A 144179-nucleotide genomic window follows, 5' to 3' on the forward strand; every position below is an offset into this window, starting at 1 on the left:
CAGGATCGCGCCCTGGGCCAAAGGCAGGCGCCAAACTGCTGCACCACCCAGGGATCCCCTCGCCACCAACTTTAAAACAAAGAGAGGAAAAAAAAAGTTGTTCTAGTTTAGGGATGCAAATGATATAGCAGTGGATGGATGTGCTGGGCCCCCATTGCCACACTTCAGAGTTGATGTTTTCTGGCATTGGCATGAGGCGAAATAGATTTTCGGGCATGGAAGAGGAGCATAGGTTCTGTCCTATTAAAGAGATCAATAGTCTAGCATATCCAATATTCTGTCTCCACACTGGCCAAGACAGATGCTCCAGAGAAGGCCATAAAAACCCATTAACATATTTAATTCACACTCTTGTACCATGGGAGACATATTCCTGTCCCAGCCCCAGCTGGTCATCCATCCTTGCCCTGAATATTCAACATTCATGTCCTCAAGGTAGCTTACAGACTTAAACTAATTAATCCTCTTCTTCCAAGAGGGTTACTTGCTGCTGTTCTCCATCTGTGAGCACCATCACTGACTCCTCGTTGTCACCCCAAGCCCGATTGACCTTATGCTCGTGGCCATTTAAAACTCCTGCTCCATTAAGAACTGAGGACCGACCGCATGCCGGAGGGAGTGGTTGGCATTGAGGAGACACAAAGATTGGGATTTGGTTCCTTTCCGAAAGGGGTTCTAAGCCTGGTAGAGTGCTATTTTTTTCCTCCTGGATTACAGTTGCCTAAAAATATGTTGGTCTCCCCTGCTAGCCAGGCATATACACACAAATGACACTCACATGGGGGTGTATATACTGAAATAACGCAGTAGGGCACAGAAGAGTGATTTCTCAGAGCCCACAATACAATGGCTCCACTTGCATCACATTGGCCAGAATTTAGTCTTACGGTTTGATCTCGTTGTGAGGCAAGCAGGGACATGTATTCATTTAACGGAGTGACAATGTGCTCAGATGCAAATTGTGCTTCTGTTTCTATGAAAGAAGGGGACCGATTGGCAATTTTTGTCATGGGAAGCATCAAAGATTTTTTTTTTTTTTTTTAGCAAGGGAGTGACCAATTCAAACCGTTGGTTATTGGCATTTCTGGTTGCCCCCAAAAGGCAGCAGTAGGGCAGGCCGTAGGGCTGGAAGAAGACCAGCAGCTGCAACAGCTGCCAGAGAACAACCAAGAGACAGATGCATTCGTTGGTTCAACAACTAAGATGGTGTTGGGGGGGGGGTGATCTTTGAGAAAGCTGTTTCCCAAGAGTGACAAGGTGGACACCAAACCCCTAAAGGATGGAAAAGCACCAATTGCTTCGTTTCTTTTGTTGAACGTGTCGGAGAAGAAATGGACCCGACGCAGGATTCGATCTCAGGACCCCGGGATCACGCACAGGCAGATGCTCAACCCTGAGCCCCCGCCTCGCCCCGGGCGTCCCCGTTCTAGGAACTTCCGGCTCGCTCCCGCCCTGATGCCTACGACAGCGCCCGGCCTTCGGTCCTCGTCCTCAGCGGGCGGGTCAGAGCCGGAAAGGTGACTGGGACTCTCCGCTCCTGCTTCTCAGGATTTCCACGCCCAGGCAGCCCCGGAACCTGCAGAAGGCGGAACCCTGGGACGGGTGGCAGCGCGCCTCCCGCGGAACCAAAAGGCGGCGCTCTCGGAGCCGCCCGGCCCCTGTGGGGTGGGGAGCGGAAGCGCGGCGGCCGCCGCTTCCTGTTGCGGGCGGGCGCGGGCGGGCGCGGGAGGCCGGCCGTGGCCGAGGCGATGTTACCCTTCACCGTGAACTTCAAGGTGTCGGCGCGCACCCTCACCGGGGCCCTCAACGCTCACAACAAGGCGGCGGTGGACTGGTGAGGGCGCCGGGCTCGGCCAGGAGCGGGTCGGGGAAGGGGAACCGGCGGTCTCGCCCCCTCGGGACCTTGGCCTCGCCGAGCCTGGGTGCTGCGCTCTCGCTCCAGGGTTTCTTTCAGCGCTGGGTTTGTTGTTACCGTGACAGGGGTCAGAGCGCGCCTGTGCGAACCCTCCCCGTGCACAGCTGCCAGAGGACAGCTGCTGACGCGCTTCTGTGCGCCCTTTCCCCGACCTCCGTCCCCGTCCCGGCCGCCTGTCTTCACCTCGGCTCCAGGCTCCAGGCTCCGGGCTCCGGGCTGCAACCTCTAGGCTCCGGGCTCTAGGCTCCAGGCTCCAGGTTCCAGGTTCCAGGCTGCAGCCTCCAGGCTGTGGGCTCCCGGCTCTAGGCTCCAGGCTGCAGCCTCTAGGCTCCGGGCTCTAGGCTCCAGGTTCCAGGTTCCAGGCTGCAGCCTCCAGGCTGTGGGCTTCCGGCTCCAGGCTCCCGGCTCCAGGCTGCAGGCTCTGGGCTCCAGGCTGCAGCCTCTAGGCTCTGGGGCTCTAGGCTCCAGGCTCTGGCCTCCGGGCTCCAGGCTCCAGGCTGCAGCCTCTAGGCTCCGGGCTCTAGGCTCCAGGCTCCAGGTTCCAGGCTGCAGCCTCTAGGCTCCGGGCTCTAGGCTCCAGGCTCCAGGTTCCAGGCTGCAGCCTCTAGGCTCCGGGCTCTAGGCTCCAGGCTCCAGGTTCCAGGCTGCAGCCTCTAGGCTCCGGGCTCTAGGCTCCAGGCTCCAGGTTCCAGGCTGCAGCCTCCAGGCTGTAGGCTCCCAGCTCCAGGCTCCCGGCTGTAGGCTCTAGGCTCCAGGCTGCAGGCTCCGGGCTCTAGGCTCTAGGCTGCAGGCTCCGGGCTCTAGGCTCTGGGCTGCAGGCTACAGGCTCCGGGCTCTAGAGTCTAGGCTGCGGGCTCTAGGCTGCAGCCTCCTGGCTCCAGGCTGCAGGCTCCAGGCTCCAGGCTCCAGGCTGCAGGCTGCAGCTTCCAGGTTCCAGGCTCCAAGCTGCAGGCTCCAAGCTGCAGGCTCTAGGCTGCAGCCTCCAGGCTCCAGGCTGCGGCTTCCAGGCTCCAGGCTCCAGGCTGCAGGCTCCAGACTGCAGGTTCCAGGTTCCAGGCTCCAGGCTCTAGGCTGCAGGTTCCAGGCTTGCATCTCGCTCCTGCCCACTGGCTATCCACTCTGTCTTTTCCTCCTCTCCCTCTCGTATCCCTGTTTCTTACCTTTAGTCTTTGGACGGCTGGCCAGACTGTGCTAGGCACCTGTTCCTCACCTGTCCTCCCACCTTGACCGTTTTCACTGGAAACCCTGCGACTCGGAACTTTCATGCTTAGCTGTAAAGCTGGGGCCGCTTGCTGCGAATAGCTGGCAGGATGGACGAAACCTCTTGTCCTAGTGTTTTGTCTTTTGATCTGGTTGGAAGGACCAGAGTCTCGCAGAAACAATTTGGGCGCTTTGTGGGTGCTCAGGGTTCGAGGTTGAATAAGACAAGGGGGACATGCCCTTAAGGGCAAAGAGATGGAGAGTCCTAATGGCTGTGCATGTGTGTCTCTTAGAAGCAGTTCTCCTTTATATGCACATAATAAACGAATGTCAACTTTTTTTTTTTAGTTAGGTAGACATTTTATTTAAATGGGATAAGGTAAAACAAAAACAAAAAACCAAAACCCTGGCCTTTATGCTTAAATAATCATTGTATTAGTGGTAGTATGCATTAGTTAGATTTACGATTTATCTTAGCATGGCTCTTGGCAAGAGAGAAGTTACGTCTTTGTTTTGTACTTGACTTCTTAACATCACTGTTTTGTTAGGGGCTGGCAAGGTTTAATTGCTTACGGATGCCACTCGCTTGTGGTAGTGATCGATTCCAATACAGCCCAGACCCTTCAAGTCTTAGAAAAACACAAAGCTGACGTAGTCAAGGTAAGTCAAATCCAGTTTCCACCCTCTAACAGATGGCCTGTTCTGAAATTTCAGGTATCGCTAGATTCTCGTTAGGTCGTACGTGTAAATGTTGAGTAGCTTCTAGAGATGATGATTCATTTGGGGGTAGCCTCACATTTCCATATATATGTGATTTCACAGGCAACCCAGGTTGAGCTATGAAATACTGGCCCTTAGGTGATTTTTTTTTTTTAATTTATTTACGAGAGAGAGACACACACACACACAGAGGGGCAGAGACACAGAGGGAGAAGCAGGCTCCATGCAGGGAGCCCAACATGGGACTCCATCCCCGGTCTCCAGGACCACACCCTGGGCCGAAGGCGGCGCTAAACCGCTGAGCCACCCGGGCTGCCCCCCTTAGGTGATTTTTAAAGCTGATGGATGGCACCAATTCTACTGTTTACCAGATCACTCATTCATTTGTTAGTTTTGAGCACTTAGTATGTGCTAAGGATATAGAGATGAAAGCCCTCAAGCAATTCATTGTCTTATGAGAAACAAAACACACAAATACGCTATGATAAGTGAACGCTGTGGGAAGGCAAAGGAGCTACCTAACACCTAGTTGTGTGTGGGGTGTTACAGAAGTCTTTCCAGTTTAGGGACCACTAAACAGTAGTTAGCCAAGTGAAGAATTGGGGGAAGGAGCACCAAAGGTAAAGAAGACAACCAGACACAAAGGTAAGTAGTTGTGTCTAAAGATGGCCAAAAGGTGGGATGTGCCTAAAGGGTGATTGAGAGGAGGCAGCCAGAGAAACTCCTCCGTCCTGAAAGTGTTAGAAGATTCTGAAGGAATTTGGATTTTTAAGCAGGCAATTGATGAGGTTGTATTTGTATTCGAGAAAAACCTACTCTGGCAGCTGTGGAGGATTTCTTGGAGAAAGGTAAGATGAGGCTGTGAGATCATTTAGGAGACTTTTGAAGAAATTTTGGCAGGGAATTGTAAGGACCTAAAATAAAGCTGAAGAAGGAAGGAGTCCTATTCAGGAGCTGCTGAAGAAGTAAACTTGATAGCCTTTTAGTAATCAGTTTAAGGACAGTCAGGGACTAGGATGATTCCAACTTCTGTTTGAATAACTGAATGAAAAAAAAAAATGAAAAAAAAAAAAAAAATGAATAACTGAATGATAGTGTTGCTATGACAAGGGGAGTAGGTGTGAAATCAGTGAGTCTTCAGTTTTCAACATGTAACGTCTGAGACGCCTGGTGTAATTAAATTACAGTGATCTGGTGCTCGCTTTGGCAGCACAGATACTAAGATTACAGTGATCTGAAATTTTAGAGAGGATTAGAGCTTGAGATTTGGGGGTTTGGGTTTGTCTGTTTTAGATAATATCTTTATTGAGATATTCATACCATAAAAACCACCTGTTTATAGTATACAAGTCTATGGTTTTAAATACATTCATAGAATTGTGTAGCCAGCACTGGAATTTCATCACTCTGAGAAGAACCCCTGTACCTGTTAGTAGCTGCTCCCCTAACCCACTATTCCCTTCACCCTTAGGCATCCAGTAAAATACTTGCTATCTCTGGAGATTCACCTGTTCTCGATATTTCATATAAACAAAATCACATAATACGTGGCCTTTTGTGCCTAGCTGCTTTTCCTCTTCTTTCACTCAAGGTTCATCCATGTTTTAGCAATGTCAGTACTGTTCTTTTTTATTGCTAAATAATATTCCACCCTACAAGTATACCACATTCATGTAGTGATCGACCACTTTTTAGACATTATGAATAATGCTGCTATGAATGTTTATGTACAAGTTTTCATGCAAACATGTTTTCATTTCTCTTGGGTATATACTGAGGAGTGGAATTGCTGAGTCATATGGTGACTGTTTAACTTTTTGAGAAACTTCCAGACTATGTCCAAAGAGGCTACACCATTTTACATTCCTGTTAGCCATATCTGAGGATTCCAGTTTCTCCACATCCTCACCAACGTTTGTTATTGTCTGTCATTTTGATGCCAGCCTTCCTACTGTGTGTAAAGTGGTTTTTATTGTGATTTTGGTTTGCATTTCCCTGGTGGCAAATGATGTTGGGCATCTTTTCATGTGTTAATTGGCCATTGTATATCTTCTTTGAGAAGTGTCTATTCAGTCCTGGCCCATTTTAAAATTGTCTTTTTATTATAGAGTTTTTAGAATTCTTTATGTATTCTTCATAGGCGTCCCTTACCATAAATATGGTTGGGTAAATATTTTCTCTCCTTTTTTTTTTTTTTTTTTAATTTTTATTTATTTATGATAGGCACACAGTGAGAGAGAGAGAGGCAGAGACACAGGCAGAGGGAGAAGCAGGCTCCATGCACCGGGAGCCTGACGTGGGATTTGATCCTGGGTCTCCAGGATCGCGCCCTGGGCCAAAGGCAGGTGCTAAACCGCTGCGCCACCCAGGGATCCCATTTTCTCTCCTTTTATAAGTTGTCTTATACTTTCTTGATGATATCCAATAAAACATTAAAGTTTTTAATTTTGATATCCAATTTAGTTTTTCTTCTGGTTTCTTTGTTGTTAAGATTTACACCTTTGTTTTCTTCTAAGAATTTTATAGTTTTAGCTTTTACATTTAGGTTCCTGATGCATTTTGAATTAATGTTATATATAATGTAAAGTAGGGAAAATTGCAGTTGATTTTTGTATATTGACCTATATCCTGTGATCTTGCAAAACTCATTAGACCTAGTAACTTTGGAGGGATTTTTTTTTTTTTTAAGATTTTATTTATGTATTCAGAGAGGAAAGAGAGAGAGGCAGAGACACAGGCAGAGTGGAGAAGCAGGCTCCATGCAGGGAGCCCGAGACTTGATCCTGGGTCTCCAGGATCATGCCCTGGGCTGAAGGCGGCGCTAAACCGCTGAGCTACCCAGGCTGCCCTTGGAGGGATTTTTTTACATAGGCAGTCATGTTATCTGCAGATAGTGACTGTTTCTTCATTGATAATCTTTATGTCTTCTGGTTTTTTTCTTGTCACATTGCATTGACTGGGACTGCTGCTGTAATGAGTAGGAGCAGTGGGACGATACTCTTGTCTTGTACTTGAGCCTGTGGGGAGGCATTCAGTCTTTCACCATTAAGTGGTGTTAGGTATAAGGTTTTATTTTGAAAAAATATATTCTCTCTCCTACCCATTTCCCTGATCTTTTTGGCATTTCTGGAGTTTTCATTTCTTTGTGTGGATCCAAGTTTAATTCTGGTATTATTATAGTCACTTTCCCTGAAGAATTTTCTTAAAGTTCTTGAGGTGTATATCTAATATAGATTAATTCTCTTGGTTTTTATTTGTCTAGGAAGGTATTCATCAGTTTTTTCTCATAATACTTTAAAGATATTCCACTATCTTCCAACTTGCATAATTTCTGAGAGAAATTATGTCTTTGTTTCTTTACATACAGTGTATGTTTTCTTGTCTAGTTGCCTACAGGATTTTCTCCTTATCCTTAGTTTTCAGCAGTTTGATTATGATGTTATCTAGGTGATTAAAAATATATATATACACATACACACACTGCTTTGGGTTTTAAATGGAATTCAAGCACTTATATACATACAATCAGTTCTTATCCATGGTAGTTTTATTCTGTAAAGTTGCTGCAAACATTAAAATTAGTAAAAACTAAACTGTTGATTGCTCATAGGGGAAATACAAGTTAGGCTCCTGTGAGCCTCTTGTCACAACGTTTTCATCAACTGATTGGTATATAGCCTTGATTTGTATGTGTTTTTGTTGATTCATTAACATTAACCAACAGCATTAAAACTCATGCCTGAACAGAGCTTATCTCATGTTTTTTCCATAAGGAACATCACAACTTCTTGTGCTTAGAACCATTAGACAGCATGTATTAGATATATTAGAACAGAATAAGGCTTATCGACACTGAATTTCAGAAAACTTTTTGTTTCCTTCTTTTTCGTGAATAGTGTAGGAATTGGTTAGCATACCTCCCTGCCTTAGCATTAGAAATTAATGTTGTTGTTGTTTTTTTTTAGAAATAAATGTTTTACGTATATATACACACACGTCTATATATATGTATATATTTGAAGATTCTATAGTGTTGAGTCCATTTATTAAACACATACTTGTTGAGCACTAGCTTTGGCACTACGTTAAGGTCTGGGAATAGAAATGTGAAGAAAGCCGGGACACCTGGGTGGCTCAGTGATTGAGTGTCTGCCTTTGCCTTCGGTCATGATCCTGGGATTCTGGGATTGAGTCCTGCATTGGGGTCCCTGCAGGAAGCCTGCTTCTCCCTCTGCCTATGTCTGCCTCTCTGTGTCTCCCATGAATAAATAGATTTTAAGAAAGAAAGAAAAAAAGAAACAAAAAAAGAAAAGAGAGAAAAGAGAAAAGAAAAAGAAAAGAAAGAAAAGAAAAGAAAAGAAAGACAGAAAAGGTGAATAAGGCCTGTGTGATCCTGCCCAGTGGAACTTACAGTTCATGGGTTAGTGATAGGTCAAGATGGGGTAAATACAATTACAAATTGTTATTTGGTAAATGCTTTGAAGAAGACAAGCTGGATGCTGAGCTAGAATGGAGGAGAGGTTCTGTGTAGCCACAGAAGGCCATGGCCTAGGGTGAAATGAAGATCTTGTGTTTTATTCAGGACTCTGTCAGTATTTAATGCTCAGGATTAACCTGATTTGTGCTGGAATTCTTACAGTTTTTATTGTAAATATTCCGTCCTTATGTTGTTGCTAGAGGTATGAAGCCTTTTTTTTTTTTCCAGAAAAAATTAACATTTTTTTCCAGTTTTATGAAAAGGATAGCTAGAGTTATTTTTATTTATTTATTTATTTATTTATTTATTTATTTATTTATTTATTTTTTGCTTGCATTTGTTTTTTTCCCTATTTTTCCCTCTGCAAAGCTTCGGTAGTTCTAAGTTATCTCCTTTTAATTGGGAGAGTGGAGTACAGAAAACCATTCTGCTTAGCAATTTAGGATTTTAGATGTTTTGTCATGATAGTATTGCAACTTTTAAAAAGTATCACAAATAATAAAAGTCTGATTTTTGAGATAGAAACCAGTTTCCTGTTTATTCTTTCTAAATATTTTTGTAACGTAAGTATAGAATGTAGTTTGGGTTCTGTATGTTTTATGAAAATTGTGTTTAGTTTCATCCAGTGCAAGTATTTACTTGATTTGATTTCTTCTTGATACTAGGTTAAATGGGCCAGGGAAAATTATCACCATAACATTGGCTCACCATATTCCTTGCGCTTAGCTTCTGCTGATGTCAATGGAAAGATCATCGTTTGGGATGTAGCAGCGGGAGTAGCTCAGTGTGAGATCCAAGAGCACGCCAAACCTATTCAGGGTGAGGAAAGTCTGTGCTCTGCTAAGTGTTTATATTAATACACTTACTCTTAGAGTGTTTTTCCCCCTTTTAATATCATCACTTTCCAGTTAGGTCTTGTGTTTAGTATGTTTTATTGATCTGAATCTAGCTTTCTTTTCCTTATCAGTATATTTCTGTGCATATTTCCTCAAATCTCAGCTGATTTGTGCTTTAATAAATTCCATTAATTTTAGCATCAGCCTCAATCAAGCATGAGAAAAATTAAGCTGCTATAAAAATCTTTTAATCTAAGCTACAATAAAGTAAACTTGGCTGAACTGCTATTTTGAATTAGCCCTCAATGCTTACTTTCCATTAATAGAGATGATCCAAATTTTATTTTCATTTTCATATAGAACATTTGTTTATATTACTGACTTAAAACCAATGTATTATTCTTTAGACTCAAGGCTTTGATTGAGTGGCTGTCTTCACTGAGTGAGAGATATTTATTCTGTTTATTATTGTGTAAAAAACATGAAACTGCAAAGTACCGTTAAATAATACCATAAAAATGTTAGGAAAGCCTGACATTGATCATCGCCAGGATAGTCTTTGACACAAAGTTTTAAGTAATGATTAGTGAAAATTGTCTTGTATTTTCTTTGAAGTAATTTGAAAATGTTAATCTTGAGATTCTTATGTCCAGGCAGCTCATTTTAATCTAAAATTGCACTTTTCCTATGCAGTCTTGTCATATATACACACATACATGCAACATAGAAGGAGGGGAAGTTAGGACTTTAAGGATTATGAAAAAAAAAAAAAAAACCAAAACTAAATGTCAGGGACGTATTAACCAAGTGTTCTGAAGTGACTTCTGAATTTTGCCTTTATCTGATCCTTACAGATGTTCAATGGTTGTGGAATCAAGATGCTTCCCGAGATTTACTTCTTGCTATCCATCCACCAAATTATATTGTGCTCTGGAATGCAGATACTGGCACCAAACTGTGGAAGAAGAGCTATGCAGATAACATTCTTTCTTTCTCTTTTGACCCTTTTGATCCCTCACATTTAACTTGTGAGTAATAGTTTCTTGTGGAAAATGAGTTATTTATAATATAGTTAATGTTCCATATATAAGGTACACATAACCCACATCATACATCTATAATGTTAAAACAGCTGAGCCAAGTGGAGAAGTCCATATATCTGCAACATCTAATACAGATACTAAATCATAAGCCCATATCATTTGCAAGTCTTTTGATGGTTAGTAATTTAAATCAACAAACTATACCTTCACTGTGTTGAATTTGTAAATAGATTAGCTGGAGAGAGAGTTGCTGTGCTATTCTAATTCAGGCTTAATTAAATTTGTTTTTCTAGGAACATTTAAAGAACCTGAATCAAGGGTTTCATTTAGTATGTGGCCAAATTCAGTTCTTCCTTTTAAAAAATCATTTAAATTCATGTGTGTGTTTTGAGTGCCATAAACAAACGAATATGAGGAGCAGAATAAGCCCAAGGGAATTTTTTCTTGCAGAGGTTGTTTTTGCCAGTGTGCTTTTGATGTCTCACTGAGCTGCTTGTTCTAAAAATTCGATTTGTTTTTAGACACAATTTTGTGACTGAATGATTTGGGCAATATTCTTTATTCATCTAACAGGTATTTCTTGACTATTACTATATGCCAGGTATAAAGGGAATGAAGGGAAATGATGGATGTATTGGATAAAGTGGTCAGAGTAGGCTTCATTTTGATTTGATCAAAAACTGAAAAGAGGTAGGGGAATTAGCTGTGGGAAAGAATGTTTCCCCTGAATTTGAATGACTCAGAATTCTAACTTTTATCTACCAGCATTTGTTATTACTAGTATATATCTTTGTGCTGAACATGGAAGAGAAGGGTGTACAAGCAGAAACTAAAATGGGAAACACGGCTGTGCAGCTACAATAGCATGTGGTTAGGCTTTGTATGTATATACATGTATATGGTCTGTGTATATGAACATGTCCGTACGTGCACTCCCTAGTTTGCTATGAAACACAGTGCTGTGGGAACACAGAGGAGGGCCGCTTTAGCTGATCCAGTGATGGAGGGAGGGCCTCACAAAAGAAGAGGAATGAATGAGACCTTGGAAGGTGACTTCTGTCATCTGAAAATCTGAAAAGGAGACAAGGCCTCAGGCTAACTTACTGCATCTCTGTAATTTAGTTGATGAAAGCGCAATATATTTTAAAGCGTCCATTTACCTAACATCTTTGATTTACTCATATTGAATGTGCTAGGGCTGTCATAACTCATGAATACTTCTTTGCTCCCTGTGTTTAAAGCAGCCTCACTAACTGCAGGGAGCCAGGATAGATGAGATTTCTTTGCTTAGATACCCTTATATTATCCCCAGTTTTGAGGAAGATTATTTTTCAGTCATAAAAGGGCGTAATTTGTATTACTAAATGTGGTGCTGCCTTCTTGAATACTTCTGTTTCCTGTACACTTAGTAAGCCAGTGTTGGCACTCTATTTTTACTCTAGTTATAAAGAGAAAAAGAACACTCTTATACTTCCTAAGGTTCAAGCTGATGCTCTAAAAGAAAAATATATATATATTTAGGCTGAGTAACTCATGATCATCATAAAAAAATTAGTATCACATCAAATATTTGAACTTGAAGTGTGATATGCGAAGCCTCTTATATATAAGCCTCTTATATATATTTTTTTTCCTTCTTTGAATTTTATATTCTGAAAAGTCTTTGGGATTTTGAAGTTACGGGGTATAATGAGGAAATGTTTTTAATGAAAGTCTGTGCACTGAATTTATTTGGAAGAACAAACATTTGTTCTTTCTACCAGTAACCTTCTGATATCTTTTTAATATAAAACATTAATTTAGAATGCTGAGCTTGGAGGCCTCTGGTGAATCGTAATGGACCACCTGTTTCACTTCAACTTGGAGAACATTCCATTATGTTATGACTACGTTACACTGCCAGTTCTATATTATTAAAATTATCATTACCTTGCTTTCAAAATTGTATTGGAATAAAACTCTGTGCTAAACTTGATTAAACTTTAATCAGAGTTTTGCTTCTCTTAATATAGTACTCACCAGCGAGGGTATTGTGTTCATCTCAGACTTTTCTCCATCCAAGCCTCCCTCGGGCCCTGGGAAAAAAGTTTATATATCTAGCCCACACTCCAGCCCAGCTCATAACAAGCTGGCTGCAGCCACGGGAGCCAAGAAAGCTCTCAATAAAGTAAAAATCTTAATCACTCAGGAGAAACCTAGGTAAGTTATAAGTGTAAAACTAACCACGGTTCATCCATTTATTTATCATCCATTCATGAAATGTCATTTTTGAAGATGTATTGATACTGATTTTCTTCTTTGCCTTACCCTTTCTCATTTCTAGTTTTGAATTTGTGTAAAGGAGAAGAATGTTTTGTCTCTTATCCCAAAGAGGAGATTCCACTTTTGACGTGGTTCCTTTGTTGCCACTCATTGTGCTAACCTCTCCCCCACTGATTTTTGCAGACTTCTGATTTTTCTCTCAGAAAATATAAGATGATTCCACAGTTGGCAGTTGAATACATTCAAAAATTGGGGACAAAAGCTGGATTTTCATTTTTAAATACATTTTCCTGACTTAAGAAGTGCTGTGCAGTCTCCTTAGCTAATAAAATATGGGTGTTTTTCTTTTGCATGTAAACATGTTTCTCATACTGGTTAAAGGCCAGGATTCTAGGGGAAATTACAGTTATGTGACTCAGAAAATTGTTTAATCATGCTCAAATTTCACTCTCCCAATCTCTAAAACAGTGTTTTACAGGATTTTATATGGTTGTTACAAGAATTAATAGATACGGTAGTTTAAGTACTTAATGTGGTTGATGACTTAGTAAACATTTATTTGGTAAATGCTACCTATTGTATATTTCAGAAATCGCAATTAAATAGAATTTTAAGTAACTAATTTTATGCATTAGAAATAGATTTCAGTATTTTTTTTTCTGGAGAGCTATGATTATTCTTCTATTTTATTGCTTTGGCAGTTTTTTGGCATTCATTTTAAAAAGGCTCTTAATATGCTGAAATTATTCTGTCTAGGTTTTGTGGGTAGTTACCTGAAAAATACATGGTAAAATACAGATTGCTCCACAAATATATTCTGAATTTATATATAAATAATCATATTTATGTATTAAACCATTGACAGGTTAAGTTCACTAATTTATCCCCCACCCTGTGCCCAAATAATTTAAGATTGCTCCTTATGTATCTTGAGAATTTTCTATTTATTTTTCATTGATTCTGTTACAAATTTTTTAAAATCTAAATTGTTTTATATTATGATTTATATATGTTACATCTTCTCATAGGAGTCATACATTCATTTTAAGTTTGGGGGAAACGAGTTATTTAATCCCTTCAAATAGCACTGCTCCAGGTGCCTTTACATGTGTTATCCTACTACAGTTCTGGGCAGTAATACTGTGCCTATCTTGTAAGTGAGGAAATTGAGCTCTAAATAATCCTCAAGCTTACCCAACTAGGAAATGGCAGAGCCAAGATTTTAATGTAATCCATGCCCCCTTTTTTAGTCCTCTAATCTAACTTTTATTTTCAGTAAAAGAGGGTGTTTTTATTAAAGCATGAGGATAGGACCCATGGGCAGAAAGAGGTGCCTAACTTTTTTTTAATCATTAGGTAAAAAGAAAGTAGCACATAGTTATATATTTATCCCTATTGAAATATGTTTAATATAAAAGGTTATGATTGAATATAAGTGAGTCACAAATTGCTAAAATGATTCTTGAGATTCTTGAACAATCTACAATCTTTGTAGAGTTTTATTAATTGTATTTACATAGAAGAAAATGCTGTGATAAGTGAATAAAATACCCTACTTTGTTTCAAAAAAGATTTAAGACAGCTTAAAAGTGAATGAAGGCAGAGGGGAGGAAGTGACTTATCCAAGGCTATACAGAAGTTCCATTGACTCCTTATCCAAGGGCCCTAATTGCCCACATTTTTACTAAGTCTTGATTTCAGCAGTCTGCTTGGTACTTCTAATTGCAAAATAAAAATAAAACTATAAAATAAAAGCACTAAAAATATAACTATATAACTAAAAATAAAAAATAAAGGCACTATCTTGTGAATGCTGGTGTAGTTCTGTCACTTACTACGTTATAGACTTACTATTTAAATTTTTCAAAAATGTAGAAAAGTATCTCTATCCAACATATGCAATACTGTTGACATAATTTGGGTTTTGGCACATAGTAGGGATCTGAGTTTTAGATGCTATTGGTCTGTTCAGGAAACAATTGTACCTTCTCATCGACCATTATGTGGAAAGGACAGAATTCAGTCCTTTATTAGCTTTTTCTGTTATGAATACAGCCTAATTCATTTCTTGATGCCTAAAATATCTTTACTTTTTTCAGCGCTGAATTTATAACGCTCAATGATTGCCTTCAGTTGGCATATCTGCCTTCCAAAAGAAATCACATGTTGTTACTCTATCCTCGGGAGATTTTAATCCTTGACCTTGAGGTGAATCAAACTGTGGGAGTGATTGCAATAGAACGAACAGGAGTTCCATTTCTGCAGGTATCTGTGATTTATAAATTAAATATCACCCCAGGTTGATTGTGAATGTTATATAGAGAAAAAAACATTATCTTCTAAAAGTCCTTAGTTCTGCTTTTCTCTTTTCATTTAAAAATTAACAATGTTACTGTATATTTCTATTTTTCTGCACTTTTGATTAGTTTGATTTACCCTAGAAATTCTTCTGACTGATCTGGAAATATTTATTGAACTATTTAAGTTACCTAGATAAAGACAAATTTTTTTATGATTACAAATGGACAGTTTTTGTTTGTATTTTAGAGATTTGAGAGAGTGTGCCAGTGCATGTGCCAGCAAGCAGGTGGTGGGAGGATGGTAGGGGGGTGCAGAGTGTTTGCTTAGAATCCTGAAGCAAACTCCCTGCTAAGCGCAGAGCCTCATATTAGAGCTGGATCCCAGGACCCTGAGATCATGACCTGAGCAGAAACCAAGAGTCGGCCGCTCAACCAACTGAGCCACCCAGGGGCCCCATAAATGGGAGTTTTTGAATATTCATTTAGTTTTAAAGCTTGCGGACTATGTGTGTGTTTTTGTTTTTGTTTTTTGCCCATATTCTCTAAATACGAGTTTATGAGCTTCCCAGCATATGCTTTTTAATCTTTTGTGTTTTTTAAGATGAATATATTATCTGTTTAAAGGTAATACCCTGCTTTCAGCGTGATGGTTTATTTTGCCTACATGAAAATGGTTGTATAACCTTACGTGTTCGAAGATCTTATAATAGTATTTTTACTACTTCAAATGAGGAACCAGGTGAGTTTATATCTCAGAACAATGTTAATATAATTTTCTTCAGAATTTCATAAACTTTTATGTGGCAAATACCAGCCAAAGCATAGAGTTAATGGTAATCCTGGCCTTGAGAAAGTAGAATATAGTTGTAATATGGGGCATAAAAAAAGCAAAAGCCCAAGGTTAATTTCTTGGTGTTTTAATAGTGCACCTCCTATATGCAGCAAAGAATGTAATATTTTGTAATTCCTTAATTGTATCCATGGGCCAAGTAGATATCTTTGTGAATTTTTCCTCAGCACAAGTAGAACCTTGTAAAATACCTGTATTATTATTCCCCTGACTTCTCTGCTTTAGGAACTTCCATTGTAAAATGACATAGGTTAATAAGTCTTCAGGGTATTCAGTTGTCTGTTTCAGTCTTATCCTGGAGAATAAAAGCTCTGTTTTGTAAAATGATGTACTACATAAAAGCGAAAGTGACTTTCACATCTTTTGTAGAGTACCATTATTTTCAGGCTTATTATAGAGCACTATAAATTACGATGACCTATAGCGTACTGTACATTATTCAGTCATATCACTATTGGTCCTTTTTCAAAGTTATTTTCATTTTTTTAAAAATATTAAAAAACAAGCTGTATTGATTGTAGTTTTTATTTTGGAGCCTAAACTTTGTATAGACAGCCATTAAATTAGTTATATTCTGAAGAAATTAGTAATAATTATAGAAGGAGAAGGCATTTTGGACAAACTTCGCACTAGTGAAGGAATGATGTTCTTTTTAATTGAGGTTTTATTTAAATTAAAGCAAGTAGTAGTGATTTTGCTGTGTTGCTTTCTAATATTTAAAAGAAAACAATGCTATGTTAAGATCCAGATCCTGTGCAGGAGCTTACCTATGATTTGCGAAGCCAGTGTGATGCAATCAGGGTGACAAAAACTGTCCGTCCCTTCAGTATGGTGTGTTGTCCTGTCAATGAAAATGCAGCTGCCCTCATTGTGAGTGATGGCAGAGTCATGATATGGGAACTGAAGTCTGCCATTTGTAATCGAAATTCACGGAACAAGTAAGTGAATCAATAGGATTGTTTTCTGGGTTGCTTTGATTCCTCTTTTTAAAAAATTGCCAGAATCATATGAAAATAGTAGGGACTTTAAAAAAAAATTTAAGTGAGAATTCAAACTTTAGATTATTAGGAAATTATGTAAACCTGCTAGCATAGTATCTATGGGTAAGATTAATAAATAATGTAAAAATGGATAGAATGCCAAGATCTGAAGTTAGTAATTTGGGTTACTAAAATGTGACATAGGTTTTAAATATGTAAAATTATGTAATTATTATGTCTTTGCAGTAGTTCTGGTGTATCACCTTTATATTCACCAGTGTCTTTCTGTGGAATTCCTGTAGGAGTGCTACAGAATAAACTCCCAGACCTCTCCTTAGATAACATGATTGGTAAGCTATTTTTTTCTTCTAACATTTGTTAGGTATTCTTCTTGAAGGGCAAAATTAATAGAAGTAACTGATTTGCAGTTATTATAAAGTCAAAGTTAATACTTGAGAAAACTAAAATATGGGAACATCTTTTCTCAATAAATCAGAGGGTATGAAATATTTAAGCATAAAAGCATAGATTGGCATTAAAGCTATTGGAGTTAGAAAATGTTCATTCATGAGAGACTGATTTAAATGAAGGTGGTGACACTAGGTCTAGCCTACAATGAGCTGTACCCTGCCCCCTCAGGGCCGCCCATGCAGACTGGTCCCTAGGCTAGGAACTGAATACAAACTTCCTCTCTCTCCCTTTCTGCTACTCTAATTTAAAATTCAGCTCAAGTATTGCTTTCTTTAGTGTCCCAAGCCTGACTTAAGTGTTCTTCATTTGCAGTTCCTAATAGTTATCAGTTGATTGAGATTGAGATTTTGTCTGTCTCCTCCAGTAAATTATAAACTCCATGTGGGACATTTGATTCCACTTTGTATCCCTAGGCTCTCAGCAAAGAGCCTTGTACTTTGAAGATGTGCAATAAACATTTATTGAAGGAATAAAGAAACTGAACAGTATTAGAAAAAGTTATTTTAACATTTTGACATACATTTTAAAACTTTCATTTTGGTGATTCTTTCAACAAATATTTATGGATAAAATATTGCTTCAGAGTTATTGAATAATTATAGGGTCAGCATATATTAAAGGAAGAATGGGGATTTGTGACTTAAAATATTGTACAGCTAGGGCACCTGGGTGGCTCAGTGGTTAAGCATCTGCCTTTGGCTTAGGTCGTGATCCTGGGGTCCTGGGATTGAGTCCCACATCAGGCTCCCCAGGGGGAGCCTGCTTCTTCTTCTGCCTATGTCTCTGCCTCTCTCTGTGTCTCTCATGAATAAATAAATAAAATCTTGGAAAAAAATATTTTACAACTGTAAATATGCCAAGCAATTTTGATGTCTTAATTCTTTTAAAATTATGGCTATGGCTTATAAAGGATTTTCTTTGTCATTATTTGTTCTTTCGTAATGTAATTGAAAATACTATTTAGTAAGTTTTTTATTTAAATGCTAAATAGATAATTCTAGGAAAAGCATTACCTTATTAATCTTACTCAGAAGTGACATTTATTGGGTGCTTAGTACAATTAAAATGATTACTTTAATAACCCTACAAGGTAGGTAATACTATTTCTATTTTATAAAAGTGGGAACTGAAATCCAGAGAGATTTTAAAAATTTGCCTCATACCACTCAGCCAATAAATGGAAGAGCTAAAATGGGTTCCCAATCACCCCAAGGGTGAACCTCCTTGGCCATGGTCTTTTGTCCTGGCTGCTCCACTGTGATCTTAGGCAAGATCTGACCTTTTCAGGCCTTGGTTTCCTCATGATTTCTTGCCAGTTGTAAAATCCTTCTGCTCAGTGATACTAACTTGTATATTTAAAGTTCTTTCTCTTCACTTTCCAGACATAAGTCTATACTTATAAGTCCAACACATACTTGTTTTGCAAAATTCATTTTATCAGTGACACAGTTTTCTGAGTTAATTGACCTTGTCTCTACTTAATATAAAATATTAAAGTGAAAAAAAATTAGAAACACTCATGCACAGAACTAATCAGTAATGAAGCCCACAGGAGGTTGAAATTTCATGCTGTTTAGGTGTCTAAGTGAAATGAATTACATTTTCTTAAAAGACAAAAGGATACAGATTGTATACAGTTCCTGACAATGTAGTTGATTTAAAATCATTAAATAAATAATGCTTTGTTATTTGAAAACATTTTAATTAAAACTTTCAATTAAACTTTTAATTTGAAATTCACTGTGGCCTTAATGATAATTGAAAGCAATTCAGTTAAATATAGAGGCCTGATTTATATTCACTGGGTAAAGCCTGCTGCTTTTTAAGGCCTAATCTGCCCTCCCTTGTGAATTGCCTCTTTTTTTTTTTTTTTTTTTTTAATTTTTTATTCATTTATGATAGTCACAGAGAGAGAGAGAGAGAGAGAGAGGCAGAGACATAGGCAGAGGGAGAAGCAGGCTCCATGCACCGGGAGCCTGATGTGGGATTCGATCCCGGGTCTCCAGGATCGCGCCCTGGGCCAAAGGCAGGCGCCAAACCACGGCGCCACCCAGGGATCCCATAAGAAAAATATGGCCATTCCCAGGCGTCAACTCCAAGCTATGGAGAGTCTGTAAACATGGTACCTCTCAGTTGAAATTCACATTCTTTAGACCTCATCTTTTGTTACCAAAGATTGATATCAATCATATGGTGGATCCTAAGGGATTATCTTATTTGGATTAAATTGATGGTCATATTTTCTGTACATCTTATGAATTTTAAAATAACATTGTTATTAAAACAACTATATAACCTGAGGAGGTTAAGGTATTCATAGTCCCATCACCCATTTATAGTAATTATTTACATTTTTTCCCTTTCATGGGTGTGTGTGTGTGTGCGCGTGCATACACACTTTCATGTATGTTTTATTATATGTTTTGACAACTTTATTCCAGTATTCAAGTGGTTTATAGGTAGGAAATTTGTATACCCTTTTTAGTGAATGGTCTTGATTTTGTTTGTTCACATTTCGTTAGAATGGTTTTACTGAATCCTTTTAGTTTGAGACTTAATAACCTAAGTACAAATACTGTATCTGAAAATAATGCCCATTTAAGATTTAACTATCAACAGTGACAGTTGATATATTCTTATATTATGTATTTGTATATTCTTATATTATTTATATATATACAGTTTATTATATATGATGTATTTATATATTTATATATGAAGTATTTAATTATGAAGCTTAGATTTTGTAATTACATTGACACATTGAGAAGATTTCTGATTAGAAATCTAAATAAGTTCTTTGAACCTGCAGTTCGTGATTACCAACATTATGTATATTTTGTAAAGTACATCACATTGAAAAGCAACCCTTTAGAAAGATAGGCAGTGAGGTGGGAATGTGCGGCAGCACCCTGCTCCACAGAAGCTGGTCTCTGACTCAGGTCCCGTGATTTGCCTTGTTTAGTACATAATACCGGGAAACTTTGGCTAAAACAGTACTCTCTAGATGACAAAAGTTCCTGAATTCTGGACAGCAATAGTCTGGAGTAATCTGTCCTTTGAGATGGCAGACAGTGTGGTTTATGACCCAGAGCCAAGAACAGCGTCATTGCTTAGCTGCAGCCCCTGGAGTGCTTCCTGGTACCTTGTAGGTCTGAAGAGTATTTCTTCTAGACCTGAAGAGTATTTCCACTGAAAAGTTTCTGTAAATTTCAGCATACATTATAAGTAATGTGTTTGTACTTTGGATCATCAATCAGGACAAAGTGCCATTGCTGGGGAGGAGCATCCTAAAGGCCCCATTCTGCAGGAAGTGCACCTCCGATTCCTGCTGACGGGACTGCTTTCAGGGCTACCCTCCCCACAGTTTGCCATCCGTATGTGCCCACCCTTGACCACAAAAAACATCAAGATGTATCAGCCACTGCTTGCTGTTGGTGAGTATTGGAGCTGTCCTTTTTTTAATCCTTCATGCGTACTTTACGTTTTATAAGACATTTAAGTTTGCTAGTTACTAGAAAACCCTTTCTTTGAGGATAAAGAGGAAGAGGCCCAGTGAAATCAAGTATATACTCATCTTAAAATATTTTTCTTCCTTTTTGTTTTTCTGTCCTTTAAATCCACCCATCTTTTTATTCATTTATTTTTAATCCCAGTGTTAACTCATTCACCTGACACTGGATGATAGAGATCCTGACATAGTGGGTACCTTTCTGAAATGTTAGGAAGGTAATCCTAAATCCAGATTCCTTGTGCCTTTTTTTTTTGGACCACCCCAGGCTTATTCTGTGCCTATCATTTTATATTGGGTTTTTGTTAACTAATGATATGATCATAGTTAGTAGTTTAATAATAATAATGGTTCTTCATTTGCCAAGAATTATGTGAAACATTGTTTAAAGTGGCTATGGTCTCAGTAAACCAAGATTTGCCTTTTGGGTTGAAATTGCATAGTTTTATGTTGTAAATAGAAAATTGGTCTGAGTTTCACCTTGCTGTCACATCAATTTCATAGTAATATGAGTAATCTAATTTCCTTCATAGAAAAAAGAACAGATTTTAATTTGCTATTGTGTATATGAGGTTAAAAGTATTTTTCAATTTCAAAAAGTATATTCGTTTAAAATTGTCAATATTTTTTCTTAAGATGCTATTTGTTGGCTTCTGACTTCCACTCTGGGTCTATAACATGATTTGTGAATTTTTTTTTCCTAATATGAAAACCTGACCCATGTTTATTTTGTTGCTAGTATGTCTCAGTTAGCTAACTGCCTATTCATGAGTACTAAAGGCTCACTTGAGTAATATTTGGCACTATTCTGATTTTCCCATTTTTTCCATTACTGTCTTCTGAAAGTGGTTTGCATTTTAACATTTGGTAGTTTATGTTTACATTTATATAAATGTAAATATTTAGTTTTTGCTTTAGAAACTATTGACTTATATTAAACCTCTTACAGAGATTTTAATTGGAATTTGTCAATGTAAATTATATGTACATGTATGTACAGTATCAGTATACCTAGATTGTCAATTTTTTGGAGAAAATTACTTCTTGCCACAGCTAAATAATAGGAGCTAAGTCAGGGTCTGAAATTTTTATTGAGCGTAAGCTGTATTGTACTGGTATGTTGTGATGATCAAGTCATTTATTGAATTTAATATAATCACAAAGTTAAAGGAAAAAATATAAAATAAGTGCTTAAACTTTTACAGTGTCACTAGGGAAAAGAGGCATAGTGGAATTACTTCTTGTGGTGCCTCTAGAGTATTAGATCATAGGTTCAGCATTATTAAAACTTGCAAAATATAGGGACACCAGGGTGGCTCAGTCAGTTAAGCATCCAACTCTTGAGTTTGGCTCAGGTCATGATCTCACTATCATGGAATCAAGCCCTGTGTATGGATGGCTCCAAGCTGGGTGTAAAGCCTGCTTAAGATTTGCTCTCTCCTTCTCCCTCTGCCTATCCCCTCACCCCCGCTCAAGCACACACATGCATGCTCTCTCTCTAAAAACAACAACAAAAGGCTTGCAGAATGTTAAAATATTTTATTATTATGAAGATCTATTAATTGAAAGGTTTTGGTAATTCTTTAGATATTGTCTCAGTACTAGAAGGTACTATTGTGGAATAAATGATAAATGTAAACAAGTAAAATACTGTATTTTTCTAGAATGGTTTTGTAAAATATTTAATGAAGCTTTATTCAGCACTAAGCTAAATTGGAACTTGCCTAGCATTATTTCTATTATTCTATTATTTCTGTTACTTTGCATGAATCCATTCATTTTTTTTAAGTCATGTGCAGTGAGAAAGTGGTTGTCCAACCAATACTGTTCATTTTTCTTGCTTAACTTACAAAAACATTTTAAGGACTGAAACATTACTTTTTTGAGTATAGCCGTGTTTCTTCAAATTAAATTATAGACACACAAGTTACCTAAGACCGTGAAAATTTAGGCATAATAATAACCACAAATCAAAACAACAGCAATAATAGAAATATAGTAATAATCATGTACTTAGTTTGTGTCAGGTACTGTACTAAGTATTTAAAAATGTGTTTTCTGGGCAGCCCAGGTGGCTCAGCAGTTTAGCGCCACCTTCGGCCCAGGGTGTGATCCTGGAGACCCGGGATCAAGTCCGGCGTCGGCCTCCCTGCATGGAGCCTGCTTCTCCCTCTACCTGTGTGTGTGTCTCTCTCTCTCTCTCTCTCTCTCTCTCTCTCTGTGTGTGTGTCTCTCATGAATAGATAAATAAAATCTTTTTTAAAAAAAATAAAATAAAAATATGTCTTCTCATTTACTCTCCAACAAGTAGATTTTCTGTTATTCCCATGTTAAAGAAATTAAAAACACAGATTTAATGTGGGCAAGTAATTTTTAAGAGTGTAAGATGGAACCAGAACTTGAACTCAGGCTTGTTTCACTGCAGAGTCCACAGTTAACCATCATACCTGACCATCTCTATGATTGATATAATAGAAAAGACAAAACCAAACCAAAAATCTTTATAAAGAAAAATAGAAAAGATCTGGTTAATGAGTTCTCCTAGGTTGCCTTTTTGAGGACTGGCTAAAGTAAACATTCCAAATCTCAAGAAGTATGAGTTCCCATGTGTAAAAAAGCCTAGCAAAGTGCTTCTTCAAATTTTATGTGTTTATTAAGTTAGATTTTGAAGTCTTTCTGTGAAAACATGTCCCTGGATTTAGAGAAGTTCTCAGAACATATGAGATTAGGCCCATTTTTGCGAAGAGAGAAGACAGAGAAATTCACTCATTCTTAACACATAGCTTGGTTCTCTTTTACAAAAGATAAGTGTTATCAAATGATTAAAATCTTCAGAAAAGACTTGGAAAGGGATCCCTGGGTGGCGCAGCAGTTTGGCGCCTGCCTTTGGCCCAGGGCGCGATCCTGGAGACCGGGATCGAATCCCACATCGGGCTCCTGGTGCATGGAGCCCGCTTCTCCCTCTGCCCCTCTCTCTCTCTCTGTGACTATCATAAATAAATAAAAATTTTAAAAAATTATTTAAAAAAAAAGACTTGGAAAGATCTAGAACTCCAGCTAATTAAGACTATTACATTGTTTTGATAGGTACAAGTAACGGTTCTGTCCTGGTGTACCATCTCACCAGTGGGCTGCTACACAAAGAGTTAAGTGTCCACTCCTGTGAAGTCAGGTGAGTATGTATTGTGATACTGAGATCACAAACAGAAAGCATACTGGGAAGAAGTTTTGGGAGACTTTTCTATATTAAATACTCTGAAGTGATTATTTGCCTGAAAGTTTTGAATAATAAATATTTATGTTTAAGTAATGGTTATGTTAATCAGGTCTGAGCACTAATTGTTCGCTTTGTAAAAGAGTATTATGCAGTGGAAAATTTTTTCTAACTTTTATTGCTGCATCTGATTTCTCCTAAGGTCTAGGATATTTTCTCACTGAATATCACTGTGTTCCCTTGTTCAGATTTGTAGAGTTTGTTTTTCATTTCTTTTTTTCTTTTTAAAGATTTTTATTAATTTATTCATGAGAGACAGAAAGAGAGAGAGAGACAGGCAGAGGGAGAAGCAGGCATTCCGTGCAGGGAACCTGACATGGAACTTGATCCCGGATCTCCAGGATCACACCCTGGGCTGAAGGTGGCGCTAAACCGCTGAGCCACCCGGACTGCCCTGTTTTTCATTTCTATAAAGATACATCAGTAGGATGGATCCTGAAAAGTTTGAATGAAATCATTTTAATTATTAACTAATCTCATTTGTTTTTTTTGCTTAAGCACCATAAGAAAGGGACTAAACTATATAGCATTTCGTCTTTCATTTTGAGATGTGATGTGTTTTATGAGTGCCGTGCTTTCAGAGATACTGAGGGAAGAAGGTTGCTTTGTCTTGAAGACATACATATTTGCTCTATAGCATTATTTTGTTGATGGCATGGCTGCTCTCCTCTTTGCCCAGCAATGATGGGTTATGAAGTTATGCATTTGTAATATAAATTTACATTTCCAGTATTATTTGATCTTTTAACAAACATAAAAGAAAGGCAATTTTCTGTCCTCTGTACATTATATAAATATAGATCTCGTGCATACATTAAAATTCATAGTTAATCCTTCGTGAACACATTATTCTGAGTTACTGCATTTTCTGAATGGGAGAAAGGCTAATCCTTTAAGTATCACAACTCCTGATTGTGATGAAAGTTCCAGAAGTTTACATTGCCTTATTCTTTCAAGTACGTTGTTTGTGGTGCAGCCCTGGTGACTATTGGTCACCAACACCTCATGCTGTGCCCTCCAGTAGCTACCCAAATACCTTTACATGGCATCCTAATATCTTTAGAATCACTAACACCAGAGGTGCATGGGTGGCTCAGTCAGTTGAGCGGCTGCCTTCGACTCAGGTCATGATCCCAGGGTCCTGGGATCAAACCCCATACCAGGCCCCCTGCTCAGCAGGGAGTCAGTCTGCTTCCCCCTCTCCCTCTGCTGCTCCCCCTGCTTGTGCTTGCACATGCTCTCTCCCTTTGTCAAATAAATAAATCTTTAAAAAAAAGAAGGAATCACTTTCTTTCAGTGCACTGTGGGTGCAGTGACACGTCTGTGTTTACACCATTTCAGACTGTTGTTCATCTTCTCTCTCTTCTTCCAGAAGCCCTTCTGCCACTAGTGTTTCCTTTTATGAATAACACCCACCAGTCAAACTGCATTTAATCAATACTTGTTCTGAAGATGTGTTAAATATTAATACTTTGCAAGACCATTTCTTTGACGCCCCACCACCACTTTATGTGGTAGGCACTATTTTTATTCCCAATTTATGGAAGAAACTCAGTTTTATAATCTGTGAAATTTAAACTGGGCCTTTCAGGCTTCCAACTTGACCTTTATACTTAGAGTACATGTGCTGTATCTCCAGCTAAAAAAATGCCTGTAGGGCACATTTGGCAAAAAGATGAAAATGTTGACTGAGCCAGGATTCATGCTAAGAATTTATACTTGCTTCTGGAAAATGAAGTACATCTTCACTTTTTCTGAACACAGATCTTTTAATAAAAACACAATAGCCAGTTTATCAGCAAGCTATTAGATTTAAATAAGATGTTTTCCTAGATCATTCAGATGATAGATGTCACTAAATACATGACTTACACATGCTGTAATAATATTTGTTATTGAGTAATACTTGAAATTACAGTTTTACTTGGGATACCAAATAATGGATATGCTACTCAGGCTGATGTTGTGAGTGATTCACACAAATGTGTTCCATTATTTTATATGAATTTTCCCTCTTAATTGCCATTTTGAAGATAATTCACATTTTATATTCAGTGATGATGCCCAGGAGGATGGTAAAATCCTGATATCTTTGTGTTTCAATTAATGCAATTATAGTATTACAATTAAAAGCCATTATGAAAATTTCACAGATGTGTTGTAAAAATTGCTGAACTTATTAGCAATACACCCAACACATTCTAGATATTCATTGTCAAATGTAAGGCCAACTTTTTAAAGTTATTTTTACTAGATACTAAATGTGTTTTTAAAAAACACTTACTCTAACATACTTGAATTTTATGCATACGCATGGGCAGGAACTGCCTAACTCCAGATAGTTTTGTCTGTGGGTTGTTTTTAAAATCATGATGTTTGAGCCAGTTATGCATTACAGATTCGTATTGAGCATCTTTTGTATTCATGTAAACAAATCCTCTGATGCTTATAATCCAGTGGAAGATACCTAGGAGTAAATGTATATGTAGGTGTTCTTAGATTATTAGATTTTTTTCTAGATAATTAGTTTGTATCTTTGTTCAGTAGGCTAAATTTACAATAATATAGCATGATACTATTTTCAGTGTCAAAACTTAACTATAACAGCAGTTTATGTGGATGTCAGAACATTGGCTCAGTATTGCTTTGAGGAAGTGGAGTGATTTGTGCAAAGTAAAATAATTTCCATTTTGTCTATAAATTGCCAAAAGTTAGTTTCATAGAATTGTAGAACTGCAAAGCCTTCCAAGAGGTGAGCGCTCCTCGTAGCACCCAGGGTTGGAAAGTAGCCTGTGCAGCAGCCCCAGTTGAAGTCAACAGGCCTGACTTGGAAACCTATGGGAGTCAGAACCTCAGACACCTGTTGACAGAGTCTACGGTTACAGTTGTTCATTCATTCAGAACCCAACAGAACAATCCTAGACCAAGTCAGAAAATGAGCTACTGTTCTTAGGAGTTTTTATAAAGAGCTCAGTATGTGGTTGAACCCAGACAATAGCTTTCTAATCCTGAGAGCAGCGTGGTGCTTGCTGAGTTTGACAAGAGGTTTCATTCCTTTCTGTTAAGACATAATCCTATCCTTATCTAATCCTCTTTGAAGTCCCAACTTGATATTTATTTTCTTCATGTTGATCAGTTGGAGTCAGATATAAAAGCAGCTGCTGGAATCAGCTCAAAGGCAACATACTCATAGTGCTACATTACAAATAAGCAGCCATTCCATGTTCTGTTCTGTCCTCAACACTGGGATGTCTTTGTCTTAGAAGCAGTGGGGAAAGGAGGCTGAATGTGTATGACACTAATAACCATATGGAGGAGTGCTAGACTTTCCGTAGACATCATTCTTTTAATCCAACAGCATTTATTGTGGTACCTCCCTTCAAAGAGAGTAGTACAACCCATTGCAGTGTTTCTCAGCCAGTCACAGTTTCCTCTTGTTGTTTAGGCAACCCCTATTTTCCCTTTGGGTCTCAGTGGGCTCTAAAGACCAGATTCTGTGGGACTCTTACAAGCATCTATTGAACTCTGTACCACTGTATTTCGTAATAGGGAGTCCAGAATCCACTTTGTGTAGTGTCTTTTTTCTGTTAAATCATAAGTTCCAGAAGGATAGCAGGCAAACCTCTCATTCACAGTGATACTTCTGCTGCCTAGTGTAGTCACGGGTATACACTGGGTACTTTACAGACACATTTTAAAAATAATGAATGGAGAATGGGTGGACTGGGATTCTTCGTGTCCAGAGATTGTGGCATTACCATACTGGAGCATAGGTGCTCAGATTGCCAGCAACAAGCCTTGGAGAGTATGTCTTTGGTTTCTATGGGTAAACAGATCTGATTGATGCTACCAGACTTATGTAGAATGCACCATAAGTTCAAAGTGATTTTTCACTTTTTTTATTCACTCTGAGTAGAAAACTTAGTACTGTTACATGCTGGGGGAAGGAAAGAGAAACAAGAGACAAAGGGTCTTTTCAGTGAATAATTTTTCATCAGATATATATTGTATTCATTATCGATGTGGTTCGAGTTCAGTAAATGAGGAGGCCTCATTGCAAAAATAGGGCTTGAGTGGGATCTTGAAATTAGAATGATGATGATGATGATAGTAATTGCTAGTACATGCAGCTCTTCCTGTGTGCCAGAATTTCTTTATGTACACAGTGTTACTCCTGCAGCAATAGCAGATAAGGGGACAGATGTAGGGAGAGCGCAGAGCCTGCAACTGCTGGAGCCAGTATATTTGAAGAGGGAAGAAGAGATCACTCCGGACATGGGAATTCTTAAGAGTACTCAGTTTCAAGCAGCCTAATCTGAGTGTTTCAACACAACTTTACACCAAGAGAATTATAATCCTTGATAACTACAGCAATTCCCTTCTCTAACAAATACTATTTTCAGTTCCTTTGGGATCATCTTTGCCCCTCTGAGAAAAGACAAGTAGGCGGGTACACAGGGATAAGTGAGGAAAGTTACTCTAGTATTAATAGTGGACAAGGTTCGGAGGATTAAGAGGTAAATTTGGTTAGGTAGGGTGAGGCAGACAACCGGATGGACTTGAAAGTCACATGTGAGCTTGGATATGATGCAGGAAGCCAGCATATCTTCTTGGGCAAATGAGGGGCATGTGCAGAGCAGTATTTAATGCTCTCTAGCAATAGCTTTTAAATTGAAGTAAATGTGGATAAACTAGGTCAGGGGTTAACAAACATTTTCTGTAAAGGACCAGATAATAAGTATTTTAGACTTTGCAGGCCATAAAATTTCTGTCGCAATTACTCAAATCAGCCATTATGTTATGAAAGTAACCATAGACAATATGTTGTTAAACATGGTTGTTCCATAAAATCTGATGGGCAGTTACATGTAGAGCAAAGGTTTGGACTTTCCCTCTCAACTAGCCTCTATTACCTTGTAAGCAAGGTGGGGCAATAGAATAGTGTTTCTCCTCATGACTGATGGTCCATTTAACCTGTGCTCCCTCTCTGCCACACCCTACCCCCCCACCACCTCTACTGGCTTCCATTCTCTGCAAGCCATGGTGGTAATACTCTGTTCTTAACGTCAGTGCAAGAAACTGTGGACTCACTTGTTACCAGACCTCATAAAGGAGACTCCCAGGCATTTGGTGGATAAGTTGCTTGGAGTCTTGTCATCATTTTGAGATTTTTCTTTTGTGCTTTTCTCTAATTAATACACCATTTGGAACTGTCAGCCACTTCCAAATCTGGTAGCTCAGTTTGAATTCTTTACTACAGGAATTTCTGCCTCCTAATCAACTAAGAAGTTTGATAAATTCCTCAGTGTACTCAACTTTAAGCAGTCTGGCTCGGAATATTTCCACACCGCTGTTTCTTAAGCGGTGGAATTCTTAGACACTACTGTGTTGTGTGACTCTCCTTTGCCAGATTTTGATAGTCATTTTAATGCTGCTATGAATCCAGGTAACTAAACTATCTCACCATTATATTTGGAGATTAAGTTTTAATTTGAAATAATTTCATATATATATTGAAAATGTATGGTAATTTAGTCTCGAAAGGTCATGTTAATATTCTTAATTAGCTTGTATAATAAAATTAAGGTCTTAGGAAAAACTTAATTTCAAGTAAGTTGTGCAAACAAAAAAGGTTATTTGACTAAATTTTATTTAATTTCTCATTTTAGGGGTATCGAATGGACAAGTTTGACTGGTTTTCTTTCCTTTGCTACTTCAACACCAAACAATATGGGATTAGTGAGAAATGAACTTCAGCTGGTTGATCTTCCAACAGGTTTGTGTATTTAGACTATTAAAAGTTTGAAAATGAAAAAAATAAAGTTTGAAAATGGTTTGTCATATTGATCAAAGATGTTGCTATTTATAAACTTTCTTTCAACCTGGGAGTTTTTTCTTATATCCTATTTATACATTCATTTTGTTGTTCTGTAATAATTACCCTGGAAAGGCTCATCGTTGTTGTTGTATGCAAATTGTGTTAATACAAGTATATGGTAAATGGAGTACCATTAGCCTGAACAGACAGATTTATAATTACATATGTTACCAGTTCTACCTTTAAGTACATTGTTAGGTGACCAAAAGTACGGTTTTAAAATAAATCTTTGTAGTAGGCTTTCTTAGATTCTCTTCTAAAACTTTTGGCCTTTACAGGAAAACCTTTATAAATTTATAATTTATTTGTTTTTAAATGTTCAAATTTAAGACTTTTGACAGTCTCAGGCTGACTGAGTAGAGAAATTTGAGAGTTTAAAAAAAAGAAGCATTCCAGTTAAGTAACTTGCTCAGAATTTGTTTAAAAACCTACAACCCAATGAGTTTCAAAATGAAGAACTTAGAATAAGGTGAGAGTTTCAAATTATTTTATGACACATGGATGATTTCAAATAGAATTCTGAACAAAATTATAGTGAGTTTCTTTAAAATGGTCTAGCAATAAGGATATATGTAAACAGTTTGAATTCTAAGATATATATATGTATGTGTGTGCACATGTGGGTAGCAAATCGAGTATATTCTCAATATGTATTTCCATGATAATGGGTGTTTTTACTTCTCTGGGTATGGGTATGTTACTAAACCTCAAGAAATTAGTCGCACTGTCTGTAATCAGTCCACTGTAGTTCTGTTCTCATTGGCAATGACGTGCCCAGTAGCCCCTGCCCCTAGATTGGGGTCTCTCTAATTACATGACAGCCCAGGGGCAAAATGCTGTTTTCTAGTATCATTCACTTAAAAAAAAAAAAAAAAAAAAAAAAGCCTATCATTTTTTCCAGTTAGCTCAGGACTATTAGATAACTTAAAATCTTTCTCAGACTTATTTTTGAGCAATAAATTTTAAAATTTAAGTCATAGATACTAACTTGCTGAGGTGGGATATTTGAGTTCATAGATAATAGACTTTTCTAGCCTTGTCTTCTAAGAAGAGCAGCAGACCAGACCAGCAGAGTTAGGAAAGGATGTGGGTGTTTGTTTGGCAAATAAGAACAGGAGCCCCATTTGACAGCACTGAGGAGCAGAGGCATGCAGGCACTCAGTTGTCTCTGAATTGAGCGTGCTCTCTTTTGTTTAATGTAAATAAAAATGCGGGAAAAGTTATTAAAATGTATTTGTTCAGACATAGAGTAGAATTTGCATTTTTTAATTACAGAAAACCATTTAGCTTCTCTGACAGTTAACTAATTCTTATCATTCCCCAGTTCCGGTGTGTAAAGAACCTTTCAGTAAGAAACAGGTCAAAGTGTTTTAGTTGAGCATTTTGTACATGGGACAGGAAATCTTAAATACCTGTTTAAAGAGTGTTTTTTCCACTGGTTAGTATTTGTGAACATGGGAGTGTTCATATTACTTTAGATATAATATATCTAAATAATAGATATTATATATAATAGTCTAAATACACAAACCTGTTGTATTTTACAGTAGGCTGTTCCTTTACCATAGATGGATTGAAACTTCGGAAATTGATAATTTTGAATTTCTAAAATAGAACTATTTATTTGAAAGAAACCACTGAAAGTATTCAAGAAACTGTAACAAAGGAAAATACTTTTTTATAAGATAGATAATTGAATACAAGTAATATATTCTTGATCTTTAACTTGTAATACTTTTGAAATACATTTTGAATTTAGATTACTTGAAACAGTGTAGAAGTAAGTGGGAGAATAGAGGAAGCACTGATCAGATTCTGTTGGTGTGTATAGCTTTTTGTCTTACCTGTTTCATCTGATATTTCACATTTTCTTTAATATTTTCAATTAAAGGTAGGAGTATTGCTTTTCGCGGTGAACGAGGCAATGATGAGTCACCCATCGAAATGATTAAAGTATCTCATTTAAAGTAAGTGTGAGCCAAAAAAAAAAAAAATCTGTGGTGTTATCACAATGGGATCTTAAAGATTTTTTTTTTAATCTTTAAGAAAGTGAGAATATGCTGAAATGCATATAGAGTTTCTTAGTGATAGTAAATCAAGCTATGCAGCCATCTCAAGAAAATATTTTGATCACAAAATTAAACTATTGCTTTTAATTTCTACTTAAAAAGATAACTTTTCTATAAATCTTAATATCTCATTTGATTGGTAAAACCAGTAATCCTATTTTTTCTCCTATAGCTATATTGATCTAAATGCCTGTCACCCACAAGGAAAATGTAATTTGTCACCTAATGAAATTCTTATGCATTTCTATCTCAACATGGGTTTCTTGAGTCAAAGAACTGATTTTCTTTGTTTATAATTTAGACCTATTTAAATTTCAGAAAGTTTTGAGTTTTTCATTCCAAGGGAAATACATGTAAAGTAAGACTATTAAACATAGAGACTGAATGAAGACCAATCAGAAGAACAAAGAAAGGAGGAGTAAGCTTTTTAAAATAGTTTTCCAAATTTCTTTAGCTTTTCTGGAATCTTTGTATTTCCACATAAATTTTAGAATCAGCTTATCAGTGTTACCAAAAAAGCTTCCTGGGATTTTGATTGAGATTGCACTTAATCCATAGATCAATGTGGGAAAGAATTGATATCCTAATAAGTTCTGTGATTCATGAACATGGTGTATCTCTCCACTTATTTCTTAGTTGTCATTCTTAAAGTGTTACACATCATTTGCTAATTTTTTTTGTTTTTTTTCTTCAATACTAGTATACATGTATTTTTTTCTCTTTTTAATTTCAGTTACCAATTATTCATTACTGGCATAGTGAAATAGTTAATTTTTTAATATTGACTTCGTGACCATGCTAACTTAATTATTATTTCTAGTAGCTTTTTAGTTGGTTCTTTAGTATTTTCTATATAGACATTCCATGTTGTTTGCCAGTAATGACTCAGCTACATCTCTGTTTTCTGGAGTATGGGCTTTTTTTTCCTCCTTGTTTTACTGTAATGAGAAGGACTTCCAGTACAATGTAGAATAGAATGACGAGAGCAGACATCTTTGTTCTGTTTCTGGATCTTAAGGCAAAAGTGTTCAGTCTTTCAACATTAAATATGTTAGTTATAGATTTTTTGTAGGTGACCTTTATTACATTGAGGAATTTTTCTATTCCTAGTTTACTAAAACTTTGTATCATTGAGTAGGTGATGGATTTTGTCAGATGATTTTTCTGCATTTAGGGACATCATCATAATGAGGGATTTTGTTTTAAGTCAGCTAATATGGTGAATTACATTGACTGATTTTTTTGTTAAACCAACTTTATATCCCTGGCATAAATTCTTCTTGGTCATGGTATATTACCGGATTTGACTTGCTTAAATTTTATTCATCTGTGCTCATGAAGCATATTGATCTAGTTTTCGTGTAATATCTTTGTCTGGTTTTGGAAATCATAACTACCAATTTCCATAGGATATTTATAGATACATTATTTAATTTCAGAATATTTAGGGGTTCTTCAGATATCTTTCTGTTAATTCATGGTTTCCATTAGAATCAGAGAGCACATTTTATATTGCTTTAGTTCTTTTAAATTTAATATGATTGTTATATGGCCTAGACTACGGTCTTAGTGAATGTTCCATATTGCACTTTTGAAGATTGTGTTTTCTGCTCTCATTGATTAGAATAATCCATAAATGTCAGTTCAGATTGGTTGGTAGTTATTTAGGTCTCATATTCATACTGATTTTCTGCCTGCTTTTCTGTCTATTACTGACAGGTGAGTGTTGAAATAAACATTGTTTTGCATTTATTTCTCTTTTGAAGAGCTCATGTTCTTGCTTTTGGTATTTTAAAGCTCTGTTACTAGTTACATACATATCTGGTATTGTTATCTCCTCTTGACTTATTTCTTTATCATTGTGAAATACCCTCTTTATTTTTGGTACTATTCTTTTATTCAGAAGTAAGTCAGATTTGCCTGATTTATATAGCCACGTAAGCTTTCTTTTGATTAATGTTTGCATAGTTTATCTTTTTCTTACCTTTTACTTGTGTCTTATCTATGTCTTTCTTTATAGTTAAAGTTGATATCTTCTAGAAAGCATCTGGTTGGGGCTTCTTTTTCTATTTGGTTATCTATGTTTCAAATTGCAGTGTTTAAATTATTCATATTGAACGTAATTATCATTGTGGCTTATGTTTAAATCTGCCATCTTGCTAGTTATTTTCTGTTTTTAAATTTAAAATGAATTAATAAGGATAGTTTCTAATTTTTTAGACTTAATTTCTAATATGCAAAATGTCAGTTGTTATAAACCACATAAACAAAAGTTCTTTGGGGGAGGTCCTTAATTTTTAAAAATGTAAGAATCCTGAGATTAGAGAGTTTAATTGCTCAGTTGCACTATATGGACTCCAGTCTCTTCTGTTTCCAGTCATTCTTGACTCTCATATGCCTGCTAAAATTAATACATCTAAAACAAATCACATTATCCCCCACTACTTTAAAACCTTCTATGATCCACTATAATCTGTAGAATAAATCTGTATATAACCTAGCATGGCATATTTGGGTATTTTAGGTCTTTAATAATGTGATCCAAAATTCACATTTTGATCTTCTTTCTCATGATGATTGCTCTTGCATGCCCTTCATTTCAGGTAGCATATTCCCTCCACTGTGTCCTTTCTTATCTTGGCCATTTGTCACATTTGTTACACTGCCTAGAATGCCATTGCCTAGTTGTCAAAATAAATCTCCTCTTTCATAGTTAATCTTTGTAGCATTCACCAGATTCTGTCTTATATTAGTTATTTATATATAAGCCAGTAGATGGCTTCATGTTAGATATAATAAAAAATGTAACATATTATATTGCCTTTGTGTAACCCGTAATGGTGTATAAAATCCTTCCATGTGTGCTATCCTCTCTCCCCCCTTTTTAGCATTTAGTGAGGGGGGTAAGACAGATGTTATTAACATCATTATAAAGATAAGTAGAATAAAACTCAAAGAGACCCCTGGGTGACTTAGCGATTGACCATCTGCCTTCAGCCCAGGGTGTGGTCCCGGAGTCCCACATCAGGCTCCCCTCAAGGACTCCCTGTGTCTCTGCTTCTCTCTCTGTGTCTCTCATGAATAAGTAAATAACATCTTAAAATAAATAAATACCTACATACCTACCTACCTACATACATACATACATACATACATAAATCTCAAAAAGATTACATGGTTTATCTGAGGCTACAAAATTATCAAATGGCAGACTTTGTCCTGAGCAAGAGAACCTAAGTGCTTTGATACTGAGTATAAGGATCTTCCTGCTCTGTGACATTTTCTCAGTGCTAGCATGATAGAAACTTTGTGAAAACCTTTACTTTTTCATTTAATTTTTACCATAACCCTGCATACCAATCCATTGGGATAGGTGGTAATATTCTCATGTCATATATGAGGAAATTAAGCCTTGGGAGAGTTACCATAAATTGGTAAATTGGTAAAATGTGAACTTGTGCCTTTCTTCATTCTTTCTTCTGACCTGGGCTCCTTGCTTAATTATGGCTATGTGGCTATCTAAGGTCATCTTAGGGCTTTACCTTCTTAATAACTATTAATGATGAGAACTAATGTTAATTTAAATGACTTTTCTGATTTACTCAACCTTTTATTTGTATTACTTATGGTGAAAAGTTTTGCAAAACTTTTAGTAATTTTGTTTATTTTAGGCAGTATTTGGCAGTTGTATTCAAAGATAAACCCCTGGAGTTATGGGATGTTAGGACTTGTACCATTCTTAGAGAAATGTCCAAAAACTTCCCTGCAATAACTGCTTTGGTAAGTTACAATTGAAAATCTAGTTTATCCAGGCATGTTGTGTATGTGGTCAATATTTTTCTTTAGCCTGAATTGAAATCATTACTGTTAATGTATTTTCTTATTAAAAATGTGAGGATGATCTAAGTCCATGGAGATAACTCTTATTTTCTTGGATTGATTAAGCTAATATAGCATTAGTGCAGTTCCAATTAAAGTTTTACTCAGATATTTTGAAGAACATGATAAAGAGATTTGTGAAAGAATAAAAGGTCATAGTAGCTAACTCAGCCTTAAAAAAAGAGGACAGCATTGGGAAAATGGTCTCACTTTATGGAGAAAAATACTGGATCTCTACCTAATACCATATTTAGACGTAGGCTCTATGGGATTAGAGACCTAAATGTAAAAATGTAAATCTGTCAAATTCATAGTCAAAAATAGAAGAATATTTTTCTGTTTTGGGGGCAGAAAAGGACGTCAGGAGCTCAAACCAAAAGGCAAAAAAAGAAAAATGCATTTAATTACATCAAGATTGATGCTCTCTATCCAATGAAGGACACCAGTGTCCAAGTTAAATAGAAAGGACAAGTTGGAAAAAGAAATTTACCAATATCTAAAACCAGCAAAGGACTAACTAATCCTTGTAGAGGGCTAGGCTTATAGGAACTTGAAAAGACAGGAACACCAGTGGAAAGAGGGCCAAAGTAAGTGAGCAGTTCACGAATGGTGGAGAAACCTAAAAGGCCAATAGGCGTATGAAGAAATGTTCAAAGTCATCAGTTTTTAGAGATGGGCAAAATAAACTAACAATGGTATAACTTTTAAACTAACGAAAACTGGGGAGCCAGATAGCATCAGTTGTGGGTGTAGTAGGTTGCAGGAATCCTTACCCACTGCTGGTAGGAATGCAGACCAGTGAGGTACTCTGCAAGCAGACTTTGCAGCCCCTGTTCACAGAGGAGCTTCTGTGAAGATATGGACTGCAGTGTTGTTTGTCAGAGAGGTCAGACGCACTCCGGGTGTTCTCTGCTGGGAGAACAGAGAGACTAAAAGTGGATGGATGCACTCGTGGAGTACTGGGTAGCCTACAGAAACAGCAGAGATGGGACTTATGTTGTACTCAATGAAAAGAGTTTAGGAACAGGGTAGGATGTGATTCCTATTTATGTAAGTTATGAATACACACATGTGAAATAACTATCTGTGAAGAATTGATGCATATGAGAGATTATTGGATTGAATGCATTAAAATAGATGGGAATATAAAAGAATAAATAAGAGATTTGAGGTAGATCTGTTGATGACAATGGACCATATTGGAGGAACATAAGCAACTCACCCTATGTATCTACGGGGGAGGGCTAGAAGTAGGGAAGAGAAGATATCATAATTGTATTTATTATTTTCATTTTGTAAAAAAAGAAGGCATCAGAGTTAGACCTTTTGGAAGTTTGCCATTAAACTCTTCTACCTTAAGCTCTCATTAAAGATTAGAGGTAGAAGGAGGTAGAGGGTAGATTATTAAAATCTGCCTTAAGCACTAATTAGAATGCATTCATTCACCCTTTCTATAAATAGATAATACTTAAGAACAAATTGTGAATTCATGTGCAGTAATAAGTGATGCCCAACTGTTCCAGAAAGATTGTTTGATTGAAGTAAACTGAGCACTTATAGGTGTGTCCGTCTTTGCTTCTCAGGAATGGTCCCCATCTCACAACTTGAAGAGCCTGAGAAAGAAACAGTTGGCTACCCGAGAGGCCATGGCCCGCCAGACCGTGGTCTCAGACACAGAGCTGAGCATTGTGGAGTCATCCGTGATCAGGTGCAGAGTGCTGTTCCCTGCCTGTCATTTGTGATAGTCAGTGTCGTGGTAGGGAACTTGACAAGTGTCGTCCAAAGGCATCTATTGTACTCTCTTGTATTTCAGTGCATACTTGGAAGACTGAAGAGTTAATTTTACTATTTCATTGCTTAGTGTAGTCAATAACACATACAGTAGTATCCATATGCCAGTATCCATTAGCGAGTGTGATCATTCTCACTACCCTTCTGTGCCCTAAACTTCAGCTTCTGAAATCCAAATGAATTTAGCATGAACATCCGGATAGTTCATATTGTCATTTATATGCACCAAAGAAAATATATAGAGAATGCTAGATTTAGGGACTGTCCGCATCTCCATCCCCACCAATTTTAGAAATAAAAAAACCTCAGAGAAAATGGTCAAGATAAGGCTTCTTTCTGTAACAGAAACAGTGAACAAATTTCTCGTGTAAAGTCTAGATGACTACATTCCTCTGTATGGGGTAAATAACCTGTTGGGAGTAATTTGTGTTTTCCTCTTATTAACTGAGCAAAGATTAGTGTTAGTGCTTTTTTTTTTTTTTTTTTTTTTTTGGCAGATAGTTTTGGACTTTTGGACTTCCTGTTAATGCATCTGTATATCTGTATTTGGGACAAATTAATGTGTGTGTCACTCTAGGAAAAAGAAATAGCTTTACCTTATTCCTCTCTCTTCCAAAGCTTGTTGCAGGAGGCAGAAAGTAAATCTGAACTCAGTCAGAACATCTCTGCCCGGGAGCATTTTGTGTTTACCGATAACGATGGCCAAGTTTATCATCTCACAGTGGAAGGAAACTCAGTGAAAGATAGTGCTCGGATTCCACCAGATGTGAGTCCAGCTCTTGATTACATCTTCGTGAAGAGTTTATCAGAGGTTTTGTTGATTCCGTATCCACTGAAGCCATAGTTAAGTTGTGAAGCTCTTTCATGAAACTTTAAATAATAAACTTGACTATTTAAGGAGATATTTTCATTGATTAGACTTGTCCCATACTGCTAGAGAATAACATTGTAACTACTTAAATTAAATACTAACTATGTGCTACTTATTTTTTATCCCCTTAATAATCCATGAGGAATTCTTTCCATTTTATCTATGACAAAACCAAGGGAGAATAAGTAACTTTTCTAGTGTTACCCCGCTTAGTGACATGGCAGTTGTAAACTCAGGTCTGTTTGATTCCAGTATCTCTCCTCTTTCCACTTGGAGGATTTGACTTACAGTCTAGCATCATTTTGGGGTAATAGTAATCAGGTTATAAGTGCAATAGCATTATTAATATTTACTAATTTATATGTATCCTCCTAGGGACCTTCTGAAATCCTCTGAGGTTCTATAGTTTGTAATTTGTGTCCATATGCATTTCATAGGTTGTTTTTATTTTTTATTTATTTTTTATTTTTTATTTTTATTTTTTTTTAATTTTATTTATTTATGATAGTCACACAGAGAGAGAGAGGCAGAGACACAGGCAGAGGGAGAAGCAGGCTCCATGCACTGGGAGCCTGACATGGGATTCGATCCCGGGTCTCCAGGATCGCGCCCTGGGCCAAAGGCAGGCGCCAAACCGCTGCGCCACCCAGGGATCCCCATAGGTTGTTTTTAAAAGATAGATAAGAAAGTGTTTTTGTTAACTAATACTGCTGTAATGGTTAAGTGGAGGCATGAAATGATTTCATGAAATATATCTATTTACTTAAAATTGTTACATAAAAATAGACTGTTTTAGGGATGTCTGCATGGCTCAGTCAGTTGGGTGTCTGCCTTCTCAGGTCATGATCCTGGAGTCCCCAGATCAAGCCCTGCATTGGGCTCCCTGCTTAGTAGGGAGTCTGCTTCTCCCTTTCCCTCTGCTTTTCCCTCTGCTAGTGTGCTCGCTCTCTCGCTCTCTCAACTCTTACTCTCTCTCAAATAAATAAAATCTTTAAAAAATAAATAAAAGTAGACTGTTTTGTTGAATGCCAAGCCCTATATTTTGCAGGTGGCTCAGAGTCTTACAGGTTGCAGTCAGGATGGTGGCTAAGTTAGCCAGGATGGCTAACTCACATGTCCATTGCAAAGTAATGCTGGCTATTGATGACTGGCCTCAGTTCTTTCTCACAGGGACATCTCCCTAGGGCTGTCTGAGTGTCCTCACCCACGCGGCAGCTGGCTCCCTCCAGCACAACTGATCCAAGAGAGAACACAGAGAAAGCTGCGATGTCTTTTAGGACCTAGTTTGAGAAATCACACTGTCATTTCCTCAGTGTGCTGATGGTTCACGAGTCAGTCCTGTTTGTTGTGGGAGGTGACTGCCAGGGCACATAAAAACCACAAGGCAGAATCAGTGGAGTCTCTTAGAGACTGGCTGCTGCCATGTCTTCCTTATAAACAATGTGAGAAGAGGTGAGGCCATCAAACAACCTTCTCTGCTAAAAATGGAAACTAACATGTGAAAGTACTTTTCAAACCAGTTTCATTTTTTCTATTACATAGAACAAGTCATACCTGATACTTAGTAATGTCTGTTTTGGACTTTCTTTAATTGTCACTAGTTTGAAAAGGTGAAAGTAATGCAAATGTGAAAGGTTGGTATTTGATCACAATAGGAAAAGGAACTAAATGTATAGAAAGAAAAAACTAAGCAGACATAGAGTTGCAGTATAATGTAGCTGTCCTTTGGAAAATCAGTTTGCTGTCTTAATAATTCAGAGTTCCTCCTCTAGAACCCCAGATAAGGCCCCTTCTGAACTCTTTTCTTGCCACTCACAGGCAGCTGTCTGTCTCTGATCACTTCACACTTGGGATTAGGATATAGACACAATCCAGTAATTTTTTGAGATGCCAATTCTTCCTTACCCCAGAAAAAGTTTAAAACTTTTGGGCATTAGACCCTAGTTTTCCTTTTTATAAGAGTTTCTTTCAGGATGGCAATTGTGCCTCACAGTTTTTACGATTTTTTTTTCTTTTTATGGAGGTCCGAAGTCTCTACTTGCCTGCCAGATCCTTTTATTCCACAGCTGGAAGGAACTTTCTCAGGGAGAGACCAGCCTGATACAGATCCAGCCTCCAGTGAAATTAGCACATATTTTAGAGCAGATTGGTTTTAGGGAAAGGGATTTGAGCAACTACTGTATAATATGTGAAGAATTGGCTTTGATTCATTGTTTTTATTTTCTGTAACTTAAATATTTTCTAGGGACTGATCTATATAGATACATAGGCATAGGTTTTGTTTGCCTATTTTAATCCAATATTTATCTTACCCTCTTCCCAAATGTAAAGTATTAAACATTTGCTTTGAGTTGAAACTTTCCCTCTCTCGATTTTTGGCCCACAAACTATAGAATGTATAAAAATGGTAAAAAGAAGAGGAAAGTTTGACATATTTTAAGTAGTTGACTGCTTTTATTCAGAAATCTGGAATAGTGGGAGAGAATGAATATTTCTGCTTTGCTCTCAGCCTTACTTCTGATCTTTTGAACATGATATTTTATATACAGGAATGTAACAGTGTCAACAAATAATACTCTATTGAGTTTTAGTCTTGGCTCTCTCCGGATTGTCTGGAGCCACAGAGCAACTTTATGCCACATCCTCTGAAAGCACCTTGGTATCTGCATATGGCCTGTATACCATCAACTCTTAGGTAGAAAGATCTGGATTGCTTAATTACATAGTTGTATGAATATGTCACTTATAATTCTAAGCTGATTTCTGAGCTTATTTAAACTTTAATATTTTGATTTTTAGAAGTTAGAAAGTAAGATTATAAAATGTGAAAGTTTTCAAGACTAGGAAAAGTAAACTTTGAAGGCAAATTTTTAAACATTCTGTTAATGATGTCAGGAAATAAGATCTTGAAGTGTGGCTTCATATCATACAGAATTCTATTTATTTAACATAGCTTTCTAAGATTTTTATCATTGAATTCTTTAAAATACTCATTTTTAATTCAGGTTTTTTTCTTTTATTTCTTGACTACCATTAGGATTTATGCAGTATTTGATGTATGGGCCAGTTTATAATAGTCAGTTTGGCCAACTTTGAGCTTTCCTGCGGTGGGTAGCTTGAGAACTGAGCATGTAAATTTTTATTTTTATTTGGTTCTATAAATGCAAAAAGAAAAAAAAAAGAAAGATTTCTTTTAATAAGTAGAGAAATAATTGAGCAGTGATATTTTTTAATAGCAAACATGTATTGACTACTGTGTAGCCAGCATTGTTTTGAGCCCTTTCCTGTATAATTTTGTTAATACTAATAGGAGCTCCTCAACTTTCATGAGCTTAACATACTTTTTTGATTATAAATCTGAGATGCAGGAATATTAGGTAAATGTGCCACAAGCCACACAACATATGTGATGAAACTCAGATTTGAGCCCTGGCAACTGACTCTAGAGCCTAGGCTCCTAAGGTCTCTGTCACACTACCTCCTTGGGTTTGTTAGAGCTGTAAGCTCCGTTCTCCCCCACCCCTTGGAGTTATTGCAATAGTGTTTCATTCTTACACTGAGGTTTCCCTATGGACCTTCTTTGCAAAGCTTTCTGTGAATTCAGATTGTGTACATGCCTTTATTTCTTTATCTTTTTTAGAGATTTTTATTCATTCATGCGAGACACAGAGGGAGGGAGGCAGAGACAGAGGCAGGCTCCCCACAGGGAGCCCAATGTAGTACTCCATCCCAGGACCGAGGAACACACCCTGAGTCAATGGCAGACAGATGCTCAACCACTGAGCCACCCAGGTGTCCCTGTGCACATGGCTTTAATCTATAGTATCTCTTCACTGTCATTATTCTAGAAGGTTCAGTGAAGCTCTCAATCCTCTTTTCAGTAGAAAAATTGCTGCACAATTAATTATGAAACAGCTCTGAGTTTCTTCTGGGACAGAATGATTTATCCTTTTGCAGCAAGTGAGAAGTTGGAGACAAGAGCCCTCTAGAAAGGGTTTTCTTTCCTTCTCTTTACTTCTTTTAGTTTGCTTTCTTTAAGGTATTTTTTCCTCATACAACACCTCTTCTCTATAAAATCAGTTCAGGTAACTTAATGTCTGTCAAACTGAAATCTTCATCATTGAACTTGATAAGTTAGGTATTTCTTTAGTGTCCAGGGTCTCTTAGTATTTGATGGCATTCATACCAAAGCAAAACCATTTATAGTTAAGTTTTACTAAAATATGTTGACTATTTTATCACATTTATTAAGAAAAACATTTCTCTGCTATGATGTCCTATAAGTAGTAAAAAAATATGTATGTTTGTATATTTATTGCTTTTGTTTTCTAGGGAAGTATGGGTAGTATTACCTGCATCGCTTGGAAAGGTGACACATTAGTTCTTGGAGATATGGATGGAAATTTAAATTTTTGGGATTTGAAAGGCAGAGTATCCAGGTATGATTCAAGAATGCAGTGTTATTTGGGGCACCTAGATGTTTCAGTCAGTTAAACATCTGACTCTTGGCTTCAGCTGAGGTCAATCTCAGGGTCCTGAGAATCTGGAGGAACCTGAGACTCTGCTTTTCTCCCTCTCCCTCTCTCTCCCCACTCATGCTCATGCACTCTCTCTCTAAATAAATAAAATATTTATAAAAAAAAAAAAGAATTCACTATTATTTGTTTTTTTAAAAAAGTAACTTCTTGATGGTTCCATTGAAGGCTGTGACCTGCTAAAGTAGAATATTAAACATAACCAAGTATAGCTTGGACCCTTGGGTCTCTTGTCACTGAACTTGGGAGGAAAGGCGTTGAGCAGACTCTGGGTCATTCATAGGAGACACTTATCTGCAGGTGGCCCATGCAGAAATGCTGGGACATCATTCCAGTTGTCGTTAAAGGCCAGACCATTTCTGTCAAATGAGACCCTTGTCCCAGAAAGTAAAGTGGTTCTCACGTCACCAGACCTTGTCAAAAGCAGACCTAGAAAGAGTCATTGGACAGACTTTTCAGTGACAAGATATTATCCTACTGTGTATTGATATTTTGTTTTGTTTGTTTACCACCCTCAGAGGAATACCTACACACCGAAGCTGGGTCAGGAAGATTCGTTTTGCTCCTGGTAAAGGAAACCAGAAATTGATAGCAATGTACAATGATGGTGCTGAAGTGTGGGATACTAAAGAGGTAGGCCCAGCTCCCTGATAAGACACTCAAACCAAGCTGCTGGTCACAGGAGCTCTATTTTTTTTCTTCTGTCTGATTTAGAAATGAAGCCTATATGATGGGTTTGACAAGCTTCTTAAAATAATTTTCTTGCTTTTAATGGTATCGTTGTCTTTGGGATCTTTAAAATATATCTGTATGTAGAAGATAGGTTGCCAGAACTGTTCAGTTTTAACTTGCACTGGGTCTATGCCACTGGCATTGTCTCTGATAAACATCTTCCTTTTCTTTCTGAAAATGACCACCACAAAATTCACTTTTGAAGGTTCAGATGGTGAGCAGTTTAAGAAGTGGAAGGAATGTGACCTTTCGGATATTGGATGTGGACTGGTGTACGTCAGATAAAGTGATCCTGGCGTCAGATGATGGGTGTATCAGAGTCTTGGAGATGTCTATGAAGTCCACTTGTTTTAGAATGGATGAACAAGAGTTAACTGGTATGGAATGTCAATGAAAGGATCTGTGACACTTTATTTTGCACAGGCTGCTCTCTTCTGTTTCATTTCAGTCTTTCTAACAATCTGAGTATAAGGAAATGGATTAACTTCAAGCTTGAGTGTTTTTACTGCTAAGATACTGGGCTCTGTTACTGCAAATGTCAATCATTATCTACTCCAGCTTGGCAAGTGCCCCTTCTTTGACCCTTTGCGTGGAGTGCTTTGTGGAAAGATCAGAGATATTTGCATAAAAATGACTCACTTAGAATTTAGGAGAACTCTGGTGCCTGGGTGACTTCCTTGGTTAAGCGTCTGCCTTCAGGTCAGGTCATGATCCCATGGTCCTGGGATTGAGCCCCACATGAGGCTCCCTGCTCTGTGGGGAGAGTGCCTGCCTCTCTCTCCTCTCTCTGCCCCACCCCTCTCCGGATCAGGAGTTCTCTCTCCCTTGCTCTTTCTCTCTCAAATGAATAAATAAACTCTTTAACCAAAAAAATAATAATAATAATAATTTAGAACTCATCAGAGGACATGAATCTAGTGGTAAGGTGCTGCTGGCTTTTTAAGAATGAGCTTTTTATCTTTTGCTAGCATATATCACTGGGGGCGCCTGACTGGCTCAGCCAGAAGAGTGTGCAACTCTCCATCTCAGGGTTGTGCATTAGAGCCCCCCTATTGGTTGTAGAGATTACTTAAAAAAAGAAAAGAAAAGAAAAGAAAAGGGCAAGCAGATATCATTAAAAAGTCACTTTGGAAAGTGTTCTGGGTATCATGAATTTTGATACCTATTTTAAGACTTCTTAAATGGTCAGTGAAAATAAAATTAGATGATTGTGCTGCTATACCTTTTCTGTAAGTTGTTTTAAGATTTTTTTTTTTTTTTTACCAGAAAAAAGAATATTTTGGTAACTATAACCTCATACGTGACTTTTTGAAAGCAAATGGGACTGTGAATGTGCCCGTCAATCAGTTTGAAAGGCTGCTTTTGTCTTATGAAATACAGTGTCCTCCATGCCAGACACTTGTGAATGGAGATACATTCTGACCCTAACTGGAGCAAATCAAGCATTCCCCAGGCATCCGTTTGGTGTGCATTCCAGTCTGCTGAAAAATTTCAGAAGAGACTTACTTACTTCCTTACTGGACTTCAGCCTAAAACTGTCCACTCTGGGAACTGGCCATACCTTTGTAGAGTCAATCTTTGGCATATTCAGAGGCAGTAAGATTTTGAAAACCTGTGTTTTCACCTTGTGTTCGTGCTTGAGGCACTCTTAGGTTGTTGTTGATGCTGGCTGGGCTCCCTGGAAGTTATGTTAGGTGTGCGGTTTTTTTTTTTTTATTGTTGCCCCAGCCCTGTCTGGTGGCTTTGGTCCCACCGCTTCATCCTGTGTAACCCTAACTACCATCTCCTGAAGCCAGAAGTTGTATGTGGCTTTCTCATGTGTGTCCTTGAGATGCTCGCCAGCTCTGCATAAGTGGCAGTGTCCCTTCCTTCTATAACAAAGTTATTAAGGAAATCGAGGGAACTTCAAAGCTCATTTCCTTTTAATTTAGCTACTAGATCTAGGTTAAAGAGATGTGTAAATGTAATCAAAATCTTTGAAAAGCTTTCTATCACCTTTAATTTAAAATTTGAGTCTACCAAAGCCCAGATAGCTTTTCTTAAAGTGACTATAGAATTGGAGCCCATCATTAACACCATACTTGAATATCTGACCTACAGATAGATTTTAGGTTACATTTCTTTTAAAGTTTTCCAAATAATAATAATAGTAATTCCTATCTAGTCTCTAGTTCTGCAGCCTCAACCAGAAAGGGAAAATTTTGAAATAGTAACAGGGAAAGGTCAGTATTGACCCTTAAACTCAGAATGTCATTCGATACATGTTAAAGAATAAAAACTGGTGGTAGTGTAACTATGGAGTTGCCAAAAAGATGTCTATATTTTTATCTGTAGTTACATGCAAATTTGGTCTTGGAAAAATACGTTTGATAGATTTTTATTCTGGGGACTTACTGATAGGGGATGAAATCATTTTAGGTCATATGCAGTTATATATTTAATGAATTGTCTTTAATTCCCCTTAATAACAAGTAGAGAGTATCCAATACTGGTTCAAATCTGTCCATTTTCTTAGAATAGCTTAAGTGGCCTACTTTCTGTCCCTATGCCCCATGTTTACATTTGTCTCAACCCTCCACACCTCAGTGAAGGAGGTCAGATAAATGTAGAAGATGAGGATCCCTGTTTTTGAGTTGTTGAACCCTTCTTGTCTGCTGCCTTGTCAGGGTCATAAAACCACATAAAAATACTATAATGCTTTTTTTAGCAGCATCTAGAAGGAGTCCCAAGAGTGTAAGACTTTTTTAATAACATTGCAGTTTGATATGGTTTCCACACACTTTAAATAGTATCAGCAGAGTGTTAGAGAGATTGTCCAGTCTGACTTCCTCCCAGCTGCTCAGGCCACTGCCGAACAACTCGCTTTTCCTAAGGGAGATCACATAGAAGGAAACTTTCTACAATCAAATTACACACAAACCTTGCCTCTTCGTCTGCCTCTGCTTTCTACTCATTTCCAGTGGTTTTCATTTGGGCTGTTTGGAAATGTGTCACAATGTGCAGGTGTGTGTGTGGGGGTGGTGGGAGTGGGGAGTCTAGGGTCCCTAAACAGCATGCAATGCATGGAACAACCTAGATAATGAAGAATGATCCTACCCAAAATGTCAGTAGTGTCCCTTGTCTCCCTTCTTTCCCCCTCATTGCATCACTGTAACAGCATGACCAAAGCAGAGTCCTCTCCTTCCCAGACTGCCTGCTCACCATGCCATGTGCCACCTCCAAGTGGTGGAGGAGCAATTTTCCTACTGCTTTTTTCTTGGCTCTTCAGCTCCTCATTTTCTGCATTGCTGTCCCATAGGTAGCCAGCAGTCTGGGCAAGTTTCTGTTTAGCATCTCAGATAGCTGTAGCCCAGACCAAGCAGAATGTGTGCAAGAGAAGTAGCAGTGATGCCAACTGCCTCTTCATTCTAATTGTAATTTCCAGAAGTGAATGAGCTCTTGCAGGTGAGTTTCTCCAGCTGTGAGATGATCACCTATTCGTTTTTCATGGCTGATTATTTGCCTTTGAGAAGAAAGATCTAAACTCATTTGAAGGAAAAAGAAAAAAACTAATTTGAAGGTAGGGAATAGAGTTCACTTTCAGCTGTTCATGCTCATTGGGATGCTGTCAACAATGTTTTGTTTTGGAGAAAATAACACATTTGTTTATAAAAATCAGATGTTTCCCTCAGTTTACTCTGGCGTGGTGAATGTCTTGCTCATGTTACATAATAACTCTGGAGTGCTGCTCTCTAAGAACATTGTCTTGTGTCTTTTCACTGTTCATTGATTAAGAAACTACACATAGCATGGAAGCTTTCTCTGTCTCTAAGCTTAATCTTTTACTGTTAAGGTTTTATTCCCTTATGTTAGCTATTTCCAAACATTTTTAACCTAATGCTAGCAGCCCCTACTGTCTAAAAGTGTTGAGGACCAGCTTGAGAGCTGGAGAGTCCTGTGGTTGTCGTCTAGCAAGGATGAGGAGAGAGAGCTAAGTAAACCCACCTTTATCCTTTCCAGTGCTGGTTTTAATGGTTCTGTAGGTATGTAAGTGAGTCTCATTCTTCTTCCTTTTTTTTTTTTAAGATTTTATTTATTTATTTGAGAGTGACAGAACAAGCACAAGCAGGGGGAGGGGGAGAAGCAGGCTCCCCACTGATCAGGAAGCCCAATGTGGGGCTCCATCCTAGGACCCCAGGATCATGACCTGAGCCAAAGGCAGATGCTTAACCAACTGAGCCATGCAGGCACCCCAGTGAGTCTCATTCTTACCAGGTACCATTCCTCCCTTTATAACCTGGCTGTAAAAGATAAATGTGACTGAATGGAAAATTAAAACAAAACAAAACAAAAAAACTTTCATAGCAGCAAAAACTATAAGCAAAGCTAAATACAAATAATAACCTGGGAGAGGTATATGCAAGTCTTTAATGGGCTATCCACAGAGAAGAAAAAAATGCATAGTTGGCTCTTAAATATATGAAAAGATGCTTTATTCATAAGAGAAATATAAATTAAAACTACACTAAGAAACTGCTTCTCACCTATCAGATTAATAAAAATTCAGGAGCTTGAAAATATGCTCCTGGAAGTTTGAGGAAATAAGCACTCATGCATTGCTCATGCACAGACCCTATAGGAAGGAATTTGGCAATACTTAACAAAGCTATATGTGTATTTACCTTTTATAATCAGCAGTTCCACTACTAAGAACTTAACTTGACCATCCGTATGTGTGACCATAGCAGAATTGGGGAAAGAATAAGTTTGAAGACAAGAGAATAGTCTACAGTACTAAAGAGAATGAGGAATTTCTCTGTGAGCTGATCTGGAGTGATAGGGTATGTATAGGTGAAAAATCCAGGTGTTAAAGTGTGTATAGTTTGCATATACATTTGTTTATTTTGCAAAAGACAAAAACAAACAAACCTAGAATCCAAGAACTAAGGAAAATGATTATTGATAAGAGGTAGAAAAATTGAAAGAACGGGGATTGGGTGAGATGTCTGTGAACATACTAATATTATATAATTTCCACTTCTGAGTCGTTTAAATGTTGTACATATTCAGAAGATACAGGTGTCCCTTGTAACAACATGGGGGTTAGGGCTGTTGACCCCTCACACACTTGAAAATCGGAGTATAACTTTTAACTCCTCAGAAACTTTCCTAATGACCTACTGTTGCTGGAAGCCTTGCTAATGATGTAAATGGTCGATTAACACATATTTTATATGTAGTATGTGTTATATGCTGTATTCTTATTAGTTAAGATAGAGAAAAAACGTTACTAAGAAAATCATAAGAGATTTTCATAAGATCGTAATAATTTCATCAGATCATAATAGAAAATACATTTACAGTATGATGCTATATTTATTGAAAAAAAATCATCTGTAAGTAGATCTACACAGTTAAACACATGTTGTCCAAAGATCAACTGTATAACGAAAACAAAAAGGATGAAAGAAAAAACAAACCCTAAAATTGAACAAAGAGACTACTGAACCTAACTATACAACAGATTGGTAAGACTAGTTCACGTAACTGAAATATAGAACTCTCACTGTGGCCCTTAGTGGTTCAGACCCTGAGAACAGAAAGAGTCGCAGTGGACTTTTCAGTTAGTTGGCAGTAGCGCTAGTTATTCTAAAACGGTTTTGTGCATGTTATCAACTGTAACAAACTAGTACATAAATTGCAATTTAGGGGAACCAGGGTTCCTAATGAGGGAAGAACGAGGTACAGATGTGGAATGGGGGGTGAGGAGAAAGAACCCTCCAGGATGGATTTGCATTGGAGATAGCAATATAATTAATTCATGACTTTTTTTTTTTAAATCCATTTCCTTATTTCTTGGCCCTATACACTGATTTCAGGCATAGAAGCAATGACGTTTCAATGGCAGTGAGCACTCTTAGCACCCAGATTTGGTTTCTATATTCCATTTCCTGACTAAAAAGAACCGGGGCTCCTTGGGCAGTTTATTCCAGGAGAGAGGCAAGGAAGCTGTAAGATGAGTCTGGGACATGTTGTGGTGCCAGAAACTAAGGAAGGAACTGAAAAATCAATGAGGACTCATCATAAACATACAGAAACTAGCATTTAGGGGCTTCCACTGCCACACGTGGGGCAGTCTGAGCATCATAAAGAAAAACAGTTGTATTGCTATCAGTGTTGGACTCTTTTTAATCCATTATTCCATAGCAATATTTAAAGGGAAAGAAGAAGGGGTCTGGGCAGGAAGGGAAAGCTGTTTACAGAAGAATGCCAGTCGATAAATATAGACAGGGTGATAGAATTAGAAAATCACCAATTCCATTTCTTAATGTAATAGTTGATTCAAGCCAAGATCACTAGTGAGTGTCAGATCACTGATAGAAGGGTGTTTGGGAATAGGAAGTTCGGTCTCAACAGTATCTCGCTGTTACCTATTAATTGAAAAGGGGAGAAAAGTGCCCTGACAATGAGGGAGCCTATGATCAGATTTAGTGTTACCAAGAAGCCAACTAACATGCTCCCTCTGATGCGATGCAGTGAGAAGTACACAACATCCTGTGTCATGTTCTTGCTCACACAGATCACAATGGAGATAATTTCCTAGGACCTTGAATGGACCAGAACTTTTCAAAATTGAAAACATTGTTTAAGACCAGAAACAAAAAGGTTGAGAGGACTGTTCTAGATGAGAGGAGACTCAGGAGGATGAGAAACCAGTGTGGGTAGAATATAGCTGTCAGGATAGGGAGTAACAGAGGACCTCTGAGTATGATTTTAGTGAATCAATATTAAAACTCTTGGGTGTAGGACACCTGACTGGCTCAGTGGTTGAGCGTCTCAGGTTGTGATCCTGGGGTCCTGGGATCGAGTTCTGCTTTGGGCTCTCTACAGGGAACCTGCTTCTCCCTCTGCCTATGTCTCTGTCTCTCTGTCTCTCATGATTAAATAAATAAAATCTAAAAAAAAAAAAAAAAAAACTCTTGGGTGTAAAAAAAAAGTAGTCCTAGAAATATTTCTGACCATTTTCCAACTCTGAAAAGTCCACATAAGATATTTTATCCATTATTTAATACTTAGCTAAATACATAGAATGACATTTTGTAAAGCAGTACTGTCTAACAAATGTAATGTGAGCCACATACATTTACATTTTCATATATTACCCATTTTAAAAAATAAAACATGAAATTAATAATTTTATTTAACCCAGTATATCTAGCTTTATTTTTTTCAGCATGCAGTTAGTATTAAAAATTACTAATGAGGTATTTCATATTTTTGCATGCTCAGTTTTCAAAGTCCAGGCTGTATTTCACGTTAGAACACGGATCAACTTAGGGGGCATATTTTCAGCAGAAATACTTAAGCCATATTTAGATTTTATAAAATTTACAACTGAAAAAATAGTTACGTATTCCTAAGTAGACTTAAAAGTTCTCCAATGACTGAATCAAGTATTAATTTTTAAATTAAGTTAGTTAAAATTAATTAAGGTTAATTAGTTAAAATTAGTTAAGTCCCAAAGAACTTTTATCAGGTCAGGTGTCTGAGTCGGCCATGTAAGGCAGCCTCAGCACAGTTGCCTGGGCACTGGGACCTTTGGGCCTTCTTTGCATTAGAACGTGTTGAAAAAGAGGCAAATCTTGTGTCTGAAGTAAGCCAACTGCTGCATGTAGGGGATGCTGGGGCCCATAGTCTAGGAATATAATCCTTTTTCTTCAAGGCCTACCCTTGTGAGACCTGAGAATGCCTTTGATCAGAGATGACCTAATCCCTTTAGTGACAAGCTCACTAAAGGTCCGAGTTAGTTTAATAGTCTCAGAAAAGCAAAGATAACAAGTGGTATGATACAGGTAAGTATTATTTTTAGTATTTTAAAATAATGAGTTTTATTAATATCTGTTGAGTTGATGCACTGAATCTTTTACTCACATAGGATCAGTGTTTTTATACCATATAGGACACTTAAATTTTAAAAAGGGGAAGGAAGAGATATTAATCAGTTTGGATGAAGAGAATCGCTCCATTCAGGCTGTTTGTCTTTAAGCAGTGATTACACTGAATATACTCTCTCAGTTGCCACCAGATTTATAATTTATTCTCTGTTGACTTCTCTGTGAACGGCTGTGGCTGAAGCTTCAGAGTAAAACTATAAAATTCTATTTTATTAAAAGAACTAATTTTTTTAAATTCTTTTATTTTTGTCTAGAGCCTGTGTGGTGCCCCTATCTCCTTGTTCCAAGGGCCTCCCTTGCCTTGAAAGCTTTCTTACTACACCAGCCGTGGAATGGACAGTATTCTCTGGACATTTCTCAGGTGTAAGTTTTTACCATTTTTGTTTTCCTTTCTTAACTTGCTTGGGGTTGAAAATCAGTAGGAGCCTATACTCTGGCATTTAAAAGGATTGGAACTATAAAAACAAGCTGAGGCTGAGACAGCAGACACCCTGAAAGAACCCTTCATTTGCCTCTCTGGGGCCTTTGGGAGTGAGCATGTGTTGGGAGCTGGGGCACCTGAGCTGCTTTTGGTAACCTTTGTCTGAACCCAGGATTATGACATGATGAGTGTGAAGAAGGCCAGTTAGGCCAAGAGGAATTTGAGGCCAGCCTTCAAATTCTTTTTAAAAACAACAAGAGGGGCCCCAGGGTGGCTCAGTTAGTTAAGCGACCAGCTCTTGATTTCAGCTTAAGTCATGATCCCAAGGTCTTGGTTTCAAGCCCCACGTCAGGCTCCCTCCTCAGTGTGGAGTCTGCTTGTCCCTCTCCCTCTGCTGTTCCACTCCCCCACTCTTTCTCTCTCTCTCAAATAAATAAAATCTTTTTTAAAAAGCAGCAAGAATGGGCTTATTGCAGATATATTTTCTGTTTTATGAAATTTCACTTATTATAAAGACATTGACAGTAACTATTATTAGTAGTTATTAGTTAAATCCACAAGTGTTACTGAACTTATGCCATGTGGAGTGCACAGGTAGGTATGGGTTAAGGAATAAGAAAAATAATGTGATGTCTGTTTTCCAAGAAGCATCTACTTAGAGAAATGAATGTCCATTTTGCAGAGCAGAAAGAACAAGTTCCTTTAGTCATTGCTAGGTTTCTTATTAACATGACTCTTAAGCATGATAGTTTTTAGAGCCCACTGATAAATTTTCTGGTTTCTTGAAAGCCAGAGAGACACTTTAGTTATGTCTTTGTTTTAACTAAATAGGATAAAAGCAGACATGAAAGATGGCTGGTGGGTTCTTGGGTGGTTGCTGTTTGATCTATAACCAGCTTTTTTTTTTTTTTTTTTTTTTAAGATTTTATTTATTCATTTGAAAGAGAGAAAGCACAGCTGGCAGGGGGAGAGGCAGAAGGAGAGGGAGAAACCGGCTCCCTGCTGAGCAGGGAGTCTCACGTGGGGCTCTATCCCAGGACTCTGGGATCATGACCCGAGCTGAAGGCAGATACTTAATTTGACTCAGCCACCCAGGCACCCCTATAACCAGCTTTTTAAACCAGGGACTGCAAAGAGGTTATTTCTACATTGGCACAGCTTTTTTTCTGGTGAAGAAATGCTTGATTATAAGTGAAGAGAGAATGAGCTTATTCAAAATCTTTTCTGTATAGTGATTATCCAGAAAATGAAGAAGTAAAGAATCTCCTTCAAGAGCAGCTGAACTCGTTGTCAAAGTAAGCATCCTGGCTATGTTTTATTAGGGATATGACTGTGAGAAAGAAAATAGAATAATTAGGCTTTTTGAAGTTAAAGTAACTTGTGTTTTAGAAAACATCAGTAACCCAAGGAGAGACCATTCTATTCACAAAGGCTCATTTGATCTTTCATATCTTCGTGTTGTAGAAAGTAGTTATTTAATAGTTACAGTGACAGCTCCACCTTCACCAGTTTCCTACGTGTTGGATGGCTGTGGTCCCATGTCAGGAATGGAAGCTGTGCTCTGAGCGTCCTGGTAGCTCAGCCTGCCTCCGTCACAGATGCCCCAGGAAGCCTCAAGTTAGAGGCCATACACAGCACAGTTCTTGTGTGGCAGCTGCCTTTTCTAAAATAAGTTCTCTGTGTCAGGTGCTATGTGTGCACACTTCTGACTAAGAAATTAATAAGTTCCCTAGAGCCAAGAGCATTTAAAAGTACATATTGGGAATAAAGCCAAGGAAGTAGAAAAATATGGGTTCATGGGGAGTTCTTGGTAAAACAGAGTACATTTTGCAGTCTTAGAATCTGTCACATGTAATTACAATATTTAATAATTTAGCGATATTTTATTGATCCCAAATTCAAAATAATTATTGTTTCTGTATCCAAAAGTTAATATTTGTATTTAAGTGGAAAAGATTTAAAGAACATCTTTCCTCCCCCGATGTATGAATATTCTGTATGTGGCTATTTTAGAAATATCAATTTATAAAAACATGCCTTTCTCCTTAAATATTTTATTTTTTGTAATAGTTTCTGAATTTATCTCTTCTAAAGTATACACTGTTTCTGATCAGTAGCAGAATCATTTTATCAACAGTGACATTCTTGTTCCTATAGTTAGGCAACTGTTCATGTTTTCAAAACCTTGAGTTGAACTATTGCAAGGATGTTATGTAAACCAGAATCAGAGCCTCACCCCCGTGTGGTAGTTGACAGGTACTAGCTCTCTTGGCCTAGATACACTCAGCCTTTGCATTTATGATTTCAGGGTCCTGGCAAAGTAACTTCCTTTGGAAGTTCTAAGTGTACTAACTAGTTAAAAAAGGAACAAAACATTTCAGGAATAGCAAAACTTTAAGTAGATTAGCAATTTTGAGTGGATTTCCCATTTCAAGAATATATTGATTTATCTCCCTTATTGTTTTATTAAAAAAGTATGCCTTACCTTTGTCTGGATTCCTGTTTGCAGTGACATAAAGAAGCTCTTACTCGATCCAGAATTCAGTCTCTTGCAGAGATGCCTGCTTGTTTCAAGGTAACACTAAGTGTTCTGTGTAAGAAACAGAATGTCAGATGAACTCATTTCTCTTATCAAGGTTTTGTAGTTAAGACCAAATAAACGATTTTGATTTTAGAACAACATATCAGTTCATCCTTTAGATTTGCTTTACAGTTAATTTTGGAACTAGAAAAAAGGAAATAGGAAAAAATAACTACATTTTTAATGTGAGATCTAGACCTTCTCTACTGGAAATGCTGCCTCCTCCAGATAGCTTTTAAAAATATGTATTTTAAAATATCAGCTATAAAAAGCATGTCCTTAAATATACTGATAGGTTATATTTAAAGCAATAATCTGTACTCCCTCTCTGCAAGGTAGAGTTGTCACTTACAAAGAAAGGCATTTCCATCTATTCCCCAGAGAATAAATTGTAGTGACTTCCATATCTTATTTAGCCAGTTTTCCAAGAGGAATTTCTTCCTTAATGTGAAGCTGTGGTCCCGATTGAAAGGTGTGTGTGCTGCTGACAAGCCGGGTAAATCATTGCCCAGGCCTTGGAACCATAGTGTTGCTCTTAACCCAGCACAGAGGGGACTTGGGGGCAAAGGGGCCTTGCCCTTAGGCACCTGTATCATTTGAGACTCGGTAACAGGGCTGGGGAATGTGCTACTTTTTCTTTCACCCCACCAGGCACAGGCGAGTGTCCCAAATGGTCTTTCATGTGACAGCGCTGTGCTCCTGGTACTTGAGGCTTCTATGGGGAGGCCCTGTCCACGCCCAGGTCTGCCATGTGGGGTCAGTGGGATTTTGGTTTCACCTTCCTCAGGCTTTACGGCGATGAGTCGGAGCTGCACTTCTGGACAGTTGCTGCCCACTACCTGCACAGCTTGTCCCAGGAGAAGCCAGCAAGCAGCCCCACCTCTAAAGACACCGAGCCTCGGGACAAAGTGAACAACCCACTAGATATATGTTATGATATACTCTGTGAAAATGCCTATTTTCAGGTATTATGTTTTGTGGATTAAAATCTTGAAAGCTCCCATCTTGTTGACTTATGTCTTTGTAAGTGTCTTAAATTTGGGAAACTTTCCAGCTAAATTAAGGTCCACATAATAGAAATGAGTCCTTCGGCACCTCTGCATTGAAAAGGCCTGACTCAGAACTTGAGAAGCTCATAAATGCTTATTGAGTTTTGTAATACACGAGTTTTGTAATTTTATTATTAAGTCTTTATTTTTTTCTTTGTCTTAACAATTGTTAACTTAGAAGATTCATTTTTATTCATTTTCTGTAAAAAAATATTTTTCACTTGATATCTTATATACTTTTCCATGTATAAAAAGGTACTTTCACAGTGTATTCACTGCAGGAAAGAACTTCAGTGCACAGAGGGCTGGCTTCTGGAAGCAGGCAGAGTTGCACACAAATGAGAATTCATTTCGGCACTTTTGTTTGTTTGTTTGTTTGTTTTAAATTTTTACTTATTTATGATAGTCACAGAGAGAGAGAGAGAGAGAGAGAGAGGCAGAGACACAGGCAGAGGGAGAAGCAGGCTCCATACACCGGGAGCCCGACATGGGATTCGATCCCGGGTCTCCAGGATCGCGCCCTGGGCCAAAGGCAGATGCTAAACCGCTGTGCCACCCAGGGATCCCTTGTTTGTTTTTTTGAAGATTTTATTTATTTATTCATGAGAGACACACAGAAAGAGGCAGAGACATAGGCAGAGGGAGAAGTAGGCTCCTTGCAAGGAGTCTGATGCGCAGGACTCGATCCTCGGACCGGGATCATGACCTGAGCCAAAGACAGGCAGTCAACCGCTGAGCCACTCAGTTGTCCCTCAACACTTTTTTCTAGTCAAATTCTTATTAAATTTTTGGATTTCTGTAAAGTTGATTATCTAATAACCTCAGGAGTCAAAATAATATTCATAAAATGATTTTATTAAATATAGTAAAATTTAAAATCTTAGAATTTTCTTTTCTTTTTCTACTCTAGAAATTTCAGCTGGAAAGGGTTAACCTACAGGAAGTAAAGCGGTCAACTTACGATCATACAAGGAAATGTACAGACCAGCTACTCCTCTTGGGTCAAGTATGTCAATCTTTATGACTCTTTTCACATTTCATGGAGTTGCTCGTTGATGAGTATTTCAGAGCATCATGTAGCTCACACACATGCACACATGCGCGTGCACACACACATACAGACAGATAGGTAAATCAGTATTTTTCTAAAAGTATACATGTAAATTTAGGCTTTCTTTCAAAATAAGACCAACAAACCTTCTGAGAAAGCAAAAAAATCTGTGGTTGACTAGCTTGGATTACATATGTCAAACGAGACCTAACTGGTTTGGTTTGGTTTTGTGTCTCTGAAATGACTGATGCTAGAGTAAGCAGTTTCCTGAGCATCTGTGTAAACCAGATTGTGGTTTTCCCTTTGTTCCAAAGAAGCAGTAGGACACTTTGTTGAATTTTTGTATATATAAGTAAAGCATTGACAAACAAGTTTTAAAAATGAAAGTCTTCTCGAAGCTATAACTTCAGTGTTCCAAATTGCGAGTTCAATAACACTGTGTTGGAAGAAAATGGTCTCATAATTAGAAGAACTGTTTCTCTCATTAGACAGACAGAGCTGTGCAGTTGCTATTGGAAACAAGTGCGGATAACCAGCATTATTATTGTGACTCCCTGAAAGCCTGTTTGGTTACAACTGTCACCTCATCAGGCCCTTCCCAGAGCACCATTAAGCTGGTGGCAACTAACATGATTGCCAACGGCAAGTTGGCAGGTAAGGTGTGCTTTGTGGGTATATTTGTCAGTACTCTGGGAACTCAGGCCCATTCCCAGCAAAGTATTTGATTATTAAGATAGTTCTTTTCTTTTTTTAATATATGCTGGAGAAAAGTAGGAAGATTGTTGCTAGCCATTAACATGGTGACCATATCACTTAATCATTTGAAGCAGAACACATCTTAAGTGTGAAAGAGGGCAATAGTCATAATTACCAATACAGCAGGCATGAGTTGGATGAACCTGAGCAGGCTGAAACAGTGAACACAGGTGCGCAAGCCCACACTTTCCCAGTTTGCTTCTTGGACTATATTGCTGCTGCTGCCCTCTTGACTCAAGGGTAGCATTGTAAAACTATTTTTGTATTTTGTTTTAAAATTAAAGTCAAGAATGTCTCCAGTAAGTATATAATGCACAAGAGCAGATGACATCAAATAGTGGTTTTTACCTTGTAGTGACCTGTTAGAGAGGGCTGTGGTATCACCTGAGGGGCTGGTGTTCTGTCTTCCAGAGGGTGTGCAGCTGCTTTGCCTGATAGACAAAGCTGCAGATGCCTGCCGCTACCTGCAGACATACGGCGAGTGGAACCGGGCAGCATGGCTTGCAAAAGTAGGTGACTCTGGCAGGTGCTTAGAGCATTTGGGATAGAAAGTTCTTCTTTAAATTTGGACTCCTGATTTAGAAGCAATTTTTTGGCTGCACAGCTGCTATGCAGATATTTTCTTGCAACTCTAATGCTCTTGTTCTTTATGAATATAAATTGCCTTTCTTCGTATTGAGAAATGGATTGCCTTGGTAGCAATTTAGTGAAGCAGCTGGCCCCTTTCCCTGCTGGGGTGCTGGGGTGTGCCCCAAACCCCAACACCAGCCCAGGAGTTGCTGGTCCCTAATTCCACAGACTTGGGTGGTTATCTCTGCTATTCATGGTAAGCAGCAAAGCTAGGGCAGTGTGCTAGCAAAACCAAGCCTAGCATTTGTTTCACAGGAACAGATCCCATTTTGATTACATTATATTTTTTTTTTTTTTTTTTTTTATAGTGCAGGATGTCTTTGTTTTTAACACAGGTATCTTTCTCAGGTCCGTTTAAGTTCTGAGGAGTGTGCTGATGTTTTAAAGCGGTGGGTTGACCACCTTTGCTCTCCACAAGTCAACCAGAAGTCAAAAGCCCTCCTCGTCCTTCTCTCCCTGGGCTGCTTTTTCAGTGTTGCTGAGACACTTCACAGGTACACCCACAGTGCATCACAGGTGGTCAGGGTGACTAATTCTTCATGCTCTCTTGAGGCTCTGCTGGGTGGATAGAGCACTCACTTTGTGGAGTAAAAGGAAAAGCTTACCTTTTAGGTTTATAAAAAAAACAAAAAAAAAAACAAAAAAAAAACCCTACAGGGAATGAAATAGTCCATAGTCTTTATTTAATCATCTCCATTTGGTCTAGGAGCTTTATTTTCCTATCAGTATATTTGCCACACATAATAGGTAACCTATTTAAAAAGAATCTAAAAAAAGTCTGTAGAGAATTTAGCTTTGAATAGAGCAACTAAGATGAAGACCAGAGAACAGTAGGAAGGCTGACAGCGTTGTCAGTGTCCCCTCTAAAAATAATACCTATCATTTAGGGGACATTTTATTTATTTAAAACTAAGGGAGGCTGAGGCAAATATGAAAAGACTTCTGGATAAATCTGGACAGTGGGTGTGTGGATACTTGTCCCATCTCTGTAGATTTGTGTATATTTCAACTCTGTCACAGTTTTTGTAAATATGAATTAGTCGGGTTGGGGGGTGATGACCCACCCAGGGGGGCTATGATAACCCCAGGTGGGGGGCTATGATGACCACCCAGTTCTCATAGCCTTTCCTCTATGAGCCAGGGCTTGGAAAAATGCTAATGTAAACTTGTGCTTGGGTTTCTAGGGAGAATGGGTACAAGTCTCTATATGAAAATACACCGGGATCCCTGGGTGGCGCAGCGGTTTGGCGCCTGACTTTGGCCCAGGGCGCGATCCTGGAGACCCAGGATCGAATCCCACATCAGGCTCCCGGTGCATGGAGCCTGCTTCTCCCTCTGCCTATGTCTCTGCCTCTCTCTCTCTCTCTGTGACTATCATAAATAAATAAAAAAATTAAAAAAAAAAAAAAAAAAAAAAAAAAAAAAAAAAGAAAATACACCCTCAGGTGGGTCTGCCCCAAATGCCATAAATCACAAAGCCTAACTCACTTTGTTCTCTTGAGCAGCATGAGATACTTCGATCGAGCTGCCTTGTTTGTGGAAGCTTGTCTCAAGTACGGTGCAGTCGGAATCACTGAGGACACAGATATCCTTTGCTGGGATGATTATGCAGCAGGAGGCTGACGGCATGAGTGGGTTCCTCTTAGTGTACTGCCTGGGCAGGAACTGTGTTAGGGACGATCCACACTCAAATTCACCAAAGTCAGGAAAGAAGGAGAAATGAGAGAGAAAGACAGGAAGAAGATGGTTGCATAGCTGGCATCAGTTCTAAGATGGGTGGGGAGGCAGGAAGGACTGTAAAGGGATGGGACTCCAAATTTTGAACTATATCCAGGCACTGGTGAAGTTGACTCTGGTATAACAGGCTACTTAGAATGTCAGAGCACAGGAAAACAGGGCTGTCTGAAAACCTAAGACCTCAGGGCAGACTTCGTAATCAAAACCTCTGACTAGGCTGTGTCTGCCCCCAAATTGCCTACCACTCAGCCTTTCAGGTGCCAGAGGGTATGTACTTAAGGCTTCTTTCTTTTTCTAGTCTTTAGTGTAGTGTTAGGCTTTGAGACAATCTAAATCTAGGAGGATGTTAACTAGGTCTTCTGGAAGGAAACACTTTGCATTCAGCTCTTGCAGAGGGGAATGGGTGACATTGCAGATTGAGACCTTGCCTCCCCAAGCCAGGAACCCCCCTCCCCCGTGGAAGGGTGTCTGTGTTTTGCTTGGCCCTGGCAGGTCCTTGCATCCCTCCTGATTTGCCCCATAGAGGTGGTTTCTTCCTGCCTGTGGGAACTTGGTAGAGTATAATCACATTTCTTTCTGCCCTTTTTCCCCTTAACTATGGTTTACAGAAACTCATCTCTGCTATATATGCAGATTATGCCCGAAGCTTGAAGAACCTCGGTTTTAAACAGGGTGCAGTTCTTTTTGCTTCAAAAGCTGGAGCAGCTGGCAGAGATTTGTTGAATGAGCTGGAATCCCCCAAACAAGAACGGACTGAAGAGTGACAGGTCGATCTGTGCTGGGGAACCTGGCTTCGCATGCAGGGTAGGGGGTCGGTCTAGCAGTGCTCAGGGTCATGGTCAGGACCACTGAGGATACTGTCCTTCCAGGGTCCCTGTGAGCTGCTCAGCATTTTCCCATGGCTGTGTGTGCACAGCAGCAGATGAGCTTTTGCAAAGTTAGGAGCAGATTCCACGGCCTTTGTTTATCTCAGAAAAAAATGCGAATGCTTCAGATTTTGAAAGGGTATAACATTTTATACTTTGGGAGACAGCTTTAAGAGTCCCTGGAAATATTTTAATTTTTTTAATCATAAAATTCAAGTGACTGAATTGCTTTTCTCATTGAGTGGAAAGGTGTTTGAAAATCTAATTGTAAGAGGAGTTTGTGAGACCTATCCTCAAATATGTACTATGCCTGTGTTTCTCTACAATCATTCAAGAGACAGAGCAGAGAGATTTCAACAGTAAAGATGACTTACCAAAGCATTCCTTGTTTCTTATCTTGAGAATATAGATCTCTTGATTCTCTGTTTTACGCAGTTGCTAAATTTTGTAATTTCAGGCTCATAGAGAAATTTTAAGCTTTATGTTTTATTCTAGTTTGTGGGATCTTGGGTATTTTGAATTTTAACTCTTCTGACGTATTACAGTAACCTCCTTTTTGAACTCTCTGTGCTTTAGTTTTCTGTCTTTGTGTTTGTCCAACAACTGAAATATATGAGATGTGACTATTATAAATTATTGCTGTCTAGAACTTACAGAAATGATAAATAAAAAGGAAATTTCAGCCAGGTGTTTGTGTTTCCTGAGCTGCTGTGCATGAGGTCAGGGGCTGTGCTGGCTTCTCGGGAATCAGTCCAGCTGCTTCCTCCAAAGTCCAGGCCACTTGCTGAGTCCAGAGAAATTGGAATGTAGGAATTCCAGGAGTGTGGGCCCAGGATTGGACCGAACACCTGCGCCCTGGGCAGATCTGCCTCAGACCTCCCAAAGGAACAGGAGTCAGTGTGCAGCTCTCAGAGGTGAGGTGAGGAAGTGGCATTCCTGTCTCCCCTCCTGCATGTCCAGGGTGGCCCATCTCCTCACATCCACTAGGAGATACGATTTTTAGATAAGAGTCATAGCCTCTACCCTTAGATATCGACAATCCTCTCTGACAAGGAACTGTGATCCATAGAGAGGATGGATTTATCCCAGGAATGCCTGTTCCCTAAACAACACTTTGGCTAAAGTTCTAGAAGAAATCCAGGATGCATTCATTAGTCCTGTAACTGGCTCCCCTTACTTGTCCTTTCTGTGCCAGGCCAGATTACATCAGAATTCCTAAAGGTCATGGGCAAACAGATCTCTCTCTATTGCCTGTGGTTAAATGATCACCCATATATATTTTGTTTATTCAACCATCAGCTAGCTAAAGGAAAAAAGAATGCTGCCCTTAGTAAGCAGAGAGGAAAAAAGATATCTTACTCTGGAGTGGGGCATTTTGAAAATGTAATATGCTTTGAGTTTGAGGCCAACAACTAAGTGATGAGGCCCTGCCTGACTGTGGCAACAGAGGAGAGGACCAGGCCCAGCAGCTTGGAGGGAACCAGCTGAGCACCTGAGGCCGACGGACCCAAAGTCTGTCACAGTCCAGCGGGTAGGATGGCGGTCCTTACTCTTCACACAGGACAGTGACCAGGTCTGTCAAGGTACAACTGGGAGTCCCACCCAGACAGAACCTGGGAGCCCCTCCTCGTGGTGACCTGGTGGGCCCGAAGCTGAGCCCTAGCTGAGCCTCACCTCTGATGAGCACCCAGAGACAGCAGCGGATGAGGATGAATCCCATTCACAGCCTGCACTTCCACTTTCTTTTCATGAAGGGTCTTTAGGAACCTCATGTTCCTGATGCGTTAGCTGGGGAGACTTCCCAGGGCGAAACCCACAGCCAGGATGAGACGAGAGTGACCATGACTTCAGGGCTGCAGGGGTCCCCCTGTGCCCATCCCCACAGCCGTGCCATCAGGGCCCTCCCTCGGCAGCCAGGCCAGTGGAGCTGGAAGACCTGGTGTGGGGGACCCCTGTGACCCCTTTCTCCAGGCTGGTCTCTGCAGGGCCGTTCCCTGTCGCTCACTCTTACCTTTTTCCTGCTCTGTTGCTCATGTTCTGCCAACAGTGGCGGCCTCCCCACCATCTTGCTTTAAGTATTTTCAATGCTTTGAAAGTGGTAGCAGGACATTTGGTTCTAAAAGTTATCAGAGCAGCCTCTGTACAAGCCTCATATCCCTCACTGCTGTTTCTGATCGGAGATTTTCCACGGACCAGACTCTGGCATAAAAACAATTCACCTCCCAACTGTTTATTGCCTGGAGACATCCCACCACCTGGCACGAGGACAGTGTTCTGTTTCAGTGACTCCTGAGCTTGGGGATCACCCACCCTATCTCACAGTGCGCAGCAGCGGTACGTGACCTAAGGAGAGTGTCAGGCGCAGACCTGTAGGTTGTGCAGCAGTAAAACCCTGGCAGGCAGAACCACTGCCCAGAGCATATTCTGCTAGCCAGTAGGGCTCTGGTTCCTGTTCTGCTTGGAACTGATTTGACGGATTCCAAACAACTTGTGAAAGAAAGAACTCTTTCCGTTCAAATGAAAAGGCGTTTTGAGTTGATTACACTTTAAGGTGTTGCTTTTTTAAAAGAAGGGCAGGGAAGAAGTTGGGCTTTAGGATCCAGGCTGAGAACTGCTGGAATCCCACTAGACGGAATTGGATCGTCCTGCTGTCTTTTCTGGCCTTAAAGAATCCTTCCATGTGTTTGCTCTTCCAGCCCTGCCTCATCCACTGAAAATAACCCGCCTGAAAGCCCCGCATTTCTCTCACTCAGAATGACCCATGAGTCTGAAGCTCTCAGATGAGTCCCTTCAGGCAGTTTCAAGCATTTTCTGTCAGCATTTGACTCTCTTGCCTAAAAAGGCCAAATAAACGCCACCACCACCCCTGACTTTTTGGAGTTCACTAAGAAACAAGACATAATCAAGGTAATAGTAACTGTTCTAAATACCAGAGGAGGAGAGACATTCTGGGTCCCACAGGCAATTTGGGTTGGTTTTTAGCTTTCCCTTCTTCCATATTTATGTTTAGCACAGCCAAGTGCAGTTAGGGAAGAGGGTGGTTCCAGACTGCGTGTTGTACTGCTTCAGAAAGACTGGGCGGGACAGAGTAGTTGAAAATTTAAGATCAGATAAGACCTTCCTCAGTCACTACCTTAAAAATGTAGCCGGGGTCCATTTTCTCTGCAGGTACAGTATTTTTTAAAGCTGAGGTGAAGTGGGCTAGTGTGGAGGCAGGGGGAAGAAGAGAGCAGCCCAAGAAGGGGCCTCAGCGCTGTGACTGTCCCTCTAGGTTAAGGGTCTGCAAACTAGCCTGCGGAGCTAATCCCGCTCATGGCCTGTTCTGTAAATAAAGTTGTCCTGGAACACAGTTGTGCCCATCTGTTCTTTGTCTGTGGCTGTTTTCATTCAACAGAGACAAGTAGATGCAGCAGAGACCATCTGGCCTGAAAAGTCTAAAATATTTAAATGTCTGACTCTACAGGAAAAGGTTTACCTACTCCTCAAGGCCCCCGCATGCTTCCTTGTGATGAAATTTCAGGTGTCCAGCTGCCCTGTTGGCACAGATTCAGGATGAAGCCCGCTGTGATTCTCCTGTGACCACGTGCACTAGAACCAACCTCTTTCCAGAAAGATGTTTCAGCTTCATCCCATCTGGCTCCTTTACAGGCCCAAGTCCCATGGCCAAGGGTCTGGGGAACTACATACAATGTGAACCACCTGGGGTGACCTCAGGTATATTCCTGACAATTCTGAGATAAAAGGCATCAGTAGTTGATAGAAAAATTTAAATCCAAGAGCTGTTTCATAGTTACATTTTAAAGCAAATCTCAGCTTTACTCCAGACAGCTGCTAACATGTTCTTCTGTGATAAGACCCTCATTGTACTCCAGTCTTTGGACATCCTACCAGCATTTTTAAGGCATAGTACTTCAGGCAGGGTAGTAGATGAAAAATCCTTCTGTCTTAAGCCAGTGATAGGCACTACTCTTGCTGATGTGAATCCATAGGGTGCATACACTTACGACTGTCCCGTGTAGGGAGAGACTCCTGGGTCGGGGGAGCCGCAGTCGCTGATGGCTAGGGCTTCATGTAATCCACGTGGAGGGACTGGGGAATGAAACAGCCGCCAGAAGTGAACGGACGAGTCTGCAATAGAATCAATGGATGAGCTCTGGAGGAAATCAGCAAATGACTAAGCTTGCGCAGACACGTTATGGAAGGGAATGAGGAAAGGAGAAGGCCCAAGAAACAAGATTTCTCAGGCTGATTTGTGGGACATGACCGAGTTCTCTTGATGACTATCTGTCCAACAACATTCAGCTCTACAGATTGTTTGCTTCCTAGAGGTCTTCTAGAATGTGTGTCAGTCGGGAATTTGAACGACAGGCCCTTACTTGTCTTGAATTACTGATCTTTGCCAAGAGGAAGCCAAAGAAAAGACATTGTGTCCTGTCAAGCACTTAGGAAGCTGTCCCAAGAGGATAATGTTCTAGCAACACTCCAAGGCAGGTTAATTCAAGGGGTGGTAAGAATCTGATCCAAAGTCTGTGCTTTGGGAAATACTAATGCACATTGCAGAGGGCCTTCTGGAGCCACACTCTGGCCAACAGAGTAAACTCTACCGCACCTCGGGCTTTGCTTCTTGCCAATGAACCCACTCAGAGGTGCTTGTGAACACCAGTGCCTGAAATGTGGAGGCAAGGGGAGAGCAGAGCGTGGGGCAGCGTCTTCCTGTCATCTGGCTGCCTGGCCTCAACTGTACGAAGGTGGCAATGTTGCCGACCTCAGGGTGGTTGATAGAGGATGACAGATGCAGGGACTTGTCCGTCTAGAGGGTGCTCCAGACCTCAGTCAGGATCCAGAACAGGTGCCATCCATCCACTTCTCCACTTGTGGAGATGAATGAGGTGGTTGCTTTCGCTCACCATCCAGAACCTGCTGCCTGGCACTGCAGGCAGGAGCTGGGATTTGGACTGAAAGAAGGAACGGTAGACTCTTACCTTCTCTAACCTCACCCACGCTGGCATTGTGGAAGACTTGTGAGCAGAAGGAACTTCATCTGGAGCCCAGTGGGTTGCCGTCTATCTCTTGAGGCTTCTCTAGAAACCTGCTCCAGCGGCTTCCAGCGGCTCTGAAAATCTCCCACATGCAGCGGATCTCCTGCCTGAGACTCAGAATCCCCTTCTGAGGATTATATCCAGTCCTTTGTTGCCCTATCCCCTGCCCTGTCGCCACCTGTGGGAACCACCAAACTCCAAGTACTTAGCCACCACCAAGGCACTTCTGGAAAACTAGGTAGGACTGGGGCTGGAAGGGGCAGAGAGGTGAAGAGCAACCCTGTGCACAGGAAGAAGTTCTCCTTGACCAGAGAAGGACTAAACACAATTCATGGGAAGCGATCATAAAAGGACATTCCACATCAATGGGGGAAAGACCAGGGATGGTGCCCCGCAGGTGCAGTGGGTTCAGAAAGGGGTAGCAGACCGAGGCCCCGGAAGAGGGCAGAACTAGGGCAGCAAGCGTGAGCCCGGGGTGTCCAGGCAGATAACACAACACAGGAAAAGGCGTCGTGAAAATGGTCCTGGAACCAGCACCAGCAGCTGGTTGTATTTTTCAGGAATGCTGGAACACATACCCCAGGGTGGGTGGGAGGAGCGGGGGCCCGGCTGCTAGGACGCCTGCGGTGGCTCAGCTGGGGCCCAGTCCTGGGTGCTCTGCTCACCGGAGACGGGCAGTGGTTTCCATCAGGTAAGGGGCGCTGTGCTCTCAGCACAGCATCGCTACCCAGGGTGGGAGGGACAGACGGGCAGAGAGGGCAGCTCCTGACCCTGCTGGGGTCCTCAGGCCACGAGTGGGACCCAGCTTGAAAAGGAAGTTCAGATCTGGAGGCGGGAGACGGGAGACGGCAGCCTTGCTGGCTGCTTCACTGCTAGCCCTGGAGTCTGTTCACAAAGCCACCAGCGACGGTGGTTCAGAAACAGGATTCTCATCATACGCAGCCCTGACCACATCTCTCCAGTGTGTACCCACGGGCAGCAAGCTAAGCCTCTCTGTGCCTCACCTGACTCACCTGCCACATGGGGATCACACAAAGTTCATCCCATGGAGCGGATAAAATAAGCCGTGTGGAGCTCCTACAAGTGCTTGGCCCCTGCTGCTTTTACATGTTTGATGTGATTCTTTTCTAAGTTGACTTAGGACACCCAACTGCTTCATCTTTTCCTGGGATCCTCTGCTCAACATGTACAGGTCTGTGAGTCCAGGGGAGCACCAGGCACCAAGACTCCTGGCTCAGACTCACACTCAGGCAGCCAGCTCCCCAAGGCACGGCCACTGCATCAATAGGACCAGTGAAAGGGCTGGGCAATGGGTGCTGCTCTGGCCACAGTCAGTTCTTTTGCCCAAAGCCCAGGTCCTTAATCCCAACAACTCTCCCTTTGGGATGGTGACCTCTCGGGGGCCCTGTCCTCATTTCCTGCTCACATTAAGACTTCTAGTAACCCCGAACACCACATGGAGGGGTGGTGGGTCTCTGCTTCCCCCGTCTCCGGGGGACTCTGTAGCCAGCAGCGATGGAGAGCATCTCCTAACTCCACCCACCACCTGCTTCCAAGCCTCAGGGCCTGGTGAAGGAACAGTGTTTCCAGCAGCATTCCCCAAGGCCTCGGGGCCACTCCTTCGAGGAAAAAGAGTGCATCCATAAGGTGTATTATGGAGACTCCAATTACCTCCTGAGAAAGAACTAGCTCACAACTTCAAGGACACAGCAGCAGATTAAAAGAGTAAAAAGGGCAAAAGGAAAACTAAAAGTCCCATCTCCACTGGACCCTGCCCCACTCCTCGTGTTTGAACCAAACTTGATTTCCACCAAGATTTTAGCCATTCATGCCTCTGCCTGCTGGGGCCAGGCAGGACATCCTCCATCCCTCTTGCACTTCTTGGACAACAGCCCTGCAGACATCTGAAGGCACTTCCAGTCCCCAGAGACGCGTCAGCAGCTCCCTGCCTGTCCCTCTCTTGGGATTGCACCAGGTGCCAGTGTCCCCATTGGAAGCAGCTAGCTGAGGGCTGGGCATGGCAAAGATCTTAAGCTAAGCAAACGTGGGTCAAAGACGGGAAGTATCTGGGCGGCCCTGGTGAGTCTGCTTTGGTGAGCGGGCGCCCTCCTGGGAGCTCACGCATCTGAGCCCTCAGGAAGCCAAGTTCCCATCTGCAGACACTTGCCCCACCATCCACCATCCAATCCTCTGACTTCATGGTTGACAATCTTGCCCCTTTCACAGAAGAGTAAACTAAGGTTCGGAGATGTTGAGGACGACTGAGATGACCCTCTTCCTTGGACTGTCCCCAAATGAGGAATTTCTTGAGACACTGGATTTGGGATGCCAAGGCCAGGATGGTGTCAGGCAAAACGGGACAGTTGGTCACCCTACTGGTAAGTGACAGACTTGGGATGTACGGAGAAGATTCTAGAGGGGTTCCATCTGCAGCTGAGCCGATATCCTAAGCCCTCTCTTCATCTGAGGGGAGGCTGGGTTCGGTCGGTAAGCGAGGCAGAAGGTGGCCTGGAAATCAGCTGGGGCAAGAATTAAAGAACGGTCTTCCTAGCCATCAGCTGTTGGAAAGAATGTGGTTTCAAAACACCATTTTAAAAACTTTTTTGAATGTTTGGATGCTCCAACTAGATTGATTTGCGACACTGGAGCAGGTTATGCCAGTTTGGTTGGGAGCACTCTCCTTTCAAAAGGAAACTACTGAAGAATGCTGTTGCTTTATTTTCTGGCCTTATTTTTAATGAACAGCAGGTGCCTTGGGGGAACTGACGCGTCACATGTCGGCTAAAAATCTAAATGTCGGTGCAGCGTGTGGCCCACCCCTCCATCACGGGCTTTGGGACAGACGGTGCTTCTTCCTGCTACCTCTGCGGCGGCTCTGTTTCCAATTGCGATGCAGGCAGAGGACAGCATTTGGTCCCCGTCCTGGCATGGACAGGGCCTGTGACTGCTGGTCCTTGGAATCCTGGTCTCAGACATTCTCCCGTTCAGGGCAGCTTCTACTGTTTGGCCTACCTGGGAGTCCCGGTGGGGTTAAATTCAATCAGAGAATCTCCAATAGCCTCACGGGCCCGAGCCTTCTGAACCAAGACTACCACCAGGCAGGGCTTCTGCTTTCACGAGTGGGAGGACGCTGCCTGCACCTGCCACGGGAGGGGGAGACCTGAGATACCCTGCTCCCTTCACTTGCATTTGCCTCCGGGCCCACCCTCCCCACACCCTCCCCACGCCCTCCCCCTGCCCCAGCAGCTGCAACTTGGCAGCTGGCCCTGCTGGGTGAGAACTGAGCCTAAGGAAGCTGCTGGAAGCCGCTAGGACACTAAATGGAGAAGCAAGTCTCTACTAACACAGAGCGGCCGGACCTCGCTGCCCTGTTCCCAGAGCGGGGCAGAGGCTGGTCTGAGCACCCATAAAGACTTAGCTCCCATCTGAAGACGCAGGGTGGGAGCAGCTCACTTCTGCCCTTGGAGAACCAGTGGCACGGAGGGGGGCCGGGGGAGGATGTCCGTTTGTGAGCCTGGGTCTGGTCCGAGCAAATGCTGCTTTGTCCCCTTGATCAGGAGCCTGACCTCGTAGTCCACTGGCCTTGAACTGTCAGTGGTTACGGCAGCTTGATTCTAACACCATGGTTGGGGGGGAGGGAAATCGAAGTGTCACGGTGGGGAGGTGAGTGGCCAGTGGCTTGTCATAAAGTAGTCACCATGCTTGGAGACTCTCAGGGCTGCGTGGGCAGCCTTGCCCCTGATCTCCCAGACCTCCAGGCTGTGACTGAACCCAGTGGATCGCAGCAGAGACTGAGCACACGGCCATCCTCCCACGCCCCGGCCGCACGCACAGCCTGCTGGCTGCCCCCCGCCCCCCACGGGCTGAACAAGGTCTCCCAAAAGTCAGGCCCACCTGGACCTCAGAACGTGCCCTTATTGGGAAATAGGGTTTTTGTAGACCTTGGTGATCGGATCATCACTCCATGTCTAGAGTCTATGAGAAGAGGAGAGGCACAGAGAGGTGCAGAGAACGTGGCCCTGGGAAGAGACTGGACTGACGGAGCGGGGCCGAAGCCACCGGAGGCCAGGGAGCCTCCAGAACGGGGAGAGACCACGTTTCTGCTGCCTTCAGCCACCGAGAGTGTGGTAATTTGTTACGGGGATCCTAGGACACAGATATGCTGCCACTGACCAGAAACCGAGGACCCCGGATTCCTCAGGGACCTCACACGGTCGGGCTGGCACCCCTTCTTCCAGAACAGTCAGAATTCTGACTCCACGGTCCTGGCGGACCGCCTTTAGCTCCCATTTGTTTCTCTCAGGGTCTGCTTTCCAAAAAGGAAAGAAAGGCTTTCAGTTGTACCTCTGGACCTCGGAATTCCCTTTTCAGCCAGATTTACCGAGCCAGGCTCCCTGCCTCCTGCGTCCCCCCCTGGCCTCAGCAGCTCTCCCCACGCCCGGCTGGCGTTTCTTTCTGCTGCCCGCTGCTGATCGGCGGGATCTGCGGGCACCAGCAATGCCTAGGCCCACACACAGCCCAGGAGGGTCCTGCTTGGCTGTCGAAACCATCCAGGCCCATGACTGTGGCTTGGGGAAGATTCCAGAGGTGGGACACTGCGGTTTTAGCTTTCCAGGCTTCCGAAGCCAAGAATTTTTTTTCCCCCCAATAATCCCAATCTGTGTTCCTTGGAACTGTAACATCCTGCAAAATATTAATAAACATTTTTAAAAGCGTCATAATCAAACAAGTCCGGGAAATGCCAAAATAAGTATAGTTTTAAATAAGTTCTTTGTATCGCAGACCTTCTCAAGGCTTTTAATATGCCAGATGCACATCGTGCCCCTCCACGCAAAGGATTATGGGATTTGGGATTCCTAAACCTATTTGATCACGGTTCTTACCGGGTCGTGCCTGGCCCTGGCTGACTGTGCTCTTCTGCACCCTGGCGCTGAGGATGTCCCTCCCTCCCTTCCTTCCTGCCAGAGCTTTCTCTTCCAAGTGCCAGAAAACCACCCTGCCCCTCAGTCTCACCCCCCCAAAATCAGCGTAGTGTGCCGGTCTCCAGCCCAGAACCCTTCCGAAGTCTCTCCCCCGCACACTGTTCACTTTCAAGTGACCTAAAAGGTCCTCCGTGAACCGGGGCCCAGCCCCTTCTCCCACTCGGCTCCTGTGTCTCCCACACCCCTCCTGCCTGCCTCACCTGCCCCCCCCCCTCCCCATCTCGCAGCTCTGAACTCGCCACAAGGCCCAGACCTCTGCTCCGTGATGCACGTTCCTCAGCGTCTCCTCCACTGGGCTGGAGGCCCTGGGAAGGCAGGACGGGTCTCCCCCAGGCAGCATCTCCAGCATTTTCTACAGTGCCAGGCCCCTCCAGGTGTCCGTACACCTGCCGCTTCATGACGAGGTCAGGGTCCAGACAGCCAACAGGCCATGTGTTCCTAGAGCGTGAGGTTCCTGCCCTGGCAGGCTGTGGGGTCCATACCCCACGGTCCCCGGGGGGCTCGTCGCTTCTCACCTCGCAGGCCACGGTGCACAGCCACGTTGCTTTTCCCTTCCTTGTGCCCGTTGCTTTATGCTTAGCTTTCCACGTCCCCACATGCATAGGGCGTCCTGTCCCTTCTAAGCGCCACGTAACTTGGGTTTTTGGTTTTGATTTGCTCTTTCGGTTGGAGACCTAGACCGCGTACACACAAAGGCGTGACTTACTGTGATGCCGTGGAAATCTGCTGTCTTTACGTCGTCTTCAACTTTCCCCACTCGTTTTACATCCTTCCCCCCCAACCCCGCACCCCGGTCTTTCGGGTTAGTATTTTTTAATATTGCATTTCCCCACTATTATCTTGTTACTTATATATTCTGTGCTATTCATTTCATAATTACCTGGGGGATTACAACATTCATCCTGACTCATTATTAAAGTCTAACATAAATTAGTACTTTTGTCACTTTCCGGACAGTGAAAAGGACGTGAGAACACGCTAATTCTGTTTATCCCTCTTCTGGCTCGTGAGCTATTGTTATCATGTATTTTAATTCTATGTATATTTCAAGCCTCCTCAAGACATAATTATTATTTTACGCGGTCACTATCCATTTAGACTTGCCCACCTGAGTACGGGTCCTTCCTGTCTTTCCAAACTGCCACCTGGGACCCTTCTCCGTCGGCCTGAAGAACACCTTCCAGTGGGGTCTTTACTCTGTGTCCACTGGTGATGAATTCTCTCTGCTTTTGCTTGTCTTCACTGTTTCTATTTTGCCTTCATTCCTTTTATGGGAAATTTCAAGCCTACAAAAGCAGAGAAAATAATGTAATGAACCTCCATGTACCCGTAACCCAGGGTAAACAATCATCTCTCAGCTCCATTGTCCTAAAAATATGTTCACCACAGAGTCAAGCCTGGCAATTATTTTCTTTCTGAAGACACTCCATCATCGTCTTCCCGCGGCCGCTGCTTCTACAGAGAAGCCAGTTGTCTTATGGATGCTTCTTTGAATATGCCTGACAATTTTTGATTGTCAGACATTCTATATATATAAAAAAAAAACTTAGATATAATTTGAAGTTTGGGATGGGGCTGTCTTCCTCCGGAGGCTGTTTACTTTTGCCTTTTGCGGGCAGCCCAGTGAGGTGCTCTAGCAATCCCAGGTTGTCTTGACCCAACTGGGACCTGGGATGATCCCAAATGGGTCCTGATGCTTGGGAGGGCTGGCCTATTTCCAGTTGATTCTTATTTTTAGAGTGTAGTGAGCCTTTCAGGCATCCCAATCCCACTCTCCTCACTGAAACCTCCATTTAGATTCACAACCTCTCCATCACCTCTTTTACACACAGGAAAAAACAAAAACAAAAACATTTTGGACACTTCCTGAAGAAGGTGGTAGGTCAGCGGCCCCGGTGCCTCCACTGAGTGGGCCACAGGCCACCGCCAGCCTGGCGGTAACTGCCAGATGGGGCGCCTTCCTCCCGTGCAGCAGAGAAAGCATGTGGCGATCAGATCTGTCACTGGTTCCACGATGCTCACCTTCTGCTCCTGAGCAAAGCGACAAGCCCGGTGTCTAACAGACCACTCGGAAATGACCAATAATGTCGAGGCCCACAGCCTTTTTTCTAGATTTATTTGTGGTTATTCGTATTTAAAAGAGGAAAACATACAGTGTCACTGGCTCAGAGGTGGAATGAAGTGCACACACACATTTATTTCCAGCGTTGCACAGAGCCCACGAGGAGCTCGGTTTGCGTTGCTTGCTTTTAATACGGACAAAGTTCAGATGCGCCAAAACTTTTTATTTTACAGATAACGGGGACCCACAGGCCCTAGGACAAACCGGAGAGTCAGATGCTGCCCCAGGGGTGGGGGCAGTCGTGTGAGACAGGCAGGGTGCAGTGCTCCCACCCGCCCTGTGTGGGGGGGCCCTGGGCCACAGGCTCAGGAAGGAAAAGCAGAACAGCGGCCACCCAGCGCGAGCTGCCTGTTGGCGCAGGAGAATGGAGGCCCTGAGTGTCAGAACCGATGTTTCAGAGGAAGCTGAAGGTCCAAATAACTTCACAGGATATTCAGATCTTTAAATGTTGGCTTGATTTAAAAACAAAAAACAGAAACAAAACAAAATCCAGTGCAAGCCAAACAAAATACACCTCTCGTCCAAAATCCGCTCTCGTGCTGTTTGTGCTTTTCATAATCATAATCATAAAAAGCACCAGCATCATGTTTTATTTTGTGGCCTCACTACATTCATAAGCCAAGAGCTAGAAGATGCACAACTCTTGGGAGCACCTTGGTCCTACTGCTCTACTCCGCACCCCCGCACCCGTCACCCCATGCCGCCCGGCACACTTGGGCTGCCAGCGTGCGTCCCACGTGTCTCTGCCTCATTCCTGGCCACCTGAATTGTAGGTGCCAATTTAAAAATACATGTGACCCCACAGCCTCATGCGATTAGAGGACCGAGGGGTGGGGTCTGAGCATCTGAGGTTGGCACGGGGCCCAAACTATTTCAAGGTGCAGTGGGGGGTGCGTTTACTGTGCTTACTGTCTCCTCCCCTGCTGTCGGAGTGACGGTGGCCGAGAGCTGATGTGCCCATGACGGCCACCCCCTTCCTCAGAAGCCCCGATCCCAGCAGAGGGGTCCCTCCGCCTCTCCACAGACTCCTTGGCCCCTTCTGCAGACCCATCACAGGGACGGGGAAGAGCGTGAGATGCAGCAGGACCCTCAGGGATGGCATCCCTCCTGTCACTCATCAGCTCATCCAGCATCTTGCTCCGCACTCTGGATTTCCCCACTTTCAACATTTTGGTGAAGCTCATGCTGATGAAATGCAGATTTCTGCAGGCAGCTAGTGAGCTGCGGGGTGCAGCGCGGACCCTACGCTGGCTTGCAGTGTTCTCCTGCGCCCAGACCTTTCCGTGTGTCCGGCTCTGCGCGCCTTCCAGCAGGCCCTTGCACTGGGGGCGACCTGCACCCTCCCTCGCTCCTGCCCGCTTGTCACCAGAGCCTCAGGCGAAGGCCAGGTCTGGTCCAGGGCGCACGACTGGCACGTGGCTTCACCGGTGACCTGCACAGCCTGTGGAAAGGACGCTTTGGTCCTTGTCACCGATGTCGACGTCTTACCAGCCCTCAGAGAAGTCAGTGTGCGGTGAACGCCGAGCCCCACCTCTCTGCCCACCTCCCAGGCTCCGGCCGCTCTGGCTCTCCCACTGTGACCTCCTCTCCCTGTCCCTCCTCTCCCAGTCTCTGCCCTCCTCTTGCCCGGACCTCTTGGAGCCCGATTCTATGCTCTCCTGCCCTTGGGGCGTTGTTATCTCTGAAAGCATATGATCATCGCCTCGCAAGAGCCCCAGCACATGGCCACTGTCTTCTTAAAGTCCACATACTTTCAATCAGAAACATCCCTGCAGTGCAGGCTACACTGGGGAGCGGGGGGCGGGGACAACCGGGCAGGTGTCGGAGTGAAGTGAGCACTGCAGGCACCTGGCACGGCCGGGCACTACGCACTGGTACTCACAGGGGACTAGAGGGCAGAAGCAAGAAGGCCCGGCCACACTGTTCACTTAAAAAGCAAATGACTGGGGTGCCTGGGCCGCCCCGTTGGTTGAGCAGCCAACTCTTGGTTTCGGCTCAGGTCATGATCTCAGGGTCATGAGATCGAGCCTTGCGTTGGGCTCTGGACTGAGTATGGAGCCTGCTTAACACACTCTCTCCCTCTCTCCTTCTCCTTCTGCTTCTCCCTCCCCTTGTAAAATTAATATAATGTAACGTAACATCACATATACTGACATAAAAAAAAAATCAAGCCTCCACAACAAACACTTGCTGATGGTATGTCTACACAGTAGGATGACAGGTGGTTTAAAATGTGCACCTTATCTGCATTATCTACATTTTCTAAATTTCTAACAATAAAAATTGTCCCACAATAAGTGATAATTCATTGTTCCGTTCTGATGACTCAGCCCACCAAGCCCCAACTTCTGCGATGTCTTTTCTCGGGGCTCCCCCTGCAGCCCACCAGGGAAGGTGGAGTCTGCTGTGTCACAGGCTCCGCCATGGCACCGGGACCACGTCCCTCAGAGGATGTGCCATCACAGGGCTTTATGATCGTCCCTGGGGCCCGGCGCGGCCCTCCTGCCTACCCGCACCGCGTACGACGGCTGGGACCAATTCGTGTCCGCTGAGTCATCATCTTTAGGTGCGATTTCTGGCCGACCACCTGTCTTCCCCACTGTGCTGCATCTACAGGGGGAGGAATCAAATGGCCCACGGCTAGCTCAGTCTTTAGAATGCGTGGGGACTGCTCGATCAACAGTCCCTAAGTGAGTAGATGAGTGCATTCCAGTTGGAATTTCTCTGAGAGTCCAAAACCTTTCTCCGATGATGCGGGCTGTCAGGTGCATCTTGCTGAAATGCAGAAATCCTGCTGGACAGCGGGGGCTCTTTGTCACTCTGAGCGGCACAGCCATCACCCAGGTCAGAGAAAACATTCTACGTGTTTGTCCCTGAGGAGTCTTGCTCTCCGACAAGCTCGAACTGAGCCCACCCTGTGTGATGTGAGGCCCCCGATGTTCTCAGAGCACCGGCCTCTGACAAACTAGTCAAACTCCTACATTTTGTTCACGTCTTATTTCAAATTTGGAGATGCACAATACAATTAAAAATATAGAGAGAGGGAATCCCTGGGTGGCTCAGCGGTTTAGTGCTTGCCTTTGGTCCAGGGCATGATCCTGGAGACGGAGGATCGAGTCCCGCATGGGGCTCCCTGCATGGAGCCTGCTTCTCCTTCTGCCCGTGTCTCTGCCTCTCTCTCTCTCTGTGTCTCTCATGAATAAATAAATTCAATCTTTAAAATATATATTATACATATATACATACATGTATGTACATGTATATATGTGTGTATACACGTGTGTGTGTGTGCATATACTCCAGGCTTGTGTTCCCAAAGAGAGAGCAAAGGGTCTCCGCCACCGTGTGCATCCGAGTCACCTGGAGGGCTCGCATGCTGAGCCTTGAGCCCCATCCACAGTGTCTGACCTCGAGGCCTGTTCCCCGGGAGGCCTGAAAAGCTGCCTCTGCAGCCCGGTCCCCGTCCCGGGGGAGGCTGATGCTGCGGGTCCCCGCACCGCCCGCGAAGCATCCATCCATGAGCCCGAGGACTCTGCCCGGCTGGCGGGGAGGCAGCAGCCCTGCTTCCCCGTGCTGTGTGGCCTGGAGGAAACCCCTGCCCCTTCCGAGAACCCCTTGGGTGCCCTGTGGTGCCCCCGCCTTGTCAGCACGTCCCATCCGGCCCTGGACAGCAGAGGGCAGCAGAGATTGGGAGATGGAGCCGCGTGCGACCCAGCCCTGCCGGGACTCTGCGGGGCACCGCTGTCTTCTGTGGGACCACTTGCCTGGCAGCTGGGCGCCCCAAGGGCCATTAATTAGGCAAAGGAATAACAACAACAAAAATGTCCTGATCCATGTGTGCTCTTTTGGGACTCGGAGCAGTAAGTTGATGCTTTACATGGAAGCTGATTTATTAGTCCCGCACGCAGGGACACTGAGGCCTGGATGGAGAGAAAGGCCCCACGGCCACGCGCTGCGGCAGGCTCAGGATAACGCCCAGGCCTAGCGCTCCGTCCCGTTGTGAGTTTTACGTTCCCTCCCAGGAGAGAACCAGGCCAGGTGGCCTTGGAGGCTAGCTTTCTATGAGCCTCCTGGGGTGGGGGTGAGGGGGGTCTGGGAGAGGCCCAGGGACTATGGGCACGGGATGCTGTGAGTGGTTTGCGTTGGGCCCCGTGAATTTAAAGCCTCTTCCTTGTGCAGCTGGAAAAGGGAGTTGCCTACAAGTATTTGCCCCGGGGCCCCCCCACATCTATTCAGAGACAGCGGATGATCCCGGTCTGGCGCCCCTCCCGCTGGTCTTCCCACAGGGCACCCCATGCTCCTTCTCCAAGCGTGGATGTGTCGGTGTGGGCCCACGGGGGGGCAGTGGTTCTCCCATCCCCCCGGTGACCCTGAGCCACCTGACCCCACTCACCAGGTCTGGGGAGGGGGGCGCCTGGGACCTGCATGTTAAACAGGCTTACGCGAGACTCAGGAGGATCTCCCGCAACTACCCCTGGAGAGTCACTGCGTGGAGGTGAAGCCTGGGTGCAGGGGGGACTAGAGGCCTGGCCGGCTCTGGAAAACTCCTGTCTCCATCCTCAGAATCTGCCACATCCGTGAGGAGCATTGCCTGGTGCCGGGAACTTCCTCCAACTGTCTCCGAGCTTCCTGATGTTTCGGTTGCCCAGGACAAGAGCAAGAGGGGAGGCCCCATGAGTGTGCCCATTACTAGAAAGTCATAAATCAAGACAAGCTGTTAGATAAGACACGTGTTATGTTTCTACCTTGATAAATATATCTTCCTCATCATCGGGAAGGCCAGGTTTGAATTTAGAAATTCCAGGAGTGGCTACTGGAAGCTGTAGTGCAAGAGTGGGGCTTCGGCCCACCCCTTTGAGGTCTACCCCCCCAGCTCTTTGTTGGGGCACAAAGGGCCAGGAGAACAGGTGTGAGCGCTCACCTGTGTGCACCCACAGCCCCGCATGTCCAGGTCCTGTCCGTGACCCCATCCCCACCACCCACACATCCAGCCGCGCTGGTACCCACAGGAGAAGGGACCCAGAGAGAGAGGTCCACACAGACCTGGAGCCGGCCCGGAGCTCCAGGTACCCGAGATGAACTCTGGAAGGTCAGGATGAAGCGCCCAGGGAGGCACATCCCGGTCCTGGGACACATTGGCCCGTGGCCATGCTGGCTCCTTCTGCAGTGCTCAGTCCCTATCACCACACCCCACTCCTGGAAGGGCCAGCCGATCCCCTGCCCCCCGCCCCCCAGGGCCCCTTAGTCTGGGCGTGTCCTCATCAGACCCTGAGTTCCCAACTGCTACCCCAACTCCCACAGGGGGGCTTCTCAGTTCTTTCTCAGAGAAAACAGATGTGGGGTCCAGGGAGCTCTGGGGACCTCGCAGGGCTTGAAGGAGTCTAGCCTAGGAGGGGTGGTGGCTGGACAGGACAAGTGAGTGGCCCCCCAACTCCGCCCCCAACACTAGGAGGCTTTCCGAGACCCCCTGGAGCAGAGGGCCAGATCCACTGGCCACTTCCAAGGCGTCATCTGGGGCTACAAGCCTTGGGTGTGCTCAGACGTCACAGCCATGCTGAGGCTGGGGTGCTGCGGGCAGGGGAGGAGGTGAAGGGCCGGGGTTATGAACAGCTCCCAGGCCAGGCCTGCGGAAGCCACGCCGGCTTCGGGCACCCACAGCCGCGCAGGGGCCTTCTCGAATCTCAGGGAGCCCGAGGGGCCAGAGACGGTAGCAATTCATCCAATCACCGGGTATTTACCCAGGGTTCCCTCCCTTGAAGGAACAGCCAGCTCTCCCCAGGCGGGTTCCCTCCCTCCTGGCGTCGCCACTGCAGCTTCACCCCGTCAGCGGCGCCCCTTCCAAAACGGCTGCCACGTCCAGGCCCTCTCCACCGTGTCCCCTCCTTTAGCTCCTCCTCGGCCTGCACCGCAGGCCCCAGCTAGCTCGCTTGTGGGGTCCTTTTACTCATTGCTGCATGTCCCTCTCTGGAACCTAGGCCCCCCTCGTGCAGGGGCCTGATGTACCGAGATCACCCCTCTCTCCCCGGGGTGGCTGGCGCCCAGCAGGCTCCCTGGATATGATGAAGGGGGCCACCGGGCCTCGGGGAATCCCTGTCACTCCCTGTAAGGAGACAATGGGACGGGCGTCTGGGGCACAAAGAGGCCGTTTGAAATGAGGAGAGGTGTAGGTGGCGGAGGCCTGGCGTCCTGAAGACCCGGCGTGGCCGGCCGCCAGCCCCGCTCTGGGGGTGCGCTCATGAAAGGCAGAGAGGAAGAGAGACCAAGACAGGGGGCGTCCCCCCTCGTGAGGAAGGATTCAGGGCTCAACACGCTTCCTGGGGTCGGGTCTGTGCACGTAGGAGGAAGAGGCCCCAGTCGGCTCCCAGGCTGGGCCCGCCCCAGGCCTGGCGGGAACCTTCCCTTCAGACCTGCTTGTGCGGACTTGCTCTCCTAGCACACCTTGAATCGGTTTTTGGCTGCCTTCTTAGGAGATTAAGCTTTCTTTTAAAAAGATGAAGAAGAAGAAAAAGAACCTCCAGCCAAGGCTTGACTAGAGCTGACCCCTGAGGAGGCGGTGGCAGTAACTGATGGCGCTACATTTGTCTAATTAATCTTCTTGTCAACAAAGTTGTTCTTTGCGGGTGCCAGCCCCTGACATCACCCCGCAAGCCTGCCACACGGGTTCGTACCCAACTACAGAGGCCGCCTCGGACCCAGCCCCAAGTCACCGGCCACCGCCAGCACGCTGCTGGACGGGACACCCAGGGGGGAGAGCTGGATTCCGTACCCGCTAGCTTCCGGGGGGCCCTGAGGAGTCACAAACCCGAAAGGCTCAGGGGGACCTCAAACCGTCAGGAGCCTGGCTTCCCAGTAAAACTCAGGGATCCCCAACTTCGGGTTAAATTCCAACAGGTTCAATCCCGTAGGGCGGATGGCGGCTGCCAGGACCGGGCGGTCCTGGTGGGAAAGCTGCAAAATCAAGGGACTTCAAGGCCCAGGCAGGGCTGTAAGTGACTCTGACCCGGGCCTTAGGAACTTGGGGCGCTGAGGTCAAAAGGTGGACACAGGTCCTGGGGTCGGGAGTCCAGTCTGCAGACTGCGCAGGTGATGGGCTTCCCTGCGCCCCCTGGTGGCCACCTGCTGCCACTGGTAGAGCCTCTTCACATGACATGTCTCCTCGCCCAGGCCTTTTGGACCGACTGACCAGTGCCCTCTGCTTTTATTTATTTTGTTTTATTTTGTTAATTGTTTTTTAATTAATTAATTAATTAATATTTTACTTTTTAAGAATTATATATATACACACACATATTTTTTTTAATTGAAGTTCAATTTGCCAACATATAATATAGCACCCAGTGCTCATCCCGCACCCTCTGCTTTTATAGTCAGGATCCCCCTACTGATCTCCCGCAAAGCATTCAGCACCAGCCGTGCAAACCCTGTTTATTTACCTGTTAATAGAGCTGCTCACCCACCTGCTTCTTAACCAAGTCGTCCGTGGATGAAATCCAGGAGCTCCGTGACCTTGGCGAGGAAGCGTTTCCGTCATTCCTTTTGCCAAACTCCAACATTTTCTTCAATTGTGAATATAGGCAATCCGTCACATTGTGACTTTGTCGCTAACGGAAATCATAGCCGTTTGCGTATCACACTGCAGTTGGTGCACCGGTCTCGAAATGTCATTTGTGCACATCGCAGTATGAAATGACAGTACTTAGCAGACTGGTCTGTAGATCTAGATCTTGCTACATCATATATTAACCAAGAACATGACTATTTCACAATTTTAAAAATTCTTCGGGGACTGTGGTTTAGGAAAATTGGCTGCTTTGTAATTCTCTGTACTTTATTTTACATGTTTTCCAAAGTTTTGGAAAGAAAACTTTGTTCCAAAGAAGAAGCCCGGGGAGGCTTCCCTGGAACACTAAAGGGCCCACCACATTTTAAGCCATCCCTTCAGTCCTCTTTCGTTTTTTTGTTTTGTTTTGCTTTTTAGATTTTATTTATTTATTCATGAGACACACACAGAGAGAGGCAGAGACACAGGCAGAGGGAGAAGCAGGCCTCCTGCAAGGAGCGAGATGAGGGACTCGATCCCAGGACCCCGGGATCAGGACCCGAGCCAAAGGCAGCTGCTCAACCACCGAGCTCCCCAGGAGTCCTGGGTCCTTTTTCATCTCATCAGCTTGCACCTGAGGTCCCGCCACGTGGGAGGTGCTCATTACATTTTTGCTGGCTTCACTGAATGAACCATAAAAACCAATGAATGAATAGTGGTGAGAGTCTCGATATGACCTTGCGTGGGTTCAGGGACCCATGCATCTCCGAGGAAGCGGAAGGTCCTCGGGATCCTTCGCCACCTGTGCTCCTTTTTCAGGAGATAGAAATCCATTGCTCCACCTGGAGACGTGGGGGGCCTTGCTTCCTCCACGGAAGCCTTCGGGACTCACCCCGCCGGGCCATGCCCCTGCCGTTGCAGCCGCACGGGCCGCTTGAGCCCAGAGCTGGAGATCAGGGATGTTCCCCAAAGGCCGACGCCCTCCTGCTCCGCCAGCCGGCATCACCCGGGCATCACCGATGACTCGCGGGCCTGGAGCAGGTGGGAGCCCGCGGCCCCCGCTGCGCTGCCCGCTCCGGCCACGCGATGGCGCTGTGCGCCCGGCCGCGGAGCCTTCGCGCGTCCAGGCCCGGAGCGCTGGCGGGGGACTCCGGCCCGGCTTCCCGGCTTCCCGGCTTCCCGGCTTCCCGGCTTCCCGGCTTCCCGGCTTCCCGGCTTCCCGGCTGGGCTCCCGCCTCCGGCCCGGGCCGGGGAAGGGCGCTCGCCAAGCCTCGCTCAGGTGCAGCAGCAGCCGGTCCGCTCCCCGTCGTGATGCATCAGTGCCCGCCAGCTACCATCCGCAGGGCCGGGGGGCCCGGGACCTGGGGGCAGCGGCCCGGCCCGGAGGGAGGGGCTGAGACCGGGCGGCCGGGCTTGGAGAGCCTCTGCGGTGGGAGCAGGGTGGGCTTGAGTTCCAATTCCGTCTCCGCCTCTGCTGCCCTTTCCCCTTTTGCAAAGTGAGAATAATAAGGGTCTCCACCAGTTGGCAGGGGAAGAGGATGCTGGAAAAGACTGACCTGGCATAGCCCTGTGCTCGAGTACAACTTGGGGGCCGGTAGCCCTCTGTGGCCTGGCAGGCCTCGGGTCGTCACCCCAAAGAGGTAGAGCCGCCCTGGACTGTTGTGGGATTGGGGGAAATGCATGCAGAGCTGGCTCAGTGGCAATCAGACAGTTAACCCTTACGTACTGTGCCCGGTAGGCAGACACCAAGAGGACCAAGACGGTCCTCTTCCCCCTGCTAGCACGGCCCCCGGGCCCTAGAAGTTGATGCCAGGGAGATGGGGTGCAGACTGCACCAGGCTCTCCCGCTTCGAAAGAGAACTGGGGCAGTGGGGATTGCTGCTCAGAAAACTCCAGACGGTGGCAAACACCCACTGCCGAGACCTTTATCAACCGGGAGGTTTATTCTTGGCGAACTGGTTTCTGGTCAGAGGCTCAGCACACACCCAGCCGAGCTGTTGCAGGGAAGCAGTGACCGACCCGGACGGGTCCTGCGGCCCGTTGTCGCGGGCAGTGTCCCCAGCACGCAGCAGCCCCTGGCCTGGCCCTGTGTGTGCGGTCACCCGGGCGTGCAGGCCCCAGCCCGGCCCTCCCCGAGCCAGCCAGGGCCCAGGGTGTCCGTAATTAAGAGACACACGTCAAGAATGTAAATTCCTGCGGTTCCCAGCCTAGAAAGGGTTCATTTGGCGCCTCAGGACAATCACAGCCTGAGAGAGTCTGAAAGAGCCAGTGTTACTGTTTAAAGTGTTATCAGTTTAATGAACTGCTTATGAACTGTTAACGCATGCAAGCGTAAACACGGCATCTGGGCTTGTGTTTTATTTGTAGACTTCAAACCCGGTGCTTGGGTGTTTTGAAAATGCCAATTAACGGTATAAAATCAGAATTTCTAATAGGGAAGAAGGAGATTCTTTTGTGGTGTCTCCCCAAACTATCTCAAAGCAGATCTGATCACATACGATACGTACGCACACTCAGATATTCACAACACACCCCCCCACACACAAACAGTATGGACACAAAGACCCAAAAGATTTTATTTACTTATTTATTTTTAATTGAAGAAGCAGGAATTTGCCACGCTGTTCTGTGCTGTTTGCACAATTTGGTGTATTTTTGCTGGAGGAAAGAATGAAGAATTTAAAATCAGCGGTACCATCAACACAAATTTCCCAAAAGTTATCCTAGGAAATCTGTCATTTCTACCCATTTCTTCCAGGCCAGAAAACAGACAGTCGACAGTAATATTTACTGCGCTTTCATGAGAAGAATTTCCAGGCGACCCCTTGCAGCAATGAAGTTGGATTCGGAGCAAATGGAAACATTTCGAAATTGCTTGTTTTCTTCCAAAATGTGTATTTTTCTTCCTTCTTTCCTGTTAAATCAGTGCCACTCATTAGCAACCATATTTTTACATTATATACTCAGCAGAATTTTCTCTCCATGACTGAATTCCAAATTAAACTTGTAATTTTCCAGGAAAAGTGTAACAAATGTTTGAATCATTCAGAAGCTACACTAATGAGAGATTGAGAGAGAAACAGACACACGACTTTCTTCTTCTCTTGGAGGGCTGTGTTCCTTTTTAGCTGCTTCCCACTTTGGGGGTGCTTTTATCCCGGGGATCTTGAAAGGACTGTTCTCAAAGCAAGAAGGCTCCAGAAAATGTGAAGATGATGTCCAAACTCAGAGCTGTCGATAAGTTCTGACAGATGCCGGCTTCAGGGAAACCAAGGCAAGATTCAGAGGGGGGCTGCCTACAACCGGTTGCCCTGCATTCGAGGTGGAAGGGAGTCCAGTCTGGAAGCCTCATGTTACAGATGGTGCAGCAGAGTTCCAGAGTGTGACAGCAGTGTGCCCAAGGTCACCTCGCGATAAAGTTACAAGTAGACCCCATACCCTAGGCGGAATGTTCTTTGATGAGCAGCCACTCGTCTCACTTTTGGGGTCTCTCTCTGCCAGGACGTGGTGGAGACATAGCTAAATGCAAGATGTTGCTTTCCAGCAACGACAGACAAATGGCCTTTCGTAAGAAGGAGGTGACGACACAAACTAATTTCATGTCGCGGTAGCCTCCTAAGGCCCAAGCTCTGTCTTCACTCGCTCTTGTTTGTTTCTCCAGCCCAAAGCCAAAGGCCAGGATGAGCAGGGAAAAATTAAGAGTGGCTTCCTGGGAGAAAGTTGTAGACTTGCTCAGGTCAACAAGAGTTGTATTCGGAGGAGCTCGGCGGTAAGAAATTTTAGGGGCTTGATTCAGACTATTTTGATAAGGAAAGTGTATTAAAAGTATCAGGTTGTTGAGGGAAAAGAAGAAAAACACAGACATTATACAATGGCAATAGCCAGATCAAATCAGCAGCAGATGGAAGAGGAGAAGAGAGTCTCAAACACACCCCCTAATGGAAACACTATAGATAAAAAATTAGTACACGGTTAAGATCTGTGAGGAATGGGAAGTCAGTCAACAAGTGATGTGAGGACCAACCATGTGGGGAAGATTAAAGACAATCCCTGGTTCTCCCCACATATCAAAATTAAGTCCACAGCCCTTTAACAGCTGTATGCAAAAATAACATAATCATAGAAGACAAACCTCCGATCTCGAGAGAAGGGCTTTGTAGACATAAAATTCTTAGATGTGAGTTAAAAAGTTAAGAGATGATTGCACGTGACCACAGAATCTGGAACTCGTATGGTTCTCAGTAATGCCGGGAAGATGTCTGTGCTAAATATCACAAAGAATTTTATGTTGATGTGGAAGGCTATTGCAAAACATCACCAAAGTGCTGAGATGTCTGCAAGAAGATGGACAAAGAGCACAAGTCCACGGCAAAAACACACACGCTCAGCAAATGCGTGCAGTGGTTCCACGCAGTCATCAAAATGGCAATCAAACCAGTCATGGCAAATTCACGTTGCCCCTTACGCTGCCGTAGGAGGTGCACTGGTCCGCCTTCCCGGTGGGAGCTCACGCTGAGAGCAGCTTTCTGTAGGACAGTGATGTTCATCAAGAGCCTCAGCAATGCCCCTGTCATTCCATGATGTTTTCCTGTTGCTACAAGCACTCTAGAGTCCGATAAGAACACGAAGATTGACTTGCACCTTTTTCCATCATGGAAAAGCAGAGTTAGCCTAGATAGCCAGTGATCCGAGTTGTTTTCTTCCAAATGATGGAGTATTATGCACCCATTATTATTTTTAAAGTTATTTATTTGAGAGAGAGAGAAAGAGAGAGAGGACAGTAGGGGCAGGAATACAGGGAAAAGGATAAGCCGACTCCCCACTGAGCACAGAGCCCAATGTGGAACTCAATCCCATGGTCCTGAGGTCATGACCTGAGCTGCAACCAAGAGTTGGATGGTCAACCCATTGAGCCACCCAAGTGCCCCACACCTGTTATTATTTTTTAAGATTTAAGACTATGGGGAGATGACCAGGATGTAATGCTAAGGGAAAGACTTTGAGTGTAAAACCTGAATAGACTGTATATTCTAAAAGACTAAACAAAGCCAGAGTTTTCAATGGAGAGAGTGGAAGATGAGGTACAATTTTTAATTCTCCTTTTATATGTTTTTTTTCCCCCAAATACAATATGTTAATTTAAGATAGAAACCAAGTCATTGCAAATAGCATGGCCTTCTCTGTCTGGCCCCCTCACGCAGACTCTGGTGTTGTTTGGGGGGGTGGGTATTTTCCCAGGTGCTGGGGTGCCAGTACGTTCTCTCACTAGAAACAGGGCCACACTCTCACAGAGTGGGCCCAGCCCTCCCACGGCTTCCTGTGTACCAGTTTGCTCCCCTCAGCCAAATTCCTCAGGGCAGGTTTTCCCAGCCTTGTCAGGGAGACAGGGCCTTCAAAGCCCCCGAAGAGCTAATGGTTGAACCTGTCCACAGCCATCTGCGTATCTACCCCTCAGGAGGTGAGGGCGTGCTCCACTGCATTCTTCTGTATCATGGCAGGATACTGCCAAATTAGGTGTCCTTTGGGGTCACTTAGGGGTTTCAGTTCTGTTTGCCCACCATGAAGCCAGAAGGGTCTCATTACTATCTTGGCCAGAGGCAAACACAGATAATATCCCCACATTTCTGTGTTTCCTGGCCCCGAGCTCCATCCCTTAAATGGGAAGGAACTTTGGAACACATTCAGGAGCTCCCGCTGGCCGTGCAAAGCTGACCTGTTGTAGGGTCAGCTCCAGTTCTATGGATGGTGTGTGCTGGAGCCAGCGTGCCCATTGTGTGCATCACTTTTCAACTCTACATTCACCACCTTGGCCATTGTGCGAGTATTTACACGACGGAAATGATCAGAGTGCTTACGTGGTGAGTCAGGACTCTGGTGAGAGTGTTCGACTCACATGACGAATCGAATTATCTTTTATGACCTTACACTGAAGTCCAGCAGCATCACTTCCCTGCATTGTTGGTTACAAGTGAGTCAGAAACTCATCTCCTTTCAAGTGGAAGGGGACTGGAGTCCACCTCTTGGTGGATGAGTGTCAAGTTTCTTGGAAAGTATATAGGATGAGAAATATGATGAGAGATATTGCATTTGGAAAATATAATTTACCATAGAGGTTTGGAATCTACTTAGGGATGTGCCTTCGGAGGCTACAGCACATTTTTCTAGATATTCTGTAGGCATGGTTACTCTTCCACTGTGGAGCTTGTATTTGATTTCTGAGAATATACAAAAGGTATTGAAAGCCAGCTCTAGTAAACTATCTAGTAGATAACGCTGCTGGATAACAATAGTACCAGAAAAGGAGACATTACAATGGTAATGGGGTCAGCTTTCAGATGCGTCCTTACTGAGGGCCTGAAGATATTTCCGAAAGAGGATGCCAAGACCCTTCTTAGCTACATCTCAGAGATAAGGGCGCAGGGGCATCTGGGTCACTCACTCCGTTGAGCATCCAACTCTTGATTTCAGCTCAAGTCATGGTCTCAGGGTCGTGAGATCGAGCCCCATGTCTGAGTCCACACTGAGCATGGAGCCTGTTTAAGATTCCCTCTTTCTCCCTCTTCCTCTACCCCTCCACCCCTCAAATAAATAAATAAAATCTTTAATAAGACTTCTAACTTTTAAAACAATCTCTTTGAAGGGCGAGTTCTCCTGGGCTATGTGTAAATATTACAAAAGTGGCGTGTTTCACTACAAAATCTGCCTCGTTTTCTTGTAACGCACTGTACTTGAATTTTGCAAACATCAAAGTATTAGCATTGTACCAGGCACATGGTAGGGACAAAATAAATACCTGAGTGGTAGATTGCCATCCTGACCAAACACAAGCCAGCCTCTGGTTCAACTAGGTCCTTAGGTACTCATTGGAATTGGCCAACCATAAAAAAGAGAAGCTGAACATTCCTCTTCAAACCTGTAAATGAAATCTAATGTGTTTAGATTGGAGCACTCAGGATATAAATAATAATGCACATTTCTCTTGATACATATTCTTGAATTCATCTCTTTCCAAAGTCCATAAATTGTGTGTGTATTTCCCCTCAAACTTATGGGAGGACCAGAGTGGGTAGAGGAGTGGGTGGGCATCAGAGGGGCTGCTCCAAGTTTCCTTGTGGCCTGGAAGGCAGAGACAGATGGACCAATTGGCTTATTTCTCCTCAGGCCACCAAGTATCCTCTTTTAATTCACAGGCACCACTTGACTAATTGGTCCTCAACCATCAGATATTAAAATATTAAAATCTTAACCCATCCTGTCACTGGGACAGAGATGCCCTTGGAAGTCCTTATGCATCTGTGCTTTTCCATTTATTGGAGCTTAGAAATTTCCACGTGTCCTCACCAAAAACTAAGAACTCAGAATATGTTTTAGCTCATGACTGTAGACATGTTGATGCCTACATGGGATGGCAGAGACACTTCCAGCTCACCATATACCTATCATGTGCCTCCTCCAGGCTCCTTGGAGATAGGTGGGGTCATGTGAACAGTTCTAACCCAATGGGTTATGAGAGGAAGTGACCTGTTACTTCTGAGTTGAAGCGTAAAACAGAGGGGGTGGGATATCTAAGTGTTCTCTTCCCTTTCCATGGTAATCATGGAGATTCTATGCTCCAGAGAGTATAACTGTAGGATATGGGGGCCACCATTAGCCTGAGTCTTTATGTGACTATGTGGAGTACTAGCTCCCTTGAATATTTTTTGGCCTCTGGCTGTCCCACACTGGGAGCAGATTAAACCTTTGTTAAGGCACTAAACATTTAGGGTTAATTAGTTATTGTAGTATGGCCTAGCCTAACCCAATACAATGATCTGCCACAAAAGAATAGGACTGGGAGCTAGCCATGTTTTCACAAAAGGCTAGCTGAGTGGTCCTTTTTAAGCAGGACGCCACAGAGTGGGGGTGGTGGGGAGGGGTGAGAAGCTGTTCTGCTGGAGGGAAAAAGTGCCACCTAACTTTTGATTTAGGGAAACTAAAAATGGGACTGCCACTGGCTGCTAAAGGATGTTTTTTTTTTTTAAATTAGTTTTTTTTTTTAATTTTTATTTATTTATGATAGGCACACAGTGAGAGAGAGAGAGAGGCAGAGACACAGGCAGAGGGAAAAGCAAGCTCCATGCACCGGGAGCCTGACGTGGGATTTGATCCTGGGTCTCCAGGATCGCGCCCTGGGCCAAAGGCAGGCGCTAAACCGCTGCGCCACCCAGGGATCCCTAAAGGATGTTTTCTTTGGGTACAGTAGAAGTGCAATAAATAGATTTTATACTTGACATGATTGTTTATTATAGGACATATTTGTGGGCTTAGGATCATGATCAGTGTGTAGAGAGTCTAAAAGCCAATATCTGATGAGCTAGGAGGACACCGAGCATTCCACTCTGAGATGGATATCAGTGTTTGCATATATACGTACGTGTGTGTGCATGTGTGCCTATACACCTATCAGCTCACACGAGTTGAGAATATAATAAATAGAGGTGTCATTGCCCTATTTTGTAATTGGCAACCCGGTGGCTCTGCTCCAGAAGCTAGTATCAAATACTAGCAGATTTTTATAAACAGTAAATGAAGGAAACCAGAAAACCAACCTCTAAAGGAAGAAGGCCAGTCATTTATTGAAATAGTGGGGAGCAAAGTATAGTTGTTAAAAGCCCCAGGATTGGAATTCTGACTGCCTGGGCCAGAATCTCTGTTTCAGCCTTCTTTGAGTAGATGGCCTTGGGTTCATTATATAATCTCTATCTGCCTCAACTGGAAAGTGTTGATGTCATACTTTTGTTATAAGGATTAAAACTAATGACCCTCAAAGGTCTGTATTATGATTATATTTAATCGTAACAGAAAGCAGTGGCTTAAACCAAAGGAAAGATGGTTATTTCCTTCAAAAGACCACAGCCGGCAGTCCAGGCTGGTATGTTGCTGAATGTCAGGGACCTGAACTCCTTCTCACTTGTTGCTCTACCTTCTTCAACAAGTGGCTTCCACCATGTGGCTCGAGATGGTTGTTGGTGCGTCAGTCATCGGATCCTCACTTTGACCAGCAGGAAAGAACAAGAGAGAATCCAGAGGTACAGGGCTCAGTCTGTACATCTCATTGACCAAGACTTAGTCCTGCGGCCACGCCTGGATAGGAGGGAGGCTTGCAGACCTTGTCTCTATACTGGGAAGCCATATGCCTCACTTAAAACCATGGCTTCCAGGATTAAAGGAAGGGGGAAAGTGATTTCGAGGTGTACAGTTTGCAGTCTCAAGGATCTGAAGCGCTTGAAACAGGGCTTGGTCCTTAGCAAGTGGACAGTACCTCTAGACTCATGCTCTCGTCCAAATCCCACTGCCCTGGAAGAAGCAAATCATGCTTCACAGAGGTCACCTTCATGCTCAGAACACTTTACTTTTGGCCATTCTTCTGTCTTCACAGAGTTGTAACAGCAATTTAAAAATGAAAAAAGCAAAAGCAAGCAGGAGAATAGACTGAGTCTCATGTTCTGCATGAGAGAAAATAGGATTACGAAGGCACTGGTGCAGCGGGCAGCTAGGGGAGCCCCGAGAAAGGACCAGAGATGCAAGCTCCAGGGAAGTGGCTCCTCCAGCTGAAGGAAGGATCTCAGACAGACATGTCCATGGGAAATGCAAATGGGAACTTCCCTGGTCCTTCCTGAAGACACACAGGGCGACGTGTCACCTGGCTTCTCTCCCCTCAGCTCATAGAGAGGGTGAAAGGGAGAAGAAATAGGGAGGAAGATGGAGGAAAGGCTGAGACCAGGGAAGGAAGAGTTGCCACCTCCGGAGCCCCACCTGCTTCTCTAATAGCTTTGGCTGCTGGGGCTGCAAGTGAATGGCTGGTCCCACCCCAAGTTTGCGGGACAAGTGAGCGGATGGCCTGGGTTGTCCTAACCTCCTCCATCTCTGAGACTTTGGTTACCTTGTGGGAAGTGGGGGCAAAGGTGGTCCTCTTGGCTCCAGCTCAGTCGGCCCTCGTTCAGAGACTTCACCCTGCAAACTGTTATATACATGCCCTTGTGTTTCTAAACTAGTGGTTCTCAAAGTGTGGCCCAGGGACCCACGGGGTTCCCCCAGGAAACTTTCAGAGGATCCACTATGTCAAAACTATTTTTATATTACTACTAAGATAGTATTTGTCTTGTTCGCCCTCATGGTGTTTTCCAGAGGCCTTGTCATGTGTAATGTTGCAACAGAGTGAACACAGAAACGATGAGAATCTCCCTGTCTTCTATTAACCCAGATTTTAAAGAGATTTGCAAATACATAAAAACTATGCCACTCTCCTCCACTGACATTTTTGTTTTGAAAATATAGGTTTTTTTCCCCCATAAAAATGTGTTACGCATGTTAATATGTAGTGGAATTGTGTTATTTTGAGTGAACTAATAAACTTTTAAGTGTTTCATAGATTTAATTTCAAATACGGCAACTATCAATAGATACAACCCACATTAAGCAAAAGCTCTTTTAGGTCTTCAAGATGGAAAAGGGTTCTGAGGCCAAGTAGTTGGAGGACCACTATTCTCAACAGGAGAATTTTTCACAAGTGTCTGTGTGCACACACAGGTGCACTTAAAATAATGTTGTGACCAAGTATCCTTTTCTACTTCCTTCTAGAAGTTGGTGAACTTTCCCATAAGGGCCGGAGAGTAAGTATTTTTGGGCTTGTGGGCTGACAGCCCTTCTCCGAAACAACCAGTCCAGTCCATGGTAATACAGCAGAATCAGCCATAACTGATCGGTAACAAATGGGCGTGGCTGTGTTCCAACAAAATTTTTTATGGACACTGAAATTTGAACTCTGCATAATCTTCACATGTCACAAAATATTATTCTTCTGCAAATATTTTTCTTCTTCCACATAAATAGATTTATAAATCAGATAACGTCCTCGTTTCCTACTTTTTAGTTGGGAAAATATGATTTTCCATGCTACATCACCACTTTTCTCAATGCCATTGGTGGCCTTCACATTTAATGAGCGGTAAAAGATCAAGGGTGACATCTGGAGTTTGCTTTTCTGTGAGGGGTGCTTGTGCCTCAGAGAAACGCTTATAAGAACCAGCTAAAGGCAGGACAGGGAAAGATCCTGGTTAAAAAACAAAAAAGAAGAAGAAACAGAAAATACAATATCCTGTATTGTATAACCACCTCTGACTTTTTCCCATTCATTCAACACACACTGCATTTATTGAGTGCTTACTATGTACTAGGGGTATCACAATTGAAAAGATAAAAAATTTGAATCGCCTTTTCTATAGAGATTTTGTGGACTAATTCTTGTGAATCCATGAATAGTGAGGATCAATGCATGTCAGTGTGCTGTTGAAACCCATAAAGATGTTGGGAAGAAAACCGGTGTGTTCATTCTGGAGGAGAGTTGGGCCCTGCGATCCTAAAAGCTTTAACCCCGAGAATTCCAATTCTGAGAATTTTCCAGAGAAAACGATCAGGCAAGTGGGTGAAGGGTGTGCGAGCGTGTGCGCCGATGTGCAAGGACGCTTGGCAGAAAGCTATTATTACAGCATGCCCTGTAGTTGTGAAAAATAATGAATTAGGTGAGTACCTGTTAACGTGAAGAGAATTTTAGGAAATGCTGTGTAATGAAACTATAGTCAAACAATACGTATGCCTCGATCTCATTTTTGTGAATAAATATATGCCATTTATGATGTGTGACATCGTCATACCCAGTTTATATTATAGGTATATTGAGTTTATGGGCAGAAAAATTTTTAGAAGGGTATCGATCCACAAGGCGTCATGCCCGGAAGTTTGGATTATAGATGAATTTAATTATGTGCTTTGTACTTCTTGGGGTTTTACAAATTTGTTTATAACAGGGGAGCTACCTGTATAACTCGAGATGTATTCTTTTGATAATGACTACTTTCGGGATGCTTACTCTATGCGGGGCACCGGGCGCTGTTCCTCAGCTCTTCAATCCTTATTAAAACTTGATGAAGGGGCCCCTGGGTGGCTCAGCAGCTGAGCATCTGCTTTTGGCCTAGGGCGTGATCCTGGGGTCCTGGGTTCGAGTCCCACATCAGGCTTCCTGCCTGGAGCCTGCTTCTCCCTCTGCCTGTGTCTCTGCCTCTCTCTGTGTGTCTCATGAATAAATACATAAAATCTTTAAAAAGGAAACCTTGATGAAAAATTAGTCGTGTCTACTTTATGATTTGGAGTGATAGTGGAAACAGACACTGGAGCCCCGAGCCCCGAGATTTGGAAGGCTCTTGAGGGCCGGCTCCCGCCGACAGGCCTTGCTGCCACTCTGGGAACCAGAATCATGGGAGGAGATTCTGGCCCGAGTCCCCGATGCTCAGGAAAGTGCTGAGGTCTGAGTCTTCCCCGCCAGGGAGGAATTCCTGGGGCTTGGCCACACGGGCGGGGGGGGGGGGGGGGGGGGGGGGGGGGCACGGATTCAGGCAGGAATTCTGTCTCCTTCTTTGTTTTTAAAAGAAATAGCCACTGCCTAAACCGGGTTGAGCCCAGTATTACCTGGTTTTCTTCAAAGGCTGAGCTCAGATGAGTTGCTGCTACTTAGTTACGTGGGACTGTCTGGGATCGGGGTTTCGGGGGGAGCGCGGGCTGGGCGCGGGCCCGGGTCGGTTGTCACCAGGACCCGTCACTGCAGCGGGGTTCACTGGGCACGGGGCTGGCCAGACGCAGGTGCATCGGCGGCCTGCGCGTTCCTGCTTGTGATCTACCCTCCGGAACGAGCCTATATCCCCAACCTGCATTTTTTCGAGCAGTCAACAAATCAAAAAAGTGACCAAGGGTGATAACGGGAAGGGATGTCAGGCTCCAGCCTTTTGTGCGTGGCCTCGGCAGCCCGATGCCTGACAGATCCTCTGCCTTCCAGCTTCGGCCTTTTAGTCAATTTTTTAGAAAGTGCAGAGTCTGCTGGACTTGAAGCCAGGCTTGGCTGCAGGTCCCGCTCTGCCACATTTCTAGAAGCCCGTGTGATCTAGAATGAAGTCCCCGGCCCTTTCTGGCTCTCAGTGTACCCACTTGAAAAATTAGACCTAGTAGGTCACGTTTTGACTTGTTGGCTGTAAAAAAAAAAAAAAAAAAAAAAAGACAGGTTGGGATCTAGCGATGAGGGCCCATCCTTGAGATTGGGTTCTTCTCCTTCCCACGGAGGTGCAGCGTCTGGGGAGGCAAGCGCAGTGTTCGGATTTGGGGGATGCTAAAAGCACCGGAGTCAAAGAGCTACCCGATTTTCAGCACCAGTGCGCGGAGCTGGGGTATTTCCGTGGGCAGGAGCCAGGGAGGGGGGCTTCCAAAATCACGGCACACAGGGGTCCCCTGACCTACATAGAACAAGTCAGTACCCCCTGGGGGGCCACCGGTCCGGAGCGCCTCACATCCTGCGGCAGAATTAGGCACGCTTTATGGTTCTTTTCAGGGAGCAGATTCTCCAAGAATGGGGTAAATGTCAGTTTCGTGAAAATCCATTCGAAAAGCCCCGATGAACTTCTCAATCATCTGCTCCCCCCCCAACCCCCCAGCTCTCCCAGGACGCCCGGGCGCTTCTGAGATCAGAGAGCGTAATTACAAATGCACCGGGGGCTCCGGGGATGCTTTACAGCTTAATTAGCTCCCGTCCCGCGCCCCTCGCTGTCTGCTGCTCGGCCTCCTCGGCAGAGCCCCGACTGCCAAAGATTGAGAGCCTGAGCCTCCTGGCTGTTAACACGCTCTCCCGGGCCCTCCTGACGCTCGCATCCAGGTTGCAATTAGGCCCCGAGAGGAGAGGCCTCTGTTTGGGCATCCGGAGCCGGGGGAGGACGGGGTGGGGTGGGGGGTGCTGCTTGTCTGAGCCAGCCCGGAGGTGAGGCTCGGTGGAATGCAGAGTGGCGGCGGCTCTGCAGGAGTGTGTGCACCTGCCGGGCCCAGCCCAGGTCAGGAGGCTGCAGGCTGCAGGTGTGCTTCCTGGGGCGCCTGGCAGGGGCCGGGCACTGAAGACACCTGGGGTTAGAGGGGCGCATACCCTTGGGCCAGGAGGGAGGGATGGCTCCTGGGCGGGAGCACCCTGGGCAGCACCAGCCAGGCCCCTGGAAAGGGGCTTCGTTCTGTGTCACAGCGACAAGCCACTACCGTGGCACCTGGAGGGCCCCTCTCGAAGGAAGGTGCAAACCAGAAGTTGATTTCTTGGTCCTCCTGGCTTCCTGGTGGCTGTCACTGAGGTCCTGGCTTGAGCTCAGCTACTCTACCCTGAAGGGAGCTCACTTCCTTCCCTCCTGGAGAGGAGGGAGCCGGAGAAAGGATGGGGGGCACGGGGCAAGGGGGTGCAGAAAAGGGAAGCCCTTAGCTGGGCACCGCTGGCTATCCAAGGAGACAAGAGGAGAAGAGAAAAGTGTTGCCTTCCTGCCCTGGAGCCCCAGCCTGAGCCCCCCGGAGCCCCGAGCACCTTCGCCCAGCCCCGATCCCCAGTTTGGGTGTGTCTGCAGGGGCTCAGAGGCCCTGGGCTTTCTTAAGACCCAGACCCGATGGAACGACTTAAGTCACACCTCTCCTTCAAAGAGAGGGAGTGAAAAACAAAAACTAAAATGAATGCATGTGGAATTTAACGCCTACACAACCTATCCCATCTAGAGTCGACCCTCACTCCACTTCAGTATTTATACAAAGATGTGTTCGACTATTAGCAGAGATGTAGTTTAACCTGTTGGACATTCCCGGGGAAGGTCTGCCCTCACTTTGTGAAGGGAGCCCTCAGCGCTCCCCCCATCAGGTGTCCACAAACCTGCTGGTCCCAGGGGCCTGCCCCGTAGACATGGGGCTTCCTCCTTCAGGAGAGAAGATGGGGGTGGGGGGGTGTTGGAGTGAGTGAGAGAGCTTTATATCCAACTCCTCCCTGGGCAGTAATTCTCCACCCCGCTTGCACTCCTGCCCTGAGAATGCCCTTTATGCCTCCTCCAGCTCTGAACCAGGCTGCATTTCCCTTTCTTGTTAGGGAGAGATGGCTTCTGTGCACACGGGGAAGCCGGAGTGACTAGATGCTCGCAGGATTTATGCTGTAAGCAGGCACTGCCTGGATGCCGACCACATGCCTGGCAGGTGCTATTTTTGAGGTACTTGGAGGCTGGAGGGGAGATAAAATGACAGCACAACAAAGAAAGCTCCAGATCAGACGGGGGTCCAAGGTGTTCCAAGGCCTGGAGAGCACGAGACTCATTCTGGCCGAAGTTGGGGAGACCACACACAGAGGAAGTGTCTGTGGCTGGGGCTCTGAGATGATGGGGTGTCCCTGGGCTCAGGCCTGGGAGAGAGTGGGATGCAGGCCAGGGGTTCAGGCTGGAGAGGTGGCCTGATGGAGGGCCCCCAGTGTCACTCGAGGAACGGGGCAGGGATCGCCTAGTGTATGGGAGCTACAGATGGAGCCAACGAGGGAACAGGCTTTGGTTTCCATGCTGCAGAGTAGAGGCTGGGAGGGAGGGGGGAGAAGACGGAGGCTGCCTCCACTGACCGCTTTTTGGCAACATCATCGCTACCTGTGAGCCACAGCCACGGGTGGTCATGTCGGTGGGGCATCCTTCCACGGCACTCCGGGACTCCCTTTGTACCCTCCCACCTAGACACTAGAGATGTCTCCACAGAAGCTCCAGCTGGGTTTGGGCCTAGCTCCAGAGCCGCTCAGAACCCCCCAGGCCTTGCTGCCCGAAGTGTGGTCCCGAGGCCAGCAGCAGCAGCAGCCCCGCCGAGCTCGTTAGGAACACAGAACCTCAGGCCCAGCCCCAGACCCACGGGATCCGATGGCTCTGGCTCACCAGAGGGATGTGACTTCCTGAGGGCTTCCAGACCAAGGGCGGGGGTCACTGTCTGGGGCAATGTGACCTCAAGGAGGGACCCTCCCACCCCAAGCCCAGGCTCAGGCCACAGAGGACAGAGCACGGGCCAAACCAGGAATTGTCTCCAGGTGCTAAGCAAGCCTCGAGCTTAGGCTTTCCAATATTCCAGGCAGGAGGCCAGCCAGAAGGGGCTCGGTCACTCGCAGGCACACGGCGTCAGGCGTGCAGTCAAGACACACATCAGCCCAGGAATGCAGGTGAGCTCATGCCGCCGAGCAGCAGTAACTCATGCTCCGACAAGTTACACGGGCTTCACTGAGGAGGCGACCTGTACAGGTGGAGTCATGCGCCCGTACCTGTCAGCACTTACATTATCCACGATTATCTGGATTTTCTTTCCATTTGGCCCCAGAGAAGGAGCCGCCACACAAAGAGTGTAGCAGGGTGAAGTCACTGGCTTCGCACTGGATAGAACAGTATCCACGGATGCAGAGGAGAACCAGCTGAACGTGTGTGTGTGCAGGGTGGGGGCGTGCGTGTGTGTCGGGGTGAGGCTGCTGAAATATGACGCACCTGGTCAAAGGGAAGCTCGCGGGGGGAGGCTGCTTTTCTGCAGGTCAGAGCATGAGGAAAGCCGCTCGTCACATTCGGGGCCTTGAGCATTTGAAAATAATAAAAAGGAAAAGTTTTGAATTAAAATTTATGGTTGAGCCTGCCTGTCTGGGAGGAGCTGGCTTCGTGGGCAAACTGACGCCAGCCAGGCTGCAGGGGCTGGGAGAAATTGGACACCGACGTCCCTGGGCCCCGAGAGGGACGATTCTCCTGCTGCCCGGGGGGTGGCCGCTCTTGGCCAGCGGCTCCCAGCGCTTCCCAGCTCTGGTCCCGGCCGCTCCTGCGGGAGTGTTTCCAAGACCCTGGTGGCCAGGCCGCCCCGCAGACCGAGCCAGTCTGAATCCCTGGGGTGGGGGTGGGGGGCACTTGCTGGAAGGCCTTCAAAGCCCTCCATGTGATTTCAGTGTGACCACAGGGTTGAGAACCATGGGCCGAGGTCAAGGACCCCAGGGTTGGAGCTCCTCGTGTCTGTCCCGTGGCCTCCCCCTCTGCTGGGGACGAACGTACCTGCCTCAGTGGGTGCAGGAGGGGTGACTTTGAGCATCTAGGTCTTTGAGAGTTTTCTCCACCTGGAGAGGGCCCCAAACAAACAGGGGCGGTCAGTGTGACAAATTCATCTGCAGGGATGCGGTCTCAATTCAGCAGACGTCTCCACCCCTCCTGGCCTCTGAGCAACAGGGACTCTTCCAATTTCCGTCTAGATGGCACTTTTCAAAGAACTCGTACATCCACGATCTTGGAACCCAGGTACTAGTTTTCTATTGATGATGTAACAAAACCTCACACGCGTCCTGGCTTGAAACAGCACAAACCCATGTTACAGGCGTGTGGGCCTGAAGTGCAACCCAGGCATCAGGCGAAACGCGAGGTGGTGCAGGGCGACACGCCTTCTGGAAGCTCTAGGGAGGAATACGTAGAGGCCTCAGCTCTTCCTTTCACCACCCCTCACCCCCTCCCCAGAAGGAGAGGGCTGTTTCGACACTCATCAATGATGCCCTCACCCAGGGCTCAGAAAATTGTAACTACCCTGTGCTTCTCAAGAGAGTGTAGGTCCCGCACCCCATCTTCAATCCATAGGTTCAAAGATGACCAATTTCAATTGTTAGACTACCCTAGCGAAATGAAGACAATTACTTTTTCCTGCTTTTGCTTACATATTTTTAGATTTTAAGATCAAATAATAGCGTGCCAAGCCAAAGCTTTGGGTGTGTTTTGGACCGGCCTGAGCCCTGTTGGCTGCTGCTGCACGCCAACTGGAGCCAATGGACAGGAAGGAGCCCACACATGGAGGCGTTCAGGCTCCTCTGGAGGCGATCACCGCCATCACTGGTGTTGGGGGGAGATTTCTTTTTCTTGCTAGTCTCTGGGTACCTCTGAGGTGGCGGGTGGGGCTGGGACTGCCATTATTATCTACAGAAGGTCTGAAATATGGGAACAGGCCTTGCCTCTTTCCTCAGAGCTTTAGAAAGTTATTTACAAAGCCCTCCAGTTCCTAGGTCAAAAGTGCTCACCACAAGACCTCAGATCTCCTCAAAACAATCCAGGCCCCAGTCAATATTTATAACCCGGGACTTTGGCTCAGGTGGCTTCAGGAGACTGTTTGAGCTCCCCACTTAACTTCTGTACATTGATCATCTGCAGGAGACCTTTCACCCGCTGGCCCCCCCTCTCTTTATTATACTGCGCAACTGGGAATACACTTGACTTTCAAAGGCTCAACTTGTGCCATTCAAAGGAAAAATACCCACCTCATTTTTAAGCCCTATCTGGTTCCCCTGCAGTCTGAATAAACATTACTCAATAGCCAAAGTTACTTAAGCATCAATCACTTCCACTTCAAGGAGAAGGTAAAGGGAACAAAGATGTAACAGCACAAAAAGATTGAAATTTAACCACTGCTGGGTGCTTTCCAAGCTTGTCCAGATTAGTTCTTCAAAAAGAAGCCCCAGAGAACTGGTTACCTCAAGTTCACTGAAATTCTCTTCCTCTCAAGGATTACACTTGAGTGTGTGAAGCAAGTCATCCCGGAAGCCCCGGGCAGGTGGCAAACTGGGCCAGTGTGTATTTGCTTTCTCTCTCTTTCTCTCTCTCTCTCACTTCTGGAGAAATTTCCACACACCTTTGACATTCCTTTACTCTTTGAAGTGCTCCCCCTTGAATGGACCGCTGACCTGGCCCCCCACCGCATCTCCCTCTGATACATGTCCAGGTCCATGAGCTTCCATGTCTCTTTCTCCTTCCTTCCTTTCCCTCTACTCACCCACTTGCTCGTATTTCACCGACTAACGACCTGTTAGCTGTGAGATGCAGAAGTCCTACCTGGTAGAGCCAGGGACAGTGGTTTTCCAGATGTGGCCACAGACCTCTGACACTCCACTCATCTGGATCTTGTCAAGCACGAACACTCCCGACCTCACCACCTCTACTCGCCTGGACTCCGGGGATGCCACGCAATCTGTATGTGTAACAAGCTCACTGGTGACCCTTCCACCCAGTTGGGCCGAGGTCAAGGACCCCAGGGTTGGAGCTCCTCGTGTCTGTCCCGTGGCCTCCCCCTCTGCTGGGGACGCCACAGAGTCCATTTTTACTGAGAGGGGGTATGGTTTTGAAGTCAGAACAACCCTGGTGGGATTCTGTGTTTTGCTCTTTACTAGTGGCATGATTTAAAACAAAACAAAACAAAACAGCTTTATTGAGATATATATATACCAAGCATTCTGCCCATAGACTTTGTATATAGCAATTCATAGGTTTCTAGTATATTCGCAGATCATCCCTATGATCAATTTTAGAACATTTTGATTACCCCATGTAAAAAAAACCTGTGCCCGCTAGCAGTCACTGTCCATTTACCCTTAACCCCTCAGCCCTCAGCAACCACTAATCCATCTTCCATCTCTATGGACTTGCCTGCGTTAGATATTTCATATCGATGGAATCACGCAACAGGTGGCCATTTGTGTCTGGGTTCTCTCACTCAGCATAATGTTTTCAAGGCTCATCTATGTTGTCGTGTGTCGCTGCTTCATTCTTTTTTTATGGCTGAGTAATATTCCATTGTGTGGAAATATCTTTTATTTACCCATTTACTTGTTGATGGACATGTGGGTTGTTTCCATTTTTTAGCTATTACGAATAAGGCTGCTGAAGACATTGGTGAGCCACTTTTGGCACGGATGTATGCTTATCTTTTCCTTGTCCCTGGGAGTGGAATTGCTGGGTCGTGTGGTGACTCTACATGTATGCCATTTTGAGGAACTGCCAGATTGCTTTCCAAACTGGCAGCCCCACTTTACATTCCCACCAGCAGTGCATGAAGCTTGCAATTTCTCTACAGCCTTTCTAATACACATTATGTCTTTTTTAAAAAAAATTATTATTATAACTATCCTAGTGGGTGTGAAGAGGCCTCTCACTGTGTTTTGGGTTTGCATATCTCTAATGGATCATTGCATTGAGCATCTTCTTATGCACCTATTGGCCATTTGTGTGTCTTCTTTGGAGTAGCTACATGTTTTGGGAAGGTATGTAATCCTGAGCTTTAGTTTCCTTGCCTGTGAAGTAGACATAACTGCAAGGTGATTGAAGGAGGTAATAAGTAGTAAGCACTTAACAAATGCTTACTCTTCCACACCATTGATTTGAAACATATTAACCCAGTTAGGCTCAATCATGAGTCCCAGAATTCCCCTTCCTGTATGATTCTGGGCTCTGGTTGACCACAGGACACACCTGTGGCAAATTTGGAAGACACAATGGTACAGTGGACATTCTATGCTCTCGAGGGTTGGTATAGGCACTTTGTTGGCCTGGGGCAGCCTTGTCAGTGCCCTCTGGGTCTCCTCTTCAACATCTCCAAGTCCTGGGCTGGGTGCCCATGACTTCTGTGGCTCAGGGCACAGTCCCTATGGCAGGTCACTGTCATCAAAGCTGCATGGGAGATAGTTTGGGTTCCAGCCCACTCCTCACCCCTCCCCATTGGTGGATTCCAACGGATCCCTGCTCTCCTGCACTCCACATCATCTTTCCTTCCTCACTGCTAGTCTGGCTGACCTAATCAACTTCAGACTCAACATTAGAGGCCACAGTCTTGCACAGAACTTTCCACCAGATTCCAGTATTGCATAAAACCCAATTCCTGGAATAAATCCCCGATTCCCCATCCCTCAGCGTGAATCTACTCCTCTGAGTGAATCCTGCGTAATACAATCACCTCCTCCTCTAGAGAAAGCAGTGACCAAGACTCGTGAAATGGGGTCTTCCCACAGCAAGTAAATATGGTCACCTGCAGTTCTTCTAGGACTAGTAACCCCAGGTCTCCCCAGGCAGAAGGAGGCAGAGGGAACTGCCACCTGTCCCTCCTGTGTTAGTTATTACTGCTATAAGAAATTACTACAAACATAATGGCTTAAATCAACACAAATTTATTATCGTGCAGTTTTAGAGGTCCTAAGTCCAAAGCAGGTTTCATTGGGTTAAAATTATGGACTCCTCAGGGCCACGTTCCTTCTGGAGGCTCTAGGGAAGAATCTTGTTTCTTTGCTTTTTTTTAGCCTCTAAAGGCCACTCGCACTCTCTGGCTCGTGGTGTTTCTCTCCATCTTCAAAGCAGTAGCATTTTCAAACTCTCACAATGACCTTCTTGCCTTCCCCTTATAAGGACTCTCGTAATCATATTATGCCAAAGCATATCAGCCAGGACAATCTGCTCCTCTCAAGGTCCTTAACCACAGCAGCAATGTATTCAGATTGTGAGGATTAAGACCAGCAGATCTTTGGGGGCTATTATCCTGCTGGCCACACCCCCAGATTTACACTCCGCACCTCCTCCAAGTTGCTCAGTGCCCCAGGAGACGGACCTGGAGCAATTGCATCTAGTGGTTCCCCTGTCCTCTCATTTCGGGTGGGACTCAGCCAATGGAAGCATCATCAAAGATCAGAAAACAGAGGAGATCCCCCAGCTTCTCTCCGTGTGGGTTGTGGATGGGTGCATCCCTCCCCCAAAGTACACCACACCAGGTAGTCAGTCCCTTCCCCTTCCACCCAGCTGCGGCCTTGATTCCACCTGTTCCTCTCTCTCTTCCGTCTCCAGGCTTATGGGTGCTAACAGCACCCCTGCCTGCCTTGCCCCTAGGTTCTGCACCATTTCTTATTGGTCCTCTTTTACTCTGCACACACCTCTTGAAAATGTTCCTGTTAGACATAAATATTGCTGCTAAAACTATAAAACTCTTAGAACATATGGGTAAGTCTTCACGACCTTGGATTTATCAATAGATTCTTAGATATGGCCAAAAAAAAAAAAAAAAAAAAAAAGGGCACAAACAACAAAAGAAAAAAATAGCTAGGATTTCATCAAAATTAGAAACTTTGGTCCACCAAGGAACACTAACAAGAAAGTGAAAAGACAACCTTTAGAGTGGGAGAAAGCACTTGCAAGTCAGATATCTAAGAAGAGTCTAATATCCAGAACATATAAAAAATGGTTACAACTCAATAATAAAAAGACAATCCAATTAATAAATGGGTCAAGGGTCTGAGTAGGCATCTCTCCAGAGAAAATATGGCCAGCAGGCACATGAAAAGATGCTTAATATCCTTATCAACAGGGAGATGCAAATCAAAACACAGCAAAATATCATTTCACATACACTAGGATAGTTATCCGAGAAATAAAAGAGAAAAACCAAGTCTGGGTGAGGCTGTAGAGAAAGTGGAACCCTCATACCTCGCTGGTGGGAATGTAAAATGAAATAGCCACTGTGAGGAACGGTCTAGTAGTTCCTCAATAAGTTAAACATAGATTTACCATATGATCCAACAATTGTATTCCCACGTATATACCAAAAAGAATTAGAAAAAAAGGGGTTCAAATAAAAATTAGTATGAACGTTCAGCGGAAGCATTATTCACAATAGCAAAAAGGTGGTAGCAACTCAAATGTACATCAGTAGGTGAATGGATGAACAAAATGTGTGATATCTATACAGTGGGATATTATTCAGCAACCGAAAGGCATGATGTCTTGATAAATGCTATGAAATAGATGAGCCCTGAAAAGGGGTGCTAAGTAAAAAAAGCCAGACCAAAGTGGCCATATATTATTATATGATTTCACCTATATGATTTCATCTATTATATGATTTCACATATATTATTATAGGATTTCAGACAACTTGCCTATTTGCCAGGATAGGCAAATCCATAGAGCCAGGAAGCTGATGGGGGGAGATGAAAATGGGAGTGATTGCTTAACACATACATGGTTTCCTTTTGGGGGGATGAAAATGTTCTGGAATGGTTAATGGTTGCACAACGTTGTGAATGTACTAAATACCAATGAATCATACACTTTAAAATGGGTTAAATGGTAGTTTCGTGGCATGTGTACAAAAATTCCTTTCTAAATTACTTTAAATGTGCCATGTGACTCCTGCCAGGACTAAGCCCCCAGACTCTGGAGATCCCGCCAAGGTGACATCACTGCTGCGGCTGGACTCTACCTCAGCTGATCCTACCCATTATGGGGACCACTGCTGTTTGCTTCTGGGAGGATCCTTTCGGTAAAAGCATGTCTTCTTCTGGAAATGTAAATAAATCCTCTGCAGAAGGTCAGTTCTTCTCAGCAGCCTTTACTGACTAGAGCATGGCATGGAGAACAGAGCAGCTGGTTTGAGGCACATAGTCCAGAAACATCTTGAGTAATATTGGGAACATGCTTGAGGCCACCCTGGGCACTTCTGACATCTCCATCGGGGAGATGAGGACAATCTGTTCTGTATTCTCCTTCGGGGTCAAGGGTGAGTAACCAAGTGATCTCACACTACCCCAGACAAGCTGCCCAGAGGAAAGACTGTTTTGCTAGCGATGTGACCTGGGCGGAAGGTAGGAGGCATCCCCTGGCTCAGAGGCCAGCTTAATGGACAGCTCTTGTCTTCTAAGTCCTATGGGATTCCTTGGCCAGGGAAGTCTTCCCTCACTCTCTCTCTACCCCTCAAGGACACCAGGCCCTTCTCAGCTGGGTATTCAGGTGGAGGCCCTGGCTCTAGCCTGACGTGGCTCCATGGGCAGGATCTTCTCTGTTACCTCTCCTTCCTGATTCACTTACTTGGAATCTCTAGAAATACTCTCCCCTCCCAGGCTCAGCTTAGGCCAATCTTTCCTAGTTTATAACATTCACCTCCTGCCCTTCACCCCATTCTGGCCCCATCTGTCTCCCTCACTGTCATTTCTGACCTGTAGTCAACCATATTTCTATTTCCTTGCTCCTTGGCAAAGAGGGCCAACCCTGCTCTTCATCACCCATGCGTCCTCTCAACCAGCTCCATCATGGGAGCAGAAAACACCTGCTCTTAGATGCTCTCACACTAGATAATTGCCTGTGTACTACAAAAGAGCCGATGCACAGAGCCTACAGAGTGGAGGCCTGTCCACTGTCCGGGGCTGTTTATCACAACGTGACACAGAGTTCAAGGCTTCTGCCAGCTGGGCTACTCCCCATTGGGCTGGAGGGGGGTGCACTTCAATGCCTAAAGAGACCTCCAATTTATGGGGGTAAGATCAAAACAATATCAGAGGGAAATTGGATGACCCCCTGTGAATCCAAACTGATTTACACTAAAATAGGTAGAGGGGAGGGAGAATCACAGAAAAGGGAATTTCCAATTCAGTGTCTGATGTTCCATCTCCCCCAAACAGGCAACCTCCTGGGCTCTAGTCTTGGCTTTTTCTTCGCATTGTCTCTCTTGGAGCTCACGGCGCAGATGTTTCTATACTAAATTTCTACCCGACTGCTGCAAAGCCTCTATTCAGAGGCATAGCACACTTCAAATGCACTGTATCCCTAACTGAATTCATTCATTCATTCATTCATTCATTCATTCATTCATTCATTCATTCTGCTTCATTCATCATTTCCAAAATCTCTGCATCCTAATTTCTCCAGCGGACCACCCCTCCCCCCCAACTGCCAGCCAATGCCAAAGGATCTCTGCATCCTGGTTCCCCCTGCTCCAGTCTACCCTAAGCCCAAAGTCCAATGGCTCTGGGCTGTCTGTCCCTGCTACCAGTCTTCAGTTCATTACCATGAAACATCCATTTCATTCATTCTACATCTGATATTTCTTAAATATCTATCATGTGCTGGAGCATCACATTAGGAGCTAGGATCAGAATGGTGACCAAGACTCTGAAGGCTCATGATCCAATGGGGCAGACAAACAGGAAGCTCTACTACAGGGTGAAGCGTTTTGTAATAGGGAGGGAAGGAGAGAATATGCTAGGGCCACAAATAAGGATGCAGACCCCAGACTCGGTGGGTCAGGAAAGGCCCCACTACTCACAGGACTAAGTCCAGTTTCCTCAGCAAGTGAGAAAGGTGGTCCATACCTGGCCTGAGATCCCTTTCCTATCCTCTAGACTCCTCACATGTTCCAGGAAAAAGCACCTATAAAGAGCTCCTTCCAAACAGGCCAACCTTCCTACTTTGAAACTTTTTTTTTTTCATTTTTCTTTCTCCCTGGGTTATCCTTGCTTCCTCACCTCTACGTGCAAGTCACCACTGAGTCTTCAAGAACCGTAGAAACACCCACCTGCTCCGTGCAGCTTCCCCCAGTTTCTGGATTCACACATATTCTCTCTCTTTACTGCCCTTACCTGTTTCTTTGAGGTCTACTGGAGTGCTCTGTGCATTTCCTTGTGCTGCTGAACTCAGGCCAGGACCACATTTTGTTCATTTTTGAGAGTCCCAGAGGACCTACCTACCATAATTCCCTGCACTAAGGTGAAGGTGAAGACAAATTAAGGAAGAAACCCAACAGTATTTTGGTCGCAGCCCCACTGAAACATGAACGAGCCACACACGGTCGATCTGGACTGTTCTGCATGTGCTGCTTACTTGTACCGAAACCCTCTGCCCACTCATCCGCTACAGCATGAGTTTGGGAAAATATTAAGGACAAGTCACACGCATCTGTGTGTTCAGAGGGAGGTTGCACTCAGCCTGCACTTTGCAGGCCCACAGGAAACCTTTCCTGACCACGACAAATAGTAGATACTTTTTGACTTTGGTCTGTCATTTCACCACCCGCCATCTCTAATGTCCCATGCGGAGACAAAGTTAAAGCTCGTGTAAAAAAATAAAATGAAAAAAATAAAAAAAATAAAAAGCTCGTGTAAATACAGGCACACCTTTCTCTCTCACACGTATGGTGAAGGAGAGCTTGATTGTATCCTGGGCTCCTTGCTCTCTGTCATCCCTTTAATTTCTCCTTCCCTGCTTCTCCCACACTGGCAAATCTTCCCTCCTAACCTAGTTTAAATAGAACTGGCCACAGCCCAGTCCATGCAACCTTCCTCCCCTCCCCGCCTCCTGCACTTGGGCACCTCACCCTGGCTTTGCTTTGGAGAGAGTTTAAAAGGCTAATTTCCTCCATCCCCTTTCATTATATTTGGCTATTCCGATCAGCATTTTTATTTTGTATTAAGCGTCCTGCCTTGAGTTCTGACTTCTCTGGGGGAGGGGGGAGGGCTGGAAAGAGGACTGCTGGTGATGGCTATATTTTATTATGTGTGATGGTCATGGGTTAGACATGCAGTTCATCAAGCTGGGGGCGGGGGTGGGAGGGGAGAGAGGGGCACGAAATGCCATAAAGTCCCAGTGCAAAATATTTTTCAAGGAGACATCAAAGCCTTTTTCCATGGTGCCTTGCCTTGACCCCATTTCACACTGGCAAAACACAAACTCAAGTTAAAATAAAAATACCAGGCTGGCTCCGTTTCGCCAGTTGGGCTGTTGGGCTAAGTGACCGATTTTATTAAAGTCACCAAACGCAAACATTCCAAGATTTATTTTCCTTGCTTATAATTTTTCTGCCTTTCCACTGGTGGGCTGTTTATTTCTAATAATTTGGTAGGAAAAAACATGCGCTCATACCATTGGAGGTCTTATATGCCAAGCTGCAAACCAGAGCACATTTTATTGTGGAATAAAACCCTTGGAAAACAGGCTCCAGGGGGGCCTGCTGACGGCAAGTTTACAAGCATAGTACAATTGACGCCATTATAATTAGTTCCCCCCAAAAGTCTTATTTTTTAAGGCAGAGATCTGAATCTTTCTCTTTGCACATGAATATCTCCCGACTAGAGCAAAAACATTAAAGCGAGTGAGTCATAGACCAGCTTTGGGCTTTAAAGACTAACGCAGATCCTATAAATCTAACCCACATTCTTTTACTGGGAATGACTGACTTTTATGAAAACCGAGGATTGTAAATCAGAAACCTAAATAGCTTACTTTGCAGCAGATAAACACAGATTTATGTAGTGGCTGAGTCCTAATTTAACCCTTTTGTGGCACCACAGAGGACCTGGGGGTACATGTGCAGCGGGGGTTGCTTACACCTAGCACTTCCCAAAAGCTGGAGTAGGGAGATGAGAGGTCTCAACAGTCTCCAGCAGTTGCAAGTGGGTGCCACGAAGAGCATGTCTTTCTGTGACCAAGTGTGCTTTCGATTGACCCATCTCAACCAGATACACCCCAAGCCACCAGGAGTTGGCCTCTGATTGTTCCAAAGGACAGTCCCCAACTTGCTGTGTGGCACACACACCAAGAAGCTAACCTAGGAGGGGTTTCTGTGTGGGTGCTCGTATTCGAGGCTGTCCCAGCCTGGGCTTCTCATCCCTCCACATGTGACTTTTGGCAAGACACCAAATCTCCCTGAACCTCACTCCCTCCACCTTGGCATCCACAAAATGGTGTATCTGGCATGTTGCACGGATTAAAAAGAATAATGATACAAAGTGCTTAGAATGATGCTGCTCCTAATAGGCACTCAACACACCTTCCCCAGGACTGTTACTCTTACTACGAGAACCACTGGTTAGGTAGGTAGGTAGGTAGGCCGTGCTCCCCGGCAGTGGCGTCCACAGGAGTCACCTGGCAATCCCAGGGAAGCTCAGGTTCTGACTCCGCGCCCGGAGATCCCACATTTCTAACAAGTTTCTAACAAGCTCACAGGCGATGCCAGTGCTGCTGGTCCCCGCTCCCCGCTCCGAGCCGGTGGGCGCAGAATTCAGAATTCACCAGCGGTGCCTACATCCTCTCCCATTCGGTGGCCTTGCTAGTGCACAGGTCAAGCTTTCTCCCCATGGTCCGTGTCACTGTGATCGCCACCACCTCTTGGCTGAGAAGCAGGCCCGCCCTGAGCGCAGCGCCGTGGGCTCCTGGCTGCCCAGGCCCCGGGCCACCAGCCACCGGCCACCGCTTGCTGCTCCTCATGTCCCCTGACCCATGCGGCCCTGGTTGCCTGGAGCTTCTGTGTTTAAGGGTGGGGGGCGCACCCGACTTCAACTTTAAAGGGAAAGAGGGCCTGCCAATCCGGGAGGGAGGAAGAGAGCATCTATCATTTTTACGTGGCATTTCAAAGGAGGAGGCTCCTAGGCGGCCTGGGGACAGAGGCTGGCGCGGGTTAATGGAGAACCCCGGATTTAATCATTAACGCTTAATACTAAAGCAGCCCCAGGAGGCCCGCCCAAGTGGGGCGGAGGGCGCCCTGGCTGCTCTGGCTCAGCGCTCCGGGTGGGGGCCCTGCGGGGCTCCCGCGGTGGCCCGTGGATGGGGCGCCCTGCTGACGCAGAGGGTGGGCAGGTGTGTCCTTTAGGTTCCAGGCACCTGAGAACCTGGATGTGAAGGGGGGGCACGGAGGTGTTGCCAACCTGGGAAACTGGACCCCTTCCGCCGGCTGGCCCAGGCCTGGGAGGGTGGAGGCATTAGCCCACTTCTTAGGCCAGATAAGAGATATGGGTGCAGGTGACACTGGGGAGGCTCCAAAGCCAACCTGGGGCACCCCCCTCCTGCTATTCCCAGCCCTCCACCCCACTTGGCCCCTGGCACTGCAGCTTCAGCTCTGACGACCGCTGGTCCCCCAGCCCCCGGCCTGCCGTCTGCCACCTGCCACCTGCCCCCTGCACGCCTGCCTCCCGCTGCGTAGAGTCCCCAGCTCTCCACCCGGACCTCGGACCCCGCTGCAGGCATTTACCTGGAGCAGCAAGTGGCCTGCCGCTGCCTCCTTCTGTGACTTCCCAGGTGCTGGGACTCGAGATCTCTCCGTGAGCAAGCCATGTCCTCCCTAGTCCTCCTCCGAACCTTCTGAGGAGGAGGAGCAGACCCTTGACTCCTCTTCTCTGTGGCAGGGAGCCCTGCTCAGGCTCAGAGCCCTTAGCCCAGCATGGTCTCCCCCTAGGATTTAACAAGCACCCATGCTGGTTCCCTGGGTTTCCCTGGTTTTTAACTTTTTAAAAATATCGAAGTTGAGCACCTCAAGTGGTGTTCAACTGGGTGAATTATCACAGACTGTATGATCTGAGAAACCAGCGGCCAGATAATTCTGAATTCAGAAAACAAAATGTTCTGGGAGCCGGGGCGCCCTGGGCCTCATCCCTCTGGTGTCACCATCTCCCTCCCCAAAGGGTGACCACTCTCCTGGCTCTTGAGAGCACAGGTTACATCTGCCTGTGTGTCACATCATTCATACGAATGGACTCACCGGGGCCCAGCTCCTTTCCTGAAGCTTCCAGGTTACTGTGTGTATCTGGAGATTGTTCATTCTCATTGCTGAGCGGTGTTCATCGCACTTATTTTTATGGTGACTCTCTGTGTATGATACATGGATACTGGTACAGGTTTGTCCCTTGACCTCCACTGATACTTTTAAAAATTACCAAGGAATAAGATAATCGACTTAATTAAAAATGGAAACAACCACACTAGGGGAACACAGAAGTGACAGAAATAGTGTATGTAGTGTGTGAATTGAGAGGAGGTGGCATTTCAGACCCACTACTCTAGGGTGATGGAGTGTCTCATCCCGCACCCATGTTCAAGGTTGAGCCAATTTTAAGCGTCGTCAAATAAGAGCTTAATAACACCTGATAATGATTTTCTTTTTTTTTTCTTACATATTTTTTTATTGGAGTTCAATTTGCCAACATATAGCATAACACCCAGTGCTCATCCCATCAAGTGCCCCCCTCAGTGCCCGTCACCCAGTCACCCCCACCCCCCGCCCACCTCCCTTTCCACCACCCCTTTTTCATTTCCCAGAGTTAGGCGACAATGGTTTTCCCCTGTCTTGCGGGCCAGGTGCCGTGTTGCTACCGCCCACTCCGAGCTCGCTGGTGTGTCTTAGGAGGACACAGGGGCGCGCGGTGTACCCATGCCTAGGACGTAGGCCCTTTGCAGCAAAAGGCACTGAGCCTACCCCCAGGCCCCCAGGCCATCCACACAGCTGACCTTTCCCACATCCCCATGGGATCATTCCCCAGGAGAAGATAAGATCCGCATAGTTAGGGCCGTGCAGGGGGCCTCCTGCCCTGGGAGCAAGATAGAGGGAAACAGTTCAGATCTGGTTTAAGCCAAGTGCCCCCAGGGCTCTCTCCCTCTGAAGTTGCTGTCAATCTGTTCTAGTTTCCCTGCTGGAGGTGGTGGTGGGGGGTGGGGGGGGGGACCCTCCTGAGAATAGCACCCAACCAGGACCCCCAGGGGTTTGGAAGCAAGTGGGCCCCAGGAGAAACCTGAGCCCTTGCGTTGGGCTCAATTAGGTATAGATTTCCACCTTTCTCTCCGGAGGGAGGAAAAGTCACTCACAAACCCTAAGCGGGAGGCGATACTGACTTGTTTACCTCCACATAGGGCTTTGAGAGTCCCAATGACTCATTAATCTTGGAGACCTGATCACCCAGAGGTTGATGGCTCACACTTAGGAAGCTGAGAAGAAACCCCCCCTCAGGTTCTCTCCCTACAAACCCAAATTAGAATCCCATCTCCCCTGTCCCTTCTGCTGCGTCACCTTTTGCTAGTCCCTTAACCCCTCCCAACCTTAATTTCCTGGTCTGTAATGTGGAGGTAATAATACACTCAACTCCTCACAGGGCAGTGGTGAGAATTACACGGGCCAGTGCCAGCCGAGCCTTTAGCAGAGAAATCAGCAAGCCAGTGAGCGGTGCTGGTCTCCGTCCGGGGAAAGAGGGATGGGGAAACGGCTGAGGCCAGAGCCTGAGCTGCCTTTTTTTTTTTTTTTAATTGAGGTGCGAGTGACATACGACATTACCTTAGTTTCAGGCATGCAACATAGTGATTCAATATTTGTATATATTGTGAGATGATCACAGTAAGTCTACTTAACATTTGCCACCACACACACAGAATTCTGTTTTTCTTGTGATGAAAACTTTGAAGATTTACTCTATTAGTAACTTCCAAATACGCAATACCGTATTATTTAACTGTGGGCACCATGCTGTACGTCACATCCCCATAACTTATGTATTTTATAACTGGAAGTTTCTACCATTTGACCTCCTTCACCCATTTCTCCCACTCTCCCCCTTCAGCCTCCACCTCTGGAAACCACCAATCTCTTCTCTTTATCTATGAGCTTGGTTTATTTTTATTTTTATTTTTTTTAAGGTTTTATTTATTTATTCATGAGAATACACAGAAAGGAGAGAGAGAGAGAGGCAGAGACACAGGCAGAGGGAGAAGCAGGCTCCATGCAGGGACCCCGATGTGGGACTCGATCCCGGGTCTCCAGGATCAGACCCTGGGCTGAAGGCGATGCTAAACTGCTGAGCCACCCGGGCTGCCCTATTTTTATTTTTTTAATTTTTGTTTTTTTAGATTTCACAGACCGTGAGATTATACAGTATATATATCTTTATCTTATTTCAATCAACATAATGGCCTCACAGTCCATCCATGTCTTTGCAGATGGCAAAATTTTATTCTTTTTTATGGCTGAATGGTATTCCATTGTGTGTGTGTGTGCGTGTGTGTGTGTGTGTGTGTGTGTGATCTTCTTTATCCATTCACCTACCGATGGACACTTAGGTTGTTTGTATAAATCTTGGCCATTGTAAATAATGTTGCAGTAAATGTAGGGTGTAAGGGTGCATCGATCTTTTCGAATAAATGTTCTCATTTCCTGTGGGCAAATACCCAGAAGTGGAATTGCTGGATCATATGCTATTTCTATTTTTTATTTTTTTTAAGAACCTCTGTACTATTTTCCATAGTGGCTGCACCAGTTTGCATTCCCACTAATAGTGTGAAAGGGCCCTCTTTTCTCTACATTCTTGCCAACACTTGTTATTTCTTGTCTTTTTGATACTAGCCATTCTAACAGGTGTGTGGTGATATCTCATTGTGGTTTTGATTTGCGTTTCCCTGATGATTAGTGATGTCGAACATCTTTTCATGTGTCTGTTGGCCATCTGGATGTCTTCTTTGGAAAAGAAGCCAGTTGCTTTATTTTTAACCCCAATTCTGGGCATTTCTTCACTCAGATTCAGTTTTTCCTTTGAACAGAAGAGAAATGAAAGAGGTGGAGCTCCACCTGTCATGACAAGGGTGTCTCTGGTTGGTTTAGGATCTCAGGCTCTCCCCACAGCAGGATCCTCTGAGGGCTTATTTCTTTCCAGTGCAGTGTCTCCAGAAGGAGCTGGGGTGCTTCCCAAGGGCTGTCTTAGCATCCTCAGCAAAGGCCCCAAAGCAGGAATCTAGCAAAAGCTTGCTGAAGAGGAGAGCCGTTGCTACTCAGGAAACCCTACTCTCTACTCACTAAGAGCCTCCTTTGTACTCTGTGACTTGTAAACAAACATGATTTAACCCTTCAAATGCTTTTTTTAAAAAAGTACACCCATGTTGATGTATGTTGGTGGCAGCATTTTTCCTAAAAGCCAAGAGGTGGAAGCAACCCAAGTGTCCACTGACAGATGAATGGATAAACAACATGTGGTCTATCCCTACGGTGGGGTATTATTCAGCCTTAAAAAGAAATGAAGTTCTAACACATACAGATGACACACTGATGACATTTGAAAGCATTATGCGAAGTCACAAAGAGACAGATACTGTATAATTCCACTAATACGAGGTACCAATAGTTGTCAAATTCATATAAGTAGAATGGTGATTGCCAGGGGATGGGCGGGGGGAGCTGTTTTGGTTTAAAACTGAAAGTTCGGGGCAGCCCCGGTGGCCCAGCAGTTTGGCTCTGCCTTCAGCCCCGGGGTGTGATCCTGCAGACCTGAGATCGAATCCCACATCGGGCTCCCTGCATAGAGCCTGCTTTTTTCCCTGCCTTTGTCTCTGCCTCTCTCTCTCTCTGTGTGTGTGTATCTGTCATGAATAAACATATAAATAAATCTTAAAAAAAAAAAAAACCCTGCAAGTTTGCATCCTGGAAACCCTCCCAGCCTTGGATAAACAGGGGACTGGCCACCCTAGCAGAACTGCTTTATCATCTTCTGCTCTAGTTACGGCCCACCTGCCCCTAATCGACAAGTATGTTCCTGAGTAGAGGTTGTGCTGAGCACACATTCTAAACCACTTCCCTTGATTTCTCCAATGATCCAATGAGGTATTACTATTACTGACACCAACATACTTTACTGTTGCTGTGCTAAAAAAAAATACTGGGACAAAGCATGCTTTCTGGGTTTCCTGCTGACATAAAACTGGACCATGCAAAATAATTTAGCTGCATGCTCCATGAAATACTTGCTGCTGGCAATAGGCTGCAGACTGATTTCTCTGCTTCTTTCTTTTAGAATTTATTATTCATTCATTCATTTATTTATTTATTTATTTATTTATTTATTTTTGAGAGAGAGAACATGAGCAAGGGGAGGGGCAGAGGGAGAGGGAGAAGCAGACTCCCTGCTGAGCAAGGACCCTGCCATCAGGAGCTGGGTTGAAGGCAGATGCTTTACTGAGCTACCCAGTTGCCTCTAGGCTGATTTTCTTATCTAGACCACATGCTTGCTCATGGATACTCAAGACCCTCACCTCATGACGCTCATCAATCAAGAAGTATTACATCATAAATTCTGCCCAATGTTTCCAGTCCTTCCAGAACTGCCTTAAAATCACCCTGAACTGGGCAGCCTGGGTGGCTCAGCGGTTTAGCACCACCTTCAGCCCAGGGCCTGATCCTGGAGACCAGGGACCGAGTCCCACATCAGGCTCCTTACATGGAGCCTGCTTCTCCCTCTGCCTGTCTCTACCTCTGTCTCTCATGAATAAATACATAAAATCTTTAAAAAAGAAAAATCCACCCTGAACTTCAAACCCTATCACTATGCTCCCCCAACTCCTCCCCTTTGGAGACACTGTTAAGACTGTCGATGTGGCGTGCTCTCTAATAAGTTCGCCTGATGTTTGTTTTGAGAAATTTGACAGCTGGCATTGTTTTTCCTGTTGTAGAGGTGAGGCATCTGAAGCTCAGAGAGATTGTTTCTTTTCTTTTCTCTTTTATTTTTATATGTCTCTTTTCTTTTTTTTTTAATTTTTTATTTATTTATTTATTATGATAGTCTCACAGAGAGAGAGAGAGAGAGAGAGAGAGAGAGAGGCAGAGACACAGGCAGAGGGAGAAGCAGGCTCCATGCACCGGGAGCCCGACGTGGGATTCGATCCCGGGTCTCCAGGATCGTGCCCTGGGCCAAAGGCAGGCGCCAAACCGCTGCGCCACCCAGGGATCCCCATATGTCTCTTTTCTGATGAGCACTGAGTATTTACTCTTGAGGACCTGCAGGGTGCTGGATAATGTGAATAGCTTACATGGTATTTCATTTGATGGTGACAAGAATTCTGAGAGTATTAATTCCAAGTGTTAATCCCTATTTTGTAAATGAGGCTATTAAGGACCAGAGAGGCTAAGCAACTCGCTGAAGTTAAAGCAGCCAGTAAGTGATAGAGCAGGATATAGAAACCTCCATCCAGCTGGCTCGAAAGCCTCTCCAAATACCCCCAGTGGCTCCCTAGAGGCTTCTTGACCACCTGTGCCTCATCCACACCCCAGTGTCCCTGAGGGTGGCTCACAGGTTAGCTATGAAACCTGGGTCAGTCCTTTCCTATCTCTGAACCTCAGTTTCTCATCTGTGAAATGGGCATGATGATATCACCTCGCGAATCAATCGTGAGACCCTGCCAGGTGATGTCTGTGAAAATACTTTCAATTCTGATGGACATTTTGATGAGGTTTCTCCCTCACAGCAACACCCCACAAGGATGGGACAGCCTTATGGCTTGTCTACGCCCCCAAACTCCTTAGAGAAAACTCTGGCCCCTCCAGGTCAGGGCTCTCTCAAACTCCCGTGTGGTCAGCTCAGGTGTGAGGCGGGGGGCAGTGGGAAAAGCTGTGCGTTGTCCCTTAAGACAGGACGAGCGAGCGCTAACACCTGACTGAGTACTGGGGGCTTACTGTTGTTAGTAGGCCTTTTATTCTGTATTTTTCATGGTTTGACATATTGCGGCCTTGCTGACCCTGGAGGACCGCCCCTCCCAGGGCTTGCCAATTCTTAGAGATTGCAAACAACCCGCCCCTGAGTCAGTTTTTCAAACCATTTCAATGTCCACGTGCCCCACAGCTCCTTTATTGAGCTCCACACTCAGCCCACCTGCCCCTGCGCTAATCACCCAGGGCCAGCGACCTTACAACAAAGACAGCCCCTGTGCCCTAGAGCCCACTGAAATTATTCCAACTACTGGTTCTAAGCTGCTTACCTTTTGTCACCTGTTCTTTTTCATGGAAACTGCAATAAAGACGCTTGCCTGCATCTTATCCCCCCACCACTGCTTCTGCAGCCAGAACAGTGCCCCCTGGGACACAGCTGGGCTGAGCCCAACCGGGCCAGGGGGCCAGGCCAAGTGGGGTCTGCAGGAGTACCCCTCCCTGCAGAACCAAGCACTCCAGGAGGGCTGGGAGCTTCTGTCCATAAAGGCCAAAGTCAAAGAGCACTTCTCAATCCCATGCCCTGCTGATGAGCACTAAACCCTGCTCTGACCCCGGCACACCTGACTCAGTTCCTCCCTCTGGGGACCACCAATCATAGGGACCCCAGGCAGCAGCATCACCCCCATGGTTTCCGTGTCTCTCTTGGGCTCCAGTGAGCTGTCATGTCTGGATTGAGTATGAATGAGAATGGCCTGAATTTACACTTCTGATTGCCCAGCCACCACCCCTGAGGATGGTTCCTGAACCTCTATTTTGTTTCCACATCTGTAAAATGAGGCATCTCAGGGGCACCTGGGGGGCTCAGTGGTTGAGCGTCTGCCTTTGGCGGACGGGGCCCTGGGATCCTGGGATCAAGTCCCACATTGCACTCCCCACGGAAAGCTTGCCTCTCTCTGTGTCTCTCATGAATAAATAAAATCTAAAAAAAAAAAAAAAAAAATGAGGCACCTCTACTCAGTGCCTTGCCTGATGGGATTATAGACAGAATGTGCAGAAAAGGCCTTATAGGCAGAGGAGCCTGAGACAGGAAGGGGCTGGTATCAACCTTACAGTCAAGTTGCTTGAAACTGGCCTTGCAGGTTTTGTGGGGTTTTATTGTTTGTTTGTTTGATTTTAACTGTAGCTGCATTTTTATTCACTTAAACCCTGTATGTATTTCCACATGGTTAAATACACTTTGTAAAAAAATGTTAAGATATATATATATATTTTTTATTATTATTATTCATGAGAGACACAGTGAGAGAGGCAGAGATATAAAAGGAGAAGCAAGCTCCCTGCAGGGAGCCTGATGCAGGACTCGACCCCAGAACCCCGGGATCACGCCCTGAGCTGAAGGCAGATGCTCAGCCACTGAGCCACCCAGGTGCCCCTTAATACACTTTTTGAGTGTACACGCAGTCCTGTTGTCACTGTCAAGACACAGAACACTTGCTCCATCCTGAAAGACTCCTTGTCCTGCTGCTCTGCTCTCAAACCCCTCTCCCCGCTCTGGACCACTGATCTGTGTTCTGTTCCTATAATTCCTTTTCCTCCATGTTATGCCCGTAGAATCATAGAGCATGACTAAACATGATACAAATGAAATGTAAACGGGTGGTTTATAGACGGAATCACATCGTATATGCAGCCTTTGGAGACTGGCTTCTTCCCCTTAGCATCATGCATCTGAGGCCCGGCCCAGTGACTGTGGCTCAATAGGCTGCTCCCCTTTCCTACTGCACCGCAAATAAGGTTTGGCCCAGGTGAAGGCTGTTTGGGTTATTTCCAAGGTGAGATGGTGATGAATCAGGCTGCTCTACACACTTCTGTTTGGGGTTTTGTGCGAGCATAGATTTCCTTTATCTTGGGTAGACACCTGGAGGTAGCACTGGTGGGTCACTCAGGTATATTGACTTTATAAGGACCTGCCCAAAGTGGTTGCATCATTGTGCGTTCCCCCTGCCACCTCCACAATGTGTGAGAATTCTAGTTGCTCTGCGTCCTTCTCAATGCTTGGTAATGTATTCTTCCCTCCTTCCCTCCTTTCTTTTTCCTTCCTAGCCATTTTTTTTTTTTTGAGAGAGAGAGAGAGAAAGAGAGAGAGAGGAGAGGGTGGGGAAGGAGAGGCAGAAGGAGAGAGAGAATCTTTTTTTTTTGAGAGAGAGAATCTTAAGCAGACCCCACACCCAGCGTAGAGTCTGATGTGGGCTCCATCTCATGACCCTGAGATCATGACCTGAACCAAAAATAAGAGTCAGATGCTTATGGACGCCTAAGTGGCTCAGTCATTGAGTATCTGCCTTCAGCTCGGGTCATGATCTCAGAGTCCTGGGATCGAGCCCCACATCGGCTCCCAGCTGGGTGGGGAGTCTGCTTCTCCCTCTTCCTCTACCATCCCCCCTGCTTCTGCACTCTCTCAAATAAATAAATCTTTTTTTTTTTTAAAGACATTTAACCAACTGAGCCACCCAGGTGCCCCCGTTCCTAGCCATTCTAATAGGTGCATATGGCCTTGTAACCTAAGATTGGGGTGCAGCATTAGTTTGCTAGGGTTGCCATAACGAAATATGTCACATTGCGTGGTTTAGGAACAACAGATTTATTTTCTCACTGTTTTAGAGCCTGGAGATCTGAAATCAGGGTGTCAAGAGGTTTGATTTCTTCTGAGGACTTTCTCCTTGGCTTGGAAATAGTCACCTTCTCACTGTGTCTTCACATAGCCCCTCTCCGCATGTGCACGTTTCTGGTATCCACCCTGTGTCCACCTTTCTTCTTTTTAGGACACCATCATACGGCAATAAGACCCAGCCTAAAAACCTTATTTTAAAGTAATGGCCCCTTTTAAGACCATTACATTCTGCAACACCCAGAATTAGGAGTTCAACATGGGAATTGGAGATGGACATAAATCAGCCCAGAACAAGCAGCGTAAATTCATCTCAGCCCAGGCACACGGAATGGGAACACTAGTGAGCAAGAGGCCTTTATGGGGGAAAGGAGAAAAACTTCCTTAAGCCCAACTGGCTCAGAGTGGGATCCATCGCCTTGGGACAACATGCTGGAAGCTTCCTTCCATTGGGAATGTGAGCAAAGCCTCAGCTCTAGAATCAAGCCCCAGGTCTGGTCTCAGCTTTGCTGCTTCCTGGCCACACTGACCCCTCCTGCCCTGGAGCAGGCCACCTGGTCTTAGGCACACTTCATCATCTGTAGCAGCAGAGAGATGACCTGGTGGGGAAGAGGCACTTCCACCAGCTGAGCTGTATGGAAACTGCAATTTGCTTTATTATTATTATTCGAATTCATTTTTGCTTCTCTTTAGCTGAGCTGTAGGGAAATTTTGGCATTTTCTCTGCCTCCTGGGGTTTGTGTCAGGGTCCAAGTGCTTAATAAGTGTCAGCAGTTGGATTTAAAGATTTGGTAAAATTGGCTACCGGAGACTCACAATGTGCTCACACATTCGTACGTGATTAGAAATCTGTCGAGCCCTCTAGAAAGCTAGCCCTCGGGATAATTTGCCAAAGGTCTAAGATGTCTCCACCTCTCTGCCTCTTCCCGTGGCCTAAGTTCCCCTCTCCACCTGCATTTCTCAAGGAAATAGGCACATGCTCAGTGAAAATGCGTGAGATCCATCCATGTCCCTAAGGGGCTTGATAGGCTAGGGGAGGGAGGCTGGACAAAGCCAGGATAGAACATGCCAGCGCCTCCTCCCCCTTGCTGGGCAGGGACTGGCCACTGCAGAAAGCAGGTCCTTCCTCCATCCCCACATAGATCCTGCTGCCGCCCAAGCTTGGAGGCTCGGGGCCAGCTCCAGGATTCACCAGCATGCCAGGAGTTCACAGCCGAGGACATGGTCTCCTCATGATGAGACCGAAGCTTCTCTGTGTTCTCCAAGCCAAATCGGAGCGTGTTTTCTTTTTTAAAGCCTCAGGATCAAGAAACATGGAATTAAAGCCAAGAGCTCAGCCCTGATCACACAATCTGATTGTCTGTCCCCTGACTCAGCACGCAGGCCTCCTTACCTTGCTCGCCCCGGGGCCTGCCAAAGCTGTATCCTGAGCCCCTGGAGTTATCAGCCCAAGGTGGCAAAATAAATGTGCATGTGTCTGCCTGGAGCATTCGGGCCCCAATTTTATTTGAAGAAATGAAGGAGAAGCCAAGGCACTTTACCCAGAGTTCCTGCAAGCGTAGCATCCACGGCTGAGAGGCCCCAAGATGGGGCCAAGCCACTTCTCCAGGGCCACCGGCCACCATGCTCCTGTAGGGACTTCTTAGCTCCACGAAAAGCGGGCACTGTGACCCCCTGCAAGCCTGGCCGTCTCCCTCCTTTGCAGCTCTGCTCACCCATTCCCCTCCATGCAGCTCAACAAATGTCCCTTAAACACTTGGGATCTTCCTAACCCAGGCTGGGCAATGGGGATGCGGAGGGGGACTAGAATCAGCGACAGCACTCCTAGACCTTACAGTCCAGGGGAGGAGGAGGAGGAGGCCGGGGCTTATACAGACCAATACAGCTCAACGCCCTGAGGACCAGAGGGCAGGGCGCAGGCACTGTGAGAAAGCAAGGCCCCACCCAGCCTGGAGGGGGAAGCAATCAGGGGAGGCTCCCTGAAGGAGGAGAGTTCTGAGCAGGATAGGAGGCCAACCAAACAGAGGGAGTTGAAGGCCTTATAGACAGAGGGGGTGAGGGAGGGGTTGGCCTTCTCCACCTCAAGGCGACCACTCTTCCCTGGATCTTCTTACTTCAGTGCAGCCCGAATCTCTGACTACCCACGGCTCTGTGGAGCAGTGTGTTCACCCAAGACTGTTGTGTGTGTGAGTGTGTGTGTGCGTGTCAGCAGATCTGTAGTCCCTTTAAGCCTCCCTGCCACCCCCACTGAATCTGGCTGAGCGAATATAAATCACTGTGTCTGCAGGGTGGCCCTCAAGCCTCTGGCCCCAGCCCTGCAGGCTCTGCGCACCCCTCCCCCCACCTGCTGTGTTTCTTCCACTGTAACAAGGATAATCATGGCATCGTCCTCAAGGGGCCCTGGGGCGACGGGGTAACATGATGGGTACGTACAGAGCATTTAGCAAGCGCCTGGCACACAGAAAGTGCTAAATACATGGCAGCTGTTACCCTGGGTGGTACCTAGGGTTTCTGGAGCCCCCACACCGGGGCACTGGCTGTCACTCCGGAGGCCCCAGGGCACAGCGAGAACAGCTCACGTTGGAGGGCCAGGTGCTGGGGTGAGCCCGGCCCTCGCTCTGCCCCTGAGGACTGGCACCCAGGACCTCTGCCTTCCAGGGCCGCCCAGCCCGGTGCTCTCAGAGCTTCCCCAGAGCAGCGAGCCATCTCACTGCCCCTCTCCCCAGCACCCATCGGGTCCCCCATCGGCCCCCTGCTTTGGAGTCACCGAGGCTGGCCCAGGGCACCTGACTTGCGTGCTGGGAGCCTCCCAGCCTCTTCCACAGGCCCACCTCCAGCCTAGCAGCAGCTGCCTTAGAATTTCCCTCTAAGGGGGGGACACCCCTGCTGCTGGCACTGCTCCGGGGGAGCACTCGGCTGCCTCCCACCTGGCTGCCCGGCACCTCTGCAAAACCTGCAGGGCTGAGAAGCTGCGAGTCCTCCAGGAGAGGCTGCGGCAGGTGGTCCCCGGGGAGGAGCACACGCTCCTGGGCCCAGGCAGGCAGAGTCCACACCCCAGCTCTGCCCTTACGAGTCAGGAGACCACACACAAGTCCCTCCTAATGAGGGTAAAATTGGGAAAATAATGGTGCTGCCCCCCGGGGCTGGTGCATGTGAGATTTTCGTGGTGCCTGCCAGCGTCTGGCCTGTGTCGGGGAGCAATGATTAGTCTTCTTCAAAAGGACATGTGATTAGACCAAAGCCACCCCTGAAGGGCCAGGAGCCAAAGGCCCTCAGGACAGGCCATCTCCTGAACCAGAACTCACGGCTGTCCCCACAGCTTCATGCGGGGACCAGAGCAGAGGCAATGTGAGCTGGGTCTGGAGACGAGGAGACGCATTTTTTACCTGAACGACAAGGTGGGGGTAAAGCTGGTCTGTGGGAAGCTTGGGAACCACTGGCCAGAAGCCAGGTTCATACGGGATACACCGCGGGCTTGAGCAGCAACACGGTTGGACAGTTCGAAGGACCTGCTGTGTTCCTGCATTTGGTGCCACTGGGGAGAGGGGACAGGTGCTCTGTGTTTGCCATCCAGGCAGGGAGACGAGGGCTCAGGCGCTCTAGGACTGGGACAAGGATGAGACCCGAGGACAGCGTTGCCCATGCCCTCTGAGCACCGGGCAGGTGGGGAGCTCCTACTCCCCCAGCCCAGGAAACAAGGCCGGGGGGGCACCCCACAGGCTGCCCTGCTGGGAGTCAGGCGGTGTGGCCACAGGAGCGGCACACGGGCTGCTGTTTTCCTCTTTGCTGGGACTTTTGCAGACAGGGACCATGGCCCCTGGGACTCGCAGGGCAGAAAAGGTCAAGAGCAGCTTCACCATGAGGCAGATGAAGGAAGCCTCAGTCCTCAGGGCCTCACAGGGTCTTAGGGCTTAACCCTGCAAGTAAGTGATTTGGGGACAGGGAGGCAGAGGTGAGGTTTGGGAGGATGGGCAGCCTTAAGAAGGGGAGGGTCTTCGCCTTCTCCTGCTCGGGGGCACCGCTGCAGCTCCACTCCCTGATGGCAGGTGCACCCAGATGCCCCACTAGAGGATGGGGAGGACAACAGGCTCCCCTAAAGGACAGGACCTGAAACCAGTTTGGCCTGGCGGGAGATGTGCCTGGCATGGTCTGTGAGGCTGAACTGGCAACAGTGGGGGGATGCTCAGAGGCATGGGGATGAGCTCTTCCGTCAGCGGAGCCCCTGAACTAGGGCATTCTGGGAGAGGGGGCATGACCAGTCAGTGAGACAAGGCAGGAGAATCTTCCAGACCGTAGGTGCCCACATGGAAGCATGTATTTGTGGGTGGTGGGGAGGGGTGAGGGCGAGGGGCTGCCGGAAGTCAGGGCACAGGTCCCTGTTCATTGGCTGGGCCGTGCCAGGAGGGCCGGGGCTGGGTGGGCCAGATGGGGGCCTGCAGTCGGGTTGGGGAGGCACGTGCGTCGAGCTCCTGTAATTCTAGAAAGAGGCAGAGGCGCAGCTTTTCACCACCGAGTTGCAGCCTGTCACTGTGGGGTTGCAACTTGCTTCCAAATTCATGGGTTTCTCCCCGGCCGCTCTGAAATCCCAAAGCAGCAGGAGAGGCAGGGGACTGGGCCAACCAAATGCCCCTCTTGCCCCTGGGGCCAATTTCCCCTCTTGTGGTTCTGCAGTTGCTGCCAGCAGAGCACACGCCCCCCGCTGCTGTGAAGCCACAGAGGCCCCTGCACGCCCCACCCACAGCTGAGCACCTCCAACCAAGTCAGGGGCGGGGGGAGCTGCCCGTCCTCCCCGGGGCTGCTCTCTGCTGCTCTGGACGTCACAGTGGGCCCTGGCCTGTCCCCAAGGTCCCAAGGGTGCTGATAACCCAAGGAGTGGAAGGGGACTGAGGAAGATGGGGAGTCCCTCCCAGTCGCTGAATCCAGAGAAGGGCCCCCACAATCCTCAGGCCACCCCTTTCTGGATTTTTAGTGCAACCCCCCACCCCCCACCACCCTGTGAGCAGCTGCCCCTGCTCTGAGCCGAATCGTGTGGAACCCCGTAGCATTACTCAGCCGACCCCAAGCTCAGGGCCTCTTGGCCATTTCTTCTGGTTCCAAGTGAGCCGCCAAGGAGCTGGGTCCTGAGCACGTTCTCCTTGCCCTTCAGGGGCCCCTGGCACCCCCAACTCCGCGTGGGCATCCCGGGCTTGCCTGCGGGCCAGCAGCCCTGGATCAGAGGCCTCCCCCGCCCATTCCACTAAAAATGCAAAACTTCTGTGTTGAGCGCAGGCCTGTCAGTCAAAGCAGAACACCAGACACACCAAAACCCCATCTCTGTGGGTGGCTTTGGGACTGTGCGGCTGCCAGGGCCGCCTGGGTACACCTGGACTGTGGACTTTGGCTCCGTGAGGGGCAGCCTGCTGCCTGGGCTCCTGTTCTGGAAAGGTGGGCCGGGAGCAAGGAATAGTCCCTCATCGATCCCTCCCCACAACCCTGAGGGGCGGACTGTTTTACCCTCCCACTTTACAGATGAGCAAACGGAGGCACAGGACCTCTCCGGTGCCACCCTCCTTACCAGGCCCAGGGTCAGCACTTGAACTCGACGTTCACCCTGGCACCCCCCATCTTATCCAAGCGGGGGGCAGGGGTGCTCCCTCAGTGGTAGCAGCTACTCCCCTCACTGCATCACCAGGGCACACTATCTGGGACAGGGGCTCAGTGTTGGGGACCAGGGCAGGCCTGGAGAATGGCTTTGCTGGGACGCCACCTGCGGGGCACGGTGCAGGCCCCGACCCTCCCCTGTAACTCCTGGGGGACTTGGCACCTGGATCCTGCTGCCCCCCCACCCCGGGGCTGCCCGGGTCTCCACCCGCAGGCTCAGGTGGTGTCTGCTGGCTTCTGCACAACCAGGACACCGCTGCCTGGCATCTCCCCCGACCCCTCGTCTCCCCGCTCAGCCATGCCAACATCATCATCGCAGGTCTTTGCTTCTTCCCCTCCAGGCTAAGCTTTTAGGATCTGGCTTTCTCTGCAAGCCAAGCCTCCGTCGTTGGCATCCATCGTTGCTGCCACAGGGCTTCTCAGGAGGGGCACCCAGGGGCACCCAGTGCAGGCAGGAACGTGCCCCCCGTGCCATCTGCTGAGCCCCCAGAGGTTCCAATTCTATAAAACTACACCAGAGCCCCAGAATTTGCTTGTTAACAGGCTCCCCCGGTGACTGATGCTGGTGGTCTGGGCGCCACACCTTGAGAAGCTCCCAAGGACGCCAGGGCAAGCTTTCCAAATGGTTCAACGCTCGACAAGAGAAAGTGCTTTGGAAAAAGGGGTGCACAAACCACGAAGAGATGTGTTGGAGGGGGGGCAGGCGTGCAGAGTGGGCTCACAACCGAGCGAACAGAGCTCCACCTTGGAGCTGGTTGTTTAAACCATTTCATCACCTGTGAACCCCACAGCAGCCCTGCAAGATTGACCTCATTAGCACTTTGCACAAAGGAGGGACACTGAGGCCCGGAGAGGTTAAGATCCTGCCCAGGTCTTCATGGCTATCAGTGAAGACCCAGAATTAGAAGCCACGTCTGGCTGATTCCGGAAGAGTCACTCATAAATATGGTTCTGCTGGTGACTGAGCAGGGATCTGCTGCCACATAGAGACCTTTGTGCAGGCCCAGGCACAGAGTCGGCGTGAAAAGCTGTTAAGTGATGGACAAATGCATGAATGAATGAATGAATAAACGAGAGAACAAAACTGCTTTGAGATGAAGGAAACCAGCCCCAAGAAGTTCCCCCTATGACTCATGCCCAAACATCCCCTCCGGTGGTTTCTTTTAATCTGAAAAGTGACCTGGCTGAGTTTGCCTAGTTGATAAGGCCAAGCAACTCACCTGCCCCTTTAATCTGCAACCTGAACCCAAACAGGAAGCTGGGGCCCGAGATAAGGTCCAGGAAGGCAATGCCTGGCATCCTTACCAGGCTGGAATTAGCCATTTAACTGGATGTCTCAAATTGGAGGTGGTTGGGCACCTCCTAACTGCCAGGCTGTGTGCTAGGCCCCAGGGGTGCAAACCAGATGGTGCCTGCCCTGGGGAGGCTTGTGGTCCACTGGGAGTCCAGAGGTCAGAGATGAGTGATGCAGAGAGGAGGGGCATGAGGCCTGGGCTTCAAGCTGGGGTCCTAGAGGTGAGAAGCATCTGAGGCAGGAGCAGATGGGTGCTCATTGGGTTCAGGTTTCCTGGTTTTGGTCTTGGTGGCTTTCCCAGCCCATGGTCTGTCCCCACAGCTTAGCACACGGGCAGAGAGCACCTGCTCCCCTGCCGTGTGTCAGCTTTGCCTCGAGGAGCAGCTGCCCAACCACCCAGCGTGGTCTTTTCACTCAGGCCTCCCCTTTGCCTCCCCACCCCCCTCAGCCAGTGGGCAGCCGAGCACCACCCCCCTCCCGCCCCCCAGTCTGGGAACACTAATTGGTCCTAGGTGTCCAAGGATTTGGTGAGCTGGCTAAAGAAAGTCACATGAAAAGTTAAGGTATACACAAGATGTATTCCATCCTTACAGTCAAAGGTAATAAATACTCAAAACTCATTATTTCCTAGCTATTTAACCTTTCATCCACTATAAAATAAATAATAAAAGTAAATATATAAAAGATTTTATTTATTCATTCATGAGAGACACACAAGGAGAGAGAGAGAGGCAGAGACACAGGCAGAGGGGGAAGCAGGCTCCCTGCGGGGAACCTGATGTGGGATTCGATCCCAGGATCCCGGGATCATGACCTGAGCTGAAGGCAGATGCTCAACCACTGAGGCACCCAGGTGTCCCAACTTTTATGATTTAATATTTATATGTGCATCTATTGTATCTGTAGGGTGGAAATACAGTGTAAGGGCAGTGCTGAGAAAATGTTAATGATAGTGTAACGTAAGTTTGATGTCTATAGCGCTTACATTGTGAATAGGACCAAAAAAAAATCAAGAAAATACTCTTGCACTATTAGAAAACTATTATCTAAATAAAATCTTAAAAAAAAAAAAAAAAAAAAAGGCAGCCTCGGTGGCCCAGCGGTTTAGCGCTGCCTTCAGCCCAGGGTGTGATCCTGGAGACCCAGGATCGAGTCCCACGTCGGGCTCCCTGCATGGAGCCTGCTTCTCCCTCTGCCTGTGTCTCTGCCTCTCTCTCTCTCTCTCTGGGTCTCTCATGAATAAATAAATAAAATCTTAAAAAAAAAAAAAAGAAAACTATTATCTGACTCAGCAAAGAAGTCGGTCACATCGACAAATGAGTGAAGCTCCAATATCCATCTTCATCGTGTCACATGCGTCTCATGAAAACACCAACCGGCATGTGCTGGTCGTACACTCACTAGAAGTACACTCAGTACTCATCAGTGTCATCATCAGTGAGGTGACATACTTTGCTGATTCAAATTGTATTCGAGTGTTTACTCATAGCCTGATTTGATGACACTCTTGGATAATAAATTATAAGAACTGTGGATTTTGCAATAAATTGAAGGTCACGTTGAAGTCTAAGGTGTAAGGAATTTACAATTAGGATTAGTGAATATTTTATTTTTTGTTAATTGTGTGCTGGCATCCTTTGTATCGGTTTGACTCTTAATAAACTTATGTACACACACGTGCATGCTTCTTCTGGAGAGCTGGGTTGCCTTCAGCCTGTAGCCTACGGTTTGGAGAGTTCCATCCCTTTACTGTACTTGAGACATACTTCTCCACCAGGCAGTTCTCAATCCCCTTTCCAATCCTTCCCTTTATGGATAAACAAAACAAGTTTTCATTTTTAAGGTAAGCTCTCGCCCCTCACTCACAATGCCTGAAAAGAAAAGAAACAAGAGAAGAGTATAAATAAGACCTTCTGGAGAAGCCCCATCCCACAAGGCCTCAAAGCAAACCTCAGGTGCCCTGGACACAGGCTTTTCAGAGCCACCCTTGTCCTTGACCCTGAGACATGCTGGCCTGTGACCCAGACCCCACACCTGGGCCTTCACACATGCCACCTTGTTACACATGCTCATCAGGAAAGACGATATGGCCATTCTTCTGGGCTATTTTCTCCAAGGCCCTGCTTACTTCTCTAGGAGTTTCTAGACTGGCTAGAAAACATGGGGAGGGTTTGATATGCTGGGGCTCAAGTACACCATCGTGGAGCTGAACCTGATGGAGGCAGCACTTTGTCCACCATTTCTAGATCCTGGACATCACCAGCTTTTCTCACTGTGGTGTCAGGTGATATAATTAGGCCTCTACAGAAATTTCCAGAAATAGCTTAAGTCTTATATGGGTCAGGAGGCTCTAGTGGCTAAGGTAAGGCTTAGAGCTCTTAATTCGGTGACTCAGAGACAGAGGGAACAGATCTGAGCTAATAGACACCTTGCACTGAGTGAACACAGTTAATACATTCCCACTCAATCCTCACGGAGGCCCCCACGAAATGGATCCTACTGTTATCCCTGGTAACTGGATGAGGACAATGGCCCAGAGAGGCTTCCCACTTGCTGGGCTCCCATAGCAGATAAATGGAGACTCAGGATATGAACCTGCTGGCTCTCCCAGTCGCAAGGACTCGCTGCCAGCTGGCCTCACCCTCTGGGCTGTCCCCCTTCCTATCGTGGCCCAACGTGCAATTCTGTAGCTTATGGGGCGGCCCAGATGGGGCCCAGGGCTTGAAAGGAATCACTCTGCCAGATGTTAAAAAACACAATCGAAACACAAACAAATGAAAGCAAATTAATCAACTTCTCTGACTTAGTTTTTCTGTCTATAAAATAGGTTATTAAGAAGCCTAAATGAGAAAAAGCTGTGAGAAGTGCCTGGCACACAGAAAGAGCTCGGTAGGGTCAACTCTAATTAATAACACACAAAGTGACTCACAGAAACCACCCAGAAGAGAGGCCGGCATACACAGTGTATTCAACAGATAATATTACTTATCATTACTAACATCTTCTATCCCTTATGAGAGCTACAGCGAGCCTCCTGCTTCTAGAATACCCATTTGTGGCAGCAATTCCCCTATCTGTCCCGGTTTTTCCAGGACACGGTGGGTAACAAGCAGGCCTGTGTGGATCGGTTTAGGGTCCGGCCTACAATCTTTAATATTATTTCTGGGAGAGGGCAAATGTGTTCTGAGTTCCAAGTAACTGACTTATACATTGTCTGAAAACAGACTCCATTTGTAGCTATGGCTGGGCTTCTCTTGGTTTTCATATATATATATATATTTTTTTCTCTTTATGTTTAAATATATATATTTGAAAACCAAGAGAAAAAAAATATATAAAATATATATATATTTGAAAACCTATATATATTATATATTTTTTCTCTTGGTTTTCAAATATATATATATTTTATATTTTTAAAATTTTATTATATATATATATATATTTTTTTTAATGCTATAGCAACCTTTGTTCCAGTAACATCTTACATGCTGGCCCCGGATAAGGAACAGATTTTACAATCAACAAGTGCAGTTGAGAAGGAGGGGACGGAGATGGCCTAGAGCAGGCCCCGCGCAGCAGGGTCTGCCAAACTGAGTATAAAGCCCCAGCCTCTTCTGCTGTCAGCAGGCCCTTCTGAAGACCAGCTGGATCATTCGGTTTATTGAGAATGGTTTTGTGTCCGCCACATGGGACTGTTTAGGACGCAGGGGATGCCTTTGGTGGAGGGCTTCAGTCTCGTTCTAAATATGCCTCTGCTTAAGCAGAAGTAATCACTTCACTGTGATGTCAGGTTAATGGGCTACTCCGCTGAACCCTGAGATATTGATGATATTGCTTTTCTATGGATCAAACACGGCAGATCAAAGTCAAGATCTTCAGAATTCTCCTGTAGAAGGAAATTCCTTCAGGCAAAACTTTGAGGTTTTCAGAGTCTTGAAAACTAGCCTTGACTTTCTTCAGGCAACAACAACAAAAAAAGATCCTTTTGTTTGTGCCAAGCAGGAATAGATTTCTTCTCAGAAACTATTTTATAGATTACGTGTCATTTCCTACTTTCCTTTTCGTTCTCATAGTAATTATCTTCCTTTAAGAGAATGCCTGTGCGGCATACAGTAGGCATGTTTCAGCAGATAAGCTCTGCAAGCCAACCCAGTGGGGAGCACCATTGTTTCTGTAACCCTTCTAAATCCTGGGCCCCACGTGGGCAGCATCTCATTCAAAGAACCATAGTCTTGCAGCCAAGAAAGTAATTAAAAAAAAAAACAATTCCAAACCTTATCCGGGCTTCGCAAAACTGTGAAGAGGATCCAAATTTAGAGCCTACAGCAACAGTATCTAGTGACATGTACCTCACCAGCTCCCATGTCCACCCTACCAGGTGTCTGAGCATCTTGCTCTCCATTGGTCTCCCAAGCCTGTCTCCACACCAGCCCTGTGCTGGGATGACAATTCGGGAATTATCTTGGGTGGGAAGAGGGGAGGTGGTGGGGAGGGAAAATCTGGAGACTCTTCTTTTCATCATCATGACTTTGGGTTTGAGGTTTGCTGCACTCCAGATCATAGTCTTATTATTGTCTGACTTTGTGCACAGTGCACATAGATGATTCAAGTTGATGTACTATGGTACCTGAGGCAACTGGCTCAATGGAGCAATATTTATGAGTCTTAGGAGTTTCTTTTCTTACTTTATGAGTTTCTAGTAGCCCATATAGCAAAGAAAATTTCGCCCCTATATCAAGAACAGAATTATCATGGCCACTCTTTCTCATAAGACAAATGAGAGCCTTCATGTATACTTCTCCTTGCACCTGGTTAATTTACTGTAATTAAGGTTACATAAAGTGGAGGAAGTCATTCCTCTGAAAATCCATTGAAAGGCAGCTGCTTGATGGTAAAATCAAAATCTCCCTTTGCTGAGAAGTTAGTGAAATTATGGGCAATTGACAGTGATTGGAGTAAGAAATATCTACTGGATCTGTTAAAGACAGACCCTTAAAAATCAGAAAAATCTTCAGAAAATAACTCAATGGAAAAGGAAACCCTTATGAACAGGTCTGAGACCACACGGGTGCTTCTTGACAATCATGCTCTTATTCACTTTAAAATGAGACTTTCTCTGCAGCAGTACCAGAGAGATAAAAGGATTAATGAAGAATTGATGGAACTGATGACATCCCCGGCTTCAAGAAGTGCCTGCTCCGGAGGGATCTTGGTCAAAGGCAAGCAGACACTGACCAGATGCAGTGATCTAAGTAGACTAGGCTGTTACTGGTCTAGAAGCTGGTATTGTGGAAGCATAAAGCAAGGGCGACTAAGTATCCCTGTGGGTAATGAGGGTCAGTGGAAGCCATGCCAAGAAAAGAGCATGGGGAAGAATGTTCCAGACTGAGGGAACATCATGCACAAAGGATCAAATGCATGAGTGTCCACAATGGGTTTAGGAAATGGAGTACTCCCATTGAGGCTGGAATATGAAAAGCAGAGAAACAAGCCTATGGGTGGAGGTGAGGATGTACCAGGTGTCTGTGGAGGACAAAAGCAGCGTGATGTGACTGGAAGAGAAGGCTGAGGTTAAACAAACACAGAGGACTGACATTGACAGTTTATCCTGTGTAACAGAGACACCCAGTTGGTGGATTGGACTCAACCATGACCATCTGAAGCCTTACCTTCTAGCTCTGCAAGTGGGCCTCCACCTCCACCAAGCCCTTCCTCCTTTGTAATTATGTTAGCACTCAGATATCAAGGACTTTAGCAGAGACCTCGGGTTTCTAGGAAACAGAAAACCAATACCCTCTAATCAAAGATTAGAAAGCTTTGGGGAAGAGAATGTAGGACTGCAATAACTACGATTTAATGGAAGAGGCCCAGAGCTGTGTGTGCAGTTCAGGCCAGAGCAGGGAGAGAGGCAAAGCAGCAAGAGGAGTAATTCAAGAGAGAAGCCCATGAGAAACCCAACCTCTTTAGATAGATACACAGATAGATGACAGATACATAGATAATAGATTGATCCATGCAATTTGTGTCACCCACTTGTCTCTTAGAATGTGAGTCAGGAGTCTCTTGTGTTGATTGTCTACTGGCAGTTAAAAGCAAAAGTGTGCTTGCCTCAGAAAATGCTTTCTTCTCTGGTTCTTTCCAACGTGGTGCTAGATTCAGTTCAGAGCAGAATGGCTTTCATCTGTGACTAATGGACCACTCTCAACCCCCAACTTCCCACAAACTCAACATAAAAATACAGGAAGGTAATGATCAGAAATTCTCTCAAGGATTCCATACAATAGTGCCTCCAAGCCAGGGATCCTTAGACCCTGGAGGAGTATACCATTTCCAAGTGGTGAGAAAAGCCATAAACAGCCCACATTCCTTCCTCATATTGAATTCCTTGATGTTTGTAAAGTTTCACCTATCCTTAAAAAATGTCAAGATTTGAAAAAAATAAATATTCAAACCTCTACATACATAGAGTATCCTTTTCAACAGTAGAACAATAATTTCCACGAGACATTTTACAAGGAACTGAGGTCATACAAAGTACTATTTATTAAAAATTGCCCCCTACCCTCTTACTAACTGAATTTTCTTTTTAATATCCGATTACCTTTTATTCCACTGTGCTTTTTAAAAACAGATTAGAATAAGAGCAATGAAGTCAGCCACTTATAACAATGCTTGAGTATGTCAAGAACCTAGGTTTTTCTTCTGGCTTTGCCACCAACTGGTGTTTGAACTCAGGCACAGCTTTTGACATCACTGAGATTTTAGTTCTCTATCTGGAACCTGACGAAGATGATCTCTAAAGTCCTTTCTGCTCAAATATCCTACAGTCTTATCCACCTTTGCATCCTCTTTGACTAGCATTTTGCTTGACACATAGCAGGTGCTTAATAAGTATCTTGAATGGATGAGTGTGGATTGATTCTCTGCTATGCTTAACAAAGACGATGTTTATAGTTTGAGTTGCTTTGTTCCCACTTATGTTGGTGCATAGTGGTTTGAGCGAGCACATGTCCAGGTCTAAGGGGATATTCACTATTGCCTTGCAGGCACTTGGGACTTATTTCCCAGCAACCAATTAAAATCTTGTAAAAAATACCATGTCTGCCAAACAAAATATTTCTATGACCTGTATTCAGTCTACAGAACAAATTTGTCCTGCAAGATGTGTGATTTGACCTGTGCATTTGATGTTTAATATGTGGCTTGAACTTGGAAATGGGGACATGGATGCAGCCCACACTATCCTACTTTACATAGATTCATGTGTGCACGTGTGGACTCTTACCTGATAGGCACCAAAATCCACAATTATGAAACGGGCAGTGATAATTTCCTGTGAGGCGCACTGGAGGCTGGCAGAAACAATCCTTGTAGTGGTTATTCTAAAACAGCAGAACATTCCAGGGCAAAGGCTCACAGTTAAATAAAACACCCTGTTGGTGATATCGCTCCCCTCAAGCTCCTATAAGGCCTGCCTCTTGGAGACTAAAGTCCTAATTGATGAAACTGTGGCTGTGTCAATCTGCAGTGGGAACTAGAATAGCAAAACCACAGGAAGGGGCAAACTCTAGCAAATCAGAGATTTGACACAGGAACTCAGAAACCTAGACAAGGATGATAAGATCGCCAAGTAGTAGAAAATGTGCAGGGGCCTTGTAAAAAATATAAGAACTTATTATACCCTAAAAGTATGGAAAAATAGAATAGGCATAGAGCCAATCTTCAGAAGAGTCTAGGCATTTTTTTAAAGTCTTATAAACCTTAAGAGAAGTCATAGAATATGATTCCACGGGTCCTGTTAATCTGAAGACTTGTGTCTCTTCTCAAGCTCTGGGAAATTCGAAATATCAACTCAAATTATTTTTCTTCTCTCTGGTTTCTTTGTTTTCCTTTCTGTGAATCTCTTACTAGAAAAGGCTGACATGTTAGAATCTGTCCTCTAAGACTCTTTCCTTCATACCTTCCACCTCTTTGTCCTTTGGAACTGTATTCTGGAGTTGATCCTCTAGCCCAACCGTTCAACCTTAGGGTGGGCTTGTTACTTGGCCCTTTTAAAAAATTTTAATTATTTTTTGTATATATATATATATTTTTGGATTTCGATATGCCAACATATAGCATAACACCCGGTGCTCATTACTTGGCCTGTTTAATTGTGATTATCACAGTTTAACTTCCAAGAGCCCTAACTGTTTAATTATATCAGCCTATTCTTTTTTTTTAATAAATCTTTTTTTAAAATTTTATTTATTTATTCATGATAGACACAGAAAGAGAGAGAGGCAGAGGCAGAGACACAGGCAGAGGGAGAAGCAGGCTCCATGCAGAGAGCCCGATGCAGGACCCTATCCGGGGTCTCCAGGATCACGCCCTGGGCTGAAGGCGGCACTAAACCACTGAGCCACCCGGGCTGCCCATATCAGCCTGTTCTTGTTGTAGAGATGCAAGTTCTGCTTAAGACACTCTAAAGATTATATATTTTTAAAAAGCCTCGTTCCATGCTCTTAACTCAATTTACTTGGATTTTAAAGTTTTGAGTCTCTGGTCTCTCTTGCATGGTGTTGATTTTCTTCAAGTGTTCCAGGTGCTTTGGTTGCATGTGAGGTTTTGCTGAGATGCTGGGCAGCCAGGTGGGAGGCAGCTGAGCACTCCCCCGGCTCAGTGTCAGCAGCAGGCCAGGTGTCCCCCCGAGAGGAGAGAGAGGCCAGGGTGGAAACCAGCAGGGAAATTCTGTGGTGGCTGCTGCTAGGCTGGACATGGGTGTGTGGAAGAGGCAGGGAGGCTCCTGGGTCCACAGGCCAGGTGCCCTAGACAAGCCTCGGTGACTCCAAGGAGGCTGCTGGGGGACCTGAGGGTGGTGCTGGGGAGGAGAGTAGCTTGATGGCTCACTCTGGGAATAGAAAAAGTTTATTGACTGGAGCTCTGAGCCTGAGGGTGAAGTTTGAAAAGTGTGGGCTTGCAGGATGGCCAGGTCTTTTCTGTTGGGCCAGTGACACTCTCTAGAGAAGGACCTTCCATCTCCTACCTGGACGCTCTAGTACTGTCTGCCACAGACCTGGGGACTGGTTTCAGTCGGGCATTCGGTCAGGTGATTATTCACTTACACTTTGCCCCCTGCCCTGAATGGCATCCTTGTCCTCAACAATTCTGGGTGCTCCTCAACTTTCCACCCCTCCGCTGGGGCTCTGCATTTCTGCCTCAGTGCTCCTGGTGGTGGCAAGTGGGTCTGGGGAACTCACTTCTCAAACACTCATTTCTTTTGGGTTTTGAGCTACCTTCATTCCTCCCCCAGAGGCATCTTGATGCTGCCTTTTGGGAGTCTTGAGGGATAGAGCAGGTGACTTCCTTGCTTCCCCTCACCCCCAAAGGAGCCAACTTTCTCTGGTCAGTTAGCGCTGGTCCATCTGTGTTCTAGAATCCCAGATTTTGTAATGGTTGTTGATTTTCCCAGTCTGTTTGTCCCTCCCTGTGAGTTTATGTGTTAAGAAAAATCAGAATCTCTAATTATTTTACAGGGGCTTGGGAAGGGGGCATAAGAGACCACTGGTGTCTGAGCCACCACCATATTGAGAGTTTTGTCCCTCTCCTCTTTGGGGTCAGTAGCTACCTGGATATTGCCCTGTTCTCCGGACCCAGTGTCCACTCAGTGTTTTTGTTGGGATGTCAGTACTTGAAGGCAGGCCCTCAACTAACCACACCCACACAGTAGCTCCAGGCTGCCCTTCCCCTTCCCACGTGTGCTCTCTCTGGGTTCCCAGTATCCTCCAACCTCTGCCTCTTCCATCCAAGTTTCTCCTGCAAATGTCTGAGGCATGGATTTCCTGTGGCTTTTTTCTTCTCTTTTCTCTATGTTGATCTGATCCATTTGGCTTTTTAAAGAATTTTCCAAAAGTTCTTGTCTGCCAATGGCATTCTTTCTTATTATTCAAACCGGTTACTATTATTATTATTATGTTTGAAGATTTTATATTTATTCATGAGAGACACAGAGAGAGAGGCAGAGACATAGGCAGAGGGAGAAGCAGGCTCCCTACAGGGAGCCTGAGGTGGGACTCAATTCCAGGATCATGGGATCACAACCTGAGCCAAAGGCAGGCGCTCAACCACTGAGCCATGCGGTGTCCCCATTTTATTATTAAAATATATTTTTTCTACATTTCATGAAATTTTGGGTGGAACTGGGAATAATTAAAAGGGCTCAATTAACCATCTCATCAAATCCTGGCTTTGAAAATATTCAGGTCATCTTCGTCCTGCTCTGCTTTGTTGTTGTTGTTGATTGGAGGGGAGCTGGGAGGTTATGCCAAACTTGGAATGGTCTTTGTCACACCAAGATCATTCACCCATGTTTACTTGTAGTGCTTGTGTTATTTTTTCATATTTAGGTCTTTGGTTCATTTGAACTTTTATTTGGTGTAAGATGTAGAACGGGATCTAAATTTTTTCCAAATGTTCCGCCATTTGTTCAGACATTAGTTATTGACCAGTTTTCTGATTTGAAATATATACTTTTAATTCACGTAGCTTCACAAAGTGTATTATTATCTTGGGGGTTAAATTCTCCTTAATAATTCCTCTTTTTTTGTGACGAGGAGTTTAAAGATCTATCCTCCTGGCAACTGTCAAATAGGCAATACAGTATTAACTATAGCCACCATGCTGCACATGACATCACCAGGATTTATTTATTTCCCAACTGGAAGTTTGTATCTTTTGATACCCTTCGCCTATTTTGCCCATCCTCCAGCCCTTGCCTCTGACAACCACCAATCTGTTCTCTGTATCCATAAGCTTGTTATTTTTTTTATTTTAAAAAATCACATGTCAGTGAAGCTATATGGTATTTGTCTTTCTCTGATTATTTCACTTAGCAGAATGCCCTCAAGGTCCATTGATGTTGTCACAAATGCCAATATTTCATTGCTTTTTATAGTTGAATAAAACTATCCTTCTTTATCCATTCATCCACTGATGGACATGTAGGTTGTTTCCCTATCTTGACTTTTGTAAATAATGCTACAATGAACATGAGGGTTCATATAGCTTTTTGAATTAGTGTTCTCATTTTCTTTGGATAAATACCCAGGTGGGATTGGTGGATCATATGATAGTTTTATTTTTAATTTTTTGAGGGCCTTCCATACTGTTTTCCAAAGTGGCTGCACCAGTTTACATTACTATCTACAGTGTAGAGGGTTCTATTTTCTCCACATTCTTGCCAACACTTGTTATTTCTTGTCTTTTTGATACTTTCTGATACTTTGAAACTAGCCATTCTAACAGGTGTGAGGTGATATCATGGTTTTGATTTGCATTTCCCTGATGATCAGTGATGTTGAGCATCTTTTCATGTGTCTGTTGGCCATCTGAATGTCTTCTTAAAAAAAAAAAGTCTATTTAGATCCTCAGGCCATTTTAAATTAACCAATAAATTGGACAACCTGGAAGAAAGTCCTAAAAATATAAAACCTTCCAACCGCAATCATGAAAAAACAGAAAATCTGAAGAGACTGATTCAAATCAAGAAGATTAAATCAGTAATCAAAAACCTCCCAACAAACAGAAGTCCAGGAGCAAATGGTTTCACTGGTGAATTCTGCTGAACATTCAAAGAAGAATTAATACCAATCCTCTCAAAATATTCCAAAAAATAGAGAAGAAGGAAATACTTTCAAACTCATTTTACGAGGCCAGCATGATTCTGATACCAAAACTAGACAGACACCACAAAAACAAAAAAATTATAGATCAATAATGTTGAACATAGACGCAAAAATATTCAACAAAAATACTGGCAAATAAAATTCACTAATACATTGAAAGGATCATATACCATCAAGTGGGATTTATTCCAGGGATGCAAGAAAGCTTTAACATTTGCAAATCAATTACTGTGATACATTCATTAACAATGAAGGATAAAAATGATATGATAATCTCAGTTGATGCAGAAAAGATGTTAAAATTCAACATTTATGATAAAAACTCTCAACAAAATGGGTATAGAGGGAATGTACCTCAACACAATAGAGGCCATGTATGACAAGCCCACAACTAGCATCATACTCAGTGGTGAAAAAGTGAACACTTTTCCTCTAAGATTAGGAACAAGACAGAGATGCCCACTCTTGCCACTTTTATTCAGTAGCACAGTTTAAGTGCTTATAGCATTGGAAGTCCTAACCAGAGCAATTAGGCAAAATAAAATAAATAAAATAAAATAAAATAAAATAAAATAAAATAAAATAAAAGACTCCCAAATTAGAAAGAAACAACTGTCAATATTTGCAGATTCTGTGATATTATATAGAAAGCCCTAAGGACTTCACCAAAACACTGTTAGAACTAGTAAAGTTGTAGGATACAAAAATCAAGATCTTAAAAGCTATTGTGTTTCTACACATTAACAATGATCAGAAAGAGAAATTAAGAAAATAATCCCATGACAATTGCATCAGTAAGAATAAAAGAACTAGAAAAAAGTTAATCAAGTGGTCAAAGACTTGTACACTAAAACTAAAACATTGATAAAAGAAACTGAAGACAACACAAATAAATCGAAAGATATGCTGTGCTCATGGATTGAAAGAGTAAAGATTGTTAAAATGTCTGCACTACCCAGAGTAATCTACAGATTTAATGCATTCCCTATCAAGATTCCAATGGTATTTTTCACAGAAAATAGAACAAACAATTTTTGATATGGAATCACCAAAGACTCCAGGGATCCCTGGGTGGTGCAGCAGTTTGGAATCACCAAAGACTCCAAATAGATAAGACAAGCTTGAGAAGAACAACAAAGCTGAAGGCACCATGCTCCCTGGTTTCAAAATACAGTGCAAAACTATGGTCATCAAAATAGTGTGGTATTAGAATAAAAACAAACACAGAGATCAATAAAACAGAATAGAGATCCTCGAAATAAACCCATGTATGTTTGATCAATCAATTTACAACAAAGGAGCCAAGAATATACATACAGTGGGGAAAAGACAGTATCTTCAATAAATGGTGTTGGGAAAACTCAACAGTCACACACAAAAGAATGAAGCTGGACCATATCTTCCACCATATACAAAAGTTAACTTAAAATGGATTAAAGACTTGATTATAAGACCTGAAACCATAAAACTCCTAGAAGGAAATATAGGTGAGAAGCTCTTTGACATTGGGCTTGGCAACAATTTTTAAAATCTGAGTCCAAAAGCAAAGACAATAAAAGAAAAAAAAAAGACATGTAGAACTACATGAAGCTAAAAAGCTTCTGCACAGCCAAGGAAACCAACAAAATGAAAAGACAACTTACTGGATCAGAGGAAATATTTGAAAATTATATAGGGGGAGGAGCAAGATGGCGGAAGAGTAGAGTCCCCAAATCACCTGTCTCCACCAAACTACCTAGAAAACCTTCAAATTATCCTGAAAATCTATGAATTCGGCCTGAGATTTAAAGAGAGACCAGCTGGAATGCTACAGTGAGAAGAGTTCGCGCTTCTATCAAGGTAGGAAGACGGGGAAAAAGAAGTAAAGAAACAAAAGGCCTCCAAGGGGGAGGGGCCCGCGAGGAGCCGGGCTGAGGCCGAGGCGAGTGTCCCCAGGACAGGAGAGCCCCGTCCCGGAGGAGCAGGAGCTGCACCGACCTTCCCGGGCGGAAAGGGGCTCGCAGGGGGTTGGAGCAGGACCCAGGAGAGCGAGGATGCCCTCGGGTTCCCCGGGACAGTAACAGCAACTGCGCACCCAGGAGAGTGCGCCGAGCTCCCTAAGGGCTGCAGCGCGGGCGGCGGGACCCGGCGGGACCCGGAGCAGCTCGGGGGGCTCGGGCGGCGGCTCCGCGGAGGGGGCTGCGCGGCCCCGGGAGCAGCTCGGAGGGGCTCGGGCAGAGGAAGAGGCTCCGTGCGGAGGGGGCTGCGCGGTTCCAGGAGCAGCTCGGAGGGGCCTGGGCGCCGGCTCCGCGGAGGGGGCTGCGCGGCCCGGGAGCGCGAATCCACCAGCGCAGGCTCCGGAGCACAGGGCGCCGGGACACAGCCCAGGATCCCGCCTCCCCCGGGACAGGCAGAGGCCGGGAGGGCCCAGGACAGCGAGGACGCTCCTGCCCCAGCTGAGCACATCAGCGGCCCCGCCCCGGAGCCTCCAGGCCCTGCAGACGGAGTTCCTGCCGGAGCTGACTCCAGGTTTCCAGAGCTGCCCCGCCACTGGGGCTGTTCCTCCTGCGGCCTCACGGGGTAAACAACCCCCACTGAGCCCTGCACCAGGCAGGGGCACAGCAGCTCCCCCAACTGCTAACACCTGAAAATCAGCACAACAGGCCCCTCCCCCAGAACACCAGCTAGACTGACAACTTCAGGAGAAGCCAAGGGACTTAAAGTACACAGAATCAGAAGATACTCCCCGGTGGTTCTTTTTTTGTTTGTTTTTGTTTTTGTTTTTGTTTTTGTTTTGTTTTGCTTTTTGATTTGTTTCCTTCCCCCACCCCCTTTTTTTCTCCTTTCTTTTTCTTTCTCTTTTTCTTCTTTTTTTTTTTTTTTCGTTTTTTTTTTTCTTTTTCTTCCCTTTTTTTTTCTCTTTCTCTTTTCTTTCCTTCTTTCTCTCCTCTCTTTTTCTCTTTTTCCCAATACGACTTGCTTTTGGCCACTCTGCACTGAGCAAAATGACTAGAAGGAAAACCTCACCTCAAAAGAAAGAATCAGAAACAGTCCTCTCTCCCACAGAGTTACAAAATCTGGATTACAATTCAATGTCAGAAAGCCAATTCAGAAGCACTATTATACACCTACTGGTGGCTCTAGAAAAAAGTATAAAGGACTCAAGAGACTTCATGACTGCAGAATTTAGAGCTAATCAGGCAGAAATTAAAAATCAATTGAATGAGATGCAATCCAAACTAGAAGTCCTAACGATGAGGGTTAACGAGGTGGAAGAACGAGTGAGTGACATAGAAGACAAGTTGATAGCAAAGAGGGAAACTGAGGAAAAAAGAGACAAACAATTAAAAGACCATGAAGATAGATTAAGGGAAATAAACGACAGCCTGAGGAAGAAAAACCTACGTTTAATTGGGGTTCCCGAGGGTACCGAAAGGGACAGAGGGCCAGAATATGTATTTGAACAAATTCTAGCTGAAAACTTTCCTAATCTGGGAAGGGAAACAGGCATTCAGATCCAGGAAATAGAGAGATCCCCCCCTAAAATCAATAAAAACCGTTCAACACCTCGACATTTAATTGTGAAGCTTGCAAATTCCAAAGATAAAGAGAAGATCCTTAAAGCAGCAAGAGACAAGAAATCCCTGACTTTTATGGGGAGGAGTATTAGGGTAACAGCAGACCTCTCCACAGAGACCTGGCAGGCCAGAAAGGGCTGGCAGGATATATTCAGGGTCCTAAATGAGAAGAACATGCAACCAAGAATACTTTATCCAGCAAGGCTCTCATTCAAAATGGAAGGAGAGATAAAGAGCTTCCAAGACAGGCAGCAACTAAAAGAATATGTGACCTCCAAACCAGCTCTGCAAGAAATTTTAAGGGGGCCTCTTAAAATTCCCCTTTAAGAAGAAGTTCAGTGGAACAGTCCACAAAAACAAAGACTGAATAGATATCATGATGACACTAAACTCATATCTCTCAATAGTAACTCTGAATGTGAACGGGCTTAATGACCCCATCAAAAGGCGCAGGGTTTCAGACTGGATAAAAAAGCAGGACCCATCTATTTGCTGTCTACAAGAGACTCATTTTAGACAGAAGGACACCTACAGCCTGAAAATAAAAGGTTGGAGAACCATTTACCATTCGAATGGTCCTCAAAAGAAAGCAGGGGTAGCCATCCTTATATCAGATAAACTAAAATTTACCCCAAAGACAGTAGTGAGAGATGAAGAGGGACACTATATCATACTTAAAGGATCTATTCAACAAGAGGACTTAACAATCCTCAATATATATGCTCCGAATGTGGGAGCTGCCAAATATATAAATCAATTATTAACCAAAGTGAAGAAATACTTAGATAATAATACACTTATACTTGGTGACTTCAATCTAGCTCTTTCTATACTCGATAGGTCTTCTAAGCAAAACATCTCCAAAGAAACGAGAGCTTTAAATGATACACTGGACCAGATGGATTTCACAGATATCTACAGAACTTTACATCCAAACTCAACTGAATACACATTCTTCTCAAGCACACATGGAACTTTCTCCAGAATAGACCACATATTGGGTCACAAATCGGGTCTGACCCGATACCAAAAGATTGGGATTGTCCCCTGCATATTCTCGGACCATAATGCCTTGAAATTAGAACTAAATCACAACAAGAAGTTTGGAAGGACCTCAAACACATGGAGGTTAAGGACCATCCTGCTAAAAGATAAAAGGGTCAACCAGGAAATTAAGGAAGAATTAAAAAGATTCATGGAAACTAATGAGAATGAAGATACAACCGTTCAAAATCTTTGGGATGCAGCAAAAGCAGTCCTAAGGGGGAAATACATCGCAATACAAGCATCCATTCAAAAACTGGAAAGAACTCAAATACAAAAGCTAACCTTACACATAAAGGAGCTAGAGAAAAAACAGCAAATAGATCCTACACCCAAGAGAAGAAGGGAGTTAATAAAGATTCGAGCAGAACTCAACGAAATCGAGACCAGAAGAACTGTGGAACAGATCAACAGAACCAGGAGTTGGTTCTTTGAAAGAATTAATAAGATAGATAAACCATTAGCCAGCCTTATTAAAAAGAAGAGAGAGAAGACTCAAATTAATAAAATCATGAATGAGAAAGGAGAGATCACTACCAACACCAAGGAAATACAAACGATTTTAAAAACATATTATGAACAGCTATACGCCAATAAATTAGGCAATCTGGAAGAAATGGACGCATTCCTGGAAAGCCACAAACTACCAAAACTGGAACAGGAAGAAATAGAAAACCTGAACAGACCAATAACCAGGGAGGAAATTGAAGCAGTCATCAAAAACCTCCCAAGACACAAGAGTCCAGGGCCAGATGGCTTCCCAGGGGAATTTTATCAAACGTTTAAAGAAGAAACCATACCTATTCTCCTAAAGCTGTTTGGAAAGATAGAAAGAGATGGAGTACTTCCAAATTCGTTCTATGAAGCCAGCATCACCTTAATTCCAAAGCCAGACAAAGACCCCGCCAAAAAGGAGAATTACAGACCAATATCCCTGATGAACATGGATGCAAAAATTCTCAACAAGATACTGGCCAATAGGATCCAAGAGTACATTAAGAAAATTATTCACCATGACCAAGTAGGATTTATCCCTGGGACACAAGGCTGGTTCAACACCCGTAAAACAATCAATGTGATTCATCATATCAGCAAGAGAAAAACCAAGAACCATATGATCCTCTCATTGGATGCAGAGAAAGCATTTGACAAAATACAGCATCCATTCCTGATCAAAACTCTTCAGAGTGTAGGGATAGAGGGAACATTCCTCGTCATCTTAAAAGCCATCTATGAAAAGCCCACAGCAAATATCATTCTCAATGGGGAAGCACTAGGAGCCTTTCCCCTAAGATCAGGAACAAGACAGGGATGTCCACTCTCACCACTGCTGTTCAACATAGTACTGGAAGTCCTAGCCTCAGCAATCAGACAACAAAAAGACATTAAAGGCATTCAAATTGGCAAAGAAGAAGTCAAACTCTCCCTCTTCGCCGATGACATGATACTCTACATAGAAAACCCAAAAGTCTCCACCCCAAGATTGCTAGAACTCATACAGCAATTCGGTAGCGTGGCAGGATACAAAATCAATGCCCAGAAGTCAGTGGCATTTCTATACACTAACAATGAGACTGAAGAAAGAGAAATTAAGGAGTCAATCCCATTTACAATTGCACCCAAAAGCATAAGATACCTAGGAATAAACCTAACCAAAGATGTAAAGGATCTATACCCTCAAAACTATAGAACACTTCTGAAAGAAATTGAGGAAGACACAAAGAGATGGAAAAATATTCCATGCTCATGGATTGGCAGAATTAATATTGTGAAAATGTCAATGTTACCCAGGGCAATTTACACGTTTAATGCAATCCCTATCAAAATACCATGGACTTTCTTCAGAGAGTTAGAACAAATTATTTTAAGATTTGTGTGGAATCAGAAAAGACCCCGAATAGCCAGGGGAATTTTAAAAAAGAAAACCATATCTGGGGGCATCACAATGCCAGATTTCAGGTTGTACTACAAAGCTGTGGTCATCAAGACAGTGTGGTACTGGCACAAAAACAGACACATAGATCAGTGGAACAGAATAGAGAATCCAGAAGTGGACCCTGAACTTTATGTTCAACTAATATTCGATAAAGGAGGAAAGACTATCCATTGGAAGAAAGACAGTCTCTTCAATAAATGGTGCTGGGAAAATTGGACATCCACATGCAGAAGAATGAAACTAGACCACTCTCTTTCACCATACACAAAGATAAACTCAAAATGGATGAAAGATCTAAATGTGAGACAAGATTCCATCAAAATCCTAGAGAAGAACACAGGCAACACCCTTTTTGAACTCGGCCATAGTAACTTCTTGCAAGATACATCCACGAAGGCAAAAGAAACAAAAGCAAAAATGAACTATTGGGACTTCATCAAGATAAGAAGCTTTTGCACAGCAAAGGATACAGTCAACAAAACTCAAAGACAACCTACAGAATGGGAGAATATATTTGCAAATGACATATCAGATAAAGGGCTAGTTTCCAAGATCTATAAAGAACTTATTAAACTCAACACCAAAGAAACAAACAATCCAATCATGAAATGGGCAAAAGACATGAAGAGAAATCTCACAGAGGAAGACATAGACATGGCCAACATGCATATGAGAAAATGCTCTGCATCACTTGCCATCAGGGAAATACAAATCAAAACTACAATGAGATACCACCTCACACCAGTGAGAATGGGGAAAATTAACAAGGCAGGAAACAACAAATGTTGGAGAGGATGCGGAGAAAAGGGAACCCTCTTACACTGTTGGTGGGACTGTGAACTGGTGCAGCCACTCTGGAAAACTGTGTGGAGGTTCCTCAAACAGTTAAAAATAGACCTGCCCTACGACCCAGCAATTGCACTGTTGGGGATTTACCCCAAAGATACAAATGCAATGAAACGCCGGGACACCTGCACCCCGATGTTTCTAGCAGCAATGGCCACGATAGCCAAACTGTGGAAGGAGCCTCGGTGTCCAACGAAAGATGAATGGATAAAGAAGATGTGGTTTATGTATACAATGGAATATTACTCAGCCATTAGAAATGACAAATACCCACCATTTGCTTCAACGTGGATGGAACTGGAGGGTATTATGCTGAGTGAAGTAAGTCAGTCGGAGAAGGACAAACATTATATGTTCTCATTCATTTGGGGAATATAAATAATAGTGAAAGGGAAAATAAGGGAAGGGAGAAGAAATGTGTGGGAAATATCAGAAAGGGAGACAGAACGTAAAGACTGCTAACTCTGGGAAACGAACTAGGGGTGGTAGAAGGGGAGGAGGGCGGGGGGTGGGAGTGAATGGGTGACGGGCACTGGGTGTTACTCTGTATGTTAGTAAATTGAACACCAATAAAAAATAAAT

General features: G+C 44.5%; 1 protein-coding gene across 1 annotated transcript; it reads left to right on the forward strand.

The window, feature by feature from the left end:
- The first annotated feature begins 1694 nt into the window (after positions 1 to 1694).
- On the forward strand, positions 1695 to 61305 carry WDR11 (WD repeat domain 11). The gene is made up of 29 exons (XM_038578976.1): positions 1695 to 1834; positions 3664 to 3775; positions 8978 to 9131; positions 10003 to 10176; positions 12204 to 12390; positions 14553 to 14718; positions 15378 to 15492; positions 16346 to 16541; positions 16830 to 16933; positions 20315 to 20491; positions 23653 to 23737; positions 29509 to 29615; positions 31609 to 31684; positions 35458 to 35566; positions 37249 to 37373; positions 38075 to 38222; positions 42660 to 42766; positions 43381 to 43495; positions 43800 to 43971; positions 51783 to 51891; positions 53182 to 53244; positions 54459 to 54524; positions 55318 to 55495; positions 56490 to 56585; positions 57119 to 57284; positions 57798 to 57895; positions 58365 to 58510; positions 59522 to 59601; positions 60360 to 61305. Exons 1-29 carry the CDS (start codon positions 1749 to 1751, stop codon positions 60515 to 60517), a joined length of 3675 nt encoding a protein of 1224 aa, XP_038434904.1. The 5' UTR covers positions 1695 to 1748; the 3' UTR covers positions 60518 to 61305.
- The last annotated feature ends 82874 nt before the right edge of the window (positions 61306 to 144179 follow it).

This window comes from Canis lupus, chromosome 28 (genome assembly GCF_011100685.1).
Source record: "Canis lupus familiaris isolate Mischka breed German Shepherd chromosome 28, alternate assembly UU_Cfam_GSD_1.0, whole genome shotgun sequence".
Taxonomy (NCBI): Eukaryota; Metazoa; Chordata; class Mammalia; order Carnivora; family Canidae; genus Canis; species Canis lupus.

Coding starts and splice junctions, on each gene's coding strand:
- WDR11 (XM_038578976.1), top strand. CDS start 1,749: ATGTTACCCTTCACCGTGAACTTCAAGGTGTCGGCGCGCACCCTCACC. Junction 9,132..10,002: donor GCACGCCAAACCTATTCAGG/GTGAGGAAAGTC, acceptor TGATCCTTACAG/ATGTTCAATGGTTGTGGAAT. Junction 43,972..51,782: donor GGATGAACAAGAGTTAACTG/GTATGGAATGTC, acceptor ATTTTTGTCTAG/AGCCTGTGTGGTGCCCCTAT.